This window comes from Phodopus roborovskii, unplaced genomic scaffold (assembly GCF_943737965.1).
Source record: "Phodopus roborovskii unplaced genomic scaffold, PHOROB, whole genome shotgun sequence".
NCBI classification, from domain to species: domain Eukaryota; kingdom Metazoa; phylum Chordata; class Mammalia; order Rodentia; family Cricetidae; genus Phodopus; species Phodopus roborovskii.
The window spans coordinates 9,980,717-10,124,895 of NW_026126585.1; the positions used below are offsets into that span (position 1 = coordinate 9,980,717).

Below are 144,179 nucleotides of genomic sequence, written 5' to 3' on the forward strand. Positions count from 1 at the left end.
GAAACAAACAATAGTACAGACCAGAAGGGTACGTCATCAAGACTGACTGTGGGCCACATGAGGTGAGGGTACCCAAGAGACCCAATTTTGGTTCTGGGCATCCCTTTATGGGGTCCAATGAAAGGAAGAGTTTGCCAAGGGGCATAGATGAGGAAGCATTCTGCCTTGATTGACAGACTAAGTTAGGTAACTGTTTATCTATTACTCCTGTCCCTTCTAATAATGCATCTAATTTTAATCACGCACATGCCTTATTATGCAAAGGAGTAAGATGATAAATAGGGGATTTTCTTATAAGATCTCTCTGAGGACACAGCTTGCCTTACTGCTCATGTGCCCAAAACCAAGTTGGCCTTCCTATCCTCCCACCTAGACATAAGCACAATATGATTAAAGAGAATGTAGGTTGGATGGTCACTAAGGAAAGGAGAAGTTTATCCCATCCTTCAGAGTTGGGTGGGCATGAGCTAGATGCAGATGGAAGGCCTAGGCTGCTAACAGGTTGCTAGCTACATTGTTAATAGAGAGTATGTGCATAGTACACAGGTAAGAATGCCAGGCTGCCAAGTGTGCTGTCAGAAGAGGAAGATGCACATAACACGAACACAGTGGAATCTCCGCTTGTTAAACTGCGTCCTGTGCCAGCCTGCCTCATTTGCACAGCAAGCCCTTGCAACAGAGCCAACTCCCCTACCCCAGTTAACACCCTTTGCAATTGCCTCAGGAAACCGATGCTGGTTATATAATCAGTGGTGGCCTTAGCTTGCACTACCCAGGCTTTGAGAAGAGAAGTACGTGAAGACGAAAATACTCAGCATTGCAGTGAGTATTCCCAACCGATGCAGCCAGCCCAGTCAGCCAGGGAAAAGAACTGGCTGAAGGATGTGCTTCATCCATTAATCCTGGAAAAGTCTCGAGACATATGCTCCCTTAAAAATGGAAAATGGCAATTCATTTGCAAAGTAATCATTTCTAATGCCTGCCCCAACTTTTTATGCCTCTCTGAACTTCCCGGCTATATTTACAGCGCACAACTTTCTTCCTGTGTTATGAGTGTGATCACGCTGCTTTTTTATTTGCATTGCAGAATATCACTGTAACCCCACCAGTCCTTATAAATTAAGTTTATTTTGAGATGAGAGGAATGGAACAGAAGTCATCCCTGCTGTGACTTAATGTTCTAAGAGTTTATCTCTTTGTTTTTCTTGGGAAATTATATTGATGGAGCAAGCAGAGGGTGGGGGGTGAAGATAAAAGCCCTCCGCTATTTCCCATGCGTGCTCGCTTTACCATTTTTAAGAAGCGATGTATCCAAATAATGTGCTTCCAGATGTACTTGGATCAAACGGGGTCACAGGGTAATTGAGATCTAAGACTTCCATCTGTTGTGTCAATTGAAAATCAGAAATGGGAAGACAGAGAAAAGACTCGTTCTCACTGGCCGGTGAGCTCCGTATGTGCATGAGTAAGGCAAGTACTCAGGGGTTGGGCAGAGGATCTTGGCTCCTGCTCACCCCCTGCTGGTTGTCTGCTTGCTGCAAAGCACACAGCGATAGCTCATGACCCTCCTCCACTGATGTCTATATTCCCCGTGACTCATTCTCATTGGCTGCTGCACTGTTGTGTTCCATCTTGATTGGCTGTCACGTATGCATTTATTCTTCCGTTCAACACATATTCATTCCTTTTCCCTTCTTATTGATTGAAATCTCACCAAGAGTTTATAAAGTAAGAACGGATAGACAGCTCATTGTCCTAAAGTGTCCGTAAGTCCCATCCTATCATGCATCCATTTCTCCACACGTACATTCTGTCAAGCTATACTGAAAGGAAAGGTTCTCTCTCTCTCTCTCTCTCTCTCTCTCTCTCTCTCTCTCTGTGTGTGTGTGTGTGTGTGTGTGTGTGTGTGTGTGTGTGTGTGGCGCACACGCGTGCACACGTGTGTGTCCAGATGTGGATTTAAGGCATATGCAGGTACATATATGCAACTACACACATGAAATTGCACATAAAATTCAGGTGTGCATTTGTGCATGAGGCTTGCTGATTTAATTACCCATTGTCCTGCTTGTTTCCCAGTGCCATTTGTTTGGAGTATCATCTTCCACCCTTCTCCTGAGGTTGCATCTGTCTTTGAGGGTGAGGTACATTTCTTGGAGGCCATTAAAAACTGGAATTTTTTTTAAACCAGTGCGCTACTCTGTGTCTTTTGGTTGAAGAATGGAGACCATTAATATTCAGAGATATCTTATAGATGCATGGCAAGGCAAAGAGTCAAGGGTTTCTAGGGAAGGGAGAGACAATTTTTTTTTCAGTAGTGTAGCCACTGGTAAGGTTCCTATAGTCCTATAACCCCTCATCCAAGTTCTTTTAAGCAACCATAATGAATCTCATTTTGTCATGGGGGAAAAAAAAGACATAAAAGTGGAAAGAATTAGGAAGAGTCTATGTATGTGTGTGGGCGAGACACATACTACCATATGCATGTGTGGAGGTCAGAGAAGAACTTGTGGGAATTGATTCTGTCTTTTCATGTGCGTCTGGAGGATGGAACTCAGCTTGTCATGGCTTGGGTGCCAACGCCTTTACTCAGTGAGCCATCTCCCTGGCTCTGATTTGCATTTTGGACAACAGGGGACCAGTACGTGCAGTTCTCAATCCTCCCTTCTAGAAAGTGGGCCTGTAAGGGCAACCACAAAGAGATGCCCTCAGGTGTTAGTAGTGTTGGAGTATGTTTAACTCTGTGTCACCCAGGCTCATACTTGACAGGCAAGTAACGGTTACTAGCAAGTACCCTGGACTAAGACCATGTACTATGTGTCTGGCTGTCTTTCTTACTGGGAAACCTGGGGGATGAGACACCCACTGAAAGGGACATGGGTGGTTCTTCAGCATACATGCAGGTTTGGCAGATGCCATTGTCCTTCATTCACTTCCTTCCTGTCCTGAGGCACTGTAAACGCGTTCAATGGAGTCAGCTCATGTGTCCTGGTCCTACTCAGCATGAAGCAAAAGAGTGACCTTTTCCATTATCAGAGAAGGTCCCTGTGAAGAGTTGACATCATGGTTTACTATCTTGTAAGTGGATAGGTGGTGGGGGAAACTGGATATTACCACCTCCTCCTACCCTACCCCTGCTCACCAGATTTCAGGCCGAACGAGGTCTAGATCGGGCACTGTGATGACTTTTCCTAAACCGTCTCTTCAGGAAGCTACTACAGCACATGACACACAACGTGTTTAAAAAATCACCTGGGTCCAGCCTAGGTATCCAACGGCATGGTACTGCATGGAGAAAATGTGGTATCTACACTCCGTGGAACTTTCTTCCACCATAAAGAAAGAACTTGAGCCATTTGTATAAAGCGAACGAAACTGGAGATCACTTTATTAAGTGAATTAATCTGGCCTCAGAAAGACAATATGTTTTCTTTTGCATGTGTTTCCTAACATAAAATCGTGTATTTGTTAAATGAAAAGCAGAAAAGGGGCCATAGAGGGAAACAAATTGCATTAATAAAAGAAGAAGCAAGAAAACGGGAGGGAGGGGATGGAGTGGGAGGTTTGCTCAATACATAATCTGTATCTGAAAGAAAAAAAACTAAAGATGTAGATTCTAAAATTTCTGTGAACTAGCTGGGCATTTTTCCTTTTTAAATTTATTTACTCATTCATTTATTTACATGTGTGTGCATTTGCATGTGTGAGTCTGTAAATGCAGGAACCCATGAAGACCAGGGGAGGTGTCAGGTCCTGTAGAGCTGGAGTCACAGGTGGTTGTGAGTTGTCTGATGTAGGACCTGAGTCAGATCCTCATGATTAAGCGGCACGCACCTTTAACCCCTGAGCCCCAGCTGAGCATCCTCACAGGTTTTCCTTATGCGAGAGTACCCAAATGAGACCACCGGCCTCATAGTTCCTACAAAAATCCGTGCCCGTCCAGAGCCTCGGGCTGAGACCTTTTTCAGAAAGAGGGTATGGCGATATATTATTTATGGTTTATTAAAGCTTGCCTGAGGGTTCAGAAAAGCAAAGGGGCGACCCTCAGACTGCTCCTGACTTCACTGCTCCTCAGATGCACTCAGACTGTTGTGTTCTCCTCATTGTAGCTGGAGACCCTGTGCCTTCCTATCTTCAGTGTGGCTGGAGAATGAGTCCCTGATACTGTCTACTGGAGACGCTGCTCCTATCTTCTATACCCCTCTCGTGCTGGGATTAAAGATGTGTGGCCCCAGGAGCTGAGATCATCTTTGTGTGGGCTGTTTCTCTTTAGAACTTGATTAACCTTGTGTAGATCCAGGTAGTCTTGGACTCACAGAGATCCATCTGCCTGCCTTTTAATCCTGAGTCCTAGGGTTAAAGGTGTGTACCACCACCTCCTAGCTCTATGGTTGCTGGGATTAAAGGTGTATGTCACCGCCGCCAGACCTCTATAGCTTGAAGCTGACTTTGCTTTCTGAATCATCAGGGAAGCTTTAATAAATCATAAATAACAAATCACCACAGAAGGCCTTTGTAGGTGTGAAGAGTTGGGTGAGCCTAGGCTGCATAGGAGAGTGTAGGATGAGAAACCAAGACAGACAAGCATCAGGGAAAGAGCCTGGCATGGTGCAGTTGCCAAACATGGAAGGCCCAGGGCTGCCAAACACCAGAAGGCAGAAAGGGTCAGATAGTGCTTCTGCCCCGGTCCTTCAGAGAGACTGAACCAGGCCAACACCTCGATATTGGACTTCTGGCCCCCACAGAGTCACGTGAAAGCACATTGCTGGGTGCTTGATGTTTTGTTAAGATTTCTTTACTTATTTATTTGTTGGGGTCTCGATGCTCTGCGGTTCCTTTCTCGGGCACAAGTCCTGACCGCTAAAGCTACAATGGATTCCTCTAAGGAAGACTGTCCTCCAGTGCGAAATAAGGAGACCAGAAGGCCAGGGGAGTGGGGAAGATGGAACTCAGACAAAGCTCAGAAAGACTGTTTGCTCAAGCCCTGCTAGCTAAATGCTATGTAAACAGCGGTGCAGAAAAACTGAAATTGTTCTCTCCTGGAGTGAACCCAGAGTCCTGTCCCTGTCTACCATCCTCCTCCTCCTCTCCAGGTCCCTGTGTCGCCGTCCCTGGCTGCACTAGTCACGGCATTTATTTGTCGTTTACTTTAGGGGGTGGTGTGAATGTATGAGAAAGTGTGTGGGCGTGCAAAACTAGAAGCCAGAAGAGGGTATCAGGGTCCTCCTCTAACCCTTTTTACCTATTCCTCTGAAATAAGGGTCTGTCCCTGAACCGGGGGTCCAAGTCTTCTCAGCTAAATGAGGAATCGGCAAGCTCTAGTGTTCACACTGTCTCCACCACCACCCCCCAGGGAGGTACAGATACAGGCCTGTGTTGGACCCCTCGCTTGTTATGTGAGTAATGGGCTCTCAACGCTGGTCCTTATGACAGCCTAACCACTGAGCCATCGCTTAGCCTCCTGTTGTTTTAAGTACTTCGCTAAGAGCATTAGGAAAATAAAACAGTATCTAGTAACCAGTGCTGCCAATATAATCTGTGGGTTCCTTACAAGGTCCGCTGATAGAGCACTCTGCACTGGCTCATTTTAACCTCAAAGCAGCCTTGGCAGGGAGGGACTGTTATGCTTATTTTATATGTGAGGAATTAGCATCAGAAGAGATAGTAGGTCACGTGCCCACAATTGTTCTTCAGCTGGGAGATGCTCAAACAGTCTCTGACCCAAGGCCCAACTCAGACTCACCAACCGGGGGCTCTGAGGGTTGAAAAGCTTAACTGAGATGAACGTATGATCTGTGAGAGATGGTATGATCCATGGGGCGTTACTCAGCCATGAATCAGAGCAAAAACGGAATCATTTGCAGTAATGGATTGAAAAGAAGGACCTTAGGTTGAGTGGAATGAGACAGAAAGACAAACAGCACATGTTCTCACATCCATGCAGAAGTTAACGTTTATCTCATAGACTCAAAGAGCAAATGTCAGGCAGAACCTATGAGCGATGTGGTGAATGGAGAGATGGGGAGACATGGATGTACAGAAATGATGTTAGGTAGATGAAATGATCTCCAATGCTCAGTATGTACCACATTCAGAATACTGGTTCTCAGTGACTGATTAAAAATGTATCAAAAGAGCTAATAGAGAGGATATAGGCCTCATATATGTCCCTTACCATGATCTGATTGTCACACGTTGCATAAGTGTATTGAAACTTTCATCGCTCTTAGTTACACGAATATGTACAGTCTCTATAATCCCAGCAACATACATAGCAATAGGACTGAGAGGTAGCTTAGCCTGTAACCTGCTTGCCACACAAGAGTCCATGTGGAAAACTGGATATGGAGGACACACTTGCAGTCTTGGCACTGAGGATGCAGACAGCCAGATCCCTGTGGCTCAGTGGCCAGCCAGACTATTTGAATCAGCAAGCTCCGGACAGGTAAGAGAGCCTGTCTCAAAAAGCAAGACAAACAGCTAGTTAAGATTGACCCCTGGCCTCTGAGCACAGGTGTGTTATACATATACACAACACACATAAATTGATATTTATAGAAATAAAATAAGGGGCTGGGAGATGACTTAGTCCATACAGGCCAGCGAGAGGACCTGACTCCAGATCCCAGCACCCATGTCAAAGTCAAACACACTGGCATAGCCAGAAGAAATGATGCAGGCAGCTCCCTGGAACTCACTGGCCCAGAAGCCACCCTAGTCAAATCAGCAAGGTCTAGGTACCATGAGATGCCCTGTCTCAAAATAAATAGATGGATGGATGGATGGATGGATGGATGGATGGATGGATGGATGGATGGATAGATAGATGGATGGATACATAAGGTAAAGAACAATGGAGGAAGACACCAGAGGCCTACCTACAGCTTCTGTATGTCCTCTCTCTCTCTCTCTCTCTCTCTCTCTCTCTCTGTGTGTGTGTGTGTTTATATCTGTGTGTCCCTTTCTCTCCCCCCCATCCATACCCAGAAGACAATAAATAAATACAAGTATTGTGAACACACAGCAACTTGGAGCAGAAATGAATCTGCGGAATCAGACTTACAGGAAGGAGCAGAAAGATGCGGCGCCTAGCCATGCAATAGTAAGAAATGATGCTGTTTGGATTCTCCGAGAGTTGCGAGTGCTCTCAATGAAAGCTTTAAAGCCCTAATGTACAATGAAGAGCATGGGGGACCTGGAGCCACACCCTTGGGATGCCAGCAGACCCAGAGCTTCAGAGAGTGCTCAGAGAACAGACGGGGATGTTTGTTTCCACTCCTAGACGTGGAGCGAGCGGACTTGCAGCAGCAGCGATGAGAACATTAAAGAGAGAGTGGGTTTGCTGACTTCTGCAGTGCGGCTCTTTGAATGTGTTCCCCTTTCAGTGTGTTATGGCATTTGCTGGAAACCTTCTGAAATTACTACACTGATGTACAAATCACGTCGGTTGAAAGAAAAAGGAAAAAGAGGTGTGCTGACTGTCCAGAACCTTCCAAACACTCACTGTCAGGGAGGCCCCGGCTGTTGCACCACAAACTACAAAGAGCCAGAATACAGCGTGCCAGCAGGGAGTTCTCCCTGTAAACACAGTGCCTGGAGCTTTCAAGAGATGTTTGAAGTGTAAAAATGTAAGTGGTATCTGAGGACCCACACCTGAGCTGTCTATGCACACACACACACACACACACACACACACACACACACACACTTATACATGCACATAAGATGCGGAATGAGCATATCCAATGCAACCAAGTCTCTAGAAGTGTCTCGGCCTTGTCATTTGCTGTATCACTCAGTCACTTCTTTCCATTGCTATTATTCTTTGACAGTTTCATATACATACATACATACATACATACATACATACATACATACATACATACATACACACATAATGAAATTGAGTCATTTTCTCCTCACATTCCCTTCTCGTCCCTCCTTCTTCTCCTTCTGGAACCATTCTTCTTCAACAAGTCCCCTCCAACTGTCCTGTCTCATTTTGTGCATGACCCATCATTTATAACTAGGTTTGCTTGGCATGGGCATGAACGGGAGGCTATTTACTGGAGAAGGGGAAGTGTATCAGTGGCTATACCACTAAAGAAAAGAAAATCCTTCCCCCAGGCACCAGGAACTGCCGGCAATCCCTCAGGGAAGGGTGGGGCCTCATGAGCCCCTCTATTATCCAAGATAAAATAGTGACCTATGTGGACTTAAGCAGACAATCAAAGTTGCAGCGAGTTCATGAGTTCAACTGTCATGTTGTGTCCAGAGAGTGTCATTTAGCAACACACTTGCCTTCTGCCCCATCTCCTGTGATATGCTCTGAGCATTGGCTATAAATATCTCATCAAGGAGCGCATCACTCCATCACTTCTCCTTGGCACTTTGACCAGTTGGGAGTTTCCGCATTAACTGCATCTCACTGCAATAAGAACATCCTCTGAGGAAGACTGACAGCAGCTCTACTCTACAGATGTAAACATGAGTGCTCAGAGGGAACTGTGACAACATAGCCATTTGATCTGCGGCATTCTCTGTCATAGGGCTGCCCTGTGTATTGTAGGACAGTGGGCAGCATCTTTGACCCCACCCACACTGTATGCCAGGAACAGCCCTGCCCCAGCTGATACCAAAAATATAAATTCACGGCAAAGCTCCTCTTCCTCCCAACCAAGAACTACTAATAGACTAACTACACAGAGGAATGTGGGCCCCTCAACTTGAGGAAATCTATGCTCATGGGGCTCATTAAATAGCAAAGGTGCCATAGGGCATCCCTCCTTTCTGCTCTGGCTCTTTTCAGATTCCCAGAGCCCATTTGTAGCCATCAATACAAAAACAAAGTCTCCTTGTGTGTCCACTAGCACAATAGAGGCATGATTGTTTTGGGGAGAAATCCATTGCTTTCTGATTGAACTTAAAGCCCACTCCATAGGTGGGAAGTCCTATGTAGTTCTCCAACCCTGATCAAAAGCCTTGGCTGCAGAGGCCATAGCCCCTCGGGGAGGCTAACCCTGTTGTTTTACTAAAGGGACATGCCGCACTGCCTTCGAAATGTTCGTGTTTATATCTAGGAAGTCATCCCTCTCCCTGCGAAGAATTTCTCACGTGAGTCCTAACTGGTTGAAGGTGCAAAGATAAGTGACTATTTAGTCTAGGAGACAAACCTCTGCGTGTGCCCTTGAAGAAGTTTCTAGATTAAGCATCCTAACTGTGGTGGTGCATTCCAAGGGCTGGGGTCTGGACAGAATAAAAAGGAGAAAGAGCTGAGCATCAGCATCCACCTCCCTCTGCTCCCTGACTGCTGATACGGGGTTAGCAGCTGCCCTATGCCCAATGCACCTCTCACCTTGACCTCCTCTCCATTGTCGACTGGAGCCTCAAAGTATTAGCCAAAAGAAACCCTTCCTCCCTTCCTCCCTCCTTCCCTCTCTCCCCTTCCTCCCTCCCTCCCTTACTTCCTTCCTCCCTTCCAACCTCCCTCCCTTCCTCCCTCCCTTCCTCCCTTCCTCCCTCCCTCCTTCCTCCCTCCCTCCCTTCCAACCTCCCTCCCTTCCTCCCTCCCTTCCTCCCTTCCTCCCTCCCTCCTTCCTCCCTCCCTCCCTTCCTCCCTCCCTCCCTCCTTCCTCCCTCCCTCCCTCCCTTCCTCCATTCTTCCCTCCCTACCTTCCTTCCTCCCTCCCTCCTTCCCTCTCTCCCCTTCCTCCCTCCCTTCCTCCCTTCCTTCCTCCCTCCCCCTCCCTCCCTTCCTTAAGTTGCTTTTGTCAAATATTTTGTTGTAGCAATGATAAACAAATGTGAACAATATAAGTGTAGAGTTTCAGTTTTACAAAAATTAAAAGTTCTCAAAAGTTTTTGAGAAACAATATAAACACTACTTAGAATTCACTTAAAAGTTGGGGGGGTGGTACGTTTCCTGATAAGGTTGTTACCACAAGCAAGACATTTTAATGAGAGTCTGCTCATATGACTGCCTTGTACAAACTCTTCTGCTCTTCCTGGAGCCTTCTTTAAATCACTCCACCACATCACTCTGCTCCAAGCAAATGTATCTCGGTTCTAGGAAACGATCTCTCATGGCGGCCCCCTTTGCTCACACAGCTCCTAATATTACCCCTGAGGCTCATGCATTAAGTAACTATTGCCCATTTTCCACTTCAGCTCACCCTAAGAAACCGTGACATCCCCCCCACACACAAGCACTTCAGCGCCTCGCATCACCCGTCTCCAGGGATGAGTGTTGCCGTCCATCATTTATCAGCTCATTTATCAATGCATCACTCATCAAGACCTAGTAATGTACTTTAAGAGCAATGCAGTCAAATTACGTTTCCTTCGCTTCACTCCACCTGCAGAGAATGTCACCTGCTTCCCTCCAAATCTGACTCTTTACGATCTTCTCACTAAATGTCTCCTGTTGCCTTCGCCCGGTCCTGCCTGTGTTGCACCTTTTTATACACTTCTTTCCAGTGTCTGCTGGGTTCTAAACGTTGTCATCAGTGTACAGTGCTCCCCGAGATTAGGCAGGAGGACCAGGTACCATTAAAACGTCTCATCCCTGAGGCTGGAGAGACGATGGCTCAGAGGCTAAGAGCGCTTGTTCTTCTTACACAGGACCAGAGTTTAGTTCTAGCACTCATGTGGGATGGATTACAACTGCCTTTAACTCCAGCTCCAAGGGATCTGGGTTCTGTGGGCGTCTAAACACATGTGCCATTCTCAAAAGTATGAATGTATACACTTGGGTGTGCATACACACACACACACACACAAACACACACTCAAAAAATTAAAATAAATAAATATATTCTTAAAAACTACATCTCTAATTAAAGTAAATGTGATAAAAGCGTGCTGTTTGAACATGTTTTTATGTGGCTTGAGGGGTGATCATTAGTACTCTGAGCCATGGGAAAGCTAGTTCCTGGAACACATCTCCACGAGGTTTAAAGTGAATGGCTATCGCTGCTACTCAGTTTGAGGGAGCTGAACCTTCAGATCAAGAGAGGACTGCCATTTGAGACAGGTCACTGCCCCTGCGTCTCAAGAAAGAGAGGCACGTGGTGCCGGGAATGCCTAGCTGTCCTCTCAGGAAAGAGAAGACAACGGTACCTCGTTCCATTTTGGATATCAAGCTATTGGAACAATGGACGCCAAGAAACTAGAATTTCCCCCCAGGAATCTCACGCTGGGAGAAGGAAAGGAAGGATGGGGGGTTGGCACCAGCAAGATGAAAGGTATGTCTCCTGGGAAGAGATTTCACACAATTCTGACAACTTGTCACACTACCTTGCAGGAGAGACTGGCTGAGACATGGATGCTGAGCGAGCCTTGCGTGCACCGGGACTGCTTAGTCATGCATGCTCGGTGCTCTGCATCTGAACGTAAGTCTCATTTCAGCACCTTGAAGGGGATCTTGGGGCTGGAGGAGTCACTGGATCCCTTTGTTCCTCTTCCCCATGAGACCACAGTGAGTAACCGCCCCCCCCCCGTGTCCACTTTTCACAGGACTTGTTCCCTTACCTGGCTTCTTGAGGTCACCTGGGTGAGCCCCATTGCTTAGGAAGGCCAGAGCTCATGTTCTGACCCTAACAACTCTGGTAAAAGGTGGAGGTACACAGGGAAACCTCACGCCAGACAGGAAGCAAGGTCGAGGGATGGTATCGGTGAGAGCCTTCCTCATGGTTTTCTCAGGTAAGGGAAGACAAGTTAGGGTGTGAACTCGGCAGGTCAGGGGTGGCTCATTTGAATAGTTACAGAGGCACTGGGATGGGGCTGGGACAGGGGAATGGAGCCAAGGCATCTAGGCTGACCTATGAAAGCAGCCAGTTAGCAGAGGAAGCCTGGAAACTCTTCCCCGTTAGGGATAAGTGGGGCAACACAGAGCTACTTGCCAGAAAAGGTAAACGGGCGGTGCTAGGTAAATGACCCAGGGAGGGATCAGGACTCAGGTGAAGCCAGGCTTTGTGGGTCTCAGGCCTGCCTCCCCTCTCTAGCCCACCTCTAGTCTCAGAAGTACTTTTCTTAATAAACTGTCTCGGTTTCCACTAGTAGCTGTGTCTCCCTGGTCCAAGTCTTTGTTCCAAGATGCAAGCGCTGAAAAGCCTCGGCAGATGCCCTCTCTGTACTCAGATGGATGCCTGTGACAGACTGTCCTATTGCCTGATGTCTTAGGCTGGGGTGATGAGCAAGAGAGATGGTTGCCCACAGTTTAAGGGCCTGATTCCAGAAAAGGCTGGGGATGGTGATGTCTGAATTTGTTGACCTGTATAAGACAAGGCACTCACAAAGCGTGGCTCCCTGGGAATTTGCCAGCGCTGGGAAGGCAGTTTCTCTGTAGTCAGTGAAACCCCGGCATGTCAAGGCATCAAGAAAGATAGGAAACACAATTGACACCCACCCCAACAGCCCAATCAGGACATGGAGTACTGGTGTGGGAAGGACCAAGAAGACAGAAGAAAGAAAGATAATAGGGTGCTAATTGCATTGTGAGCTCCTCTATTCTTACAGACTTGGTAAAAAAAAAAAAAATCTTCTGGCCATAGATTAAAAATACCCCTGAAGTTTCTGAGAAGAAAGCTACTAACACATTTGCCTTAGATTTCTTTTTATATGAAGTGATAAATATACATTTTCCCCCATGGAGAATATTTATGAAGTTCTCTGGGAAATGTCTTTTTGCTAAATATAAGATCTCTAGGGACAGCTTAGGAACGCAGCCTCCTGAACACACTGTCAATTGTGACCTGCCCGTGTGAATTACCATATTCTTCCATTGCAACTCACTTCCTTTAATGATATATATTTTCTACTAATGGTTGGAAAGGGATGGGGACTGGCAGTTTTAATGGCATGTGATCTATGTTTTGCCTAACCATTAAAACTGGGAGGTTTTGCTCAGAGAAAGCAACAGCCCACGCTGGCTTTCATGAGGTCATAGTGACCCTTGGCAGAGGTGAGTTTTGTTAGTGCCACAGCACATGAGTCCAGTTACCACAGTGGACATCAGAGATGACAGCACAGCCAGACTTTGACAGTTTAGTAACATCTGGACCATTAATTATACCTCCTCCTCCCTCCCACTTCAGTTCCTTTACCTCTGAACTGCCCTCCCTTTTGCTAGATGAGGTTCCTAGCCCCTTCCATGCTTACTGGAACTGACTGTCAATTCAAACTGTTCCACATGGGGAGAATCATTCAGCAAAAGTGTGCCAGCAACCAGTATATGCATGCCTTTTTGGAGACCAAAGGCTGTCCTCTGACCTCCACGCATGGGTTGTGACATACACACCCTCACAGGTACACATACAAAACTAATAAACTAATAAGTTAATGAAGATAGTAGGATGCCCACATCTGGCAGGTAAAGAGCCCATCCCACACGGCAGCCCTGTTATCACCATCCTTCCTCTCAGTCCTGGCAGCCCAACTCCACAGAGGACAGTGAAGGAAATGCGAGTCTACGGTGACATTTGTTTGCCCAGAACTCCTGTCCCCTCTTTACATCATCATACCCTTTCTGTGTGTGTGTGTGTGTGTGTGTGTGTGTGTGTGTGTGTGTGTTCATGCGAGTTGCGGGTGCACATGTGTGGGGAATGCACCCATGCATGTGCGTGTTCTCTTGCATGTAGAGGTCACAGGATGAACTTAAAGGTCATAGGTTTGGGGTTCAAAGGAGACACTGACAGAGATTGTAATTTGGGGTAAGAAGTTTATTAGAATAGTTATTAACACCATGGACAGGTGTACAGAGCATGGCAGGAATCTCTGAGGGCAGTTCAGACCTATAAGGTGTGGTGTGGGTCCCTTCTGTATCAGAAAATGGGTTTTACAGTAGAAGTCTGTAGCCCCTGATTTCTAGGTGACAGGAAAAAGAATATGTAACTTTGAAGATGTGTCACCATGGTAGCTTCCTGGGGAGCCTAGCCATCTGAGATCTGTAAACTTCTTTTAGAAAATGAGAATGCTACCTACTAATTTATTTCTTCCTGAAATCTGGGGATCTGAGGTTAGGGATTCACAGTCTCTGTCTAGGAGCCTTTCTGTGTCATTTACAGAAGAAAACAAATGAAGCAGCTACAGGTGGTGTGGCCTCAGCAATGGTCTGGTCTAGAGCTAACAAACTGGGTATAATTTTCCAGGAACTTTCTATTTCCCATTTGAGACAGGGCTTCTCCTCAGCCTGGGTCTTAGCCCTGGAGGCTAGGCTAGCTGGCCTGTGAGCTCCCAGGGATTCCAAATTGAGCCAGATGTGTTGCATTTATTATGGAGAACACAACAGAAGGGCTTTCTCTGTCTCTGCTGGCTGGTTTTGGAGACTCTTTGTGCCCAGTTCGGTCCTCTCCTCAGAGCCTGGAAGTAATTACTTTGAATACCACCCGTTTGGTTAAAGATGTAGTCAACTTGGTTAGTAGAATGCTGGCCTACTATACACAAAACTGCATACACTAGTCATAAGAACTCAAACAGGGCAAGAACCTGGAGGCAGGGGCTGGTGCAGAGGCCATGGATAGGAGCTGCTTACTGACCTGCTCCTCATGGCTTGTTCAGCCTGTTTTCTAATAGAACCTGGACCACCTGCCAGGGATGGCACCACCCACAATAGCCCAGCCCTTCCCATCCATCACCAATTAAGAAAATACCCTACAGGCTTGCCTACAGCTGGATCTTATGAAGGCATTTTCTCAATTGAGACTCCCTCCTCTCAGATGAGTCTAATTTGTGTCAAGTTGACATAAAACTCATCAATACAATGACCTTCACCTGATTTCCCAACCCACATTATAGTGGGTAATTTGCTTTATCAGCTGAAGCCTGGGAAGATGACTCAGTTGGTATAGCAAGCATGAGGACCTGGGTTGGGGGGAGGGACAAACAAACAAAACAAACCATGGTGTGGTGATATCTCCTTTTAATCCAAATGCAGGGGAGAAAGAGACAGGAGCATCCCTCAGCCTCGCTAGGCAGCAGTGTTCAATGAGCACCAGGTTCAGTGTAAGAACCTGTCTCAAAAATTAAGGTGGAGAGAAGCATCTTAAGATAAGATGACTTATTAGGTAAAGTTGCCAGCCGTGCAAACCTGAAGACTTGAATTTGTGGCTCTGAGCTCCCCTGAAGGTGGGATGGGATAACTTATTCCTAAAGTTGTCTCTGGCCTTCACATTTGTGCTGTGGCATGCATGTACTCAACACCACACACACACACACACACACACACACACACACACACAACTATTTAAAATGTTTAAAAGGTGGGTAGTGACTGAAAAAGACATCTAAGTTGGCCTCTGGCCTTCACACACATGCTCACACATGCACACACAAGTACACACAAATAAAGCCAGCTGACTATCAATGTTAATCACACCTAAAACACTATCACATCATCATCTAGACTAGCGCTTGACTAAGCAACTGGTTACCATAGTCTAACCAAGTTAACACATAGAATTTATCACTCACTGCCCTTCCTCCATAGTGAGCTGCTAACAAAAGCATAATGGTCTTATTGCTTTGTCTCTAATATCTGCACAGTATCTGACACACAGTGGAACAAAGAATACTCCATGTGAGTGTACATCTGATGGCATTCTGAATCAATGAATAAGTGTCCATGTGTGGTTTAAGGGAATGCTTATATTTTTGTGCACACACTGCAGCCCTAAGTTTCTTCTTAAACTCGCTGTCCACCTATCTGTACCGGCCCAGCAATTCTTAACAGATGTGGCACACAGATTTAACCTGACTCCAAAACAAGACAGTTTATTACAGTATGGTTTGTGAGAGTCAAGACCAGAAGCAAATGTCTGTCCACACAACATCAGACTAAGTTGACTCGGTTGATGAAATCTAGAAGGATGAGGAAGTTCTTCGTGTACTGATGAGAAGAGATCAACAAGATGGACAGGACCACTGTGCAAGAGAAGCAAGGATCATGACAACAATTGTGTAAAAGAGAAAGGACAGGATATGTAACAGAAATCGATATATCCTCATGCATGGCCCACATCCTGAAAGATGCATAAATCATCCTATTGGGAAGAGGCACAGCAGAGTTGGAATAAGAATGACAACGGGTTTCTCACTCCACATCTACATGTGCCTTTGTAATTTCGAACCATGTGATTGTGATACTTAGCTCTCATTGTCAACTCACCACAACGTAGAAGCACCCAGAAAAAGCCTAGCTTGAAGAACCGTCTGGATCAGGTTAACCGGTAGGCAAGTCTGTGCAGGGCTGTTTTGATTATTCATTGATGCAGAAAGACCCAGTGCATTGTGGGTGGTACCATTTCACGTGCTGAGCTAGAAATTATGCTAGAGTAGGGAAAGCCATTCGAGAGCAAATAAGTAGACACCGTGGGCACATTCATTTCTCTCCGCTATGGACCCTGAATGTGATTACCTGCTTTGACTTCCTGCTTCAACTTCCCCTCAGTAATGGGCTGTAACCTCAAATTGTACATCTGACAAACCCGTCATCCCTTAAGATGTTCTTAACTCAGGATAGCTCATCACAAGGACAGAAGGGAAACTACAATTACAGATAGGAAAATACATTGAAAGGAAGGAGAGCAGGGTTGGTGATGTGCCCCAATCAGCATAGTGCTTGGCTAGATAACAGTTACTCTCCTTGTTTCTGGGACAAAATCGCTGAACCAAGCAACATAAGGGCTTACTTTAGCTCACAGTTCTAAAACAGTTCAAGGTGGCAGGAAAGGTTGCAGTAGTGGGAACATAAAGCTACTGGCCGCTGAAGTCAGGACCACAGTCAGCCAGCTTCCTTCCTCCTTTTGTCATGTAGTCTAAGGCCCCATTCCAAGGAATGATGCCATCCCACCTCAAGTAACCTAACCTGGATAATCTTACACAGGTATGACCAGAGACTGGTCTCTCGGGTGATAACAGACGGTTATTGTCAATCTACACTATTGTCAGTCCATATTAACAACCACACTTACCATGCACAAAGCCTTGGGTTCGGTCACCAACACTGCAGAAACCAGGTGTCATGTTGCTTGTCTATAATCCCTGATCTTGGGAGGTAGGGACAGGGGGGCCACGAGTTCAAGGTCATTTTCTGTTGTGTAGTTATTGTGAAGTCAGACCAAGGATCTCAAAAAGAGAAGAAGAAAGGGAATGGGCTTGTTTGGTACTTGGAATAAAAATGCATGAGTTAAATGAGTTAATGGATTGTAAAGTTACTTCATTTCCTCTGGAATCGCATAATGCCTGCCTGCCACAGTGTTGGAAAAGAGCAACCTCAGTAGCCAGGCACTGGTGGCGCACACCTTTAATCCCAGCACTCAGGAGACAGAGGCAGACAGATCTCTGGGTGTTCGAGACCAGCATGGTCTACAGAGCTAGTTCCAGGACTGGCTCCAAAGCTACACAGAGGATCTCTATCTGGAGAAACCAAAAAAACAAACAAACAAACAAACAAAGAGTAACTTCAACTTCAATATCATCCAAAGGAACACACAAAGTAAAAGAAACTGGGCAAGCCAGCTGCATGCTGCAGAAATAGTACATGCATCAGTCTAGTGGCTCACATGGCCACCATGGCCTCTGCTTTCCATTCTTGAAGTAGGTGGCAACTGTGTCACATGGCATAGTTGGGAGCTCGACTTCACTACTTGATACACTCAGCTAACTGTCAGGAAGAGAAAAGGTGAATTTCAGGGGAGTTTCTAGAAATATGGGCTCTGGTAAGGCCACTTTTTATAGAAAAAAAAATCTTTCTCACAATCTTTCCTCTTTATTTTACTTTTTTTTCTTCTGATTCCTTTAGAAGACACTAAGTTTCCTTTTCCTAAATGTCTAGAAAGTAAAAGCTATGGAAGGGTGGTGGGTTTGTTTGGCCATGGCTGTCTCAATAATTCTTTCGAATAGCTCCTGGCACAAGGGATCATAGGATTCTATTAAGATCAATATCCCAATTGTTATAATTAATGATGTTAAACCTGGAGTCATTATTCCCTTCCATTTACCAGACATTGTTCCATGAGTTTAGAAAGAAGAGTCATCTATTTCTGAGTTTTTCACCAATATCTTGGCAGAAGATTAAGGCCTTGAAGGGCTCTAGTAATGGCCTCATCTGGAGCGATGCTATTGGAAATGGAGATTCACCATCACCTTCCTAACATTACTCATACCCCACAATTTTCATCTACTGTTGTGTTCAACACAAGTCTATCTTCACAAGCCATCTGACTAGTGCAGCTGAGTTGTTCTGAGATACCTTTTACTATATCTCGGGTATAATTAACAAACCCATGCTGTTTAGGATAGATAGAATCAACCCAGTCTATGTTTTTATTAACAATGGACCATCAAGATACATCCTTTTTGAAAACTAGCTAGGATTTGTTTCCAAGTCTTGAATTCATTTGAGACTCCCCAGAGCACTCTCACGGTGTCTATACAAACATGAGGGTTGAATGAACCTTTTGGAGTTAAAAGGTTTCTACTCTTACGGGAGAGACCTTGAGGTGCCCCAAGGGAAGTGACCAGAAGGACTAAAGGACAACTCCCACTCCAATAGGCAGGTGAAAACTCAAAAAGGAGTCCACAATCAACAAATGTTTATTATAGGACCACTAGGGCTGACTGATGGGTCATCTCTTTAGAAAACAAGACCATTTTCACTGCATCGGTTATGTTTCTTACTGGAATTAATTGTTCCCCCGACCACCACCACCCACCATGAGATATAATTACTTCAAAGCAGTGGGAATCTTACAGCCCCATAATACTGGGAAAGAATCACACAAACCAAGGGGGGAAAAACACACAAACCCATGAAAGTTACTGTCAATTTTTTTTGGGGGGGAAGTGAGGGTGCATGAAAACCAGGCTAGCAAAACAAAATGGCCTCTATCACTTATCCCTGACATAGGTGGTGACGTGTCTCATCCCACTGGTGGGAGCTTGGCTTCACAATCTGAAACAAATGGCTAATCAGCATGAAGTGGGACCTTGTCAGGCTAACTCCCTGGGCTACAGAAAAAAGAAACACATCCCGCACTGGAAGCACTTTAAAAAGCAATCCAAATTCGACATCCAGAAAAGTCACCCTAAATATTTGATTTAGGCACGATATTTGGCTTGTAACACATCTTCCATTTGTGGAAGGTAAGATACAAGCAAGGTTTAGCTCTGCAGAACCATCCAGAAAGTCAGTCTGAGTGAAAAGCAGCAGGAAAAGTTTTCTGAGGAGATGGACAAAACATAACGAAAGTGCCCCCCAAAATCCCAAGTTGTTTAGTTGAAGGACAGAAATCCAATTATTGCATGCTGTCCACCAGAACTAAAGCACGTGAACCAGGAAAAGACTTTGGACCAATATCGGAAAAGGTATGTGTTTGGAAGGCCAAGCTTGCAAACTTGCAACTCTCAGTTGGCCAGAGCTTGGCAGTTCGATCTGTGAATCCAGCCTAAATCTTTACCTCCTCTGATCCCTCCTGTCCACTTTTCAATGCTTCAGCAGCTCTCAAAGTTCAGAGGGAACAGGAAAAGAAAACTCAAAATAGTTCATCCAGATATTTGGAGGGTCAAGGCTTTGAATTTTTTAACCAGTAAGTCAATGTTTCTCTAGATCATGGCGACATGGCAACCTTTGTGGCCTGCTTCCTGCTCTGTCCATCATGGTATGCTGAGGGTTATCCCCCACATCTTAAAAGCTTGAGGTCACAATGGTTTACGTTTCATTTATGCAAACTTGTCCTCAGAAACTGGCACCTTCCAGAAAGGTGGCTTCAGGACAGTCTTGCTGTTACCTGAGTTGTTGGGGTCCTTGATAGTTAACTAACTAGGATTGGCTATCTCTCTTCAATAGGCCAATTAAACAGCTAAGTAATAGTGAAAAGGAGAGAAAAGAGATGTACTCAACGTTACTAGACCTTAGTAGCCTTCCTAAGTCCATTTTCAGGGTCCTGGCATGAGATTTAGGTTTAGATGGAGCCCAAGAGGTGTGCATAGCTAAGCTGCCTTGACGTGGTCCTACCTGTCACTGACCCATCATTATCTCAACCCAGTTTTTCCAACAAGGTGTTCTGACAAGTTGTTAGAACAGTGTAAAAATCTCTTACCAGGAGATAAGCTCCTCTCTGGATGTTACCAGCCTTTTCTTTCCCCAGCAGACAGTTCTAATGGAAATTCTAATTTCTTGGTGTCCATTGTTTCAATAGTTGGAGAACAAGTGTCTTTCATTCCTTCAAGGAAGCCAGCTACAATCACAGTAGACAGGAAAGAGCAAGCACATGCTCTGGCCTCTAACACTTCCTCGGGAAATGATCTACGCCCCCTCCACCCACAGTCAATGGAGCAATAACTGTGTTGCCACTCTGAGGGTGGAAAGCTCACTCTTGTCTGCCTAACTCATGTGGGGTTGTACCTTCCGTTGTGCATAAACTGATGGATGACAAGCTCTCTTCTGCCACAGGAAGAAGATCCTAGACGGGTTAACCTGGGCTCTACCAGCACTCTCCATTTCTCTCTCTTCTGACATGAGCCAGTTTTTAAAGCCCCGCCTCATTCACTATACCTCCAAAGGGTGTATTAACAGTGTTCTGCTTTCATGGGCCCTAAAATTCCTTATCCGGGCCTGACAGGATGACTCAGCTGGCAAAGGGGATTGCTGCCAGGCCTGATGACCTGAGTTTAATCCCTGGGACCCAACTGGTGGAGAGATCCGACTCTCACAGATCGTCTTCTGACCTCCATGTGAGCCAGGGTTGCGCCATTTTGTAAACCTCCTCCATTGGGTTTGAACCATGAAAACTTAAAACTGCAGCGGTTCCTTTTCCAGAATCACAGTAACTTGATGTCTAGACTCCCACTCTCCCTCCATCCAGAGACAGCCTGACTGCAAGCAGGGACTGTGGGCTACTCATCAAGTGATGTAGAACCTCATCTTTCATCTAAAACCATTAAAAAGGACCCCTTCCCTGCCACATGGGCCTGAACTCCCCTCAGAGCACTCATTGCGCTGCTGTCTGTCTGTCTATGGCACTATTTACTCTTCCGGCAAATCTTTTAAAGAAATAAAACCCACAGAAACAGCTGACCTGAACAAAGGGGGGCTCATGCACCCCAGTCTGACAGCTGGGAAACCAGCATAGGACCTACCCAGACCCAGTAACGTGGGTGTTAGTTAGGAGGCCTGGGCAGTCTATGGGGCCTCTGGTAATGGATCAGTATTTATCCCTAGTATAGTAACGGACATTGGGAGCCCATTCCACATGGAGGGAAACTCTCAGCCTAGGCCCTGCTCCATGTGACAGACTTTGAAGACTCCCCATGGAAGTCCTCACCCTCCCTGGGAAGCAGAAAGGGGATGGGCTGGGGTTTGGTGGGGGTGATAGAGGAGGAGGGGAGGGTTCGGGAACTGGGATTGACAGGTTTTAAAACAAGTTTGTTTCAAACTTAAATTTTAAAAAAAGGAAAAGAAAAAAATAACAACCTGTCTGCCCTCCCAACCCTAAACCCAACCCCTTTCATCTCATAGCCTATGGCACATGCAGGCTGCTTCCCCAACTCCCACACAGTAATAAGTAAAGATGATGTTTCTTCCTAAATACCGTGTTCATCAGCTTTCTGTGACTATAATAAAATGCAGGCTGGCCATACTTAAAGGCTTTATGAATAAACTGACTCATTGACTCGTCATTTTGGAGGTTCAAGGGTGTGGTGCTGGCATTGCCTGAGCTCTGAGGAAGGTCCTCTTGGCTTCATTGCATCCCTTCCGGTCCTTGTAGAAACAAGAGACCACATCACAATCTGGGAGTCAGAGAGAGACACTTTCCAAGAACTTGCCTTTGAAATGAAAAGATGTCTCAGTAGTTAGGAGCACTCACTGCTCCAGAAGACCTGAGCACACACACCCGTAACTCTGGCACTCCTCCACGTGCTGGACTCTGAGAGCACCGTAGTCACGTGCATATGCCCACACACTTGTAGTCATGCGCACATACCCACCCCACACACACTGTAGTCACAGTCATACGCTGTAGTCATGTACACATATACACACTATAGTCATGTACACATACACACACTGTAGTCACAGTCACACACACACACTGTAGTTACACACACACCCTGTAGTCGTGTGCACATATGCACACACACACACTAGTCATGCACACATACCTACCACACACATACTATAGTTACATGCATATACCTACACACACTGTAGTCACATTCACACACTGTAGTCATGTACACACATACTATAGTCATGTACACATATCCACACACAGACACATGAATAACACTAAAATCAAATCTTTTAGTTGGATGCTTATTGTAGTGATATTTTACATGCATGGGAGTTTTGCCTGCATGTTTATCCATGCACTATGTACATGCAGTACCCAAACAGGCCAGAAGAGGGACGCAGGGCCACAGAAACTAGAGTTACAGATGGTTTTTAACTGCCATGTGGTGCTAGGAGTTTTTGTCCTCTGAAAAGGCAGTCAATGCTCTTTAACCACTAAACTATCTTTCCAACCCTAAAAATGGATTTTTTTTAAAGAACAGACATGTCTTGAATGACAAAAGGATCTCCCAAGAGACTCCATCAGTCCCAGGTTCACTCCATGTCCTAAGTTGCCTGTGGATGAACCTTGGGGTGTGCATGTTTAATAATAGTGTCATCCTTGTAAGTCATGCCAAACTATAAAATTACAGAATCCCTTGTGATGCGGTGAACACGTTCCTGAGAGTCTAAGCTGCCAAAGCCCTTGGAAACATCTCCAAATGACTCAGCACACATTTCAGACAACACATGTGGAGCCCTGAAATGGAAACAACAGTCCCCAAAATCACAAAATTAGTGTACAAGTAGCTAAATGCAGAGTAAGCTTACAAATCAATGGAAAGCAAATATGAAGTGGACATCCAAGATAAATGACTCATTTTTAAAGGTGTGTGTGTGTGTGTGTGTGTATGTGTGTGGATGTTGCACTCATGTGTTCTGAAACATTAAAAACTAAAATATTTTAGCAACCCATTGTCACCTTATAATTCAAACTATATGTGATTTTTGAAACATATATAATTCATATACATATAGTGTAATTAATATGACTTCCTTATCGCTCTTTTCTACTGTTTAGGTTTTAGCCAAGTTGACCTGGCTTTATAGCCTAAGATGGCTTTGAAATCCTGATCCTCCTGTCTCCACTCCCAAGCTGGGATACACCCCTACACCCAGCTGGAGTTCATCATGATTTCCTGATTACAAAACACCTGCTTCTCTCTCTCTTTCAAAAGCTTTCTCCTTTCTCTTTTCTTACCAGAAAGCCCACAGTTGGTTTTTGTGATAAGGGGCATTGAATGAAAAATTAAATGACTATAAAATTTTAGAAACCCTGGATGTGAAAGGGGCTCATGGGTGGCAGAAAAAGGGGCCATGGTGGTCATGGTTCTCTGGGGGAACAAAAGTGTAGGGCAAATATATTTTACATGGCAATGGAGATTTAGTGGACTGCCTTACACAACACAGGCTGGGTGGTTTGACAGTATCTCTGTGCTCACGGGGAGAGGCTGGGAATCTGGTAGATGCTCAGTCCATAAGACTGAATGCTTTAGCACACCCAACTATGGATTCCTGAAGAGCCACTGGTCTTCAGTCCACATTGCTGAAGAAGTTGGGTGCTTTAGCCAGGAAAGGACAGCAGCAAAGCCATAGACCATCACTAGCAAGAAGGGAAGGCAGGCAAGAAAACACAATGGAGTTTTCCCCTTGGACCACTAGGAAAGTGCTACCCACATAAGGTGAGAGGCAGTCTCCTCCCATGAGTTAACCCTCCTGGAAATGGCATCACAGACCTGCCTAGAGGGTACCTTTGAGTTCATTCCAGATCCAATCGCATTGACAACCAATGCTAGCCATCACAGGGATCTCAGACACACTCCAGTCCACAAGCCCACCTCCTTAGTTAATAGGATTTCACAGAAGCTCCAAGTTAGCCAGTGCCCTCCTTGCTCTTGCTTTGATCCTGACATGCCTTTACCCAATCGAGACAAACAGAGCTGAGTAAGAAAACAGCAATGAAAGGATTGTGGGGTTAAACAATGAGGTTGTGCTTGAAGAGAGAGACAGTCTCCAAGTAGGAAATCTCTGAGACCAACAAGACAAGAAGCCAGAAAACACAGCCAACACATGGAAAGAAATGAAATGATTCAGAACACCCTTATTTTCATTCCTTTGGTCAAGCTTTTTTTTTTTTTTTCGTGTGTGTGTGTGTGTGTGTGTGTGTGTGTGTGTGTGTGTGTATGCATAATGCATGCATGTGTCAGTTAAGGCCAGAAGAGGGCAGTAGATCCGTTGGAGCTGGAGTTACAGGCAGTTGTGAGTGGCTCAACCTGGGTCAGGGAACTGAACTCGAGTCCTCTGCATGAGCAGAGTACATGCTCTTAACTGTTGAGCCATCTCTGCAGCCCCTTCCCTTGGTCAACTTCCTAGCATAGCCCTTGGTAGTCCTTCTCTCCTCTGAGCCCCATTATTACTTGGCCTACAAGAAACAGAAATAAGGGATCCTAGCGAGCTACCCGATTCCCCCGCAGCACTAGTGTAATGGACCCAGATCACCTCTACCATCTCAGAGTAGAGCTGTCTGTCATTCAAAGTTACAGGTGGAAAATTCCAATCCCAAAGCCCCACAGATGAGGCAGGTCCATTATCCGAGCAACATTACAAAATTATTTCCTATTCTGTTCTCAGTGTAGAGTCGTTATGCAATGGCCTAAACTCATAGTTAGAACACAGTCATTTATTCTGGAATGTGCAGGTTCCGTTTGTCTGTGAGGTGGATAGTAATATGTTCCTCCCCAAAGAGAGCAACAGCAAGAACAGAAATGTAATTTATTTTTTATTGCTGAGTTGGGCTTTTCCGAATGATTTTTGCGGGCATATCTTTAATAGATTTTCAGACATATTTTATTTGTTGAAAAATTTCCATGCCCTTGCATAATTTCAATTATTCAATGGGAATCAGTTGGGGGAATTGTTCCAGTCACTTATTCAGCCCTTTGAATAAGCCATATTTATTACTTCAATTGATTGCTTTGTCCATTTGGAGATTAGCTCGAATGAATGGAGATTAAGAGAGAGCTTGATTTAGATCCCTTCTCCCTTACAGACACACGAGTCACACAAGCTGCTTCCTCCTGAGTGGCTTCTTAGATGCTTCATATCAAACCCTTCCTGCTGGTGTGGCCTAGATGCAGATGTTTTGAAAGAATGATTCTTAACACAAAAAGACAGGCCAGGTTGAGCTGGCCCTTTCTCTTTGGTTCCTTTGTTCTTTATGTCTGTGAGGATTCAACCAGAAACAGCCCTCATTGACCCCAAAGCAAGCAGAGATGTGAGGGAGTGTCATGGAGACCCTGTGCCACTGGAGAATTTTTGAAAAGAGTCTTTGAAGACACTGGTTCACTGAAGATGGGACATTCTGAAAGTACGGAGGTTTGACCACAGAACAGAGCATTAGGGAGAGGTCTGGTTACTCCCAAGAAAGCCAGGGCTAGGTAGTCACAGCCATGTCCTCTATTGCTCTTCCCATTATTTGGGGGGGGGGACAGGATCTCTCACTGAACCTGGAGCTCATCAACTCAGCAAAGCTAGATGATCAGCCAGCTCTAGGGAAGGAACTAATAAAAAAAGATCTTCTAATTTGGGGGAAATTTTGAAGTGTGATGTCAGAGTCTTGAAGATTCACCATGTCCTCTGCATATTCCCAATATGGAATCTGACATTCCTTTAAGATTAACACTTTTGTGAATTTCTATGCACTGAGTGTGTCCAGGGTTGCTCACGGTTTTCATCTGATGTTATCCTGATGCTACTATTTCACAGTTTTACTTTTTACAGGTATTTGTGTGAAATTCCTAGAACATAAAAAAGTAAGGGAGGAAATCGGTCTCTCTGACAAACACACAGAGAGAGAAAGACAGAGAGAGAGACAGACAGACAGACACACACACACACACAGAGAGAGAGAGAGAGAGAGAGAGAGAGAGAGAGGAGAGAGAGAGAGAATATAGCATTTCCTATCCATTGGTGTGAAATAAACACGTGTTGGTTAAGGCCCTTAGAACCAGAATAGCCCTCACAGGCTATGTATTTATATGCTTAGTCTGCTGCAGTTGGTTGGAAGGATTAACATGTGTGGCCTTGGTGGAGTAGTTGTATCCTTATTGAAAGAGGTATGTCCCTCACTAGAGGTGCCCCAATCTCTCTCTCTCTCTCTCTCTCTCTCTCTCTCTCTGTGTGTGTGTGTGTGTGTGTGTGTCCCTCCCCCCCTTCCCCACTCCTGCCTGATGATTAGGATGTAAAGTTCTAAGCTACTGTTCCAGAGTCATGCCTATCTGCTACCAACTATGACAATAATGGACCAACCCTCTGAAACCGTAAGCTAGTCCTCAGTTAAATGCTTTCCTTTGTAAGAGTTGTCTTGGTAATGGTGTTTCTTCACAGCAATAGAACATTATGACACTGACTGATGTACTCCTGAAATTCCAGAACTCGGGAGGTGGAAGCAGAAGGACCAGAAGTTCAAAGCTGAGGCCAGCAAGATGGCTTAGCAGATAAAGGCACATCCTGCCAAGCCTGACAACCTGAGCTCAATCCCTAGGACCCACATGGTAGGAGAGACCTGATGCCTACAAGCTGTCCTATGATCTCCACACATGCATTATGACACACTCATCACACATGGGCACACATAAATAAACAAATAAATGCATAATTAAATGTGTGACTGTATTTTATAGACATTCTAGGTCATTCTCAGTTACATGAGTCTGAGGCCACCCTAGCTCTATCTCTTGCTGTGTATTGGTTCCTCCACAGGTGCCATCCCATCCCTGCAAGTGTGAACTCTCCATGGTACTCACATATATAAAATAGGCATCATGGAGGTGTCCCATCTGCTTATTCAAAGTGGTGAGTCACAATATTCCTGCACTGAGCCTGGCTCATCCGGCCCTAGAGGCAGGACCAGGATGAGTAGCCTCAGTGACTTCCACTGACCCAATTGATGAGCAGAGTATCTTCTGGACATAGTCAACTGAGAGCAGTCCCTTCTAGTCCTCAGGAAGCAGAGTTTCCACTGAGGAGTCACCCCAGGAGACCTGGTGGTTCTGCAGACAAGAAAAGACCAAGTAAGGGTTTGGCCAAACCAAATCTACCCTAACAGAAGAAAATTATTGTATTACTTTCCTTGGTGTTGTGACAAACAAACCCAACATAAGGAAAGAAGACTTAACGTTGGCTCACACTTTGATGGTACGGTTCACCATGGCTGGGAAGGCACGGCCTCAGAAGTGAATCAGGATTTTCACGGTGAGGAAGCAAAGAGATGGACGCTGGTGTCAGCTCGCTTTCTTTTGTTCAGTTCAGAACCTCAACCCGTAGAATGGTGACAGCTACTTTCAGGTAGAGTTCCATCCTTAGTGAACCCAGTCCAGAAATATCCTCCCAGACACACCCAGAATCTTGTCTATGGGTGAGTCTAAATCTTGCCAAATTGAGAATCATTGGATGAATTTTGGATGCTATTGACTCCTCCAGGAAAGGAAGTCTTAAAGCTCAGGACACCTTCAGAATAAGACCCCAAAACACTGCATCTCAATTCACTGAAGACTCTGAACTCCATAGGTCAACAGAGCACCAGGGTTTCTGTCCAACCCTGGCTTCCAAGCGCAAGACCCCCAACGATTTCCAGAAGCAGCTTCTCACTGGCCATATATGGACCAATCCTAAGAGAGCTCACTAGAAATTCAGAACTTCTCATTGTACATCAGACCTGTACATGACCAGAAGCTGAACTTTGACAAGATCTTGATCTAGCTGTGAGAATGCCTGGGCTATGTATTTTTGTTTCTCCATGCTAAAGAAGAGGAGCCACTTGGGACTAGGAACTTCGTTATTAGTTTCTAATCCTTGTTCTCACATTTTTTCCTAAAATGTGTGTTCAGCTTTTCATTTTGTTTTGATGCCATCTTTGGCCCTGAGATAAGAGGAAGAGCCAGGCAAATGGCCTTTGGTGGAGTGACTTGTGTCTCCCATGACCAGTGGATGCTTGTCCGTGGGCAGCTGGACTTCCTCGAATGCTACAGTGCTCTGTAGGGGGCAGCTCTGAATAAGATAAAAGGGCACATGCAGCTCCATGAATTCTACAGTATCCCCAGGAAAGAATGCAGCCAGTGTGTCCTTGGTCCTAAAAGGGAAGCTTTCTCAGAATCTGTCCATCTCCATGGTGACCCAGGAATCTGCATAGCTTCCATTAGCATCCTTGTTCCCAGCAAAGGCTCAAACAAGGTTGATTCTCCCCTTTTGTCCAAGCCTCTGTAGAACAGTGACTTCTCTTACTCTGGGGAAATGTGGAGTTTTAGTCGTCTCTTTGTGTTCCTGGATAATAAAAGCAACTCAAACCGAGTCCACAGAAGTCCCGAGGAGCATTGTGGTGGATGGCCTACAAGAAGGCATCGATGATTCCTGCCAGAACAATCTAACAGCTGAGCTATCAGAATTCTTTTCTTCCATTTCTACATCGCAATTCCCCTGGCTTGGTCAGTTTAGGTCAGGCAGTGTCCATGATATACAGGGTAGGGAATACAAAAAATGGTCCTGTCCTCAAAGGAGACGTTGCTATGAGAACAGGCAATAGATTAATACTCTCTCATGGATCCTTTTGCTTCATACATGGAAATATTCAACTCTGGGATACCAGGATCTGGATGCAGCAAGGGCCTCTAGTTCACCTAATTTCCTGGTAGCCCTAACAAGCTAGGTTCTGTGTTCAACAGGCTACTAAACAGTCAAGTAATAGCCAAAAGAGAACAATGCCCTTTCTTCAGTGTGGGGAAGATGTGCTAGTTAGTTTTTTGTCAACTTGGCACAAACTAGAGTCAGCTGGGAAGAGGGAACCTCGAGGGGTTGACTCCACACCCTTGACCTGTAAGCAAGTCCTGTGGGGGCATTTTCTAGACTGTTGATGTGGGGGTGCAGCCCCTGGGATGGTAGTCCTCGATGATATAAGAAGGCAGATATAAGAGAGCAAAGCCAGTAGGCAACACTCCTCCATGGCCTCTGCTTCGGTTCCTGCCTTGAATTTTTGCCCTGAGTTCCTGCCTTGATCCATGATGGACTGACTAAAGCCGTAAGATGAAACGAACCCTTTCTTTACCGAGTTGCTTTTGGTCAGAGTTTATCACAGCAAGAAATGCAAACTAGGACAGAAGACAAACAAATGAAGAGATCTAGCCGCCTGCTCTCCAGCTCAAGTCCTTTAGAGTCTTGGCATGAGGCAGAGGTCCAGGCTTCAGCACTAACGACTCTGCTATCAGCAGCATGTGAGGCAAATGTGGAAAGAGGGATTACTTATAGTGACTGGAGTTCCTTCCTGGAGATTTCCACACACCTTCCCCTCTGTCCCCTTGGTACCCTGTTTCTCTTAATAGAATGTTTTTCATGTTCCTTTTTTTTTTTTTTTTTTTAGGTTCATTTTATTTTATAGTGTGTGTGCGTGTGTGCGCACCCGTGTGTGTGTGTTTGTGTGTGTGTGTGTGAGAGAGAGAGAGGGAGGGAGGGAGGGACACAGAGAGAGAGAGAGAGAGAGAGAGAGAGAGGGAGAGGGAGAGAGAGAGCTCTAATACCCAAAGGTATTAGAGCCTCTGGAGCTGAAATTATAGGCTGTTGGGAGCCACTGACCGGAGCTAGGAACAGAACTGGGATCTTCTACAAGACAGTACCCTCTCTTAAAGACTGAGCCATCTTCCCAGCCCCCATTTAGCACATTTCAAAGTCTCCACACTGCTCTCTGTTTCCATTCCTTGGCTGTGGTATTCACTGCTGGATCCCCGCAGTGCGGCGGGCAGCCTCTATGTGCTCAGTGAAGTCTTGTTAACTGCACATGAGGAGCACACTGAGAGACTGGAGAGGGAAGATTGTCGGGGACAGATTTATGGAGAGGAGTACTTGGAGGAAAGCCTCATGCATCAACCAGCCAGAGCAGATGGGGTGGCTGGATGACATAATCCCAGCAGGTCAGAGGTCAGTAGCTGGATGTGGCAAGACAGCAGTCTTGGAGGACATGGCTTGGAGCAGCCACGGTTAGGTTCAGAGGCACTCACTCCACAGATGAGAATCTCAGAGAAGCCTCCTGTGATTTATGGGCCTGTAGAGTGGCGCTTGAGGAACCATTTACACCACAACTCTAAAACTTCACAGCGGACAGCCCTGGTTTCCCTTCAAAGTTTGCAAGGAGGGAGTGTGGACAGAGGACCTGTGTTGGTGGGGAAAGGTGGCATGAAGGAGTGCTCAGACTTGGAAGTCACACTCCATCAACCCGGAAGCTGCAAAGACCCTCCCCCCTCCGCGCATGCTCTAGAGGAACCTGGCATTGCTGCCCTCCTGTCAGGATCTAAGGGTGCCCCGAGACACCTGTGTTCTTCCCTTGGCTAACAGAGCAATGGGAGAGTGACTCCAAAGAATTGGAATTTCCCTGGGAGTCTGATGCTGGGAAAGGGAAAGGCTGGTGTCTGGTGACAGTCACAAGGGACACTTGTATCCCGGAACAAGATTTCACAAGGTTCAGACAAATTGTCAGACCACGATGATGCATCAGTGATGGGCGGGGCCGCAACCTGACCAGGACTGCTGAGTTATGCATACTCATACCTCCTTAACTCTGTTTAAATCTGAACTTCATGTTGGGACCCCAAACAGGTGGCCGCACTGAATTACTCTCCTTTATCTGCTTTCAGTATTGCATCTTTACTGGCCTGTGTGAGGATGTGTGGCCGAGCTTAGCCTGTTAGGGCTACCAGGCTCTGACCCTAACAGATCTGCCATCAGTAACTCCTCCTCCATGTTCCCCTGTGCCAGCATTCATCGATATTTTCATCTCTTCCTCAGGAAAGTGAGGCTCCCGATTCTTTCCAGCAGGCTTCCATAATGTCTTCCTTCTTCGGCCCTATCTGCAGGCATCTTCTTCAGCCCTATCTGCAGGCATCTTCTTCAGCCCTATCTGCAGGCATCTTCTTCAGCCCTATCTGCAGGCATCTTCTTCAGCCCTATCTGCAGGCATCTCCTGGAGAAGTACTTGGAATTATAATTACCTAGTTCATGGCTTTCCACCCTCCATGCTACAGCTGTCATCTTCCCCGGGTTAATTTTCCCCGATGCTTTTCCACACTACTCAAAGACATAGCCTGGATTTTTAATGCATCTCAAAAGCTCATGCAATTATTAAAGACTTGGTCCCCAAGGCTACAGGATTCAGAGGTGCTGTGGACCTTTGGGAGAAGGAACCTTTGGTTAGGTCACTAAGCCTATACCCTCAAAGGAAAATGTGGAAACTCCTGTGTGTGTATGTGTGGTATGTGTGTGTATGTATGTATGTATGTATGTATGTATGTATGTATGTGCATGTGTGCTCTGTGTGTGCTATATATGTGTGGTGTGTGTATGTGTGGTGTGTGTGTGTGGTGTGATGTGTATATGTGTGTGATGTGGTGTGTATGTGTGGTGTGTGTGTGTGTATATGTGTGGTGTGTGTGTGTATTTGTGGTGTGATGTGGTGTGTATGTGTGGTGTGTGTGTGTGTATTTGTGGTGTGTGTGTGTGTGTGTGGTGTGTGCATATATATATATATATATATATGTATATATATATATATATATATATATATTCATGTGTGGTATGTAACCCAAGGCTCAGGTGTGATCAGCTGCCCTTCTGAGACCCTGACTAGAGCTTTAAGGATTAGCTGCTGATCAGACCACAACCCTGCAGCCTTCCCCTCTCACAGACCAAACAGGCCCCGTATTGAGAACTGTCTGTGCATCTCTAGCCAATGGTCTTCCAAGTGCCAGGATCTCTCACCTGCAAGTGAGTTTACATCCACGGGGATGTGTACCACACACCCTGCTCCCACCCCACCCCCTAGCTCCTCCCTGGAAAGCAGAGAGCCCGGATGCTGCATGCGGCTGCTCTGTGAAACCTGCCCCACACTCGGAAAGGTGCAAGAGGAATGGAACTTCCATTTCTGCCCCAGGGGCTCTGATTCATTCATCCCTTCAGAACTTTGCCATGTCGTCTGGTTTTGATCCTGGGATCTGACCCCTTGTCTGAGCCCCACCATGCTGTCTTCTGTCTATCCGTGCCATGAAAAACTCCTAACCCCAGCAATCAGTGTCCCTCTTGCACCTACCTATGAGATAAAAAGGGCTGACCCATGGGGATTACTATTAATCCCAAAGATGCAAAGAGAAAGGCCTCTGGCTCAAATTATGGCAAAATCAATTAAAGCACGCTTTTTTATTCATGTGCATAGGCTGCCTCCCTCTAAGGTGGGATTCAAGAGACTCAATACATGGAGAAGATAATGTTTGCGTAACTGAGGGGTGAGGGTGGGCTTCCAAATGAGGAACCTGGCAGGCAAATAGGCTGAGTCACAGAAGCAGAATATAACAAGCAAGGTGGCCATAATAACAGGTGGTCACAATAACCCTTTGAATCAAAGACATGGTTTCCCGTTTCCTAAAACTGGTAGTACAGAATCCTTTGTAGTTAAGGTTGCAGGTGGGACATAGCCCAGTCCCGGAGAAAGATTTCATCATTAACAGGAATGAGCCTAGTTTGTCTCTACTATAAGATGGCTGTCAAGCCCAAGATGGAGGCAGTCTGGTTCATCATCGCTACCAATTTGGGGCTCTCTCTCAAGGCAAAATGAACCTCTCTTTTCTTCAGAAGCAGCCTGCACCAGGAGTTTCACTGCACCGGCGACACTCAAGCCAACCCCCAGCTCTTCCTGCAACCTCGAGACCTCTTGCTGTCCAGTCTTTCTGTCATCCCCAGCCTGGGGTGCCTGGCCTCCAGGACCCCTGACAAATACTAGCCATCGAGAATTTGCTTGCACTCCTCTTTCATTCTGAACTCAGCTCCCTTGGTAGAATTAATTCCTCTTTTTATATGTTCCCATCGAACCTCCTTTTTATCTGTCATAATACCTTTTCAAAAGATTGTCTAGCATGAGTTCAACCCGTGCAAATCTGTGAAGCCTCCCCATTGCATGATGGTCTCTTTTTTGCATGTCATGATTAAGGCCCCTTGGTAAATAGCAATCCACCCATAATTAGCACATCAGTGGGCTGTTCCTGTGTTCTTTGCAACCTAAGGGTTTCTGTATTTAATGACCCTAATTAAAACTCTTAGCATATCAAAGGAATTTTTTTAACAAAAACAACAATAATTAGCTTTGGAAATTTCCGTGATTTGTTACTTTGTCAAGCTCAATGAGAGCTCTCTCCACTCCCCCTACCCCACCCCATTCCCTAGCCCCTGTTTACAAGACTTCAAGCAAAGCTTTGAAATTTGAAATGTTACTCTCTACTGTGTGGAAATGGTGTGGGTGATCATTTCCAAACTCCCATTGCATTGCAGTGCCTCTCTCAGATAACCGTCTATATAGGTTTTAAGGACAGCCAGCTGAAAGGGTATCAATTATTTCCTCTCTCCTAGGTAACTCCTGTCAGCTTGCCAGAATATGTTAGAGTGCCCGTATTTGATAAGTGAATGGTTTGTATTTATTATCATCTTAACAGGATCTGAAATCACCTAGGAGACAAATCTCTGGACACATCCAGGAGGGAGTTCCTAGACTGGATTGAGTACGGTGGAAAAGATCCACTCTAAATGTGGGCAGGACCATTTCCATGGGCTGAGGTCCTGTACTAAATAAAAAGGAGAAAGCAGGACTGCCACGCCTAGTTCCGGTCATGTATCTTATACACTGGCACAGCCTGGACAGCTCGCCAGACCCATGCCTGTCTGCCCACACCATCTCTATACTCCCTAGGCTAGCTGGAGTCACAGCTTGTCCAACTGCCAAGCCTAATGAGTTCTTCAGATCCCCACCCACGCCCACTTTCCCTATACTCCCAAGCCTAGCTATGGCCAAACAGCTTATACACCATCTTACCTAGGAGACTACCCAAGCCCCCATCCCATCCATGCTGTCCTCACATTCCCAGAAGGCCCAGCTCAGGTTCCAGCCCAGCCTGGAGAGAGAGCAAGATGCAGCCACCCCCCAAAGCCTGCCATCCTCACATTCCATTCCCAGGCCTATCTCAAGTGTTGCAAACTGCACACTGGCCCAGACAGACCAGCCAGGAGTCACACTCAAATTCTTTCTTAGTTATCACTGAATTGCAATCACCCCTTGCCCTCTAGTAAATAAAAAAAAAAAAAAAGCAACACTATCTGAAGGACTGGCCGGCAAGCAAAAGCACAGTGACATCACCAAACTGGACCATTCTATGGGTTTTTTAAAGGAAGGTTTTCTAAAGCACCGACTCTCCATCCCTGATCTGAAATCAACCAAGCCTGGGCGACAACAAAACGAGAATGTAACTTCTGCTCAATAGAGACAGGATAGAATCTCCTATCAGACACAATTAATGAAAGAAACCCCACGTCCTGGTCTGGCTTTGTCTTAGTCCATGAGTGACAACTGTAAATAGTCCTCAGCATAAGTGACCAATGAAGGTCGTGCACCCGGCTGGGGAGATGCTCAGTGGATTAAGTGTTTGCTGTGCAAACATGAGGCCCCTGTGTTTCAAAGTTCAGATCCCCAGGACCCGAATCAATGCCAGGTGTGTGTGGTGGCCTGCCTGTGATCCCAGTGCTTGGAAGGCAGAGATGGGAGGTCTCTGGAGCAAGCTGGCCAGCTGGGTTTAACTGAGAGTTCCCACGTTGATGAATAAGATGGAGAGAGAGAGAGAGGAAGACACTCCAGGCCTCCACATGTATATATACATAGTAATACATTCACATGCACACATGTGCCCACACATATGTGAACACCAATTCACAGCACACACATTCAGATCTTAAGAGGAGAAAGGTCATCGACTGAAGACTATGGATGCATGCATAAAACCTGTACATAAGTAAATGTTGAGACTTCTGGCAGAAATACCCTGTAAGAGACTGTTCTCTTGGCCCCAAGAGTTAAGGGTCCTAGCCACTCCCTTAGTGTGAGTCAACTAAAGGTGGCTATCAGAATCTGCTCTCAATTATTTTAGCATCCATACTCTATAAATACATATCTAGCACCAAGTGGAATTTTCACAGATAAGAGATTAGCTGTTTTCAATGAATCCTGGCTAGAAGGCTAGCACTAGGCTGGGAATGTTTGCCTGGCAGGTATGATGCCTTGGTTTCAATCCCCTGCACCTTCGAAAGAAAAAGTTAAGTAAAAAGATCCCCTGCTGTTGCATAGAACAGATCACAGAGTGAGTGGGTGCCTGCGCGCCTTAACCCATGAACTCCTTTTGACCCCCACAGCTCTACTCTAAGGAAGTGAGTCTAAACTAATTAAGAATGTAAATTAACTATTGGCTGCAAGGATACTTGTCCCATTTTATTTATATCAGCAGCCTAAATATCTAACAATAGGAGATTGGTTACAATTATTAAAGACATTATTCTCTTGATAAATATTTGTTGGCATAAAATGAATTCATTGGGTTGAAAACCAAGCTTATAAAGCAGTATGATCCCAATATATTTTCTGTGAGTATATATGTATTCAGAGAGATGGGAAGACAAGGAGTATCAAATTTAGATTTTAAAGTAATTTCTGGAAGAAAAGGCAGAAGAGATAACAGACAGATGATAAGTTCATACATAATAGATGATAGATAAGCAGATAGATAGTAGATAGATAGATGAAGATATATAGATGATAGGTAGATAGAAGATAGATAGCAGATATATAGGTAAGTAGGTAGATAGACCTTTATCCTAACCTAAAGGCATTTCTTGTGTTTGTTTTGTTTTGTTTTTGAGGCAGAATCTCACTTTGTAGACCACTTTGTTGGCCTGGAACTTAAATGTAGTCCAAGCTGTCCCTGAATTCATGACAATCCTTCTGCCTCAGCCTCCTAAGTATTGGGATTACATGCATGAGCCACATCTACTAACTCTAATCTTAATTTTCTCTTCCTGTGATGAAGTGTTGCAAAAAAAAAAAAAAGCTATATACTTGTAATAAGAAAACACCCTTGGTGACTGACATAGGTGTCCCTGAATCTTGGCTATCATGTGATACAGCCTGGGACTGAAGCCACACCATTTGAACTTTCATTCCCCAAGACCTACTAACAGAGAGTCCAGGAAGTAGACAAGGCTTTGCATAAGGAAACAGAGAGGAAGCAGCTCTGTGTGTCTTGAGGACAAGGAACAAGGGACAGTCCCATGGGGTGTGTGACATTTAGCAAAGTCTGCAGGTGGTCACAGCGTTTACAGCCTGGCAAACTCACTAGGAGGAGAAGACCTGATGGCAGATGTCATCCTGTATATGTTTCTCATGCTGGTTAATAAATAAAGCACTGTTGGCCAATAGGAAAGGAAGATAGGAGGGACTAGGAGACAAGGAGGAGAGAGGAAGTAGGGAGGAGAGACAAGATGGAGAGTCTGGAGAGAGCAGGACGTGGCAGCCGGCTCCGGGTAAGAAGACCACGTGGAAATACATAGATTAACACAAATGGGTTAATACTTAAGACAGAGCTAGCCGATAAGAAAGTAGTAACTGGCCAACAGTATAATATCAAATACAGAGTCTCTGTCTATTATTTGGGGCTGGCATGGTGGCGGGACAAGACTAGGCGGCCAGCAGGAAAAACCATACTTGTTACAAAGACCTAGCAAATAAGAGTGAGTTAAACTGGACTCAGGCGGCAGAAGGTTTATCCCCCAGCACAAATACCTGAATTCAGTCCCCAGAACCCATGGAACAAAAACTGAGCAGGGTGACCCAGCACTGGCTTCCCGGGAGATCTGTGGGTAACCCCGTGTCACAAAACAAGGTGAGCCACTAGTAAGGGGTGCAAACTCCAGTGACTAACTCCCACTGGTGCTCATGCAAGCAACCCTAATTAAACTTAATCACACACACACACACACACACACACACACACACACACACACACACACACACACACACTAAAAGTAAAAGTATCTTTGTTTTACAAGAAGTAAAGCTAAGGGGGCTACTCAGAAAAGAGGTCGGGTTTCTGTCATGCTTGGTGTGGTAGGTTTGCTGCGGCACTAAGACCTTGCCGCTCAGACCTATCTCCTCTCAGCAAGATACTTTCCAAAATACGACAAAGGGGACACCAAAGTGGAACTGAAAGCAGCTGCCATGACTTGGAGGCTCTGAGACAGGAGCTCTTCGACCATTTATACTCCCTCTTTAATCAAACCCTGCACACCACGGCTCTCAGCACACAGGGGTTTAAACAACACTTCCGATTCACGGACTTGATCAGGGTTCCCCGTTGTCCAATCACAGTGCCTGCGGCCTCTACGGTTCACACGCAAGTCACATTGTCCCTTTTATTACAGGAACTGAAGGGCATAATGGTCTGCTAGACAGCAGCATAATTTATGAAAAATATAATTTTTTAAGAGAGACCGCGTTTGATCTTGGAGAGAAGCTCGGAGTCCATTGCTATTTCAATTTTAAACAGGCAACGCAAATAATTAAATGTCAGGTCATATTGACAGCACCAAATTTAAGAGAGTATAGATGGCAGACAGCCCCCAGAGTCCTGGAGCATATTAAATCAGATTTATCAGAGCACTGAATCATATTTTGCTTTCGAAATCAAACAACAGTATTGATTGGGTTAAAAAATGAGCCACTTTCCCAAAACCTCTCGGCTACAAATATGGCCCTACAAACCACAATTCTTTAAAAAGTGATGGAGAGAAATGGAGATGAATTCGTTCGCAGATAAACAGTAAGCTCCTTTTCTTACGCCTTCGCTAGCTCACACCAGCCCATTTTAAATGCTGACTTCAAGGAGAGAATGGAGGCAAGCAGCCAATACTCAGGGCCAAGGTACTGGAGGCGGCTTGATCTCCTTTAGAGCAGGTCAGCTTGAATACTTTGTCTAGAATTCACTCATAATTTTGTGCACCTCAGTAGCGCTTTCTCACACCAATTTGTGCTCTGCACTGGGTACTAGAGGCATTTTGTACACCTATTCCAGATTAGCAGGAATTCTTTTATTATTCGTGTGTGTGTGTGTGTGTGTGTGTGTGTGTGTGTGTGTGGCTGCTAGGAATTGAACTCAGCAAGCCGTTTACTGGCTCAGCCACCTCCTCAGCCCTTTTATATGAGGTTTGGAGCAGGTAGTAGTTCAAATTTGGCCCATCATGATCACACGGCCACTTCTGTGTTCCTGTAATCGACAGTCAGCATTCAGTTGACGAGGACAAAGAACGACACGAAAGTTTCTGATTCGGTTGTCGCCTCTTCCCTCGAGTCACACAGGTTTCCTCTTTAGGAAGGCAGTGTCCCATGGGAGTGGTCTCATGGTTCCCTGCTGTTGAGAGAGGCTGGCTTGGATCTCACCAAGCAGGTGGCCTGAGAGGCTGAGGATGAGCCAAGTGTCTCTCCTGAGTGTCTCAGGGTGCCTGAGTGCCTGTTGGCTTACTGTTTCTCTGAACACCCAGACTCTGAAGCAAGGATGGAACTATTGTCGTGATGGATGCCAGGCTGTTCCCAGACTCGTTAGGGTCACAGCTCTGGCAGTCACTACAGGCCAGGCTCGGTCACCCATCCTCAATGGACCAATTAACAAAATTGAAAGGCTTGGGGTTTAGAGTTCAGGGGTACAACTAGATGGATTGTTATGTTGCAGTAAGAAGTTTATTAGGGGAATTGTTAATGTCACAGACAGAGGACAGAAACATGGTGGGGACCTGAGGACAGATCAGATCCATGTGTGTGTGGGGGGGTCCCTCCTTACAGGGTTGGGGGGGAGGGTTCAAGCCCCTGATTGATAGAAGCTCAGAGTCCAGCTCACAGTCATTCTGTATTTGAGTTGACTGCGAGGGTTGGGGGCGGTGAGAATCTGGACAGTAGTGCTGAATAGCAAACTATGTCGTTTCCAGAATTATCAGAGTTCAGCCCAAAATGGGACGTTATAAAATGGTGTGACCCTGGCTAACAGAAACAAGCAGAAAAAGGAGATGCATTCAATGTGGCCACATGGGGAAGAGGAATAAAGAGGTCCAGGAACCCTCTGTGGCCAAGTCCAGTCCATCTTTGAGGTCCTGATGTGAGGCTTGGGTTTGAATAGAAGGCAAGAGGCATGCGCAGCTGGGCAGCCCAGTCAAGGTGCGCTGGCAGCCCTCACTGAGCTGCCATTATCTGGGCTGCAGTCTCTGTTCCAAGATGGCCTGACAAATCGTCAGGACTGTGTGCAGTCTCTTCCCCAGGGAAATAAGTGTTCCCTCCAGCTGATACCAAGATCCAGCCCTTTCCTTGTCCAAGCATGAGATTCCTAGAAAAATTCCACTGCCTCGAGGTCCACTATTTCAATTGTTTGACAGTCAAATGAAGGGACACAAGTGTCCCTTTAGAATACAGTGATCCCTGGTGAGGTGGCCACAAGGGTGCTTTGCTACCAAGTGCGACAATCTGAGTTCAGTCTGCCCATGGTGGAAAGAGAGAAAGCAACCACTGCCAGTCCTCTGACCTATATACACACGGACACACACGGACATGGACTCAAACACATGCATGCACGCACACACACAAGCACGCAGCCTACATAAAGAATATTTTGACTGCTGCAAGAATGATCACATGGCCTCAGGAGAGGATCTTGTTCTTTTCGTAGAAAAGGACCTAAGGCTGGGCCAGAGAAATGGCTCATTGGGTACAGGTGCCCGCTACCAGGTCTAACAAAGTCAATCACAGAGACCCACACAGAGAGCAGGGAGAATTGATTCCCACATTGTCCTCTGTCCTTGCTTACAACAGTGGGAGTGCCCAGTGTCCCTGCCAGGACTAAGGCAAGGCTGCCCTGCTGTTATTGTTTGGTTTTACTCTTTAGAGTCTTTACTCTTTTGGCTTTTGGGGGCCCACCACCCAGCTCCCAAATCAATCACACATGGAGTCTTATTCTTACTTAGGAATACCTGCCCTTAGCTTGGCTTGTTTCTTGCCAGCTTTTCTTAATATAAATTATCCCCCACTACCTTTGGCCTCTGGGCTTGTTCCTTTTCTTACTTCTGTATTTATTACTTTCACGCTTACTCCATGGCTGGTTGGGTGGCTGGGTGGCTGGGTGGTTGGGTGGCTGGGTGGATGGTGGCTGGGTGACTGGGTGGATGGGTGGATGGGTGGTTGGGTGGTTGGGTGGCTGGTTGGCTGGGTGGATGGATGGGTGAGTGGATGGATGGGTGGGTGGGTGGATGGGTGGATGGGTGGTTGGTTGGATGGGTGGGTGGGTGGATGGATGGATGGGTGGGTGGATGGATGGGTGGCTGGGTGGATGGATGGGTGGATGGGTGGATGGTTGGTTGGTTGGATGGGTGGATGGATATTTGGGTGGCTGGATGGCTGGGTGGATGGAAGGATGGGTGGATGGGTGGCTGGGTGGATGGATGGGTGATTGGTTGGATGGGTGGATGGGTGGATGGAAGGATGGGTGGATGGGTGGCTGGCCCCTAGCATCCTCCTCTCCTTGCTCCTCTTTTCCTCATTTCTCCTTTTTATCCTCTGTCTGCCAGCCCCGCCTACCCTTGCTCCTGCCTCACTATTGACCTTCAGCACTTTATTAGGACCACCGGGTGTCTTAGACAGGCACAGTAACACAGCTTCACAGAGTGAAACAAATGCAGCATAAACAAAAGTCACACACCTTAAAACAATATTCCCCAACACTGCGCTGACCAAGAACTTACAGAAATAATAGCATGGACATCAAGCACTTCCATCCCAAGAAGCATATGTGAAGACACTTGCTCACCCAGGCTTGGACTACAGAGAGCACTGAGGACCAGGATGGAGGCCACAGGCCAAAGAGCACAGGCTTAGTAAGGGAACAGGAACAGAGAGGGTGCCCTGCTTTACCCATCCCCAGGCCTCCATCCTCATCCTTAAATCAAGGCATCGGTCTGCCTTTTCTTCTAAAAGCGTATTAATTAGCATATGTTAATTGTGCATGATAATGGGGTTCCCTGTGACATTTCATACATGCATATAATGTCCTTTGATGATATCCAGCCCTTGACGCTGTTCTATGCCCCTCCCACTCCTGTCCATCATCTTCCTCTTCCCACGGTTCCTACTCCGCGCTCCACCCCCCCCCCCACCGCCACCCCAGTCTTCTCTCATGGCTTTGTATGCAGCCCAATGAGTTTAATGAGGGTTGCTTGCAGGAGAGCAGGCACCTTGCGAGCAGCTACACAAACCCCTGAAAACGATGTCTTTTCTTCACCCAACAGCCAAGGAACTATCAATAGTTCAGCTATGGGTGAGATTCCCTACGATTTAACTTTAACTGTGTGTCTGTATTTGCCAAGTCTGGTGGCCCTGTCTTAAGTGGCCTGTAGTAGCTGTGCAACATCAGGCAGAAATAATCCGGTCACTAGCCACAGAGACTCGGAGACCGTCTGCTGTTTCCGAACAACTTCCCCTAAACTTAACTTGCTCACCGTTCTGATTGAGAAGCTATTTTGACGCAAGGCCTCAGTGCAGTCCCAGTTACTCTAAGTAATGGCATAAAAAGGGAAAGTTGACAGACATCTCCATGCAAAACTCCAAACTTTTTGCAACTTTAATTTCAACCATCAGTGTCTGCAGACACTTTCTGTCTAAGTCCATGTAGAGCCCACACTGAGTGGGGCTCCTTTTTACCTTGCTCCCCCCACCACCCCCTTCTTATTCTCTCTGCCTGCCAGCTCTGCCTGTCCTTGCTGCTGCCTCGCTATTGGCCGATCAGCTCTTTATTTGCAAGAAAGTATACTCAGCAAAACTGTGGAGACCAGAGAGGAACCACGGTTATACTTTTGACCACTAGAGGGCAGCAGAGTGCCTCAAACCACCAATGTGAGCCCAAACAGGCAGGTACCAAGCTAGTCACTGGTGACACTTTGCAGTGGATCCTAACAAACAACAAGTAGGAGGGGCGAGGTTTTTTTTTTTTTTTTTTTTTTTTTTTTTTTCCTTATGAAATCATATTCCTCAAAATTTTAAAACATAATTCTTTATTGATTCTTCGTGAATTTCACATCGTGCACCCCAACCCTGCTCACCTCCCAGCCCCTCCATATCTGCCCCTCACCCCTGCAGCATCCCACCTAAAGAACCACCCCCCACAAAAAATCAATTAAAAACAAAAAACACATACAGAAAAACCCCACCTCACTCCTCCATCCTTCCAACACCTTCTCATTCACCCTAGGGGCACTGTGTGAGTTTGTGCCCTTTAATCCAATCAGCTCCACCCACAAAATGCTCATTGGTTCAAGGCCTCTGGCCTCTGGCGCTTGGCACACCATCATCACCGGACCACCACCAAAACTACTTCTGGATATCCTGCTGTTGCCCAGAATCAGGAAGATCTTGTTGGACCAGTCCCTTCTCACACTCCCGCAGGTCACAGGTGGGGTAGATGTTAGGGTGGGCCAACCCAAGGCCCAGGATGTGTAGCTGAGCTGGTTAGTCTGGGCCACTGGGCCCATTGGTTCAGTTGAGAGGCAGAGTCAGCTCTCCCAGGCCCTTGCCATTGGGGTCAGCTCTCCCATACCCAGGTTGAGGGGTGGGGCTGTCTCTCTCTCCCAGTGTGGTGCAGGGGCCAACTCTCCTGAGGGGGTGTGGGGGAGGGACAAAGACAGCTCTCCTGCCTCAGTGTCCAATAAGGGGTGGGGCCAACCATCCCAGGGACAGTCATACTCCTCAAACCTTGAAAGGAATATCCTTAATTCAAAAGTTCTCTTTCCCTCTCCCGTCATTAAGCATCGTTTATGAATGAAAGCGAATGGGTCGTTGGGCTTTTGTTTTACTGTCTATGGTTAACGCTCTCGTGAAATCAAATAAATAGCGGAAACCTTTTGATGTTCATGACCGCTTTTAGAAAGTTATTTTACAGGGGCAGGCAGGATAGCTCAGTAGGCAAGACAGCGCTTGACAGCCTTAGTTGGAGTTTCGGAACTCAAATGTCCAGCATGCAAGGCCAGTTCCAAACAGAGTAGGAAGCGGTCAACAACGGACTTCTGGAACCAAGTTGGTTTTCAAGGAGCCTGGGCAGAAGCCCCCTGACTCTGGATAGACTAAGCACTTAGCAAGAAAAGCCCCAGCTACTCTGTCTTCATCTGGAGACCCACAGAAGGTATTCGGGAGTACTCATCCCAGGGCATGGGAGGACTCATCCTGGGGCATGGGAGGAGGTACTCCCAGGGCACAGGAGGTACAGGCAGACTACTGAAAACTACAGGTGTGGTTCTAACTGGTGTCGTCTACCGCACACATTAATGGACTGCAGGGATATCTATCTTGTTTGGTGAGGGTGAGTTTCTCTGTACGTAGTGTCCTGACATGTAATTTCACATGTGAAGGTGGCAGTTCAGATTAGCCGGTGTATGATTCTCAGACCTCAGTGGGACTGTTAATAGAATTTCCAGTTCTGTAACCGCTGCTATGGAAATGGGACCATGCAAAGCCGGCCCCTGTAAATCAGGTTCATGAAAATCAAGGCGGTCCTGGTTGATTAAACTTCAGTCCTGGTCAAAGGCTCTGTTGCCAGGCAGCCACTCTGTAGTATCAGATTACATCACTCAAGTGCTGGTGATTGGGGACTCCTAGGCTCTGTCCACAGAGATAACCTGACAAAGAACCGGAACCAACTCCTTCTGGTCTCTTCTAATGGCCTTCTCTCCACGAGCTCCCACCTGCCTGAAGGGAGTGTTGTAATCTCTCAGAGTTCAGGGCTTTCCATAGTCCCTTCAGCGGGGGACGGAGGGGCCAGTGGCTCTACTCTGGCACCCACAGACATCTGTGCTTGCCTGTGTCCCTGCTTTTGTTACTAAATCGGGGTCACAACCTGTACCACCAAGGCTGACTTCAACTACCCATCCCCACAACTACCCATCCCCACAACCATCCATCCTCAGAACCCAATTAAAATAGCCAAATTAAGAAAGACATTCAATGTGGCTACATTAGGAAGAGGAACAAAAGGATCCAATCCCCCCTCATTGTGTGTGTGTGGGGGGGTGTCTGTCTCCGTGTCTCTCTCTGTTCCTTGGTAAGTCTCTCTGTCTCTGTTTCTGTCTCTGTATCTCCGTGTGTCTCTCACAGACTCTCTCTCTGTCTCTGTCTCTCTCTCTCTGTCTCTCTCTCTCTCACACACACACACACACACTGCCCCCCACCCATCTTCTGGGTCTTGAAATGAGAGGACCAGGAATACGGGCCTCTACACAGGCCCAATCAAGGGTGTAGTCCTACCCACCATTGACCCATCATTCTCTGGGCTTGGGTCTCACCCTGTAAGGTGATGTGACAAGTTTTAAGTCCATTTCTGAGAGGCCAGCTCACCAGCTGGATGCCTGGCTCACTGCTGTTCCCTTGGCTCTAGATTCCTGTGGGCCTTCCCATTTCTTTGGGGTTCGCTGCCCCTGCAGTCTGAGAGTCAAACTGAGAGTCACACTGCCTCTTTTGAATATCTTCATTTCTGCCAATTGCTTACACTTTTATCATGTGTTTCTCCAGGCTTAGGCCCCCAGGGTCTTTCTCCCACATCTGCCCCTATCCAAGAGTCTGACCTACTCATCTGTGCATGGTTCCCCCCCCCCCCCAGTAAGAAAATCTCAAGTTCTCCTTTGGATTCTGCTGCCCTTCGGGGGTTGCCCCGACAACTCATTCCCTTTACCGGTAAGCAGAGCAGGCATCTAGTTCCACAGCATGTAGGTGAGACAGGAAAACAATATGTGTTTCCACAAGCTCAAACTTAATTCCTGGTAGGAAGATACCATCTGCTGGATGTTTCTGAAACTGCTCAGGTCGTTGGGAAATGAGCAGCTGGGGACAGCTTGCCTGTCAAAATACCACTGGAACAAGCAACTTCTGTCTTTGTGAGCCTGGGTCGCCTCACTTCTTACAGTATTTTCCATCCATTTGCCTGCAAATTCATGGTTTTGATTTCCCCTACAGCTGAATTAAGTTTCATTGTATGTATGTGTGGTGGCTTGAATAAAAATGGCCCCATAGGTCATTGGGAGTGGCACTATTAGGAGGCATGCCTTGTTGGAGGAGGTGTGTCACTAAGGGGCAGGCTTTAAAGAAGCTCTAGTCAGGCCCAGTGTCTCAGCCTCTTCCGGCTGCCTGAGGGTTCAGATGTAGGACTCTCAGCCACCTCTCCAGCACCATGTCTGCCTGCATGCCACCATGCTCCCCGCCATGACGGCAATGGACTAAAACTCTTAATGTAAGCCACCCCAATTAAATGTTTCGTTTGTAAGAGTTGCGGTGGTCATGGTGTCTCTTCACAGCAACAGAAACCTTAACTAAGACAGTATGATCCATATTTTCACTGTCCATTCATCATGTGATGGCTCTAGGCTGCTGTCATTCCCTTGCTATTGTGCATACAATTGCAATGAACATGAATTGCAAGGGTCTGTATGGTAGTGTAAGGAAGTCTTGAGGTATATGCCCCAGAGTTGTATAGCTGGGACCTATGAAAGTTTTGTTGTTGTTGTTGCTTTACAATGCCACATGATGGCGATGTGGGGGAGGGGGTGAGACATGCCTCCCTTTACCCCTCCCCTCAACAGGTGAGAGAGCTGACTCCCCCTCACCAGCGGCAGCCCTCAGGAAAGGGGCCCTGCCCCTCACATGGGCAGCACAACAGAGATGTCTGGTGGTCGGAGGTGAAGGTGACTCAGCCCCGATGTTATCAGCAAAGGAGAGCTGCCCCCATCACTCATGTGACCTGTGGTGGCATGGGTGGAGGAGAGATGCTCCTTCGACAGGCGGAAGAGTTGGCCCTGGGGTCCTAAGAGCAGGAGGTGTGTCCCCACCGGTCAAGGCTGCAGCACTCAGGAGACAGGCCCCCAACATAACAAAGCAGGAGAACTGGCCCCGCCCCTTGCTCTTTGCTGCAAGAGGTGAATTAGCCAGGGCGATACTGGAGAGCGCACCCTAGTGGCGAGGACAGGGGAGATCAACCCTGACCAACCCTGCAGCTGCCCAGGGCCACACCCAGGGTTATGACTTGGTTGCCCTAATATCCACCCCAACTGTGATCTGTGAAGGGACTTGACCGACAGACCCAAACCTGCAGGATCTCCATGACACAGGGCAGCAACAGGACGTCCAAGGAGAGTCTTAGTGAGGGCCCAGCATCCGTAGTGTAGTAGAAACCAGAGACCTCCAACCAGACCAGTGGCTCTTTGCAGTGAACGCTTACAAGATACATGGACAAAGGGGTTGATTGTGTGAATCACTGGGTCACACACCACAGCTTCCAAGGTGAGAGATTTCTTTTCCCTTTTTAATTTTTTTTTTCTTTTTTCTCTTTTCGATCAAGTGACTTACTAATTACTTCCTCATTACTGTGTTAAAATTCCTGACAAAACCAACTTATGAGAGCGTTTATTCTGGCTCGCAGTTTAAAGAGACACGGTTCGGCACTGTGGGATGCCGTGGCAGCAGGAGCCTGAGGCAGCTGGTGACCACAGTCAGGAAGCAGAGAGATGACTGTTGGAGCTTGGCTGGCTTTCTCCTGTTATTTCATTCCAGTCCCCCAGTCCACTGGATGGTGCTGCCCACATTCCGGGTAGGGCTTCTCACCCGCATTAACCCAGTCTAGTACCTCCCACACCTGCACGCCCAGAGGCCCCCCCCATGTCTTCTGTACGTCCAGATCCTGTCAAGTCGATGAGCAATATCAAGCACCCAGTCTCCGTGTTCTCTAACTTCTGAAGCTAATGGTTAAGACAAGCCAAACCTGCACTGAGCAGGCCTGAAGGTTCTGGTAAGGAAAAGGGCTAAACCTCTGTGGGGCAAGGGAAGGGCAGGCTTTTCCAGAGGGAAAGATGGCCTCCACGAAGCAGCGCCTGAGAGCCGTTCAGTGAGCTCTGGGTCCGTTCCAAGTGTCTCTGTGACGGGATCTCCGTGGAGGCAGACTGAGAATTACAGATCCAGTAAGCACAGGGGTGGCGCTGGGACCACACCAACAGTCATATGGTCGGAAAAGGGGGAGGGGGAGGAGCAAAGTTCGACATATGAAAGAAGCCAGTTGGCAGAAAGACTGGAGATCCCGATGAGAGCTGCTTGGAGGGGACAGAGCATGTGTGAGGAAAGACGACAATATACAAACATGGGAGAAGATGGGCACTTTGTGAATGGCCCCCCCTGAAGGGTCACAACTCTCCTGGCCCAAGGCTTTTTATCTTCTAACCTTCTCCATCTCACTGCTTCACTCCATCCCGGAAGTGCTCTCCTCAATTATCTCAATTTCTGTCATTCTCCATGTGTCCCTGGCCCAAGTCTTTGTTTCCAGACAAAAGAACCCAGAGATCTCAATGGGTGCTCTCTGGATGGTGACCCATGCCTATAATTGGGGATACCAGGCTCGTGCCCACAGCCTCCCTTCCCGCAAAAGCTCCAACTCTTCTCCACTGATATTTGTCCTTGAACTGGACAGCAAGGGGCCAAAGAGATAATGCAAACTATTAACAAGGGACTTGCACAAATTAGGCGATGTGTTTGGTATGGCTTGAGTGTCCAGGGAAGACTAGGGAAGAAACGGGACAAAGACGCCAGGCAGAACATCATCTAGATTCAGCCATGATGAGCATCTGGCTCTAAGCGAGGATGGAGATGAATTGGTAGCATTGGACTGGAATAATTAGTTAATAATCATTTATTGCATACTATGAATTACTGTTTTCTGTAATTAAGCGGCAATTATCTGTTACTTATATTCAAGGAGTAGGAAAACTCTGTTTAACAAGGAGAGAATAGAAGGTAGAGTGGAGTGAAGGTGTTAAGCAGGGAGGTAGTCCTGGTTTCACAGTCTCATCGAGTAAGGAATTTAAGGACCATTCATTACAGTCTGAAAGAAAACACCAGGCTAGCTGAAAACCCTGGCAGTTGCTAGGACGAGGGAGATAAAGGAGGGAAAGTCAAGCATTCTGAGTTCAGCAAACTGCTGTGAAAATGTGTGTGTGTGTGTGTGTGTGTGTGTGAGAGAGAGAGAGAGAGAGAGAGAGAGAGAGAGAGAGAGAGAGCCACAGGGAAACACTGAGAATGTTGCAGACTGTCAAGGAAGATAAGCTGGTTTGAATGAGGATGGCCCCATAGGTCCACATATTTGAATACTTGATCCCCCATTGGTGGAACTGTTTGGGAATGATTAGGAGGTGTGGCCTTTCTGGAGGAGGTGGTCACTCCATTCACAATGAGCTCTATCTACCTATCTGTCTATCTATCTATCTATCTATCTATCTGTCATCTATCTATCTACCATCTATCATCCACTATCATCCATCTATCTATGTATCATCTATCTATCATCATCATCTATCTATATCTATCATCTATCTATCATCTATCATCTATCTATCTACCATCTATCATCTATCTATCTATCTATATCTATCTATGTATCATCTATCTATATCTATCATCTATCTATCATCTATCTATCTATCATCTATCTATCTATCATCTATCTATCTACCATCTATCATCTATCTATCTATCATCTATCTATCTATCTATCATCTATCTATATCTATCTATCTATGTATCATCTATCTATCTATCTATCTATCTATCATCTATCTATCTATGTATCATCTATCTATCTATCTATCATCTATCTATATCTATCTATCTATGTATCATCTATCTATCTATCCATCTATCTATGTATCCCCTTCTCTCTCTCTGTCTCCTACTTGTACGTCAAGAGGTAACCCTCTCAGTAGTTTATGCTGCCATGCCTTACTCCACTATCATGGACCCTAACCCTCTGAAACCATAGCCCAATTCATGGTGTTTTGTCACAGCAAGAAAATAGTAACTAACACAGCCTCTAAAGCTGTTAATACCTGTGTATCTATCTAACGCAGGGACCATAGAGCCAAAGTAGAAATGAAACAAATGCCAGTCACTGCATGCATGCTATTCCTTATGTTGGTCTAGTGTGGTGGTGGTTCTCAACCTTCCTAATGCTCTGACCCTTTGTGGTGACTCCAGCCATAAAATGATTTTTGTTGCGACTTCCTAACTATAATTTTGCTACTGTTACGAATCTTAATGTAAATACTTTGAAGACATATTTGCCAAAGGGGTCATGACAGGTTGAGAAGCTGCAAGTCCAAATAGGCCTTTTCTTTATTAAGTTTATGGTGGTTTGAAGGAGAATAACCCCCATAGGCTCACATTTGAGTGGCATTACTAGACGGGTTAGGAGGCGTGGCCTTGCTGGAGTGGGTGTGGCCTTGTTTGAGTGTGTGGCTGGAGATCAGCTTTGGGGTTTCAAAATCCCAAGCCAGACCCAGCGTCTCTCCTCCTGCTGCCTGCAGATCTGATCATAGAATCTCTCGGCTACTTCACTAGCATCGTATCTGTTTGCACGACGCCATGTTTCTGCCATGACAAAATGGACTAAACTTCTGAAACTGTATACAAGTCCCAGTTAAACATTTTCTTTTATAAAGGTTCCCATGGTTATGGGGTCTCTTCACATCAATAGAACAAGTGACTAAGACAAGTTGCTTCGTGCAATGGTATTTTGTCACAGCCACAGAAAAGTAACTACCATGGGATGCCTTGAAAAACGCCCTGCCCACTAAACTCTGCTTATCGGCCCCTGCCTCAGCTGCCCATTTGTCAGATTAGAAGAAAACATCATGCTGTGAAGATGAGATTATGTGCAGTGAACACTCCTAATGTCTCAGGAGCTAGCAGAGCAAGGACAGGATCTTCTTTGCTCCTGGGAACTCTTCATACCGGTGCCTGAGTGAGCTTTACCATGGGCATCAAGGGTCTCAACCTCATCATCTTCCCTTTTATTTTCCTCTTAGCTTTGAGACAGTCCCTGGATGGCCTTGAACTCACTATGCAGCCGCGGATGGCACTGGTGTATTGAATTTATTGTTATTGTGTGCATCTGTATGTGGGGAGGGGTGAGTAATGGGATGTGCACATGCTACAGAGCACACAAAGTCAGAAGACTGGAGGTGGTGGTGCACGCCTTTAATCCCAGCACTAAGAAGGCAGAGGCAGGTGGCTCTCTGTGAGTTCGAGGCCAGCCTGGTCTACAGAGCTAGTTCCAGGACAGCCTCCAAAGCAATACAGAGAAACCCTATATCAAAATAAAAAAAAGTTGGTGGGCTATGACATAACTCAGTGGGTAAAGACACCTGGTGACTTGAGTTCGGTCCCTCAGCCCCACATGATGGCGGGTTGAGAACTGACTCCTGCAAGTTGTCATCTAATGCCCCTGCCCCCCACGAATAATTACATAAAAATTGAATTTCAAAAATGTAAGTGGATCACCCAGATCAGCCCCAGGGTCCTCACCCATCCCAGTTTCTGACCCCTTGTCTATACCATGTCCTTAAGGCCTACTCATTCACACACATTTCTACACAACAGAATAAGGCAACATAATTCAGGGACCACCCTCAAATAAGCCTTTGTTCGGATCCTGCCCAGCCTAAAGCTAACCATGCTTCCCCCATTTACAGTATGAATCTCCGTGGTATCAGACAGAAGGTCACCATACATTGTATGTCACCTTCAGGGTCTGGAACACCCTCTTGTGCTTAGGGGTTCTGGAAGTGTTGGCTGATGTGTAGGGCCACCTCCTAGCACCCCATGTCCCCACACTCAGGGCCCCTCTGGAGAGACTGTTGTAGAATGGCCCTGGAAACCCTCCGGTTTTTTCAATTGCCAGTTTAGTCTGCCACCATCTGGCATGTGACTCCTCCCAAGAGCTCAGCACTGAGCCTGTCCAGCCTGAGCCAGATGCAGTCACATATTGGGGTCTAGAGGGAGAGGGAAGACTGAAGGTTGGAGGTCAGCAGAGTGACCGCCAGCATGCTCCTTTGCTGCTGGTAGGGTTGCAGAAACATATCTGTGTGTGAACGTTTAGAGAAATTACTATCCCTCTGTGCAGCAAGCTCCCAGGAAGAAAATGGCCTCTAAGGCTGGTGAGGTAGGTAAGAGCCAAAAGTACTTGCTTGCCCTACAAACCTGAGGACCTGAGTTAAATCCCTGGATCCCACGGTGGGGTGGGAGAGCCAACCCCTGAAAGTATCTTTTGACTTCCATACCTAAGCCATGACACACACATATTTTAAATTAAGAAAGCCTCCTAAAGACTCTGTGTATCCTTTTGTATGTTAATATATATCATACCCACAAGTAGCTTTTGTTTTGGTAAAAGAAGCAACTAAAATTAGGGTTGGAGAGATGGCTCAGTAGTTCAGAACACTGGTTACTCTTCTGGGGAGCTGGCTTGGTTCCTAGCATCCATGTGGCAGCTTACAATCATCCTTAATTGTTACGAGCAGGTTTTCCCTCCGGCCTGGTCCCACTGCCACGCCAGCCCCAAATAACACACACAGATGCTGTATTATAAAGTTGTTAAGCTGTTATTAGCATTTCTTATTGGCTAGCTCTGTCTTAAATAGTAACCCATTTCTATTAATCTAAGTGTTTCCACGTGGTCCTATCTTACCGGAGAGAGGCTGGGACCTCTGCTCTCTTCATCCTACATTTTGAATCTCCTCCCTACTTCTTCCTCTTGCCTCATAATCTCCTAGTCCTGTCTATCTTGCTTTCCTATTGGCCAACAGTGCTTTATTCATTAACCAATGCGAGAAACATATTTACAGAATGACATCTCTTATCACATAATTCCAATCCCAGGGGACCCAGTACCAAGGGAATCCTATGCCCTCTTCTGCCCTCCACAGGCACCAGGCATGTATGTGGTTCACAGACATGCATTCAGTCCAAACAACCATACACATAAAATTAAAATAAGTAACTGTTTTTGTTTAATTTTTAAGATCTATAGAATTGTGTGGGGTGCTAAGTGACTTTTAAAAAATATCAATTATTAAGTCTAAAATCATGTTTAAAAAGAAAAAACAAAACAAAAAAGCTACCACATTAGGCTGAGTTCAGTTGCTAGGGTGCTGGCCTGGTGTGCTGGAAGCCCCAGATTCCATTTCCAGAACCACATAACGCAAGCATGGTGATGCAGGCCGATAAATGTGGCATCTGAGTGGTAAAGATATGAGGCCAGAGAGTTCAAGGCCAACTTCACTACTCAGTGATTCAAGGCTACCTTGAGATACAAGAGAACAGTATAATAAAACAAAAGACAGAAAAAGAAACAAAAGTGTAGAAGAATTACCTACCACACTGGGGAGCATTAGGAGGAAGTCTCAGTCCTACAAGGTCAACTATAACATGCATAATAAACACCCAGAGACAGATACTGAGATTCAAGCTGATTATCAGAAAGCTAAGCAGTTGAGCCACCAGGGAGCTCTCACCTGTATACCAATGCTGAGGCCACCCCGTCCTCACTGTGGCTGCAGACTGAATGCTGAGTGCATCTGAGATCCTGTCTAATACACCTCTCTAGTGCTGGGATTAAAGGCGTACACCACCACCACCGCCCAGCTTCTGTGACTAACTAGTGTGGCTGCTGGGATTAAAGTGTGTACCACCACTGCCTGACCTCTATGATTGTGGCTAGCTTTGCATTCTGATCTTCAGGCAAGCTTTATTAGATCGTAGACAATATAATCACCACGGTCAACAAACACATTCACATGTCTACATTTCATGTGATATATATCTAGACCTGTTACATTAGGAATAATGAGAACAGTTGCTAGCGTTCTCAAGCACTGCAATGTCTCTTTAAGAGGTAGTCAGACGTCAACGTCTAGCTGTAATTGGTACAAGACAAGACTAAGCTGACAAGGCAAGTCCTTATTCCACCAGGCAGAACTTAACTGAGTTGGCAGGGTTATCAAAGATAAGTAAAAGAGAAGGCAAGAAGGGGATGCTTTACAAGGAGAAAATCAGACTGGTCGGGGAGTTGGGCATATACGTGTTATAAAACAAATTGTATGGAGGTATGAATAAATATTCTTGTCAAAGAACAAACAAAAGATAAAAAGGGACATACACAAAGGGAGGGGGGAGGAATAGGGAGAGATTCATTTCTATCAAATCCAACCTCCCTCAACACCACCAGAATCTCGGAGTTGACGTGATAAAAACACTCCAGTTCCGCTGCACCTCAACTGTTATGCCTCCAAAAGTCGCAGCCTAGCTCCAGCACAGTAGGCTTGACTGTGACGCCAGTGTGATCTGCTGGGAGCCCCCTTTGTGCTTAGGACATAATTCTGAAAATGAATGCAGACAAGAACACCACTGAATTCGAAGTCTGCCATTTCCCAGTCTCGCCTTACCAAGCACCACAGCCAAAGCTGATCTTAATCATTAATGCCCTGTTCAGTCCCAGATTAATCTGATCAAAGGACTTGTTCCCTGTGTCTCTTATTAACACAGCTTAGTTGGGTTCCTAACCTAGGGCTTGCTGCCAGTTGCCGCAAAAGCAGCGGCAAGGTTACAGATTGACTCCTGCGTTATAGACAGATTTTGGTTGGGGGTGGTAGGGACAGGCACAGCCTCACTTGTCACCCACAGTAGCTTAAGGACTTCCTTCAGTCCTTTTGTAAGTATCTTCTTTATTTTTGTGTGCATGTGTACCTACCTGGGAGTATAGATCAGAAGACAACTTGCAAGAGTCGGTTCTTTCCTTCTACCTGGGTCCCAGGGATAGGGCTCACTCAGGTGGCCAGTCATTGAAGTGTGTGTGTGTGTGTGTGTGTGTGTGTGTGTGTGTGTGTGTGTGTGTATTACAGTCTGTGGTCCAGCTAATCCAATAATTGCAGCCTATGAGCAGAAGGTCCAAGAATCCAGTAGTTGTTCAGTGCAGGAAGCTGGATGTCTCAGCTGGTCCTCAGAATATGCTAGAATCCTGAAGAAGCAGACACTACTGCCGGTAAAGGAATGCACTTGCTAGCGAGGGCAAGAACAAGCAGGCAAAGAGCAAGGTTTCCTTACTCCATGTCCTTTACATAGACATCCAGAAGCTGTGGCCCACATTAGAGGCAACACCTCAAAAGATCTGGATTAAAGAAAGGTGTGTCTTCCCACCTCAACAATCCACATTAGAAGTAGATTTTTCCCCCTCTTTAAATGACTTAATTAAGCAAAAATCCCCCACAGGTGTGCCCCCCCCAAAAAAACATTCTAGGGTTTTTAACTCCAGATATAGTCTAGTTGACAGCCAAGCTAGCCATCACAGTCTCGGTAGCAAGCATCCTTACCCACTGAGCTATCTTACCAGCCCATCTTTAATATTTATTACTATGGTGGCGGAGGAGCATTACCATGCATGCCATGGTATGCATGTGGTAATTAGGGGGCCTCTTTATGGAGCCACTTGTCTCCTGCCATCTTTACCTAGGTCCCAGGGATCAAACTCAAACCAATAGGCTTGCATGGTGTGGTGATCTGAATGAGACGGCCCCCATAGTCATAGGAATCTGAGTATTTGGTCTGCTGTTAGTGGCTCTGGTTGTGGGGGTGGGGTGGGGGGGTGGCCATGCGAGAGGAAGTATGTCATTGAAGGTGAGTGTCTCTGTTCTGTGCTTTGTGGCTCAGGACGGGAGCCCTGGGCTGTCTGCTCCTGCCACCATGCTAGCCTTTGCTCCTCCCCCACAGACTCCAACCCTCCGGGACAGCCATCACAAATAACCTTCTTCTTCTAGAAGGCGCTTCGGTTATAGCGCTTTATCGTATAAACAGAAGCTGTCTGGAGCTCCTTCCCTGGGGTCCACTTTGTGATGGAATCTCCCAGTCAGACACTGCCTGCCTACAAGTTACCACTTGACTCTTGTGTTTAGTGTGATTTTGTGTGTTCAAGCTCCAGGGGGTTGTGGAAGGCCTATCTGCTTGCCTTCACCTTTGCCCTTAGGCAGCCTTCCCATTGCTGCTGTTTGTTTGTTTTCAACACTAATTCTGGGCTGTCATTAATTCTGTAGTCCCTCATCCAGGGGACAGTGGGTGGAGGCTATTTCTGGCTCTTCTCTCCAGGGTGCTGATGAAGGGTCTCAGCTTCAACCCTTCCTCCTCCAGCCTAATTCCTGCTTCATGCAAGAAGCCTGCCCTGCTTCACCGGAGTGTCCAAGCATGGCGCAGCAGGAATACTTTAAATATTTCTTCTGGGCTCAGGAAATAGCGGGTAAAGACGCTCACCACAATGCCCGGTAACCTGTTGGGACAGGGACATCTCACCACAATGCCCGGTAACAGGGACATGTGTGTCACGGTGCATATGTGGAGGTCAGAGGTCAACCTGCAAGGATCAGTTATCTTCTTCCATCTTTCTGTGGTTTAAAGATTGAAGTCAAGTCACCAAGCTTGCTCAACAGGGCCTTTGCCTGCTCAGACATCCTGCCAGCCAGCCCCACACGACTTATTGTTTTAATGCTTTTTCCAGACAGAGTTTCTCTGTGTAGCTGTAGATGATCTAGAAATCACTTGTGTAGAGCAGGCTGGCCTTGAACTCACATTGATCCACCGGCTTCTGCTTCCCAAGCACACTGGGATTAAAGGTGTGAGCCTGAACCACTTATTTTTTCCCATTAATTTTCTAAAAATTAAGGTCTCTCATTGAACTTGGAGTTCACTGGCTACACTGACTGACCAGCACACCCAAAGATCATCCCATCTCTGCCTTTCCAAGCTAGGATTGCAGACATGCATCAAAGCACCTAGCTGTAACCTGTGTGCTGAGGATCGAACTCGGGAAGTCATGCTTGTATGGAAAGCACTTTGCCTACTGAGCCAGCCCCTGAAGCACTGTTGATTGATAATTAATGACCTATTTCACCGTGAAAGCCAAAGTAGTAGGTCAACAAATGTAAACATGCAAAAGTTTGGAAAACAAACTCGTTTAGGATGAATAACAGCTTATTTATCTTTGTACATTTTCAGCTGCAGATGACACTGTTTCCTTGGAGTGTAATCGGGTGGTTTACAACCTCCTGTACGTTCATCTCTGAGGATGCTACCCATAGAGGCTCATGAGTACTTAGCATATATCATGCCGAACACATCTATCCATTGACATTTAGGTGACTGTAGACAGTGGAATTGTAAACAGCTTGGATTGCACAGGGCCTCACTGCCTAAGGGTAATGTGCATTTTATCAGGCAGTGGTGGGTGGGATTGTGATGAAAGGGTACCACACACCATCTGTTCCCTTCCAAGCTTGGAGAAAAGTGCCAAGGAAATAACTAAAACAAATGCTTCTTGGGATCAACGTGCGAAGTATTTATTGAACTGCTGTCTGCTTTATGCCCAACACTGGCGAAGACCGAGGTAAAAATTAAGTGTCAGATACGCCTTTGCAGGAGAAAAGTGTCTACACAAAAAAACCACTGAAGGTGGAAAATAGGTTACAGGGAAAGAAAAAAAAATATAAAAAAAAAAATATATATATGTATATATATGTATATATATATATATACACACACATTTATATATCAATTTTGTTTATATGTAAAATTTATAGTTTTTTATATAAATGTTTATGTTATGCTACAAATATACATACATGTAATGCTAAGCTGAAAATTATCAAAATAGAAATAATTTCCTGCTCTCACAGGCACAATGTCAAATACTTTTTAAGAAATAGTGTTTTTAATGCAAATGACTTCTTTAAGTATCTCTAAAGGTTTCTTTAAGGGTCTGGGGAGATGACTCAGCAGTTAAGGGCATGCACTGCTCTTCTAGTAAGGTAGGGGTGACAGGCTGAGTTGAATTACCCAAAAGCAGCAGCAATATTTCAAGGGCATCAAAGCAAGCCCATCATGCCAGGAAACTCAAGGTTATGGAACTGCCACAAAACGCCCTCTCCATCAGAGAGACAGCAGGGCACGTTCCCTAGCAGAATTAACATGTAGCAGGCTTTCATTAGGAGCCCATGTGGCAAAGTTATTCTTTATACAAAGGTGAATTTTTAAGACTTATGTATGGTATGTGGTGCATTTGTGCCTGCCAGCACACACATACATATACCGTGTGTGTGTACGTGTGTGTGTGTGTGTGTGTGTGTGTCTGTCTGTCTTTGGGGCACAGTTCTCCCTTTGCCAAGTTCTGACACAGGGTCTCTTACAAGTACAGATTTGCCACTTCCTCCATGGTGGGCATCTCTGAGCTTTCCTGCTCCTGTCTGGATGCAGGGAGCTGAGGTGACAGATAGGCATCTCCATGTGCCACATGTGGTTTGTTGTCAATGCGGGTCCTGGAGATCATCAAACTAAGATCATCAGGCTCACACAAGCTCTTAACCACAGAGCCTTCTCTTCTCTTTGGCCCCAACAAGGGTGGTTCTTCAGAGGAAAGAGCTCTGCACACGGCTTTCTCTGTAAATCACTTTTATGAAAAAGAACACTTTCAAACCAGCTTCTTCCTGATTTTGTCTTTTTATGGATGGGGCTAATCAGAGCTTTTCCTGTTTTATACTATCCTAAGCATATGTTAACTGCTTCAAGACAAAGCTGTTTCCTACTCAATACTTTTTATTGCTTAAATGTGTATTCAAACATTTCAGCTCGAATATGTCAGCATTAAACAATCACAGTCATTATAGAAAACATAAAGAAACCATTGGGAGGAAACACTGTGCTCAACCCCACGGTGCCCCTCAAGCAAAGGCCCTTTGTGTCTCAGAACAAACAAACTGTTTTAAAGCTAACATACTGCAAGGGCTTGTTTGTGTTGTTGGTCTGCGGGGCATAAACCAGAACAGACAGCACAAAGGGCAGCTATTCACAGAACTCAGACAACACTGGAATGTGTACTTCCACTGGAATGTGTACTTCATAATTCTGGAAGGATAGGATTTGGTGAGCATTGTGTACAGTAGTTAGTTATCGATATTTAGAGGTAGACAATTGTTTTAAAATTTCATGTTATGTGTTTGAGCACATGTGTGCCAGTGTGCATAAGGCCAGAGGACCCCTTACACGAGTTAGTTTTCTTCCAACCAGGGTTTGAATTTAGGTCACAAGGCTTGACAACCAGAGCCTTTACCAGCCTCAATGATCCTAAACAGAAAACATACTTGGGCTGGAGAGATGGCTCAGCAGTTAAAATGCACAGCTCTTGCAGAGGACCGGTGTGGTTCCCAGCAACACATACAACTTACCTTTAACACCAGCCCACAGGGGCTCTGACACCCTCTCTGGCTCTCATGGGTACATGCATGTAAATACAAATGTGTGTGTGTGTGTGTGTGTGTGTGTATACATACATACTTCTTAACAACCTTTAAGTCTCAGAAGAGAAAAACACATTACTTTGTTCACTTTTTGTGGGTGTAGCATCTCAAAGATGGTTGTCGCCTAAGACACTCCAAGGTGATTCCCAATCTATCTCATTATATATGACAGCAGCCTAAGGAACACTTCCATTCTCTCTGAAATTATGACTTAAAATGTACCCTTTAGGTAAGAAAAGCGGCTACTCTGGTAACTGGGTACCACCTGCTTTGGGGTTGCAGCACAGGAAGCGGCAATGGCTGGCAGATGGGAGGCTGAAACTCAGAAGCTATAGGCTGCCACACATGGAAAAAGCAATTTCCTTGTGAAAGACAAACAGCTACCTTGGTATAAATACCAGAATCCAGATAAGGAGACAGCCCGGTGGGTCCGAGTGCTTGCCATCAAACAGGATGCCAAGTTCGAATCCCTGGGACTCACGCACAGCCAGATGTGGTAGTATGTGTCCGCACTCATTTGGAGGTGGGAAACGGACACAGGGGAGACCCTGGTAGTTCTTAGGCTGGCCTGAAATGGCAAATCATAAAACACAGCCTCAAACAAGGTAAAAGGAGGGCTAAGAGCTGAGGTTGCTCTATGACCTTCCCATGTGGAACACCCCCAACCCCCACACACCCACCCTTGCACAGACACTCCCAGACTCAGACACGTAAAGCACGTACACATACAAACATGCATAATACATACATTATACACACACAAAGATTAAAATCCTAATGGTTGAATGAAAACACAACAGAGCTTAAGAACTATCTTCCTTTTTAGTTAGGAACAAAGTATTTAAACCAGAAGAGGTGGCACACACCTTTAATTCCAGCACCTGGGAGGCCAGGGCAGGCTGATCTCCGCCAGCCTGGTTTACAAAGCGAGTTCCAGGACTACCAGGGCTGTTGAAAAGGGCCTTTTAAATCCATTTATTCAACCTTCCAGAGCTGACGAGTGCCAGTTTCAACTGTATGAGAAATTGGGTGCAAAAAAAAAAAAAAAGGATGCTGTTGCTCAGACCACATGTAAACAAAAGGGCTGTGGCAGTTCAGTGTTCACCAGAGACAGCCTCTGGAAAGAGCCAGCACGGCATGCCTTGTCTCCTGCAGACAGGATGAGACTATCTTCTTCAGGTTTCTGCCACTTTGATACCCCTGCAACTGTGCCATGGAACTGTGAGCTAAATCCTCCCTCCCTCCCTCCCTCCCTCCCTCCCTCCCTCCTGTAACAGCAAATGAAATGAAGACAAAGGCTGTTCTGTTTTCAACTGATCATCTTGAAAAGGATGACTATTAAAACAGATTTTAAGTAGACACATAAAGTACCAATTATATGACCTATTCTAAAAACAGATATAACATAGCTGTTCAACTACAGCCTCTAAGCTCATGACAGAATGCTTCACGCACAGAGCTTGGACCACAGCAGGGACTCAAAACGCATCTCTGGGAGCTGGCAATGAGTAAGATCACCCACGGATATGCTGGACACAGCAGCATGCTTGTAACCGCACCTCAAAGAAGGGTGGAAGGGTGGAGCAGAGACAGGAGAATCAGCGGAACTTGTTGGCTTGCAGCCCAGCTATGAAAGGGAAAACATGGCCCCATGTTCAGGGAGAGAGCCCGTTCAAACGGAACAGACGAGAAGTGATCAGGAAATACTTCAATGGTCCCGCCATCCCTGCATGCATACAGGTGCATGGACTCACGTGGTAGAGCTTACTCCTCCAGACACAGACCGAAATGCTTATCAAGACACACACAGCACAGTCCAGGTCTTTCTGTGTCCTCCAGCAAGTGCAAGCCCAAAGCTTCTGGTAAGTTTTCCCGTGAAAAGTTAAAGACATAATTTTGTAAACGTGTCTTTCTAGACTATTATCCCCCAAAGACAGTATATGTAATTTTTTAGTTTCATTTACTTTATACACGTGAGTGCATATGTGTACCGCTGCATATGTTGTGCCGGTTGCCCACAAACCCTAAGATGCCACCAGATCCCCTGAACTGGGGTTATGGGTGTTGTCCACAGAGAGCAGTGTCTTCTGGGAGGGCACAAGTGCTCCTAAGCACTGAGACGCCCCTGCAGCCTTGCAGCTAAGTCTACATGTCAAGTACGTCCTACTGGGCCAGGAGATGAGACTGTAACTGCTATGGACAATACCACCACCAGAGGGCAAGGCTGAAGGAGCAACTCTCTCTCTCTCTCTCTCTCTCTCTCACTTTTGTATAACATGCTCGTGACAATTATTATGCAACTTCTCACGTAGTCTGTCATTCTCAGATAAATAATACAATTCTAAATATCCAGCTACACTACACTCTACATAAAAATTAGCGTTCAGTCCCTGAATCTGTCTCTATAGTTTTATTGCAAAAGAACACAAAAGCACTTTCAGGCTTTGTACCTTTTGCATAAAGATATTCCTAATTCTATGTGTTTTGTGTATTATGTGTTATTCCCGACACCGCTGTTTTAAGTGTTTCAAGATTATAAAACATTATCTACCCCATTTGCTGCTCTATATACAGCTGTATATTTTAGCACACACATGCTAGAGACTTAAACAAATCCCATTGTTTCTCCAGAAACAGAAATCCTATCAAACAGGTAAGCAGGCAGTTGAACTACACTGCATGAAGAAAAACCATCAGAAAGGGTAATTCAATTTTAATTTATTGTCGTCACTTTTCTTCATGATCCAGATATTTTAAATTGCAAAGAAAACGAACTTTTCATGATATGTCAGGGACTGGCACTAAAAAAATTCAGACTGCAAATGAGTTATACAAATGAAAATATCAAATGGAGACCCAGTTATCAAAATGAAAGCACTCAACATATTAAAAGTTCACAATTATCTGTACAGAGCACATAAAAAAGTCAGCTTGCTATCCACCCGCTGTGCTTTTTAAAGAGCTACTGCAGAATCTGAAGAAAATAGATATATTAGTTAACTTATAAAGAGATCAAAGAGCCTGAAACAAGTAGTAAAAAGAAATTTTTGCCTTTATTAGAATGGCATCAGGCCTTAAATATGCCAATTTTGGTAATCACATTATTGTTTTAATAAGAAATGACTCTACAGAATTGCAATACTGGTCCAACAGTCTTGTCTTTTCTTTTAAAGCAAGAAACAGAATGTGAGTAACCAGAAAGCAGGGCAGACATCGGCTAACCCAGAAGACTAGCTTCCTAGATCCAAAGCGTTTGCAGAGAGAGCCGGTGGTGGGCTAGGGAGGGGTGGAGCAGCTCGAGATAACCGGAACCCAGAGTGTGCGGCCAAGTCCCATGAGGCTGCTTGTTGAATTCATATTTTCCTTGATCACATTTTCCCTCCAATACTAGTTTTTCTTTGACTTTGTTTCCTCAAAGTATAAAAAAGTATGAAATATAAACAAGCTCCTGCACTGCCCATTCAGCAGTGCCCAATCAGGCAGGCGTCACAGAGCTCTCTACACACCCACAGAGCCCAGCACATTGGGTAAGTCAGTAATATACAAAATATCAGGGCACAGAAAGAACTAAAACCCATTTCTTTTTTGATACACGTAAGATTCAAATATTCAACCTAAAGGAAAACAATCGTCTTAGCTCTCTTCTACATCTGCATGTTGACACACTCATTAAACATTCCTGTATGATCATGTTTGGTAAAAACCTCAGAACCATCCATTCAGACAAAAACTGGTCATCAGAAAGATTATCTCGTTTCCGTCTCCCTAACCCAATAAACAAGTCAACTTTAGGACATAACTCCAAACACTGGATTGTGACGACAAATGCTAGGTCCAATTTCTTCATAATCCTTTTTGGTGTGGCATACTTGGTAGAACTCAGGCTGAAAACAAAACAAATTTTTAAAGGTCAAATTCTCCTATCTTCCAATGATCTGTAAAATAGATGCTTTAAAATAGGTGTTAAAAGTATGACATGTATCAGTCTATTCACAGCTTTTGGACAAAGCTCATGACTCTAGAAATCACGATTAAAATCTGATACACAGATCTGCTAGAAATATGGGGCCATTAATTCACATCCCATAGACCACCCTGACACTTGTCTCTGCTGGGTTCTGACATGCAGTCTGTTCTGCTGGGACTTTCCCACTTGGTGCCCAAAATCTAAAGCATAGCATGAGCCTAAGGGACCACATCACATTATAAGCACCTCTGTCTCCCTCGTTTTCCACTTGCCGCAAAACTACATTCTAAAGGGCAAGTTACACATACGCACTGGATATAGCACAATTGAAGAATGGAAATGAAGAAAGAAAACAATTTTTACTTATTTTAACAGTTTTATGTCCAATGTTTTAAATCTAGTAAATGAAAACACCTTTATCCTAACAGCCCATGACCTAACACAACAGTACCAATATTTACTAGACTAATGATGTCAGAACATGTTCTAAGTTAGCTTTTAAGATGTTCTGGTCTATAGAGAGGATTTTAGAATAATTCTCTTTATTCAGTAGCAAGCATTGTTTTCTATGCAATGAAAGAAAACATTGACCCCTGACATTTATAGATGCTTAAATAGAAATACCATACATTCTGGTGAGTATATTTCTACACATTAAAAAAATTTTCCCTATGATAAATGTTAAAATACAGTATAATAAGCTCACTCTGAAGCAAATAATGTCTAATGGGCAAAAGGTAAAAGGAAAATTAAAATGTAAGTTTCTAGTTTTACAAATACTATGTGCTTACATACAAGAAAGAAACATAAAAATTTACAAGTAAATTTACGTACCGTGGAAGCCAGCATTGACCCTCCAAACCAGACTGCATACCGTTGCATGTGATGTGTAATAACTTGTACATCAATAGGCTTGGGCTAAAGGGTAACACAGTAATGTTATTTCAACAGTATATTCAAGCAACAATTAATTTATCATTTATGCCTAAATTTGCAAACACAAAAATAATAACTACAAAGTCCAAACGCCATGAGTTAACTGAGACTGTTCACTGAGTGGGAGCGGAGCACTGAGGAAGGAGGAGGACGGACAGCAGGGTGGAGAGGACCACACTTCCCAGCAGCACACATCACAGGGCAGCCAGTTACTCACACAAGCTCCTCTCCACAGCTCTAAAAGAAGAGCTGAGAGGCTCAGACACAAACGGTGAGTGTTAAAGAAGCAGAAACGCTCTTTTGTTTTTAATGGCTAAGTAATACTCCACTGTGTAAATGTATCATATTTTCTTTATCCATTCTTCAGTTGAGGGGCTGTAAGTTGCTCCAGTTTCTTGCTATTATGAATAAAGCTGCTATGAACACAGTTGAGCAATTACCTTGCTTTGATCTTAGTTTGTATACATGTATTGAATTATCACATATAACATGTATAATTAAATATAAACATACATTCAAATACATAAAAGGAGACATGCATGAGGCAAACAAGAAAAAATTACACTAACTATATTTTTGGCATCTACAGCTACAGCTCTTTCAAGAAAACAACAATGGAGTTAAGACTGTTGGTTGAACGGCTGATGTAAAACAGGATAGCTACATAGCCTGAAAGGCCTCCTCTAAAGGTCTATACATGCAGATGCAAAGTTAGCAGCCACACAGAGAAAGTGGCAGGAACCACTGCAGCCAAGTGTTAAAGTTCACTTCATACATCCTCTGATAAAATGCAGTAACTGACTTCGTATCACTTCTGTGATGTGACTGCCAAAGCACAAACTACACCCACCCAATGAGAGAACACCAAACTAAGACAAAGAGTAGAAAATAAACAGCCCGATTTCTTCAAGTATGTTCAGGTCAGAAAGCACTGAGTGACCAGTGAGTCCCAGAGGACCTTAACTGAAGTTTGTAGGTCATCAATACAGCTCAATGGTGAAAAGGCACTTAGTGTCAATCTGAGTTTGCCTTTGGGGTCCACATAGTAAAAGGGTAAAACCAATTATGTAAGTTATCCTCTTATCTCAGCGTGTGAGTGCATACATAGGCACGCATGTATGCACTCATGCACACACACTCCAAATAGATAAATGTCGAAATTATCTTTTAAAAAAAAAGTGTGTGTGCCTTGATTGGGTATTATACCACAGTTTTGTTTTGAATTTTATCCTTTTTGCTAGATAGGTCATTCTCCTGGTGAAATCTCCCTCAGGTCAGCAGGCACACCATGTATATAATCAATGTATAAATTCCCCAAACCCAGAATTCAAAGAGTCTACTACTTGTGTACATGTGGACAGTGTGTGCACCATGGTGCACCTGAAGAAGTCAGAGGATAACACTGTGGAACTAGCTCTCTCCTCCTACTCCACCCCATACCACAGATTTTCAATCTATGCCAGTGAAAACGAAGTCAGCTTTCTTTACAGTGTGTGGCAGCAGAACTGGTTGGTTGAGGAGGAAAATAAACATACAAACCTATTGCATCAGCAGTCTGCTTGAGCTGTGAAGTCATGCCATTTCTCCACAGAGTTCAAAACAGATCAAAGTACCAAAAGACAGACTGCGTGCCCTGAGTCTATGGACAGAAACACTGTTCGTCTTACTGTTCTGAGTGAGAAGCAGGCAAACGTTCTTGCCCTCACTGCAGAACCAAGGCCCTCCACCTTCTCAGCCAACAGTTGAGAAAACCAACCTTCAATCTACCCCCGCTCAGCTCCTCGCTTAACTTCAGCCTGGCATCTACAGTTCTTTTCAAATCTCTTTGCAAACGACGTCCGAAGTCCCTGAACATGGTTGAACCACCAGAGAGGACAATGTTCTGTGTTGGTAAAGAAAAAAATAACAATTATTACCTTTATTTTAAAAAGACAAAGTAAAGGCAAACATATAAGGAATTCAATTGTATCCTTTCTAATAAATGATTTTCTAATAGCCAGCGATGAACAAAAATAAAGGTTTTAAAATGTGCTATTATGAAAAGAAAACCTTACAATCCCGTTTTTGCTGAGAACACTGACTGACCTTGTAGAGAGGACGTCTGACATCTATGGGGCAGTTCTGAATGACTTCATCTACAACTTCTGAGATAGGCTGAGTAAAATCTGGATTAGCAAACTGAAAGATAAAAAAAAATTGTATACATGAGTTATAGGATTGTTACTGATTTAAATATTATAGCAACAAAAGGCTGAAGTGCTAATGGGAGATGTTCTTCTATATATGTTTCTTTTATTGATTGATGAATAAAACACTGATTGGCCAGTAAAGGCAGGAAGATAGGCAGGACTAGGAGATGAGGAGTATTCTGGGGAGTGGAGGCAGAGAGAGGCCACCAAAGGAGATGCCATGAAGCTACAGGGAAGATAGGGCACACTGGCATTCTTTGGTAAGATAAGGCCATGTAGAAATACAGAGATTGATAGTTAATAACTAAAGGAGAACTAGCCAGTAAGAAGCCCTAGCCATTTGCCGAACAGTTTTATAATTAATATAGTGTCTGTGTGTTTATTTGGGGCTAACTGGTTGCAGGACTAGGCTGGAAAGAAACTCCAGTGACAAAGTACCCAGCTCAAGAGGACTCTGGTCTTCAAAAGACTAAAGCTACAGAGGATAGAAATCAGATGGAATTCAATTAAAATAGTGTACAAACTACATAGAGGAAAGAGCATGTAAAGTCTACCTCTACTATGACACAGTAAAAATCATAGTAAGAACTTCTGTACACTGCTAGGAGAATCAGAATTACCATCTGGAAAACAAGCAATAACTAACACAGACTCTAAAGTGCATACCAGTGCCTCTGTTCCTTCAAGAGGCCCCAAAGGGAACTCTGATCTGTGTACTTTATGTAAAACAGATTCACCCCCGTGAAATATTGTACTAGAAATATAGCTCAACAATATAAAGCATTTGTTGCTCTTCCAGAGAACCTGGAATCTGTTCCTAGAACACACATGATGTCTTCAACTCCCCTTTAATCCAGTTCCAGGGGACCCAATGCCCTCTTCTGACCTCCACAGGTCATTAGACATAAACACATAAAATAGAAACGTCTATAAAAAGGTGAAAACCACCACCAACAGTCCAGAAGTAATGCTGAAATAGATACTGCATGCCCTATCATTACATTCTGCATCTGCAAACTCAGCTGTGTGAACACCTGACGTGCAACCCGCATGCCAACAGGTAACACTTACTTCTACACACACAGAGCAGCACTTTGAATTCAAGTGTGCACATTCCTGGTTGAAGCTAAACAGCTGCCAAACTGTAAACACATGTCCTTTTCACAGTCACTGAGTGCCATCCCCCTTCCTCCCCCCATTATGGCTGCTGTTTAGAAAGGCACAGTGCTAGGGTGCCTAGCTTGGGGGTGGGGGTGTTCAACAAAGTGCCAGTTAGGCAGCATCCTTCAGACATGGACAGCAGCATGGATGGCATTTAGTTCAGACAGAAGGGCACATAGACCGGGGTATGCACAGATAGGATGATGAAACATGACCAGGGGCTGACAGAAACCTAGCCCTCTTCTTCCCTTAAAAACACTAGTTAGTCTTAAGGACTTTGTAATGTTCTCAAGAACTTAATAAATAAAGAACTAAGAGTCAATGAGTATTCATTGTATTCAATGTATTCATATGATAGATCATAGCCAAAATAAAGCCATTTCTAATCTGAGATACTCAAAAGCAAACACATGCACACCACATGCTTTACCTGGGAAGTAGATTCCCACACTGCACTATGGGAAAATGGAAAATAGAGCTCAGCTCTAGATGTCATTTAAAGACAAGCCCACACACAGGCAGAGGCCAACTGACAGAAACAAACCAAAACAGAATTCCAAATCTTACGGTCCACAATGACATTTGTGCAGGCATCTTTCCTGACTTTAGTCAGCAAGTGCTCTCAAGAACATAGTTCTTAAAGCATCAAGGTTTAATGAGCCCATGGTAATACTTTAACCTCAGAACGTGGCACTGACTTTAGTTACAAAACACACACACACACACACACACACACACACACACCCTATATCTCCACTGTTAACCTTTCCCATAATCTTGTGAGCAAAAGGCCAGAGCACAGACTGTCCTATTTGCGGCTGCCCCTGCGGTCCTGTGGTCACTGCACCTAACTTCTCATTTTACCAACCCAGTTTCTTGCTATGAAGCCTAGGCTGGCCTGTTTCATGCTATGAAGCCTACGCTGCCTAGAGTTTAGGGTCATCCTTCCTTCTACTTTAATCTACAAAGTGTTGGGTTTACAGGTGTGTAGTACCACATCCAGTTTTTAGTTTTTAAATGCACAAAAACAAAATTTTACTAAATGTTTAAATGATCCTATACTCTGTGCACACCAGAGAAAGTCTAATATGGAAAGAAGTGAAGTTTAACTTGGGCCTATCTGTTGGAGAACTTCAGGGGCTGTGGCACTACAGAACCCCAAATGGAAACCAGATAGTGGCCCAGTGGTTAATGGTGAGTGCAGCTTTGCAGAGGACCCCAGTTCAGTCCCCACCTCCTGTGCTGGGTAACTCACATCTGCCTATAACTACCTCCAGGAAGATCCAACCCTCCGGTCTTGGTAGGCACAGGGCAGGCACATGACTCAAGCAGACGAAGAGCTAAGACTTGACTCAAGTGTAAACAAGTATCAGGTTATAAAGGGACAACAGGAGGGAAAACAGGAGGAGAGACGAGGCAGTTACCTTCCATAGCTCAAAGTCAGTACAAAAACGAACTAGGGAGGCTATCAATCAGGGCTGCAAATCCCTGTACCTTAAGATGTTCTGACGTTTGGTTTGATTTGGTTTGCTTTGCTTTGCTTTTGGGGAGTGGACAAAGATGACCTCAAGATTCTCTTGCCTTAGCCTCTGGAGTGATGAGATTACAGCCCCATGCATAGCTAAAGAAAAGTGTACTTTGACCTCACTATTTATTCTGACTGCAACTCCACATTTCACTTGAAAGATCCAAGTCACCAAAGTTATAAATTCTACATATTCTTATCCTTCTCACATCTAAGCAAAATTACTAAATCCTAAGACCTCCATTTCCCTTCACCTCCTTTCTCTATGTCATAGACATTTATTTACCTGAAACACTGCAGTAAGCTCACATGCTTCCAACCTGGTTCCCAACATTGTTCTGATGGAAAACTATCTTTTTTATATGGTAAACAAAGCTGCCGTTTCCATGTTAGATTTCCGCATACTATTAATTCCCTAGCATGTAAGATACCCACCCAACCATTGGGCAGACATCATCTGTCACCTCTCTGAGTGAGAAGTTTCCCTGGTTCTCCCAAGCAGGCTTATGCCCATCTGTTAAAGCAACTACTCTTATTTAACTACTTTTCTTACTCTCTAAACTCAAAAAGTACAAGGTTAAATAATCTTTCAGTTTTCAATACCCAATGCTTAATCTGAGACCAGGAAAGTCATAGCTAACAGTAAGTGGGGGGAAAGCAATTATCAAAAATAGCTGTTCTTAATGCTGCGTAAGCACAGCAAACACTGAATATTAAAATTCTAATAGAGTGAATTCCTACTGCCAAGTTACCTGAATGATTTATATTATTTTAAGACAGCCTTTTTATGTTCCTTAGATTCCTCAGATCAGAGACTATCTTACCAGCCATAACAGTAATTGAAGTCTGCACATGGTCATTTCACAGGAGCGGTGGGCTTTCTAGAATCTTTCCCAAGGTTTAAGTTGTTACAAACTGGAAAGGCTATCCTCTGCCCTGCTCTTCCATGACACCCCCTCCCTATGAGCCACACAGATGGAAGAAGTAGGTAAAAGATAACCCTGCTTAACCAGGAGCTGCTTCTCAGGGGTGAGGGTGGGGTGGGGGAATGGCAGAAATCATTCTGTGGTGCCTTAGAACACTAAATAAAGTTTCTGAGATTGATTCTCTCTGAATTTCTTCTGCATAATTCAAAGTAATTCCATTCAAAAACAAAATCACCAACCACCAAGCGTTACCTCTGGGTGGAAAAAGATCTCGGGTCCCAGGAATCTCTCGTAGCCAACGTCAATGGAGAACTCTTTCTTTGAGATCGCGTTGACTCCGGTGTACTGTTTGATCCACTTTGACCCATCAGTGTCATACTTGTTAAACTCTTTTACTAAATCTGGGCAGACATAACTATAGCGTTCCTTAAAAGCAAATAAAGAACAAAAGTTACCTTGTTTTAGGTAAAGTTAGGAAAAAAAAAAAAAAAAAAAAAAAACCAAAACACAAAAAGGGCTAGTGTAGAGTATATCAGTCAAGCACACTTGAATGAAGAACATTTTCATTAAATTAGATAATTAGGTGAAAATTTAAAGCTAGAATGGCATACTGGAGAGTACAAATGAATGGCTCATCCACACATAGTTTCTGTCTTCGTCAACACAACTAAAATATGCAAGTCTAGGTCTGAACTATTTTAATGCTACTTTATGAAACACTCACTGAAATCTTCACCATCTACTATTCTGTAACAGAGTAATGTTCTAGAAAAGAAAATTGAAAAGTACATACAAATAAAAAAGAATAACTATACCTACACAAAGTAACATAGATTCTTTATGTCTATTTGAAACGAAACTAGTTCTCATCAAGGCAATGAATGAGTACAGAAATTAATATAGAAATGTGAGCTATCATCTGCAAGATTGAATTAGCACATGATTATCTCTGGCTGTGTCCTGCTACTTCTACCCTTCTGGCAGTTTTTTGAGTAACATATACAAGTTCCTGTAATTCTGCACATCAAGGACTCTTCCCAAGGAAGCCGAAGGTATTGTCACAGGTAACAAAAAGATATAAAAGGCTTTCGTGATGTGGCATCATGACGATGCACACCTTTAATCCTAGCACTGAGGAGGCAGAAGCAGGAGGATCTTCTATGAGTTGGAGGCCAGCCAGGGCCAGCAGTCTTCCCTGGAATAAAATAAAATCCCCAGTAGATTTCCAATGGCTTTCTTTGTTGTAATGTTATAGATTTCCCAAAGACACTGAAATTAATAGTGTTCATTATTAATTTTTTTCATATTTAGTAATTTGGGCTGTTTGTTTGTTTTTGGACAGTCTCTCTCTCTGAACATCATTGGCTGTCTTAGAACTTGCTAGGTGGATCAGGTTATCCTCAAACTTTAGAGATCTGTAGTCCTCCATGCATGGCTCTACATACTCAGTTTAGGTTACCAACATGGGAAGAAATTTAGAAACCATTTAGCAGTTTCATTAATACATAGGAAGTAGTCAAAGCAAGACACCTCCACAAATGTCATATAAAGAGATGCAAATAAATGAAGTTATTTTTGCAAAGGCAGTTTTACATATTCAAAGCATAAGAACTACAGAAAATTTTGTTTTGTAGATAAATGACAATGCCAAAGGAGTAAGAAAAATATTGACTACATTCATGACACACTGATATAATAATAAAGAATACATATAGTCAAAAACCTAATCAAGTATCTCATATACCCATCACAGATTCTGTCCATGTTCCACATCACTTGAGTAACACACTCTGTCTATACTACAGAGCTCAACAAGCCAATTACATCAGAGCAATTTTAATAACAGAAAACTATTAGGATTAAAAAAAGGACTTCAACCAGGTGGTAGTGACCCATGCCTTTAATCCCAGCACTCGAAAAGTAGAGGCAAGCGGATCTCTGTGAGTTCAAGGCCAGGCATGTCTACAGAGCATGTTCCAAGACAGCCAATGCTACACAGAGAAGCCTTGTCTCAAAACACCCAAAATAAATAGATGAATAAACAAACCTTTGTGTTTAATAAAAGGGACTATCACAAAAAGTTCATGTCTAAATACTGTTATGCTAGCCCTCTCAATGTGAACATGGAGAGAATACACAAAGGGCAGGTGATCACCAACCATTTATCTGTGAGAATAACACTGAGAAATCAAATTTGACTTCTCAAACTGAGGAATCAATTTGACTGGCTGAGAGGACTTGGATCAGAGGAATTGTTGCCATCACAGTTCAGCATGTGACTGATTTCCAGCTGAATCATGCTGCTGCAGCTTACCTTCACTGCTTTTGCAGTCTCCAGGGACTGCTCAGGAGGGATTCCTACTTCCCGGTCTCGCAGCAGTTGCTGAATAAAGTATGTTATATCTCTTCCTGCAATTGGAATGTGTTTAATACAGCTGCCGATGACATACCCTTCAGCCTGCGTGCAAAAGGACAAGTGTCAACTTTCGTGTTCTTAGAGTGTTCTTAGAGTGTGGTAAAGGTGGCTTAATGGGGAAAAGGACTCTTTGAGGCCTGAAAACCTGGGTTTAATCCCCACAACCCACATAAGGGTGGAAGGAGAACCAACTCCACTCACATGCCCTACCCCAAAATTAACTGATCAAAAATTAGGATCCATTTCTTAGCCACATGCAGCAAGCATGCCTAAATTCCAAGCATCGGACAGGCTGGGGCAGGATTCAGGGTGTCTTCCTCAAGACAGTGTCTCTGATTGAACCAGAAACTCGCTGACTTGAGACTATCCTCTGCTTCCCATTGCAGTGATTAGACAGGGCCAGCTCTGCCTTGCTTTTTATGTGGGTATTATGTTCGTACTTACAGAACAAACACTCCTTACCCACCACGTCACCACCATCCCCACAATAATTATTTTAGATACACCACTGAGAAAGGAAAAAGTACTATTGAGCAAATTACAAAAAGCTATTAAATTCGAGGCACATCCTAATAAGATATTAAAGATACCCAAAGGCTAAACAAAAGGTGATATATCCACACAGTAAAATATGACTTGGCAATATAAGGAAATGAAGTAGTATACATGCTATACATGGATGACCTTAGGAACATAAGCCTAAGTAAATATAGCCTGTCACAAAGACCTGAGTACATAATTCCATTTCTATGAAGTTGCTGAACAGGCCAACTACTCACACAGAAAACCTGTGGTTGGCAGGTGTAATGTACACCATACCTGGAAGCTGTCATGTGCTATTTGAGCTCACCGAGAACTTTCCCTCCTGTGTGCTCTCATCTTCATGGCCCATGGTGCCAGCTAACATTCTCAGCATGGATTATTCTGCCACTTTCCTAGGTCTTTAAGTGAAGATCAAATCTGAGGTTGATCATGCCATATTATGTGAGGTTCACAATACTGTCCCCAGTTCTGTGACCTTCATCAGTTACAAACCTAACTGTGACTATGACAGGGAGCTGGCTTTGTCTCCTTTCAAAACTGTTGATGCTCTTAAGACCCTCGGCTCTGACAATCCGCAAGATCCTCATGAGATGGTGGCTCAGAAAGGGATTCTCAGACTTGTGAAGGTTGTCATTAATGCCTATCATTTACCTCTAGGTGTACTATTTCACATTCTGTTCTTACCACAGGAATGACATGCGTGACTCCATCTCCACTGTCTATTACTGTACCCGTCAGCGTCCTCTCTCCTACTTGTCTTGAGGTCCAGGATGCAGCTAAGGCAAGAACAGCCTAGAAAAAAATGAGACAGACAAAAATAAACGAATATGGAATAGGAATATGAGTCTATAGAAGTAACCTATAATGACACTGTATATTCTAGAGTTCAAAGAGAGAAGTACATGGGTCTCCTGTTCATCCAGGTCACTTAGATAGTTCAGGGTTTAGTAAGATCACTCTTCCTAGAGCCACAATCAAGAGTGACAGAAACACATAACATGGCACTACTTTACCCAAACTTAAATATCATTACTCAGATTGCCACAAAGTACCAACGTTTCCAATCAGCATGAGCCAGCATTTCCTAATGCAATCTGCAGTTGGCACTGACTGCTCACCACCACACAGTATTTTTAAGTTTTACACTGAAATTCTTCATGAGAGAGGGAGGGAGGTCAAGTTCAAATCTATCATATACAGCTAGAAACTGTCTTTTATAAACACTGTCTTTTATAAACACTTAGGATCCCAAACTAGAATGTGTTTATATTAATACATTGAGTTACAGAAATCTTACTGACTACTGCACATCAACAAAACTAAACTAGTGAATGAAAAGCCCTGAGGAAATCTGGCAAAGTACAGCACTAAGGAGGCTAAGGCTAAGTATCTTTTTAAGTCCAACGCCACCAGCCTGGGTTATACTGGAGGACCCGGTCTCAAGGAATCAAACAAAATAAAGCAGTCAGAAGTCAGACATGATAGAACATGCTTGTAATACAGCACTGAAGCAGGAGGACTGCAACAAGTTCAAGACCAGCCTTAATTACAAAATAAGACCCTGAAGACTGACTGGATGAATAGATATAGATGGATGGGATGCGGCAGGTGGGGAGACAGAGGACAAAATTTTTGTCTTCTTGTCTATAACTATTATCTCCCTTTCCTAATTGTTTCTAAATTATCAGCTCAAGAGAATATGGTATCATTTGAATTATGGTAGAGTTTTCAAGGAAAAGAGAGATACATGGTTTAGGAGTAAATTAAGACTAGTAAAAGCCATTCTTAAATAAGGAGACCACTTACCTGCACAGCAATGTACAAGCCTGGAACATTGAAGGACTCAAACATTATTTCAGCAGTATATTCTCTATTTTCTGGAGTATTCAGTGGAGGTTCAGTCTATTGAATTGAATAACATTTTAAAAAGACAATGTGAGATCATTTTGGGATTTATAGCCAATTTCTGAAGGGAAAATAATTTATACAATAACTTAAAAGGCACTAAATTTATAAGCATAAAGACTATAGGAAAAATAAAGCAGACCTACACATACATGAAAACATGTTCTTAGTGTCCGTATGTTCCTTCTACTTTTGCTTTGACTTTTTTTTTCCCTATTTGTTTTGTTCCATGCTGATTTGCTTTTTAGTTTTTTTTAGAAGCCTATTTATATTCTAATGAGATAGAAAAGAAAGGGTGTGGATGTGGGTGGGGAAGTCAGGAAGGTCTATGAGGCACTGAGGGAAGGGAACCATAATTAGAAAAGACAATATGCAAAAAATTATTTTCAATTAAAAAAATTGAAGTATTCAACATCATTTCAAAGTCACCAAGAAAATGAAAATTAAAACCAAATCAAGAAGTCTGTACACCTACCACAATAACTAAAGTTAAAAAGATTAACACACTAAATACAGTCTAGAATGTAGGAATCACCCCGTCAGGGTTCTAAACCAGCTAAGTGATTGACCTGTAGCAGAGCAAGTTCACACAAGAGATGAGAATGAGTGTCTACAGAGACAAGAATGGTCAAATAGCCAGATAGTCACAGCCGAAAACACTAAACTGCATGACACAAGTTTTTACTATAGTACATCCATATGATTTCATCAATGCAAAACCCAAATAAAGGCAAAATTAATCTCACTTGTAAAGAAATTAAAATGAATGAAACAGTAGTTGCCTCAAGAGAATGGAGAGCATAAATTAACTAGAAAAGACACTGATAATATGCTACTTACACTGTTATTTATACAACTGTCAAAACTAATGGTGGAGCAGCCATCTACACTCATTCACTGCACTGAGTAGCATTCTTCATTCTACAGTAGGGCTGAAGAGCTGCCACAGAGCCCATTACACTCTCCTTTGGTCTCTTCAGTGCCCACATGGACTACAAAGGCAGATTCATTCTGTCCGTCTGTCTATCCAATATCTGGTCCTTTATCTTTTGCCAACCTGGTTGGTCGGTGGGTCTGCCATCTATATAATTCCCCCCCCCCCTTTTTTGGCCAAAATCCATAGAATGGTTCAGATTTGTAATTTTATAACACACAAATTTTATATGAAAAAGCAGAACCATACACAAATAATGAACTGTTTAATGACAGACATACTGTTTCAGCATGAAATGATTCTTGTATCTGCCTCACTCTACTCTGAGGTCCACCCCTTTGCTCCATCACTTCCCACAAAGACACTCTATTTCACAAGGCACAGGCCCAGAAGCAATGGAGCCAAATAATTGTGGATGGAAGCCTCAGACACTATAAACTGAAACTGAATTTTCTTCCCTTATGTTATTTTGACCGGGGGGTGGGGGGGGGGAGAAGTGGACACCTAACATGATTTAAAATGTTTTTTAAAATTAAAATTTTCCTAATAGGGTGGGCATTGAGGTACATGCCTGTTAACCCAGCATTTGGGAGGGTAAGGCAGAATGATCCTGAATACAAAGCCATCCAGGGCTTACAAATCCAATCTCAAAAAAGGGGAGTCCCCAATAAATCATAATGTATACTCACCAAAAGAAAGTAATGGTCTTCAGGCTCTGCCCTTAAATATTTAAAAATCACTTGCTCCATAAATCTTTCCATCAAGTCCCAATCTTCAACTATACCATGGCGGATTGGCCACTATTAAAACAAAAACAAATTAAGTCTTAATAATGTCAAGAAAACAGACCTATAAATACAAATCCAGACACTATTTGTAGATATTAGAAAAAAGATGTATTTCTTTACCACAGGTCATCCTTAAGCTACACATGCTAAGTAGAAATATCCATACTTAAGAAATGAAATTACTTTTACAATGTACATTTAGATGGTTTAAAATGTAAAGTAATTATGTCAAAATGTTAAACTTTATCCTTAATCTTCAATAATTATCTCATTAACTAATACCTGTTCTATATTTAATATATAATACACACTTGGTAGCTGGATATGGTGGCACACACTTGCTGTTTTAGCTACTGAGGAGGCTAAAGCAGGAGGATTGCTTGAGCTCACAAGTTTGAGAGTACTCTAAGCAATAGTGAGATGTTACCTCAAAATAACCATAGTAACAAATCAGTAAATAAAACACTATTAAATATATGATAGCTGGAATAATAATTAAGTACACAGGATTTAATTTGGAAGGCTATACAGGATAATATTGAACCAGGGCAACCCACGAGCATGTCTACGAGGCTTTAAACTTCACAAACATGCACACATTACACACCACGCCATGTGCTAGCCTATGGGTAATTTTCAACATCAGAGTGTGCCACACTCCTTTTCATGACAAGGTTTCTTTTGCAAAGTTGGTTTGCCAGTTGTTATTATAAAAAAACAAATATACAAAACAAAACAGGAGTAGCAATGTCTAATCCATTCCACTGTGAACAGCTCTCAGGGCCTATCAAGGCAAAGCATACCAATGGGAACTGTTACCTTTTTAAAAAAGATTTATTTATTTCTTATGGCACACAGTGTTCTGCCTGCATATATACCTACATGCCAGAACAGGGTACCAGATCTCATTACAGATGGTTGTGAGCCATGTGGTTGATGGGAATTGAATCAGGACCTCTGGAAGAGCAATCAGTGTTAACCTCTGAGCCATTTCTACAGCCCTAAGTTGCCTTTTTTATGTGGTTACTACAGTGCTTGAATTCAATACATTCTTTTTCGAACTCTAGGTGGCACTTTGAAAATGATACAGACATATAAATGGCACCAAGAAAGTTCCTGAGTCTCCGACAGATTACCTTTCACACGTTCAACACCTAAGATCAATGAGGGATAATCCACTGTGCTACTCCTGCGTATACTTGGCCACAAATTTATAAGGCCTGTTACTGTGATTTGCAAACGATCTTCACCCTGTCTGGGCCACCTCTCTGCTCATCTCCACACACCAAAGACGAACTTCTCAATGTCTGACCATACACACTGACCTCACCTCTCTCAAAGCACCCTTTCTCTGAGCAGCAGATGACACCTACTATCTACCACAGAAAAAGGAAAACTCACCAGGCAATGGTGGCACATGCCTTTAATCTCAACATCCAGGAGGCAAAGGCAGGCAGATCTCTTTGAGTTCAATGCCAGCCTGGTCTACAGAGCAAATTCCAGGACAGCAAGGGCTACACAGAGAAACCCTGTCTCCAAAAAACAAAACAAACAAAAAACCTAAGAAAGAAAAAGGACAACTCAAGAAAGGAATTGAATCTCCCTCACCAAAACTGTTAAGCATCTACTATAATGGTTGCAATACTCCCTGCAATTATGTACATATGGTTATCTGTCTGTGTATTATATACATACAAATGAGAGTTCAGAAGAGGGTGTCTTATCCCTGAACTGGAGTGACAGGCAACTGTGAGCAGAGGGCCTTATGTACGAGGAGTATGCATTCATAACCGCTGGCCACTCTCTAACCCCCACTCCATTCAATTTGTCATCCAGAGTACATCCCTCCAGCTTTCTCCAGGACCTGGTTATGTGCTCCTTCTTTCACTTTCCTAAACAGAACCGAGTATTAAGAGTCTCTCTATTTGGCAACTTACCTTTCATCTCTCCATCACAGCCTAACCTCATGAAATAGTACCCACTGTTACTGTTTCCTGTCTACCATCCACAAAGCCACATTCATCCAGCTGCACTATAGTCTACCTCAGCAGACATCTTGTTTGATATGCCATGCTGGTCATCTCTGTCCCTCTCCACTGGAGCCTCATTAGTGCACCTCTCAGGGCTCCCTGCTGCTACAGACTGCCCTAGGTAACAGTATCAACTCCCAACGCAACTCATGCCCCCTCATCTCTGCTGCTACAGACTGCCCTAGGTAACAGCATCAACTCCCAACGCAACTCATGCCCCCTCATCTCTGCTGCTACAGACTGCCCTAGGTAACAGTATCAACTCCCAACGCAACTCATACCCCTTATCTCTGTCCTTATCCATCTTGTTTCTACGCTCCAAAGCCAGCATAGCACACTGGACTACCTGGCAGAAGGTGAGCTGCCTCTCAGGTCCTTCAAAATACGCTACCTTCAAAATGAAAGTTACCGTCTATACACCACCCCCATGTTTCTATTTTAATGTCCTTTATTTCAGGAGTAACTAGGAATATCTATACCTACATATTTAGTTACCAATAGTGCCTTGTCAATGCCTGGTTAATCCTTAAATATCCATTTACTTATTCTTCTCAAAATAAATAAATAAATAAATAAATAAACTGACATACCACTGGCTCACTCTGAGATTTCTATGCCAACAATTTTAGTGTAGTGGTGGATCATGGCAAATGACAATGACACAATAAAAATGCAGTCAAGAGACTAGAACATGGGAAATTTTACAAGACAGATGCTTTTTTCCATAAGTAAATGTAAGATAAAATACATGTACAAAAAGAGAAGCTATGGGTCAGAAGACTCATGAGACTTAACAGCTACATCCAGTGGAAAATTCTTTTTTTAACAATGACCTAAGCATTAACCCATTAGGGAACATTTAGAGAAATGTATTCAGCTCTGACTAAAACCATGAGATGCTGTTAACAGGTAGCACTCATTAGTGACTGACTAAAAATTAATTGCGGAATGGAATAATCAAGTAAGATTAGCTATAAATTTATAATTGTCAAAGCTGGGTGATAGGCATGTGTGAGGTCATTTTTTCCTGTTTTGTTTGTTTGTTTTGTTGTTGTTTTGAGACAGAGTCTCACTACACAGCCCAGATTGGCCTGGAATTTGCTTTGATACCAGGCTGGCCTCAAACTCACAAAGATCCTCTCTCTGCCTCTGCCTCCCAAGGGCTAGGATTAAAGGTGTGTGCTACACCTAACCCTTTACTAAGTTATACATTTTTCTATAACACTTTAATGTATACATATGTGTGTGTACACACACAAATCAAATAATTTAATGAGTGGAGGTCTCCACAACACGAAGAACTGTATTAAAGGATCACAGCACTAGGAAGGTTGAGAATCAATGCCTTAGACCAAGTCACTAATATTACTTGATATATCTCATTACCTATCCCAGAACCATGTGTTCCTCTCTAATAGTGTCTCCTCACTATTTGAGCACAATAACACTTTCTTTATATCCATCCTCTCATCAAGGTCCACAAGTACTAACAGCTCTATTACATAGATAAAGAACTAAATTACAGAAAGTCAAGCCACTGGATAATACCACAAAACTAGAAAGTCAAACAGGGACCCTTATTAACACTATTCATCCAGTATAACTATAAATGCTGCCCGTAGGTGAGAGTGGCTTCCATGCAGCCCCTGGATTTCAGGAATATAGGCTCTACTGCTCCCTAAGACTTACTATATACTGGCTTCTCTGCCTAAGGACTGTCTGCATATCTCTCCTAACTCCTATTTTATTCTTCAAGACTTGGCTGCTAAATCCCCAACTAGGCTATAGCTTGAGCCTGACTCCTGTGGCACACACCCACAACAGCTATCCAGTTTCCCTTCTACCGACTTCATACTATTTCCCTGGGAAGGAAGCTGTTTCTTGCTACTCTTTTTAGCACAAGGCAAAACTTCAGAGTTTTATTTTTACATATATGGTGGGGCAGTTATTTCGTTTAAAATTGCAAAGGAAGGAAAGTCAAAGGAGAAAATCAATGGTTGCAAGTTACCTTTCAGGAAGGCTAGAGTAGTGGCTGTGGACAGAGACACAGGAAGACACTCTGTGTTAAGAGATTTGCTCTTAACTAGCACAACCAGCCACACAATTTCTTTAATCTATACAATGAAGACTACTTTCTTGTTTAAGTTCTATTTCAATGAACAGACAGAAAGGGCAGAGAAGGAAAAGAGGCAGAACAACATTCCCAGATGTAGGAATGTGGAGATAAAAGAAAAATCGATCCATACTAAGGGCCCTTAGAGGCCACATGAAAAAGTAAACCCATTCATTTCAGTATGTTAAAGCCATGGGAGAAGAAGAACTTTTTGTGCTTAGGAAGATGAGAACAGAGTCTAGCACTCAAGAGGCAGAAGCAGGCAAATCTCTCAGTTCAAGGCCAGCCTGGTCTATATAGCCAGTTCCAGGCAAGACCTTGATTCAAAATGTTAAAGCAAAACAAAACAAAATGACGGGAGAGACCATCAAGTCCGTAACAGGGGAAAAAGAGCGCACAGCATAGGACTGGACCGCTCTTAGGTGCATACCTTTGTTGCATACGTGGGTTTTTCTATTGCTTCATCACCAATGAAGAAGTCTAAGTCATCCACACCTTTCATCACCCTCCTCTGGGCTTGATCACCTACTTTTGCAGACTCTTTGATTGCAATACCTTTGAAAGAAGTAGCAAATTAGACATTTTATGTTTTTCATCTTTGCAAATGAAACAAACTTTTAACTTGCCCTTCTTTAATTATAAAGTGTTATTTAAATCAACAAATAGAATATTTAAACAGTTAAACTAATAAATGAAAGTCATAAGAAACATGACAAAATTCATTTTATACAATGACAACTCAACTTCCTCTCAGGGACAAGGCTTCAAATACAAAACCTCCCAAAAAAGTGCTGCTATGGGGACTGTTTCAGCTACATTTTCAAAAGCTTTTAAATCTATTTTTATTGTAATTGGGTGTACGTGTTACCAGGGTCCCACATATGCCAGTCCTAATTTTTTTACTTTTGAGTCACAATTTGTTAAGCTACCCTTGAGGGTTCTTGAACTTAGAACCCTCCCGCCTCTGCTTCCCAAGGAATGGGTATTGCAATCCTTTGCCACCAACCCTTAGCTTCATTCTGACTAAAAATATAATCTTAGAAGTTCACATGGCTCCGTGGGTAAAAACACTTGTTCTATAAGTCTCATGACCTAAATTCAATTCCCCAGAACCCTCAAGGTGGAAGAAGAAAATTGACTCATCAGACAGTAATCTGTTACACAAATTCTAATTGGTCTTAATAATAAAAACTCAAGAGTCAGATATTGGGGTTAATGCTAAAGATCAGAGAAGCAAAGCAGAAACAGAAAGCTTTCACCTCTACCAATGTTGAAACCCAAAAGGTGACTCTGTCCTCATATTGCATCTCCAGACTGCATCTGTCTCCACCAAATCTCAGACTGCACTGAGCTCCTGTCTCCTACCACCTTGTATTCCTCTGTAGTGCTAGGATTAAAGGTGTGGGATCCTAAGTGCTGAGATCACCTTTGTGTGAGTTCTTGTTTCTCTTTCAGACTGGATCGATTGATTTCATGTAGTTCAGGTTGGCCCAGAACTCACAGAGATCTGTCTGCCTTTGTCTCCTGAGTGCTGATATTAAAGGCGTGTGCCACCATTGCCTGGCCTCTATGGCTGACTAGTATGGCTAGCTTTGTACTCTGCTCTTCAGGAAAACTTTATTTGTTAGAACTTAAACAAATTATCACCATAATAATCCTAACCTCTACACACATTATGTCAACTGTGCAACCATCCTTACAATAAATTGAAAATAAAATTATAATCTTCCACAGTAAATATAAAGCTTGATGTACAATTCAGGTAAAAAAAAAAAAAAAAAAAACACTAACCGATAAAAGGAGAAAATCTGTAAAAAGAACCTTTAAAAACAAGCTTTCTTTACATCTCTACTTATTCTTCCTTATTCTCTCTCTACTTAGCCAAAAGGGATCTGTTAAATTTTAGTCCCACATATGAAAAGACACATCAATAAATTTAAGAAAACTCACAGTAATCCCTTTAAGTAATTTCAGAACTCTCTGTTCATTCCCAGAGATAAATATCTATTATGTACATTTAGGGAATGGAGAAATGGCATGGCAATTAAAAGCGCTTACAGGTTACCCACAGGACCCACATTAAGTTCTCAGCACACTCGGCAGTTCACAACTCCAGCTCTAGGGTCAGATGCTCTCCTGTATCTCCCACAGGCACCCATGTACACATGGGACACATACACACATGAATAAAAATAACCCACTATATAGTCTTCAAGTTTTAATTTTCTGAATTCAAGTTGAGCATCTTCATTCCATATAATTATGCAACCAGGCTGAAGTTGATGGAAATCAAAAATACGAAAGTAATGTTGAAGACAAGATACCCCTTTACTAATAAACATAACTCTACCAATCCAAGTCTACTAAAACTGTTACGGTCAGGAGAAAGTTAACAAAAGCTGGAAAGAACAAATGTTCCCAAAGACAAGGTTACAAGCACTGCATGCTTACAGAATATCAGGAAACAGTGAGGCTGCTGGGTCAAGGACCACAGGCTCTTCCTCTTCGAACACTGGCATTTGCAGTGGATGTCTATAGGCTATGTCTTGCAAATAGTAATCACACCTCTAGCCCAAGGCCATTTTAGCTGAATTACAGGGGTTCGGTTGTGATACTTAATAACTACTTACAGCTACCACACATAGATAGCAACAATATCCTCAAAGCTGGAAACAGTTTTATCATCAACCCACTACTGGGTTTGGTTTGTTTTGTTTTGTTTTCCTTGAAGAGATACTTAGCACATTTGGTAAACAGCTGAAATGAATAGTTAAGAGATCTGGAAATAAGGCTCCATTTACAATAAGGCAATCATGTTTCTAAATGCCTGATTCTGATAGAATGCCAGGCTTGATGAGTTATTTTACTTCGATAATGAGGAAGGCCTTTTTAAATCAGCTCCTCTAAGGATTAAAAGAAATACTTACATGATGGGATGATAAACTGTGGTTCTGTATTTCCAGCATATCCTAGTTTTGTGTATCTGCAAAACAAAAATTTCATAATTTCACCAATCTCAGTATTTTCTTTGTTGTTGTTGTTGTTAAAAAGCGGGATTTCACTATACATGCCACACAATATTCAAAAGCTTAGTTTATTTAACATCTCTGCCTTGAAAAATATCAAAAGCCCTAGCCAGGAAGTGATGGCATACACCTTTAATCCCAGCAGGTCAGCCTAGACTACAGAGCAAATTCCCAGAAAGCTAAGGCTGTTACACAGAGATATCCTCTCAGAGAGGGAAAAAGAAAAAATAATAATAAAAAGAAAACTATGAAAATCACGTATGTCTGCAGTTGTTTCATTCTGCAGGGTTGTGGACCAAACCATGAGGCTCTGTGCATGCTAGGCAAATGCTGCTCTATGACTGAGCTACAAACTCAAATGGCCACAGATGGAACATAAATCATGGGGCCTGACAGCAAGAGCCTTTACCACATACCCCTCCTCTTTAAGTTGTGTGTGTGTGTGTGTGTGTGTGTGTGTGTGTGTGTGTGCGCGTGTGTGTCCCCAAAGATACACAGAACTCTATAGGTAATCAGGTTTGGCAGCAAGCACCTTTACTCTCTAAGTCATCTCACTAACCACTACCACTTCACGAAATTGTTAGTACAGGACTATTAGTGCACGTGTGAAAATCATCCTCTACAACCTTGTTTGTAACAGCAAGAGGCTGGAAATGACAAAAGGGAAACTAACTACACTCAAGTTTACACTGTGAATATTATACAGCTATAGCAAGGCTGAGGAAGCTTTCACACACTTCTACATAGACTAGAAAACTTCCAGATATACTGGGGTAACTGAACAAAGCAAGGTACACATCAGTGAGTCAAGTGTGCTACATCTGTATAAAAGTGAAGTAAACACAAGGAGAACAACATATGAAATACATTTGACAATCCAGACACACACACACACACACAAAAAAATGTTGGTTGTATCTAGGGGAGCAAAGCAAGTGGGAAACAGAAAGATGATGATGCCTTTTTACTAAATGTCATTTCCTATCATGGGTGTTCTACTGTTTCAACATTACTTTTAACATTCTGATGTTTCAGTGTATTCATCTATACTGTTAAAAAAACAATAAAAAATTTAACTATAATAAATAAATCTAATAATTAGAAATCATAATGGAACTTTAACAACGCACTGAGAGCTACGTAAGAGATAGACGGACACATTGTTAACTTTAGAAAGCACGTTACAACAATTTTTATTATTTCATACTCAAACTTAATAGAAGCAGGTAACTTGCTCTGACATCACTGAACTCTGATAACATCTGCAGAAAACTTTTCTAACATGAAGGAAGAATCTCTTTTGGGATGATAAGCCCAAAAACTAAGTTTAAGAATTGAGTATGCTTAAAAAGATCCAACCATTAAATACTAGGAGAAACACAAGACTGTCTAAAACATAGCACTCTGTTGACTAAACCTCCAAGTATTTCCCACTGCCTATGCTTGTGCTTCTAAAGCAAAAGTTGGCAACAAATGATACTGTTCCTTTAATATGTGGTGTCTAATAACCCCTCCCAACTTTCTAATGGGTGTTAGCCTCCCTAGGCGCTGAGCTGCTGAGACCTTCTGAAGAGCTTGGCTGGTCTCATACCATTGAGCCTCTATTAACCCTGCTCTGACCACATCTGACGATTTGCCCTCCAGCCCTCAACACATCCGCTACATTCCTGCTCATCTTGCAAAATTCAGGGGATGTATCAACTGCCTCTGAAAGCTTTCACAACCTCTCCAGACAGCCAACTGCCTTTTTATTATTTAATAATTTCCGAGTCTTGATCCCATCTGTAAAAAAGTTAAGTGAGCTTTTACAAGGATTAAACAGGATAACACAGTATTATTTACCACAGTACCTGACACAGCACACTCAAGCATCCATCCTAATTCTATTTTCCATACAGTCTCTCCACAGTCTGTTTCCTATATCACCTTAAATCACACACATACCTTAAGTTTTAAATTTACACAGTTATGACAAACTTATCTTTGTACAAGCCGATTGAGACACCTATATTGTGATTAATATATGATACTCTTTCACATCAAAGTAGTATTTTACTCTTCCAATCCAAAATGTCTTACTAATTTTTAAAGTCTTTACATGTGGGAAAAACAAGACTTCCCATTCCATTACAGCCAGAAGTGGATATTTCTGAACTGTCCACAGGTCTGCAGGCAGTAATCAGATGTGTTCACTTGTATAAAAACTACCACAAACTGACAAGAACAACATGCTCCTCCCATGAGAGTCAATGACACTAACCATAACCAGTCAGAAACAAGACTACAGCATTACTACCCGAGTCCAGGTTATCAATGCACTAAAGCAGTGGTCCTCAACCTTCCCCATGCCGCAACCATTTAACACAGTTCCTAAATACTGTGGACCCCCAACCATAAAATTTCCTTGCTACTTCATAACTGCATTGCTGTTAGGAGTGGTAATATAAATGTCTGACACAAACGCTATTAGATTTGAGACCCCAGAAAGGGTCATTTGACCCCAAAGGGGTAGTGACTCACAGGCTGAGAACCACTGCACTAAAGGAAGAGTACACTTTTCCTCCTAGGTAAATGGAATGGAAAATATCGGACAAAACAGAACTTTTCCAATTCAAGACAACCTCTATCTGCATGAGCCAGAAACCCTCAAACCGGATGAGTCTGGAACTCCACAAACCTCTACAATCTCTACACAGACTAACCCCCAAATCTTAAAATGATAATCTACTGCTTACAAGATAAGAGTACAGATTTATTTCAGCTTCTCTAATATTAAGTCAATTGTAAAACAGTTAATAAAGTCCCCACCAAATTTAACCCAAACTGCGGGGGGGGGGGGGCCTGGAGAGATGGCTCAGTAGTTAAGAGCACAAGCTGTTCTTGCAGGGCCTGGGTTTGATGCCCAGCACCCATGTGGCACGTCACAAGCATCTCTAACTCCAATACCACTTGATCCAACTTCCTCTTTGGGCCTACACATGTGGTGTTTAGATATACATTCAGGCAAAATACCCATAAATAAATGAGGTAAGTAGTATATTTAATCAGCTTTACAATTAGCCCCAACTAAACCCTCATAGAAAAAAAACAGAATACTATCCCAAAGTAGATAAAGACTGGTCATCAGCTTTGACTATTACGATCAATTAAAAAAGAATATTCTTGTATCTGATAACAAGGAAGAATCACCAGAAACATGACAATCATACCAAGGACAAATGGAAACAGGTTAGGTTAAAAAAAAAAAAAAAAACGTATCCTATAAACAAAAGACCACTGAGGAAACACAACAGCATGGTAACAAGGTTAAAAACTCAAGAACCTTGAAAGCACATCAGCAGTCAGTACCCATTCTGGAAGCAGAGGAGGGAAGAGTGAGAAAAAGAAAAAGACTGGAACCCAGGACTTGGCAGACAATACCAGAAAATGACATTTGCAGGGATAGTTAAGAACCTTCCCAATTTAGTTATGCTTGAGAGAGCTCAAACATTTAAACACCAAGAAAATTACACTTAGGCACATCACAGTCAAATTACTGAAGATAGAAGATAGAGATTTGTGGAATATGAAAGTCATTTTTAAAGAAACAAAGAATGGTGTTTGGGACTGGGAGATGAAAGCAATAGAAAGATGCTGATACAAACTTTCAATTATAATAATCACTAAATAATATAAAAATAATTATTCAGAATAATTACCTAAAGAATAGCATGGTAACTACAGCTAATAGAAATGTACTGCATATTTGAAATTTGCTTAAGGTACCACACATAAAAATAAGAATGTCACTGTGTGCTATGGAATGGATATGTTACTCTGTGGGAATCACTGCATATTGTGTGCTTACAGCACTATTTATACAACTTAAATATACACTAAAAATAAATGACAGGGAAGAAATCATTCTCTGGGAAGACATTTACATTTTAATTATTTATTTTTATGTGGAGTTTTGCCTGTATCAGGGTGATGGGTCCCATTAACTGTAGTTTCAGATGGTTGTGGGCCACCATGTGTGTGCTGGGCATTGAACCCAGGTCCTCTAGAAGAGCAGTCAGTGCTTTACAGTGTCTAGGCCAGAGACACTTCATTTAATGTTTAATGGTGATTCTACAGCAAAATTTGTAGCATCTTTACTCACCCAACAGTTCGTGTCCTTTTTTTTTTTGAGCTGAAGCTTGTCAAAAAACAAATTAGTAAGAGAATATTGCTGGTTTTCTCTTCTAGAAAAGTAATACAAGAAAGAGGAAACTGTAGCTATCTCCAAAAGACAGGATGGGAAAAGGTAGATTTTGTTTTTTTAAATTTGTATCATTATTTTTTTAAGTGTTCTGGTCATGTATGAGTATTACTTTAAAGTGATCCCTGAATAAGAAACATATGCTCAGGAAGAAATTGTAATGAATACAAAGAAATACTAAAGGTAATTCTCTCCCTTAGCTATCTATCCCCTCTACCCAGTTATCATTCTAATCAATCCCTACCAGGTTTCCTTATATTCTAGAGCATAGGTGCATGTGTGTATGTAATTATATAGGCAAATTATGAATCCACTTTATTTCTTTATACTTTGCTATACTGAGAAAAGAACCCTATATCATGAAATAAAAATGGCAAAGCTACCTTACTAAATTTTATGAAACGTGTAAGGACAGTATAGCACTTTTGAGAAAGCAAACCAAAAAAAAAAAAAAAAATGTTTCTCTAAAGCTGAGGAATTAAAATTAAATTTTCAGAAGAACCTTGTTTCTGGAACAGAATAGCCATGGTGGGTGAGCACACCTCTACACTGCTGATTTGGGCTTCTGAGGTTGAGGGGAGTGGGCCTGCACCCAGAGATGGGAATATAGAAGACAGAATTCCAAGCACTTCTGGAGTTACCAAGTCTGGGTGACTGAAATAAGAGCAGCAGAAATATCAGTTGCGACACAGAGGAGGCCTAAACTGCTTTAAAAACAACAGCAAAAAACAAAACAAACAAAAACTCCACAAATGATAGAAACGTTTTAGGCAGGAAATGGTGTACGACACACAATCCAGGAAGGGGGAGAGGATCTGGGGAGTCTCTGGCAATGCTCCTGTTCTTTAAAACCATAAAAGAGGGAAATAAGTATGTGAAGACTTTGACATTGCTGTACACCAGGCAGTTGACAGAGTTCTTTTACTTAAGACAGTAGTTTGTATGTACTTTGGTTTCAAAAGCACCTCACCACAAGTAAGATACTCGAAGATACCAATAGATTATAAATATGAAAGCACTTAATGGGAATATGAACCACATCTGAAAAAGGATGAAAGCTGGGATAAAGCCAAAGAACAGCAAACATACTATTACTCCGAACACAGTGGATGACTCTGCAGTCTACAAAAGGGAGGAAGGGCAGGGCACGGGTGGTGGTGTGGGCCTGTTACCCAAGCTCCACTCACCCCAAATCAAGCTTGTAAAGAGCTCGGAGCGCAGCTCAGCAGTAATGGCGCTGGACAGTACGAACCACGCCTGGGGTTCAATCCCCAGTATCACTATGGGTCAATGAGGGAGAAGTCAGAAGTGACACTTTTGTTTTCTTTCTTTCAGCATTCACAACTTTTAAAGAAGACAGCACAACACAACCCCAAGGTCACAGCACATCAGAATGGAAAGTCTCCAACCCCATTTTCTAAAATGTCTTAGTAGCTGAAAGAATCCTATGAAAACCTGCTTCTACCCAAACACAGCAAAAACCACAAAGTTTTAAGATCTGATTGCCCAACTAGAAATGAACGAGGTCTGCAGATTAATCCCAATTAGCCCTCAGCTTCAGCTCTGCTACAGCCTTCTTTATTCTGTACCCAAACTCAAAGGGCAAAAGTCCAGGGTTAGGAACTTTAGAGTAAGAATGCCGTAGCGAATTCACAGAACTTGCCAAACAAGCAGCAATTATCAGCTGAAAAAGTCAATTACAACTGCTTAGAAAGCCTTTCTAATTCTAGAACTCAGTAAATGTTCAACCTTACACAAAAAGGCCTAGTAGAATATTTGGGTGAAAACCTGAACTCTCAGTCAACAGAGACAACAAACAGTATTCTAGTTCCCTCAAGTTCAAATCTTGAAACTAGCTGGAACTTAGGAGATCAAAAGGACACAAGTTAGCCAAGGGCTCACTCCTGGAATCCCAATACTGGGGAGGCTAGATTCTTGATTTTGAGGCCAATGTGATCAACAGACCAGACCTAGTCCCAGACTAACCTGACTCCACTAGCAAGGACCCTGCCTTAAAAAAACAAAACAAACAAACAAAAAAACTGAAATGTTTGTTTGTTCCACCACTTGGAAGCCTGAATTCTGATCCTACAAACATCTATGACAGGCCATATGACCACAGAAACAGACTTCTAGACTTCTCATGTCTAAGCAATGACACTAAATTCACATACTTCCTTCCCTAAAATTAAAAGTAACAACAGATAGTGCAGCACCAATAATAAAAACCAAGAGTCATATACTGGGCGGGATTTAAGCTGAAGATCAGAGCAGCAAAGCGGGCAAGCCATTAGAGAGCTCTTAGCTCTACCAACGCTGTGGGGAGGGATCCTATCCTCAACGTGGCCGGAAACTCATAGCCCAAGATTGAAACCCTGCTCCTGTCTTATATTCCTCTCTAGCGCCAGCAAGTCTTTTATAGTGATTCACTCTCATGTAGCACTGGCTAGTCTTGAACTCAGGTATCTGTCTCCCTGAGTCCTGGGATTTAAGATGTGTGCTACCACTTCCCAGCTTATATGGCTGTGGCTAGTTTTGCATTTTGATCCTCAGTGGCTTTATAAACAATACAGCACCACAAGACAGCACTTTAGAAGACATCAGTGAGTATTTCCTTCCCAAATGACTTGTCCTCCAGACCTCCTTATGTCCCTATCCATTCCTAAAACCTTCCAAGATTGTTTTCCCAATCCCTAGGCAATTCCTGTGCATTATCACAAGCAGCACAGATTCAGCAGTCAACACCTCCTCCATGAAAGCCAATCATACAAGGCCACATATTGTATGCTTCGATTTTTGTGAAATCCTAAAAGTTGGCAAATCCATAAAGACAGAAAGTAGATCAATGTATATACCAAGTTGAGCTCAGGCAGAAAGAACAGAATGTGGTTGCTAATGAGCACAGAGTGAGGAAAATATCCCCAGCTGACTGTGATAATGAATTTATTACCTGGTGATTATGTTAAAACTACTCAGTTATATGTAAGCCTTTACACATACCTAACATACCTGATTTTTGCCAAGCAGTTTACATTAGAACACAGCTTAAACTTATGATAAATTAGTATATGAGAACAATTAGGACAGTGCCTGGCACACAGAATGCATGGTATATTTAGTTTTCTTTATCTTTTCCACTGTAGGAAGCACTATAATTTTCCCCCTCCAGAATCTAATTTCCAATCCCAATCAACAAGAACCACCTCTGAGAACTAAGTCTTGGTAGGAGGCAAAACCTATCTTGTACAGGAGGAAAAGAATACTAACTACCTCGTCAAACATGTGGTACAAATGCTCCAATAACACATGGTCTAATCCCAGCTACTCTGATCAGAACTTAGAATCCAGAGTGCAGTTGAGGACTCAGTTTAGGCCTCCTGCTGTCCCTGCAGCACATCCTTGATGGGACTCCTGCTGTCCCCGCCCCCTTCTTTGTTCCTGTACTCAATATTTTTCTGTTGTATTTATCCGTTCCATTAATATTACTGTGCCTAAAATGTCTATAGTGGGACTAAAGTATGTTTCTTTCGATTCTTTTAGGTTTTCCTATCAATTTTAATCACCCCCACCAACTCCCACCTTTTTAGTTTTTCAAGACAGGGTCTCTCTGCATAGCCCTGGATATCCTGGAATTAGCTCTGTGGATCAGGCTGGTCTCCAACTCGGAGATCCATCTGCCTCTGCCTCCCGAGTGCTGGAAGTAAAGGTGTTCATCACCACTGCCCAGCCCCATCTCCCCTTTTTAAAAGCGCGATGTTTTTCAAATTACTTCCCTTATGGAAATGGACTCTGAAACAAGAGGAGCAGGGTCATTCACACACACTGACAAGGACAGTCAAGGAATACTTTCACTCCCACAATAAACTACAACAGGAGAAAAAAATTCAGCGCTAAAAGATCGTTTTCCAAAATCTGTACAACAGATTACATACATTGCCTTTGAAAGGTCTTCTAGATACAAAAACAAAACAAAACCAATCAGTTATTACTAATTATTTGCTGTTACCATTACCCTTTCATTACAGAGCAAAATAGTAAAGACTTTTAAACAGTAAACATTCATGCCTTTATTAGAACTTTATGTGTTTAGATAAAATACACCCAAATATTTCATGTGCTCCAGAGATAGCAACCTAATCTTACTTTCCAATAACTGGTTTTATTTAACCTATACAATCATTTCAGAGCCAAATAGTGAGTTCTAGTTAAGTTTTTCCTTTTCAGAGAAATTTCTTTCCCTACGTTCCACTATTCATTTTACTTTGTTTCATGATTTCTGACAATAAAGGACTGATAGGGTCTCATATGTCCCAGGTGAGCCTTACATTCATTATGTAGCCACTGGCAATCTGGTACTCCTAACCTCCTGCCTCCCACTACGACCCCCCCCCCCCCCAGAGCTGGGGTTACAGACATGTACCACCACTTTAGACTCACCAGCTGCTTTTCAATGCACAGTGGGTACTCACTTTCAAACTGCAGAAACACTGACTTTCCTTTTGACATAACTATAGTGGAAATTATGTTCTTAATCTGCAATGTGTACACATCCTTTAGATACAATGTTTATTCTGAGAATATTGAAATGGACCACATATAATTCTTTATCATTTACTTGATGGACCACTATAACTTTCCTACGATTCCATGTTTACACTGAATTTAGTAGTTCTAAAGATAAATATTTTTTAAAGGATGCATGCTTAAGAAGAATTCTCTTATCTGGATTAAAACTCTAACCACTTACTGAATAGAGTATATTCCCACTAGGGGCAGTCTCTGGAAGGACTACACATTGGTCCTCAAATTCTAGATGATTGGTTCTCAACCTGTGTGGGTCATGATCCTTTGGGGTCAAAGGACCCTTTCACAGGGGTCTCATATTATATTGCATGCCAAATATTTACAATTCGTTAACAGTAGCAAAATTACAGTTATGAAGTAGGAGTGAAATAATTTTATGACTGCTGGTCTCCATAACATGAGGAACCAACCACAGCTTCAGGAAGGTTGAGAACCACTGCTCTAGAGCTTCTCAATACCTCATGATCCTTGTCTTTAAAATGTACCCACTTCTGTAGGGTTTCTGAAAGAATAACAACTATCTTTAAAGGGGGGGGGCTTGAAATGGCTGATTTACACAATCCATCAGCCCCAACACAGGTGTGGCCTTATTGGTGGAGGTGTGTCACTGAGGGAGGGCACTAAGGCTTTACCACACCCACTCAATTAGTGCATGCTTGCTCTCATCATTACACACACCTCTCTCCTTTGCAGGGCTGGACTTTGGGTTTCTAGAAAAGCCCCCATAAGTGCTCAGTTCTGTAATTAATTCTATGTGAACCATTAAATTCTGAAAAAAACAAAATCATTAAAATTTCACTTAGTTTATGATAGTAACACAAAGTAATTGGTTTCTAAAAACACTTACAATACACATTGTATTTACTTAAAATAATTTCTAACACTTAAATAATCAAGTATTTGTTTTCTATTTCAGACAAATACCAAAAACAGCGTTTACATTTTCAGTCTAAATCAAGCCTAAATTGTAAGGTCTTTTGTATCCTAAATTCCCTTTCAGGATTGCTATTCTTGGAAACCCTTTGTCACTCAAGAAGAAATAAAGACACCCTTTCTCAAGAGTACTGTACTTTCATGAAGGACAATGCATAGTGTCGTGGCTTGTTAGAAGGTGGAACTGAAATAAAAATCTTTTAAAAAGAAATCAAAAGCATTTAGGAAGAAAATGATGGAATGTTCAGCATCACAACACCTCACTCAATACACTCAAAGGACCTGTTAGGGTAGAAACTCTTAAGGGTAAAAGAACACCCACAATATACAAACTCATTATTACTCCTTTACTGGTTTCAAGGAACAGGTGTGAAAGAGCAAATGAATTCAATTTAAGGCAATTAATCACAGACTATTTGGTACCAAAAAAGTTCTGAAACAAACAACAATCACTAAATTCCACAAAACACCTTTTGAGAACACAAGGGTATCTGTCTCTTTTGCCCAGTGATTATGGAATGTTAATGGCCCACACATGGAACAACCAAACACAAAGTAATACTCATCACTACCTTATTCTAAAGATTCAATTTTAAACATCACCTATCCTGTACTGTTAATTCATGAATATTCTAAGGGCTTGGTGAGTGAGGGTGCACAATTTGTGGTGTTGTTAGCACTTAACTGTTTTGTTCTTGCTTCTTTATGCATATGGCTATTACAGGCAGGTAGTGTCATTAAAACCCTAACATGTTCCAGCTCTGAACGCTTGTATTTAACTTGTATTAACTAGCCGAATTCTATTGCAGGAAATACTACTTTAGCTACATTTTAGCCATTCCACACTTCTGCCTCCAGGACAACATTTTAACTATTTTACTTGTTAAGGAGCAGGACTGCTGGACAGGGGGTGTAAGCACAACTTTGACATATTAAAAAGCCTGCCTCTTAGAAAACAGGATGAAATAGTCTGATGACTCACAAGCCACACGCGCTGGCTCACTTGCTGGCTCCCTCGCTCCCATCATGATGTTCCAGAAGCTGTTTCACAGTGTATTCAGAAGCACTGCAACTCAATCTTTTTGTTTTCTCTTTGGATTCTCATTTCTTTCATCAGCTTCAGTCTACAAACTGCTATCTTAATGGCTGAATGTCTGTCTGACTTAAGAAGTCCCTTTATTCTCATCCCTCAGACATTTCTAGCTACATAACAGCATTACAAATACAGCTATTCCAATTTTACTGTTTTGGTTTTTTTAGTATTTATTTAGTGCATGCTGTCAGGCTAGTTTCAAGTGCCTTCACCCACTGAGCTATCTCTATGTCCCCCAAATTTAAATGTTCTTAAAATTAATTCCTGGGCAGAAGAGATGGTCCAGTGGGTAGAAATTCTTGGTGTTTTATTCCCAGGGCCCACATTGTAAAAGGAGAAAACCAGCTCTTTAAAGTTGTCTTCTGATTTCTACACCCACACCCAAAAAAATAAATGTTGAAAAAACAAAGGCTAACTCCTATATTGTCCTAATCAGTCAAGGTCACAATCTTGAAATCCTCATTTATCAATCTACAATCCTAACTCCAAACCACCTTCCCTCTTAAATAAGCAAAACCCATACTGACTGCACCCACATACAGCAAACAGGCCAAGGTCTGTGTGAGATAAGAAAATACGCACAAAACACAATGTTCTTTTCCTTAAAATCTTTAATTTAAAAAAAAAGAGGGAGCTAACTGATGATTATAATTGCAACATACTGTGTTCTCATGGTGTGCCAAGTCCTGTGTGAGGAACCATTTTTAGGTGTTATAAAAATAAATACGGTAGACAACTACAATTGAGAAAAATAAGACCTTCTGAACTGGAAGTATCCAAAGCGTACTTTCTGTAGCCGGGCTTGAATTAAATTAAAAACATTTGAGCAGAGCCTTTGCAAGCCGCAAAAAAAAAAACCAATGCATCTGTGGAAAGGTAGGTAGTACGGACAAAAGCAACAGCTGGTATTGAGTAGGCTGCTAAAGAATCAATCATTTAGGAAGCAGGCCATGCTGGCTCATACCTGCAACCTCCACTCTTGAGAAACTGAGACAGGAAGACTTCCTTGAGTGGAGCTACAAAGTAAGCTCCAGGCTGGCCGGAAGCTTTAGTGAGGCTTGGTCCCTTACAAGAATAGACTCATCCAGAAGCCCACTGAAACAAATGTCCATCAGTAGGCCCCATCTGTATTTAAGACTCCACACACAGTGTAGAGTAGCTCTGCTGCTGTCACCTTGGTGTTTGCTCAAGAGGCAAGACAACAGTGCAAGGCCACCTGGGCTAGATGGGACTCAGTGTTTAAAAGGAAATACAGAACAGAGCAAAGCCATACTCCCAAGTCCTATTCACATTCATTCACTGCTAAAAGCAGTAGATCTCTCAATACAGATCACAGTTGCTGCTACACACCCAAGCCCTGCTGCCTGACCTCACTCCCCTACACGCAGTCCTACTGCATTCCACTCAGTAAATGTACTAAAAGCCATGTTTTCAGCATATCACCTTTCTTGAGAATTTGGATTCCCTACCAAGTAGAATTCTTTTGCAAGCAAAGTTTTGCTGACATATAAAAGCTGGTACACAGTAGGTGTTGAAGAAATATGTTAGTTCGCATTGCAAAATCTAAATTTACATTATGCCATCAAACAGCCCAAAACTCATGAAGGAGGCAAGCAGTCCAAGACAAGCAGCCCCCTCGTCCCATCAATCAGTGGTGCGCACAAAGGCATCTTTCCTTCCTTTCCTCCCTTGGTAAAAGATGTCCTGTGCATCTAGCTCCTTGAAAGGATCGCTCAAATCTGACAATCATTACAGCTTGCTTGACATCTGACCACAATCACCACTTTCCTTCAGACCTGGAAAACAGCTATTACTATCTAAAAAGCACATATCTAGCTGGCTGTGGTGGCTCACAACAGTAAACCCAGCACTCAGGAAACCAAGGCAGAAGAATCACTGCAAGTTCAAGGGCAGCCTGAGATACACAGTGATTTCCACTACTCAGTGAGATTATTCAAAAACGAAAACCGAAAGACCCTTGCCTTGATCCACCACCTTTAATTTTTAGTGTTAGGATTACGATTCACGAGGGCAGTCTGATTAGATATTTTACCATATTGTAAGAATGAATGGCTTCCTGGGAAGTATAAAATAAACCTCAACCATCCTCAAGTGACTACTGAATAAATACTGAAATGATTAACAACTGTCAGTGGCTGATCTTCAGGTCCCACGTTATGGTACCTCAGGCAAGTGGCTCAACCTCCTGGAGCTTAAGTTTCTTGTCTACATAATACAAACAACGCTGCTCAAGGAGAAGGGAAAGAGTGAGGAGCTGACACATGGTGTTCAGTACAGGCTTGCACATGGCTCTTACTAAGCACTAGCTATTTCCTGAGACAGCCTAGTCTTTTTTTTTTTTTTTTTTTTTTTTAAAGTAAACAAGGAAATAGTCTAGAATTCAAACATTCAGGGGAAAATCTATAGAAAGACAAAAAGATTCCACTAACTGAATCAAATTCATAAGGCTAGGATTATTTTTGCAATATTACTGTAAACAAGAATTAAGTTGAATTAATGAATGATGTACATAGTTCTCTTAAAGGGGGCTCAAAGAACCCCATGGGCTCAAATACAGAACTTAGTTCAAGCAGCTACTCCACCACCTACTCACTAAATTGTATTAAAGGTAACATTCTCTTTTCTCACTTATAAAGAGCTGTCACAAGTTAAATAAGAACAAATTAAAACCCTGGCCACTGAATTCACCACCAACCTTTCCCTTCTGTTCTTAAAATAAAAATTCTGAGCTGTCACTACACAATTCATCACACAGTCAGTATAGGTAACAAGAACCTGGCAGGCAGTAAAGATGTTAGCAGGAAAGGAGAGGCCTAAGAACCTGTCTTCTCAATGGCACTGTATCTGTACCTCATACAACAAATGCAAGAAATCAAGAATAAGAATTTTAAAGAACCTTTGTTATCAGGATGTTGCGAGTGTTCCTGCCTTGTATACTATTAACACATTATGAACAGACTACAAACAAAAAAGATGAACTTCTTAAGCATGCTTTTACTCATCCATGGCTTCTCACTTCTCTCAAACACATCCCTACTAACTTCTAGGATTAGCCACAGGATGAATTATAAAGACCCTACTTTTACCAATGCCAACAAAAATATTTGTGCTTACACTAAGACTGCTTTAAATATATATAATGAGTTGAGAAATCCTGTAATTTATTTAAATATATCCAAGACTTGGTACAATAAGACTGTATATTAAGCTGTCATTTAATGAATGGATATAACCTGATAAAATAATTTCTCAGTGGGGGGGGGGGAAGAATACAGGAAAAGAGAAAAGAAAGTTCACAATGCAATGTTAGAGAAAGTAGTGAAAATAAGCGAGCGCTCACTCAGGATAACTGTATTTACCCAGGCATTACAGCCTGTTAACTAAGGCTGTAGAATTTGCTCTTCTCATCACTGCCCTCAGTCTGTCTGACTGCAGTCTGAAACCGCCTTGTGCATGCTGAGGTACTCCACCTTGAGCTCCACTCCCAAGTCCTACGTTTTGTTTTGAAGCAACCAGTTTTCTGAACAGGAATTTTATTCTACAATACTTTGCCAATACAGACCAAAAAGGTATGTTGACATGGTACGGCTGTGAAGAAAATATTTCTTTCTTAGTTCTTTAGGTATTTGCAAAGCACTTTGTGACCTGAACCTGGATCACGATGATGAATGTTTGATGATGAATTACGCTGGAAGGAGTCCTAATTTAAAGTTCTGGAATTAAACTCCATGTATCCTAACTCTTACAGCTTCTAAGACCACCATCAAGTTTAACAGACTACCCCTTTTTGCCTAAATTCTTTAATGAAATGGAATGGTCAACCTGTAAATGTTTCCTTTATTCTATAAGAGTAATGACGGAGACCTAAGAGATGAGGGTAATATCGAGAACATGGGGGATGGGGGAACAAAAGCTAAATGGGCACCTTTTACATTTGTGGAAGTTATTCAGACGGAAAAGTCCCTGTTAGTCATTCTTGGATATGCTAATTACCCTGCACTGAGAGAGGACTTTCCTAATAAAACTCAAGGTATGACTTTCTAAATGGCTAATATTTAATATTCAACTTAGGGGTTGGAGGTAGAAGGGCACTAACACAAAATCCTTTTGAGAAGCAAAATAAATAAAATTCTAAATTGGGAAATTCAGGTTGTGATTAAAGGTAAAAATACTGAATAGAGAAGATGACTTTAATCAGTTCTATCCTTTATCATAAATAAATGTCCAGCTAACTTCTCCTTGTAAGGTGAGATCAGTGTAGCAATATAATGATTTAGTAACTGAGATTGCCTACATAGAAGCTGTACCACTCCTGGTCACTCACAGAGTGTGTTCTTAATTGAAGGTTACCCTTTCAGCAGGAGGAAAACAAAGGACACTTAGAAACAGTTAAGTTCAATGAGCTACCCAATACTACTCACTCAAAAATAACCAAAACTGCATTTCAGAAGAGGGAAATAAACACATAAAAAGAAACATCCTACATAAGCTGTCCAGCATTATCTATATGGTGGTCATTGACTACATGTTTTACTGACAATGATTTCTAAAGCATGATGTATTACATTGCAGTATCTCTAACTTCAAAACAAGACACTTGAAAAGTCCTATTCACTCTGGTCAATTCTAATTTTTAAACTGTCCCTAACATCTATCTACTCAACAATTAAACTATGAAAGGATAAACTTAAATATACTTATATATACATGTCAGGGGAATGAGACTGGATTGGAAGAAAATCTAACTTTAATAGGATGTCAACTAAGAAAATGCATAGAAATTCCAAGGCTAAGCTAGTGTTTTCCAAGAGGAAAAAAAAAAAAAAAAAGATAGCCGTTGTTTCCGGCTGTCTGGACAGCCTGTTAGAAATAAAGGCAGGAGACTTAAGATTGGAGGGATTTATACAGGCTAACTAGTGGGGCGGGGGGGAGGGAAGCATCTTTTAAATTACTGTGGTATAGTGAATAAGATGAAAAAGGTTTGCAACTGTCCTCAACACCACTGATGTGTCTGATGACTGGAGATCTGCACAGGCGTCTTCCTCCAAAAAGTATCTGAACCAAGAACATCCAAAATAAAGTCTGCTCTCCAAGTCATTACACAGAACTCCCTAAGAGGTTCATTAATACAAAAACCACCACTTTAGAGTCGTTTTAGTCCACCGCACTACTATCAGAAACAATTACTTTAAATCAAACACATTCCTTTATACCTCAATGCCTCCTTTCGGCTTTCAAAAAGATACTGTCACAAAACGAACATAAGCGTTTCGTTTAGTTTCCAGGGTGCGTCCCTTCTCCTCCCTCTCGGCCTCCCTCCGTGGGTTCGAGAACAATTTTTTTTTTTTTTTTAATTCAAACACACTGATAACTAGCACTCGTAGTCCACTCTTCTCGCAACCTGCTTAATTTTGAAAGTTCTAATGAGATGTGTTAACGCTGGAGACGAAAAACTACCTTATAAGGCTATAAAAGACGGAAAGCAGGAAGCGGCTTTGACAAAACTAAGGAAGTTGCAGCGCGCTTGCTCATTAAGGGACTTTTTTTTTTTTTTTTTTTTGAGGGCAAGAGCAATAACCCCATGAGATCCTCCTCGCTGGGACTGGAATGTGGCTTGCTTCGCCGGGCAGTGGGAGACGGCTGAGAACGGGGTGTGGGGTGGTGGCGCGTGGGTCCTCTGCAGAAGCCCCCGATCTAAGCTTCCCATTGCCACAGCCCGCTCCTTCCCTCTCTCCACCCACACGCCCTAGGGACTGAGGGTTGTCACCACGATCTTGCAAGACCTGCCAGGGGCGCTTGTCCCCCCCCCCAACCCCACCCCCAGCCCCGATCCTGTGTCTGGCGGCCCCCAAAGATCACAAGCAGGAAGGGGAGAGGGACACCAGGTGGGCCGGGCGGCCTCCTCGGCAGCCGAGGGCCTCCAGGGGATGGATCCCCGTCCCGGGAGCGTCAGGCGACCCGACCAGGGAGGCTCCCGGCACCGCCAGGCTCAGCCCGTTTCTCCTCCCTCCCGGCCCGGCCTCAGTTTCCCCAGCCGTACCCCGTGCCACAGTCCACCACACAGGCCGGCAGCCGTCCCGCCATCTTCCTCCTCGCCCGCCGCCGCCGCCGCCCGTTCCGTGCTGCTAGAGGCCGGGGATGGAGACGAGAGCTAGCTGAGCATGCACCGGCCCGGGCCGCCCTCGGTCCTCAAGGAAGGAAGGGAGGGAGCTGCGGGGAGCCCGAGCAGCAGCGACTGAGCAGCAGCCTGGTACTTCCGCAAGCCCGGCAGGCAGGCAGGCAGGCTGGCCGGCCGGCAGGCTGTCCCCGCCCTGCCCCGCCGCGGCCTCCTCCTCCACCCCTCGGCTCTCTCGGCCCTCCTCCTCCTCCTCACTCCCGCCCCCGCCCTACAACTTCTTCCCCTCACACTGCCTTTTCCGCGGGTAGCCAAGATGGCCGCCGCTGCCGACGCCCCGGCCAGGCCAGGCCCCCCAGGGCCGCGGTCGCGCCCACTTCCGCTTCCGGGTGGGAGGGGCGACTGCGCGTGCGCCGTAGCGTGCGGCCGCGCGGCCTCGGCTCCTTTCCTCCGGACGTGCAAAAACTCCACTTCGGGTTTTCAGGCGGCCCGAAGAAGCGGTTGCACATGCGCGGTGGCGTTGCGGCCGTGTCCCGCGACTCCGGTTCTGACTCGAGGAAATGCCACTTCGTGTTTTCCGTCCGGAGAAAGCCCAGAAGCCAGGCTGAGTTTCTAGCTCAGACGCTGCCTTTTGGTGGTGGTGGCGATGGTGATGGTGATTGTGATGGTGGTGGTGGGTGTGTGGGTGTGTGGGTGTGCTCCCTCTTTACTAGCTTGAAGAAGGAGCAGAAGCGCTTCTCCGCTGCGGGGGAGAAGGGCTAATTGCAAACGTGGTCAGCAGCATGACCCCTTTATCGCTGTAGCACGTCTTGATGAGCGGTCAGGAAAGGGATGAACAAAGGTTTGTGTCCTGAGATGTATGTCAGTCATACTATTACTTCGTAGGCTACGGGCTCCCCAAGATGGTGGGCCTGTGCGTTTAAGAAAGGCAAGCGTCCAAGAGGCGAGGTTCGGTTCTATTTAATATACTCTGCACAGGTGAACCAAAAAAAAAAAAATCCCCCAGGGATTTGACATTCTAGGGAGTGTCTTCAACCGACGCAAGCACTGGACCAGTGAGAGGGTGCTTGCCACTATCCTGAGTATGATCCCTGGGGACCCACAGGGACAAATGAAAAGACCCCGACATGTTGTTCTTTGATTTTGCACAGCCCTCTCCTCCCCCCATAAGTAAATGTAAAACAATAAGAATTATAAAGCAAGCTTCCCAGAGGTTATGTTCTACATAGCCTGCTCAAGCGGCCCCTATTTGGGCTCTGGACTGATGATAGTCTTCCTACAAGAGTAGTAAGATTCTCTTGGGCCAGCGTCCCAGAGGTTGTGTTCTACATAATAAATTGTGTGAGCGGCCTGTATTTGGGTTGGGGTATTGATAGACTTCCTTCTGTAGTACTGTTAGCATGATACCAGCTTTTTGTGGTAGAAAGAAAAACAAAAGATAAGTGTGTTTTATATTCTCGACCTAAAAAGCAATTTTTTAAAAACGCGAATTCATCGGAGTAACATAGGAAGCTTAAAGTACGCTGCTGTTGGGTCACATCTCCAGGGGATTCTGCAAAGACAGCAGAGTCTGAGCATTTACTTTCTCATAAGAAGGAACCTGGAAAGTTATTAGCTTTCCTTTTTTTTTTTTTTTTTGGTTTTTCAAGACAGGGTTTCGGGTTTCTCTGTATTGCTTTGGAGCCTGTCCTGAAACTTGCTTTGTAGACCTTCCCAATATTTATTCTTTAACAATTCCATACATGTAAACAATGTACCTTTTTTGTTTCTTTTATTATTTTATTAATTTAATTTTTCATACCATGATTTCCTTATTGATTCTTTGGGAATTCCACATCATGCACCCCAATTCCTCTCATTTCCTAGTCCCTTCGTAGCTACCCTTTATTTTTGCAGCATCACCCACCCACAAAAGAAAATCAAAATCATAAAAACAAACCGAATCAAGCCAACCCAACAAACAACAACAAAAAATAAAACCCACTTAGATCCTCCATCTTTCCCACCTCTCCAAGACCTCTTCATTCATCTTAGTGGCATCGGGAGCCTCTGTGTGTCACACAGTATACCCTTCTGTCCTATCAACTTTACTTGCAAATGTTCATTGCAACCAGTCATTAAACAAGGTACCTTGATCAAATTTACCCTGAACCCTCTCTCCAGTTCCCCTGGGTACCCTAACATGATCCCCTCCTCCCTTCATGCCCTCTCTCCTTTTCCCTTTATCATTTATTTTTTTGTAACCCACTGAATCTAATCAGTTCAATCTGCTTGGATGCTGGCTGATCTTGGCTTGATCTTCCTGTAACCAAAACTGCCAAGTCTATGTCAGCACAGTATTTCACTCCACTCCTCTCCATCTTCTGGCTCTTACATTCTTTCCAGCTCCTCTTCCAGGGTCTCCCTGAGCTTTGTGGAGGGGTAAGGGTTGGTATAGATGTACCATTTAAGGCTAAGTACTTATTCTCAGCACTTTGAGCAGCTAGGAGTGTCTGCTTTAACTGTTAACCACTGCAGAGAGAAACTTCTCTACCCAAGCCTGAGGGCAGCACTAAGCTATGTGTAGAAATATCAATATTTATATAAAGTTGTGGTACGACAGTTCCATTTAGCAGGGCAACAGTGGTAGATTTCCTGCTAGGGCCTGTGATTTCCTGAGCCACTGGCTTTCAGACAGGTTTACCATACCAGGCATAAATTCCTTTCTGCAGAACAGGCCTCAAATCTAGTCCAAAAGTGGTTGACTATGCCTATAACTTCTGAGCTGTTACTGCTAATCTTTTACAAATTATTCTAGCTTGTTTATATAATACTATAATAAAAATGTATTAAGAAATGATGTCTTAGCCCGGCATTGGTGGCGCACACCTTTAACCCCAGCACCCAGAAGGCAGAGGCAGGTGGATCTCTGTGAGTTCGAGACCAGCCTGGTCTACAAGAGCTAGTTTCAGGACAGCCTCCAAAGCCACAGAAAAACCCTGTCTTGAAAAAAAAAAGAAAGAAAGAAATGATGTCTTATTCAATATAGAATATTATTAGGTGTTAAGCTTACCTGAGGGGTAGAGTATTATTTTTCTTTTATTATAATTAGTCACTGACAGAAAAGTATTTCTCACGTGCTCCATATGGCAGAGACTGTTGCTGCACATACTGGGGTGCAGAATAGATAAGAAGTGTGATCTCTACACATGAGCAGAGAAACAAGTTGTATTAAGAGTGGCAGAAAAGGGCTGAGGACTGAGAAACAGGTGAAGAGTTGCAGAACACCAGAACAGTAGCACCTGGACAAAATAAGTAGTTTAGCTACAGAGTAAGGAAGGGAGGTCCCCAGGAAAAGATGGCGCAAGGACCCAACCTGAGATGAAATTGGGGGAGGGGAGTCTGCCTTCTTCCCCAAGTAGGAGGAAGAATTCAGTGGTTACAATGAACACAACCAAAGAGGATGTGATAAAAAGTGAACCGTGAGAAACAGGATGGGCACATAAGTTTGTAGAACCTTCCCTCTAAGCATACTCAAGCTTACCCCAAAGCAATTTGGAAATTATCAAAGGAATTGGGGAAGGGGGAGGCCGTGAGAATTGAACTTTCCAGAAAGAGTAGCATCTTCCATGGGACCTACTAGAAAGCTCATTAACTAATTGTAACTTCCTTAACTGTGAGACGTTGGAAAGTCATAAGTCCAGACACTAATTACAATTTTTGGGCTATCTTTAGCCCCCTATATATAGCCATCCCTTTGCCCATGGCTGGCCTGACATGACTCTAGCTTATGTCAAGTTGATGCACAAAATCAGCCACTATAGGACCTGACATACAGAAGGGCAGCAGGGCCAGTTAATGTGGCACGTAGTCACAGCTCATCATACATATTAAGGAAAGATGACTGAGACGTTGCCTTCACAGCAGTCAAGCAAGAGTGGTTCTTCTTTCAGATGCATTGCTGCCGGGTTCCCGTACATTTTAGAAGATGCTTAACAGTTTTCCCAGGACCTCTTTTCACCAGATTGTTGGGGTTCTATGTGGGGGAAATGTGCTTCCAGACCATCTTGGACATAACATCAAGCAATGGCTTGATACAAGTAGACAAATTGTTTCCAGCACTTAAGGGTAGTTAAGGCAGACATGGAAGTTCTACCAAAGTTCTCCTAAGCATGACTTAAAGGGCCCTTGGAATCGTCATCAAGAGGAGCTCAGACTGGCAGTCCCCAAGAAGACTAGCCAACACCCTGACCTTGGACAGTTGTGAGGAAGTAGTTACAGCCAAGGCCAGAAGCTCTGTGTGTGTGTGTGTGTGTGTGTGTGTGTGTGTGTGTGTTTGACACAGGGTCTCATGTAGGCAATGTCTGGTAGCCAAGGATTGCCTTGAATCTATGATCTTCTTCTTTACCTCCCCTTCACCAATGCTGTGATCACTGGTGTGATCGCCATGCCCCGTCTATGCGGTGGTGAGGATTAATACCAGGCTTCATGCCTACTTAACAAGCACTCTGCCAACTGGACTACATCCCAACCCAAGGATCAGAAACTTCCAGTTCTGGTCTAGTTGGTGATGGGTGACGTGGGCCACCAGGAAGATGTGGCAATACATAGCACCCACACCCAACAGACGGTAGTAACTAACCGTTGCTATGTGGGAATACAGGCCTGCCTGATGTTGCCAGGGCCTTCCTCCCTAGAGAAATTTGAAATCTGTGTTTCTTTGTTAAGTGCTATGTTTTGAATATAGCCTCCAAAGTGGATATGTTGGAAATGAAACCCCAAGGTAGTGATGTAGGCAGGCAGAAGTACAGAGAAGAAATTATACTTTGAGGGCTCTGGCCTCAGGATGATCAATGCTATTGTCTTAGAGTGGGTTTCTGTGTTCTTCAAAAGATTTATCTGTTCATTGATTTTCATTTAGTTTATGTTTGTATGTCTGAATGCGTGTGTTCTGAGGTACCCACAGAGGCCAGAAGAGGCTGTCAGAGTCCCTGGAACTGAAGTTACATGCAGTTGTGAGCCACTTAATATGGGTGCTGGGAACCGAACTCTGGTCCTCTGCAATCTCTCAGCCATCTCTCCAGCCCCTTTTTATATATTTCAGTCCAATGTATTTTATTAATTCTTTGAGAGTTCCATACATTTAAACAACGTGTCTTGATTATATCTTCCCCTGAATCCTCACACTTCTCCTCCCAAGCACCTACAGTCCCTCTTGATTTCCTTCTTACATTTAATTTTGTGACTCCCTGAGTTCAACTATTGTTGCCTGCTGGAATGTTGATTTATCTTGTCAGCTTGATCTCGTGCTGATGAGATCAGCTTGACCTTGAGTGTGTGTGTGTAGCCATAGTGCTGATGAGATTGTGTCATGTCCAGGAGATAGAATTTCCCGGCACCCTTCCCCATCTTCTAATCTTATGTCCTTTCTTCCCCACCATTCAAAATGTTCCCTGAGCCGTAGGGAAGGGAGAGAGTTGCTATCGCTATCCAAATTTAGGGTGAGCATTCAACAGTCACTTATTCTCAATACGTAACCCATTAGGAAGCTCTGCATTAACCAGCTGGCCCCTCCTCCTCCTGTGCTGTACATACTAAACAGGCTGAGTGAGGTTCTGGGCTATGACCATAGTGTGTTAGAGAAGCTCACCTGATTCCAGCTTCATTGAATGGGTGTCTGTCCCTTCCTCATTCCTTTACCTCCCCCAGCTAGAGTTCTGAGACCCAGGCCTTAAGAGACAAAAGGGATACATAGTTTTCTGCTCTTTCAAATAACGTCATCCCTGGTGTGATGGTTTGAAAGAAAATGGCCCCCAAAGGTAGTGGTGCTATTAAGTAGTGTGGTCTTGTTGGAGAAAGTGTGTCACTCTGGCGGCCAGCTTTGAGGTCTCATATATGCTCAAGCCATGCCCAGAGAGAGAGTTCAGATCCTCGTGCCTTTGAGTCATAGAATTCTCCAGCACCATGTCTGCCTGCCGGCTGCCATAGCCCCAACCACCATGCTCCCCACCCTGATGATGATAATGGACTAACCCTCTGAAACTGTAAATGGTTTTCTTTGTAAGAACTGCCGTGGTCATGGCCGTCTCTTCACAGCAGTAGAAACCCTAACTAAGACACCTGGTATTCTGTTATAGCTGCAGGAAGAAAAAAAGATGAATACAGTGTTTCCCTGTTCTTTCTGTTGCTGCAATAAAACATTCCAGCAAAAAGCAAGTTGGGGAGGAAAGTTTTTTTTTTTTTTTTTTCCTTATGCTTCCAGGTCACAACCATCACTGAGAGTGGTAGAACAGGAATTCAAGGCAGAAACTTGGATGCACCTGTTGCACTGACCACGCCCATGGGGTGTGGGGACAGGTGCTGGTGTGACCTGGTAGGGGGCTAGGTCTGGGGTCCTGGACCTCAGCTCTCTCTCTTACTTCCTGGTTGGAGACAGAGAGCATCGGGAGGCATCCTTGGGACGGGAACCTGGGGCGGTTATCTGTTTCTGGTGTAAGTGATTTCTCCCCGAATAAATATCCATCAGCCTATCGTTTCCCAGATTCTTATTTACCACGATTTACTTGGAAACAGGAACCACAGAACAAGTTTCCTAGTTTGGTCTCTGCCATCCTTAGCTTCTTTTCCAGACCTAGGTATGATGCCTCCTACAGTGGGTTGGGCCCACTTCATAAATCAACTATCAAGATACTCCCCCACCGACATGCCCACAAGATAGTCTGATGCAGGTAATTCCTCAAGCAAGGCTTTCCTTCTCAAAGATTCTAGGCTGTGTCAAATGACAGTCAAAGCTAAGTAGGGCAGATAGTAAATAAACTTTTCCCGAGGCCTTGTAGCTGACCTGTTGCTGTCGGTTTGGACTTTGCACTCCAGAGGCTCCTGTGGTTTAGTTGTATGTGACCTCCACAAGTGAACAAGCTGGAGGGTGGATCGGCAAGATGGTTTAGTGTAGCAGGCAGAGGCGCTTAGTAACAAGTCTAACCACCCGAGTTAGATCCCTGAAGCCCATATAGTAGAAGGAGATAAGTGACTTTCACAAATTGTCCTCTGATTTACACGTATGTGTAATCTCTGTGGCATACAGAGAGGAAGAGAGAGAGTATGTGTGTATATGTAAAAAATTTAGGAATAAGAGGAAGCCTCTAATGTCTGTCTCATGGGTCAAACTTGTCCAGTAATTGTAAAGGCAGTAACGGTTGAAAACATCTAGAAACTTCCAGTGTAGTTGGACATGTTATTTATTCTTGTTCTTCATACTCTGTCTACCCAAACATTTTGCTTGCTTAACATCTCCTTTACTTCCTGTTTGCTGCTCACAAACTGGTTAGCTCTCTGCTGCTGTGTTGGCCCAGCCTCCCTCAGCCTCACAGAGGACTTCAGATACGCTTCCTGCCAAACCATTTCTGACCACCCTCTTTACATATGCTCCCTTTCTGCCCACGCATCTCCAAATACAGAAGCAGAGGCTATCAGCCAGAAGACTTTGCAGAGGTGACTTGCTAGAAGGGAAAGGAAAACAAAGGTGGGCTAATGGGGGTTACTTGACAACCGAGTTCGTTGCTCACTTGAGACACCCCAGTTTCCTGTTAGCTCAGATCAGCCAAATGCTTAGCTCTTAGCAATTCCCAAGTCTGGTTGCCCACATTTCAAGGATCTGTGCTTCTTGTGTTCTTTCCTGAGTCCCCTCAGCTGCAGCTAGTTCCCACAATTTGCACCAGTTTAAGAATTCTAAGTCATATGGAAGTCCAGTGGAAAGATTTAATTACAAGTTAAATTTCACTGACTAAAGATAGTTTTAAAGATTAGAAGAAAACAATAATGTGTTTAAGTACATGTCCCTTTGTGTGTGCTGGTGTGTGTGTGCATGTGCATGTGCATGTGTGTGGACAGAGGTTGACACTGGATGTCTTCTATTACTCTCATTTTTGGAGGCAGTCTCTAACCGAGCCTAGATCATTAAAAGCAGTGAGGCGAGAACCCAAACAGGGCAGGAACCTGGAGGCGGGAGCTGATGCAGAGGCCATGGAGGGCTGTTACTTCCTGGCTTGTTCTTTGTAGCTTGTTCAGCCTGCTTTCTTATAGCCCCTGGACCACCAGCCCATGGATGGCACCACCTGTAATGGCCCTCCTCTATAAACCACCACTTAAGAAACTGTCCCACAGGCTCGTCCACAGCCCCATCTTATAAAGGCATTTTCTCAAGTAAGGATCCCTCTACCCCAGCCTCTTGACTCTAGTTTATGTCAAGGTGACATAAAACTAGCCAGTATAGTTAGTTTCCCATCCCCGATGACTGAAGATGTCTTTCCCCTTATCTCTCTCCAGGTAGGAAGTAAAGGGTCTAAAGCAAACTGACTCTTTCCCAAGTGACTCAGCTTGCTCTGTAGAATTTTTTTCCTGAGTTCCACCCAAGTGGCTTTACTCACATCTCATGGACACATAGCTTACTTGCCACACTCAGCTGTAGGGGGATTTGTAAAAGGCATTGCGTGCTGGTTTCCCTTTCTGTTGTCATAAGACACTGACCACAAACAACAGAGGAAAGGAAAGGGTTTCAGAATACACTTCCAGGTCAGAAGCCGCCATTGAGGGAAGCCAGGGTAGGAACTCAAGACCATCCTCAGCTGCAGGATTTCAAGGGCCATAACTTCAGATGCATGAATCCCTGTCTGAAAAGAAAAATGGGGAAAAATATACTGAAAAAGACAGTATATTTTGATTTGGGGGAAGTGTTAAAAAAAAAAACTTCTGAGCATATCACCAGCCCCAGGCTATTAATATTAATAAATATTAGTATCAAGGGTAGAAAGTACAGATTTGAAAGAAAACACAAACAGAAAGTTGCAACGACTTTCTTTAGTTGTAGGTGAGTTGAATAATATGTAACAATATGACAGTCTTGACGACTGGGAGGCAAACATGCTCTAGAATACTTTCATTATTTTTTGCTCTAGAATACTTTCATTATTTTTTAAATAAAAGAGGGGCTAGCTAGGTGGTGGCGGTGCACGCCTTTAATCCTGGAACTTGGGAGGCAGACACAGGTGGATCTCTGTGAGTTTGAGACCAGCCTAGTCTACAAGAGCTAGTTCCAGGACAGGCTCCAAAGCCACACAGAGAAACTCTGTCTCAAAAAATCCAAAAATAAAATAACATGAAAGAGGGGATGGAGAGATGGTTCCCTGGTTGAAAGTACTTGCTGTTCCCGCACAGGACCTGAGCTTAGTTTAGTACTGACATTAGGCAGCTCATAGGTACGGTAATTCCAGCTCCAGGGAATCAGACACTTTCTTCTGGCCTCCACAGGCACCTGTATGCATGAGCACAGATACAATGAAAAAAAAGTCTTTAAATAAAGAAGTACAGCATTAGTTCTTTGCAGTCACACTGTGACCTAACTTTCTGACTAAAGCCCAGAGCGACAGCCCCTTGCAGCAGAGGGTCCTCCCTCCAAAAGTAGGTACCCCAACATTTTCATTCCATGTACCGTTCCCTGCCATTCTTATCAAAACTACTTCCAAACTACTTTTTAAAGTGGGTCAGATTTTTTTTTTTAATTTTAGTTTTTATTGCTTTCCCCCCCACCTACTTCTTAGGTTGTTGTCTTCAAAAGCCCCCAAGTAAAGGACTCAGGCAGACTGAGATGCAGCTCAATGGTAAAGATCTTTCTGAGCATGCCCACCGACTGGGGTTTCATCACACACTATAAATATAAAAAACATTCAAGCTTGAGGTGCATATAATCAAAATGTGATCCATACTTGTATGAAACCATCACCATGGAACCCTTTGGGTACAAAGTCAGTGTGTACTACATACTAAGAGTTAATACTAAGAAATGGAAAATAACACTTGGGCTCCTCATCTTGGTTCTAGTCTGATGAGACAGAACTAGATGTGAGTACATTTTTTTTTCCTGGCACATCTATTTTCATCTTTTGGTAATTTGACGTCTTCTGGCAGTCCCAACATTTCAGGAACAAGTCTCCCAATTAGAGATGAAGCTAATCATAGTAATATGATGAATTTAATTATCTTTTTTAGTTTAAACAAAGTAGAATATTTCAAAGAACAATAGTTTTGTGGAAAAGGCATCTTATGCAAATGAGAAAACTAGCTACCAAGAGGGTAATGGACTTATGATCATGTAACCAATGGGTGAAGTTCTTTGACTTAACTCTATGCTGCTCTTCTGCAGCAGAAGCCACACAGGCATCCCACCCTGCTTCTGAAAACCACCAGACTCATTGGTTATATAAAATCTGGCATAGTGGACAAGACACATTTAATAGTAAATGAGAAAGAACAGTCTTACAACAGCTTAAGAATGAAAAGGCAGGCTGAAGAGGTGACTAAGTATTCAAATATATGAACCTATGAGGGGCATTCTTTTTTTTTTTTTTTATAACCAAGTCCATTTAAATGAAAACAAACATTTATAGACCATATTTGGGAATTTGGGCATCATTCTTTCCAAACTACTTCCTGCTGGTAAGGGGCACCGTGTGAGGGGCATTCTCATTCAAACCACCCCAGTTTGTTTGTTTGTTTGGAGAAAGGATCTCATCTAACTCAGGCTGGCTTCAGACTTATTTATAACCAAGGATGAACTTACACTTCTTATCCTCCTACCTCCACCTCTTGAGTTCTGGGACTACAAACATGTACCACCATGCCTGTGTTATATGGTGGAGTGGGGAAGGAACTAGGAAAGCACCATACCAACTAAGCCAGACCCCCAGTTCCCAGATGCAACCTTTCTCTTGCGTTTGATTGCCCTGTTGACTTGGCTTTCTAGCACCTATACTCACACCGAAAGCCGTGGCTCAGCTTCTACCAGTTGGTCAGCCCTGACCGTGAAGAGAACACATCTTTCTCAGTAACCGAGACAAAGATGCAGGATGGACTCTTGGTCATCTTGGTGCAGATAACCTTCTTGCGCCCCACATGGCAAAGATAGAGTCTACATCCCATCTCTAACACTCTCCCCACCAAAATGAACCAGGCGGGCAGAGGAGGAGGAAGGGGGGTCGCAGAAGTCAAAATAAATATTTATTGTCAAAAGAAAAACCGTGAGAGGCAAATAAATACAGAAGAAATTGTCTGTTGCTATGACAAGAGCAACTCAAGGGAGAAAGCTTAACTGTGGCTTACAGTTCGGTATAGCCCATCACGGTGGGAAAGCCAAAAACAGAGGAAGCCGGTCACATGCTATCTTTAATCAGGAACAAGGAGCCATGATGCTCCTATTCAGCTGGCTATCGTCAGAGATCCCTACCCTCAAGTAGCCCCACTCACAGCTAAATGAGCCATCCCATAGTCAATAATATAACCACAATAATCCCTCAAAGGCATGTCCAGAGGCAAAATAACCCCTTATAGTTTTGACTGGAAGCTTGTCTCCTAAGTAATTCCATCAAGTTGGCCACTTTTCAGCCATCATAAAAGTTCATTAAAAGACTCATTTCAAGGGGCTGGAGAAATGGCTCAGTGGTTGAGAGCACATACCCCTCGTGTAGGGGACCTGAGTTTTGTTCCTAGCACCCACATGGCGCAGCTCACAACTGCTTCTAACTCTAGCCCCACCAGATCTGATGTGCTCCTCTGGATTCTGAGAACACCTGCACTCACACATTCCCAAACCCATAATCGAAAATGAAAAACTAAATCTGTAGTTAAAATGCCATTTCAGTTTACATGCTACAGTTAAACAATGCAAATTAAATCTTGATTTCTTGCTTCGTTAGGAAAAAAAACATCAAGTTAAAAAAAAAAAAAGGTTGACTTTGGGGAAAAATAAAAGATGTACTCTGTGTATATTTTATATGGATAATCCCTAAATGAATGCCAAAGCAAATGAAAAATAAAAACATTGGACACCTTCCAAACGTTACATTAATCTAAATGTTTAAACGAGTCCATCAATCCTACACCAAAAAAGCAACAATTATATTTATGTAGCAGTATTTGTGTATTTGGGTTCCGTCAACTCGGCTAATGAGCTTGTGCTAGCTAGACTCACCAGTATCTATTGGAAACTTTCGAAGTATTCAAGAGGAGCCATTTCTTGCACAGCCAATGCCTCTGCTCACTCACTCACTCATACCATATGCCAGCTATGAATCAGGAATAAGGGTGGGTACCACAATTAAGGACATGAGTAATGTGCAGCCCCACCCCAAAGGAGTCAAAGTTCAGTAGAGACAGACGGAAGTGCACAGTGAGAGAGTTAACACAGGGCTAGTTAGTAGGGGCCACTCACATAAGAGATGGGGGAGCATCAAAGAAGGCAGAGGGCATGCTTTCCAGGGTGGATGGGAAGAAGAAGGGTAATTCCAGAGCAGTGTGGAATGACACAGAGGCCTGAAGATGAGCTGCAAGTCTGACTGATGTAGGGTGTGTACCAGGGAAGAGCCATACGAAAGACCTTGTGTGCTAAGCTTGAATTTCACGCTGTGACTCCAAAACCCGGCTTCTCCAACTAGCCCAGGCTGCCAATTACAGAGCCATCTGGAGAAACTGTTAACACAGATTGGCCAGGCCCGCTTCTGGAAAATTCTGCTTCAGACAGAGTGGATGTTTAAAGAAAATTCATTCCCCATGGAGACCTACACAAGATTAAGCCTGCCAGCATCCCACGGTGAATCAGGGTGGGACTCAAAGGGGTCCAGCCCTCCCTGAGGAGTTATAGGCAGGGGTTGATGGCTGTTGGGGTAGGGACAGATATTTTCTCCAGTGGAAAAGTGCTCATTCTCTTGGGAACAACCCCTGACACACATTCCTGAAAATAACTCTTGTATGGCACTACCCCCAGAGCCGAACGCAAGGCAAGTTGTGTCTGCTTACAAAGGATCAGCACAGGAGGACATATTGAAAACTGTTGTTCCCTTAGAGAAGGGAATATCATGGTTGTTGTTCCTTTGGACATGGTCCAGTGGGTGGCCTTTGGATCCTCGTCTGAGGGTCCAGCCACTCCTCCAGCCACCTGTATGGAAATTTGCCCTAATTATATAATATTAGAGTGTGAGGAGGAGTGGAGACACATAGGCTTAGGAAGACAAAGAAATGAAGGCGCCATCTATGAGCTATAGTGAAGCCATCATCCATACCAGGTGAAGACTCTAGTCCTAGCATTAACCACGATCCTGTCAGCAGCCTCTCCGCACTCATGCTTTGTAAGCAAGCCCAATAAATTCATTGCTTCTCCAGGGTGAACTTTGGCGAACTCAAGCTTTGGTTTGTCATTTGGGACCCTATGAGGAAGGGACAAACAAATGCTTAGTCCTATGCCTAGGAGTACAATTCTTCTCACACAGTAAATTACCTAAATGAAGCTCACACACAAAGATATGAGAGTAGAGGGGAAATCGTTGGGAAGAAGAAGGGCATTCGCTTGAGGAGGAGGGGTCAAGGAAGGAAATGAGGGTTGGTTTGATCAAAACCCACCGTGTAATTGTATAAAATACCATAACGTAGCCCATTATTATCAATCAATATATGCTAATAACAAACTTTCCCTATTGATTCTTAGCTACATCCGAGTTTGAGGTGTACACTGGGTGCAGGCAATGAGGATCCATAGAAGCTTCTGGAAATGTGGGTATAATATTTTAAAGCAGATCCCTTGGCTAATGGAAGGCTGCACAGGAACAGGTCAAAAAAAAAAAAGAGAAAGAGAGACCCAGTTGGAGAGTGTTCTCATGGAACACACCAGAAACGGCAAACATCAGCGCCACAGCAGAGACACGGTGTGTGTGTGGGGGGGGGGGTGTTGAGAGAAGTGTAATCTGCAAGGCTCCATGACTCCTTTCATTGAGCTGGGAGTGAGCACAAAGCAGAAGACATGTGGCTGAAGGTGGAGTTGGGCCTGGAGTTTGGCTCTGAGTTAAGAGCCTGGGACTTGGGTTTGCCAAGGCCCAGATGCTCAGATCTGAGCACCAGGAGGCTGAATATTGCTGACCTCCACCCGTAGGGCCCCCAGCTTTGAGCTGCTTCTGGTACACTGCTGCTAGTCACTTCCCACAGCCCCATAGCCGGGCTGTCTCACCCTCTGATGTGAGAGAGCATGGCCCACTCTTTGTGTTTTCAGAGCCTAGGCTAGTGCCTGCACGTATTTGATGTGCGTTAATAGTGTCCGGGTGACTGAATTGTATTAATTGACTAGATAATTATAGCCACAAAAACCTCATTAGATCTCAGTAGGCTTTGGCCTCATTTTTTGTGATGGTAATTATATAAATTTGTATTTTCATGATTCTATGAGCTTTTATTATTTCCATTTCTGAAGGAGCAAAGATGAAGCAAAATATAATTCTTTCTCCCAAACATTAATTATTGCAGGTGCCTGTGTAATTAGTGTGCTAAGTATTGCCTACAGGTTCTAATTCAGATCTCACCAAAAAATGCTTGCTATGTGGCCACACACCCTACACACACGCACACACACATAACATTCATGTATGCTTTCACACACACAGACACAAGCACATGTACACATATACGCCACAGACATATTTGTATACACGCACGTGTGTGTGCATGTTGCTTTAAAAATTATTTTTAAAACTTTCAATTGAGTTAAATACAAGGAGTAGTTTTCCATTTAGCTATCCACATAAACTTTTATGATCCAGGGAGATTATTATTTTTAGCACAACTATTTTTGTTTTGTTATGTTTATCTATTGTGGGAGAGTGGGGACGTGTATCTACATGCCAAGGCTCACTTGTGGAAGTCAAGGACAAATGACATAGGAAAACTGAAATTTCTGAAGTCCTTTTCTCCTCCCACCAGACTGGTCCTGGGGACTGGACTAAGGTTGGTGGCAAGCACCTTTACCGGCTAAGGCATCTCACCTGCCTAGGGAGATTATTTTTAGAACGTTACATAACTTCTGAAGTATAGCTACCCTTTTTCTCACACGGTGCTATGTAGAGTAAATAAAAGAGCTCCGAAGTAGTCCCTAGGAGGGACACTGAGCAGGTAGCATAGGAAGGATAACATACAAGGATAACATATAAGGCACATGGGTAAGTCACTCTCCCTGCCTACACTTTCCTTCTGTGCATAGATTTCACGGCCGATACTTTGTTTATTCTTTATCATCTTTACCTTCCTTGGAGACAAGTGCCTTTGGGGTACGAGACAGAACAGCCTATTTGTAGAGAGGAAATCTCGACAGAAAATTTAAATAGCTATAACTCCTAGCATAATCTCCCCTCTTGAGAAAGCAAAGACAAATAAACAGGTAACAGAAGCCATTTCAAAATTCAGTTCCCAAACAGATGTGGGGGTTAACTGTGCTTCAGAGATGACTCACTGGGGGGAAAGGACCTGAGTTTAGGACCACAGCACCCACACTGGTAGGGATGTCATTCCAACGCTGGAGGCAAAAAAAGGAAAATCCCAGGGGCTCGCTGGGCAGCCAGCCAGTTTAGTTGAGTCAGAGAGCTCCAGAGAGCATACCTCAAAAGAGAAGTTGGAGAGTGATTGAGGCTGACAGCTGATATTGACCTCTGACCTCCATAATTTACAGGCACGGGTGTACACAAGTGGTAGGAAGAAAAACAAAATGGAGACCATACTGGCAACAACTAAGAAAAAGGTCCATTGGGGGTTCTCATGTGAAGGTGGGGTTTAAACAAGTCCACCAGACCCAAGTAAATGATGTTAGTATTTATTAGGGGAGCACTGTCTGCTCCAGAAGATGCAGTCTCTGCCCTTCTGATGCTCTCATCCCTCTTCTACCTTATAAGGGGTCATGTCTGAACACCTGAAGCCACACCCATAGGGTGTGGCCACCATGGCAAGTTCGCTGGCAAAGCATGATGCCACTACACTCAACTCTACATTTTAAGCTAGGTACTTGGAATGAATTTCTACCTTTGAGTGATGACTTCTTCCTTACTCTCCTGTACTTGTTGATTTTTTAAAATTCCTCTACATCTTGATATAGGTTAATTTCAAAATTTCATGACTTTTTGTTTCTTCTGATCATCAGGAGATTGTTTTAGCCTCTTTACCTATAATTTGTGATGTATGCACTGCCTATATACAGCCCCATGGCTGCTTATGACTCTCAGTTATTCATTTTTCTTTTCCAGACTTATTTGCTTCATGTATATGCGTGTTTCCCCTGCATGTATGTCTGTCAACCATGTGTGTGCATCCTATCAATGAAGATCCTTGGAAGACAGTGACACATTCCACGGAACTGGAGCTACAGACAATTGTGAACCACCATGTGGGTGCTGGAGATTGAGCCTGGGACCCTCTGTAAGAGCATCAAGTGTTGCCAGGCAGTGGCACCTGCCCTTAATCCCAGGCAAAGACAGGCGGGTCTCTGTGAGTTCAAGGCCAGCCTGGTCTACTGAGTGAGTTCCAGGACAGCTTCCAAAGGGAAAGAAAAGGAGTATCAAGTGCTCTCAATTACTGAGTCATCTCTCTGGCCCCTTCCCCTTTTTTGTTGTATCTCAACTTGGCCTTGAACTTTCATATAGTCATGGATGTTCTTGAGCTCCTGAGCCTCCTCCCTTTACGTGTTAGTCATTTGTCCCATTGCTGTTGCAATATACCTAACAAAAGTAACTTATGGGAAGAAGGGCTTATTTTGGCTCATACTAGAAGGGTACTGTCTATTGTGGCAGAGAAATCACAGGCGATCATGGCAGAGGGAGTGTGAGGGAGCTGGTCAAGTGGCATCCAGTCAAGTAGCAGAGAGGGATGAATGCTGGTACTCAAACAGCTTTCTCTTTCATATCCAGCCCAGGATCCAAGATGATGGACAGTACCATCCACATTTAGGAGGTGTCTTCCCACTTCAATGAACCCAGCCTAGAGACTCCCTTGCAGACATACACGAAGTTTGTCATCTAGGGGGTTCTAGAGCCTGTCGGAGTTCACAGTCAATTACACTCCACATCCTGAGTGCTGGGATTACATGTGTACCCCTGTGCTGTACACAGGGTGCTGGGGATCAAGTCCAAGACTTTGAGCACCAGGAAGGCAGTCTGCCAACGACTGCACCCCAATTCTTTCACTCTTTATGTGTGCCCAACATGTTGGCCCAGCTCTTGGGTTTGGTTTCTATGAAATGTTTTGGCCTTTTCTTACCCAGAACCATTGTACACTAATCTTAATGAAATACTCAAGTGCCTGCTTGCTCTCATGGGCCTGCATACCTTCCTTGTTCATGTTACCGTCTGTAGACAGGCAGCTGATTCCTGCCAACTGTCTCATAGGCTCATTTGCCCACGCTCAAGAGGATTTGTGACAAAGATGGATAAAAAGTTAAAGGAAGGCTGGGAAACTAGCTCAGTGGTTAAGGGCACTCAGTGGTTAAGGATACTCTTACAGAGGACCCAAGTTTGGTTCCCAGCACTCACATCAGGTGGCTCAAAACTACCTGTAACTCTGGCTTCAGGGATCCAACACTCCCTTCTGCCCACCCTAAGCACCTGCACTCATAATAACCCCCTCCCCCACCAAGGCATGAACATACACACAGCTTTAAAAGAATAAAATAAATCTGAAAGAAAAACATTACGTATGTATGAGTTAATATGAGTTCCCCATCCCCACCCACCACCCCCATGTCCCTCCCTGGACTCCATCCCCTGCTCTAGTTCAGGCAGCTCCTCTAAGAGCTGCCTCCCCTCCGGATTGCTACGCCTCTTCTAGCCACAGGGGATTGCTTTGAAGCTCAGCTAACTGGGCTCACCATTGGTCTGTGTAGAGCTGGGTGACAGAGGCATTTTGCTGTTACTTCCATCTGAGCCCCTCTTTGCCTCAGTCTGACTTCCCTGCTTTGTAATATCTTTATAACTCTACGATGTGGTTCAAGCTATCTACCGAGGGAGGTTTCTGATCTGGGGCAGGGGTTCTTGGCCTCTTCTGCAAAGGACTGAAAATAAGGACTCACAAACATTTGCAAAAGTAGCAAGATAACTCTATTCATAGTGAGTGTTGAAGGGCCCCGACTACTTCCTTTTATGGAGTTCAACAGAAGAAGGAACTGCACACCAAGGGGTGAACTTTGGGTGTTTCTTTATTTTGGTTGATAGATTAGATCATGCCTACATTTTCCTATTGATTATCCTTTCCCATAATCCTTTCTGATTTTAATCATATGCACACCCATAAGATAGCAAATAAGTGGCTCTCTCAGGGAGGATGTCACAGCTTCATCTTGTTTCACATGCACCTAAACCCAGTTCAGGCTGGGCCGACTGTTGTATTCTTCCTGTTGAATATGTTGCCAATACTCTTGAATAGAAACTGTCTCAACTTAATTTTTGCAAAGGGTAGAAACAACTATCTTATGGTTTAGAGATGGGACTCTGCATACCTTGATTCGGGAGCTTGCCTGCCTCAATAAGAACCCCATCTCACACACTGGGATAATACCTAGCAAGATGCAGGTAAAGAACAAAATAATTATCCTGACCCAGAAGGGTTCTGCAAGATACAGTGACTAAGGAACATGCTATTGAAACGAGTACAAAGGGATGATTATATTTTCCCTGAGACTCACTCATTTAATTCTTAGCTTCATCTTTCAGTAGGGGAGCCATAGGGTATGGAGGCACATGTACAAGGAACGATGCCCACACGGAGACTAAAATAACCCTAAGTGACTTTGCCTGCACAGAGGAAAGAAAGGCCAATCATCCCAGGCGTTGGTAGCAGAACACATTTAACACCACAGGCCCCTCTAAGGCTCCTGCTGCTCTCTCTGCCACAACAGGACCCTTCCCTGACACAAAAGAATTTAATGAGGCAAATACTGCAATAATCCACACAAGTGAAGCTTATTATATCCAGTAGTCCAGGATGGTGAACAGCAACCTAAATAACCGATGAGCCATCCTCCTTGGAAACAGGCTTTGAAAAACAAAACAAAACAAAATGAAACAAAAAACCCATAAGAATAGGTACTCAGTGCAGCTAAGCTGGGAAAGTGGATTTGATCCCCAGCATCAAATAACCAAGCACAGCGGTGCATGCCTGTAATCCCAGAACACAGAGGCAATAGAAACAGAAGTTCAAGGTCACCCTCTGCCATGGAACAAGTTGAAAGTCAGCCTGAGCTACACAAGATCCTGTCCAAAAAAAAAAAAAAAAAATCCCAAACCAAGCAAACAGAAAGACCACCTGGAGGAGCAGAGCACATTATAATAATTAAAAGAAAAAAAAAAAAAAAAAAAAAAAAAAACAAGCTTCGATGTTATATGAGAGGTTGAGCCTGTGGTTTCATGGCCTTGGACAGAACTGGTTTATCATATTTAGATTCTCAGAAAGTCCTTTCTGTTTTTTTTCTTTTTTAACGTAACTCTATTGATTCTTTGGGGATTTCACATCATTCACCCCAATCCTAATCCCACTCACCTCCCAGCTCCTCTATATCTGCCCCTCACCCCTGCAGCATGCCACTCCTAAAAATCAATTCAAAGCAAAATGAAACAAGTGGACAAGCCACCTCCATCCTCCGTCTCTCCAACACCTCTTCATTCATCGTCCTAGTGGCATTGGGGAGCTTCGCTGTGTCACACAGTATACTCTTTTGTCCAATCAGCCCCGCCTGAAAAATGTTCATTGCAACGACTTACGAGTCTCCTTCAAGGCCTCAGGCACATCATCATCATCCCTTAGACTCTCGCTGAAAGTCCTCTGGGATACCCTGCTGTTGCCCTGAGTCATGGAGATCCTGCAGCTACCTACCGTTCTACAGGACCAGTCCCTTAGATGGGGTCGATGTTAAGGTGGGCCAACCCGAGGTCCAGGATGTGGGTCTGGGTGGTAGCCAACCCAAGGCCCAGGTGAGGGACAGAGCCAGCTCGCCTAGGTCCATGCCACCCCGGCCAGCTCTTCCATGCCCGTGGTGAGGGGTGGGGCCACCTCTCCTGAGGGGGAACAGCTCTCCCATTGGGGAGTGGAGCAAGCTCTCCTGCTGCAGTATCCATTGAGGGGCAGGGCCGGCTATCCCAGATCCATTCAGCACAACCTGGACCTAGGCATGTCTTTGGCAGTAGCTTGGACTGGACATCGCCATGGTCCCCATGGAAGCTCAGGCCACCCACATCAGTATGGCCCAAGCAATAGCAAGGCCCTCAGATACCAACATGGCCACAGGTTTCAGCCCAGACCCCAAGCATCCATGTTGCCTTTGGTGCTACCACGGGCCGTGGACATCCACACAGAACCTGGCTGTGGTAGGATCACAGACCCTGACAGGGTCCTCAGTAAGCAGCACAGGCTTGGATGTCACCACGGCCATAAGTGCAGGCTACTCAGATTGGCGTAGTCACCATGGCAGAGTGGCCCTCAGACACCAACATGGCTCCAAATGGTGGCCCAGACACCTGCATCGCATGCCCTTCGATGGTATCAGGATCACAGACATGGCCCTCAGCAGCCCCAGTCCAGAGGACACCATGGCCCAGGTGGCAGTTCAGGCCACCCTGATCAGTGTGGCTCTGCCTTTTCTGGTTTCTTAGAAACTGGACAGAGCTGGATGCTACACATAAAAGTAGGGGGGGGGCTTATCTGTGTTTGTTTTGGCTTGCTTTTCTGAGACAGGGGCTTGCCATGTGGCCCAGTAAGCCCTGAAGTCACGATACCCAAGTCTGGGCCTCTAGAGTACTGAGATGACGGGTGTGAACCACTGCGCATGCGATTTCCTACTCCTTTGATCTTAGTGCTGCTGTCTGGTTGACTTTCACTGTGGCTTGAATCAAACCCAGGGCCTTACACCTCCTAGATAGGAACTCTATCTCTGAGTCACAACGCTCAGCCCTCCCCTTTGTTCTTCAGCCAATGGCACGTGATGCTATTGTTGTCATTACCCTTACGTGTGTGTGTGTGTGTGTGTGTGTGTGTGTGTGTGTGTGTGTGTGTTTGAGGATGACTTGTGAAGTTGATTCTTATATAGGTCCTGGGAATTGAATTTATCTCATCAAGCCTGACAGGAAGTGCCCTTGGCCGCTAAGCCATCTTGCTTGCCCCGTTTGTTTGTTTACTGGGGACAACATTACCACAGGCTGGGTGACTTAAGAGGCAGAAATGTGTTGCTCCAGTTCGGGAAGTCTGAACCTGGGCACAGGTGGGTTCGTTCTCCTCGAGGGCTGGGAGGCGGAAACTGATCTTCCCCCGGGCATCTGCGTGTTGCAGTCTGTGCCTGGAGACTGTTGCTGTGCCATCCTCATAGGCACAGGTCTGAGTCCATGGGGCACCCATGAAGATTGTAAAGTTCTTTCTTCATCCTGCTTGTGTTTGTTTGAGTGGGTGCATGTGTGTGGGAATCTGCTTGTGGGAGCCCGAGGTTGATTTTGGCAATTGTTGTCTATCATTCTCCTGTCTTATTCGCTGAGGCAGAGCCTCAGTCAGACTCAGAACTCACCATTTGACTGGTCTCCCGTGCTCTGGGGATCCCCTGTCTCTGCCTCCCTAAGGCAGGAATTACATGTGAGCTGCCACGCCCACCCAGCATGTAGGTGGGTTCTGGGGATCTGAACTCTGGTCCTTGTATTTGCACAACAGACACTTTAACAATGGAGACATCTCCCCAGACCCCTGATTTCCAGGTTCTCCGTAAAGAAACAAATAACTGAACCGGAGACACAGTGGACAGTGATAGAAATAGACAATTAAGGAAGGGAGAAAAAAAAAAGCAGTCTCCAGAATGGAAGTAGGCCAGAGAGGTTGGGCAGGTCAGAGGCACAACACAGGATGCCGTGAGGCTTCTTTGTCCTTTTCCCAGCACCTGCCCTCTCCGAAGTTTGGAGCACCAGGGTCTTTGTGTTCATGCTCTGCTTTATTGAACAAAGCCCTGGTGGGCGGGGTCTCCAGGCTTTCTACCAATCGGTTTCTTTCGCGGGTTAATTTTCCTTGGTCCCTGCCACATGGCCCCTACCTTCCTCTTGACGAAGCAAAAACACAGCTTTCAACACCAAGGAGATAAGAGATGGTTTACTCGGAGGCCCTGGAACACAAATTCAGGTTTTTCCCAAATGTCATGTTCTAACGTGATAGAAGCTTTTATAGTCACATAACAAAGGAAGTCATAAGTAAAGACACCGTTCAAACACATCTGTGGAAACATCAGATAGTTTGGTTACGGCAAAGTGTGGGTGTCACTGCCGTAGGCTCGCGACGCTTACTGTTTGTTTTGAATCGGTTTGTATACTTGAAAGTGTTTACCTACCAGCCACTACGGTATTAGGTCAAACACAGGGGTGTGCAATATAAATGGCCACAAAGCAGCTCAAGACGGACTGTGGGCTCACAACACTCCACAATCATTGTAGTCATAATCAGCACATGGGCAAGGCCGTCAGTCTTCCAGGAATTTTCATCCACAGTCATTACCAGGCACAGTCCCCTCTTTGTGTGGCCACACCAGTAACTGACTCTCCAGTCACGGTGGTGCATGCCCGTGATGCCAGCAACTCAGGAGGCTTCAGTAGAGGGATCTCTTGCATTCCAGCAGTCGGTGGTTCAGCCTGGACTTCCTGAAACAGCTGTTCGTTGCTGATGATTTTTCTTAATTCCCCTTTATAAAGGAATGTTTTAATAGACCAAGACCCACCTACCCAACAAGATCCTGTCTAGGGTAGGGGGTGGGGTGTGCCAGCCAAATCCTGTAACAGGTAGGGACCAAGAGTTGCTGGGAGATCGAACCCGTCAGCCAGATAACCAGGTCAGCCCTGATACATTAAACCACCACACGATGTGTGCTCTGGGTTTGAGACCTAACATTAATATCTACAAGTAAGGCCATCTTTGGAGGTATTGGTGGGAATACTATCTTTTTGAGGGGGAGGAGGGGAGAAATTCTACCCATGCCATTTATACAAATGAACTCACCATCTGCTTCTCTCCCTGCTTTCCATAACAGCCTACACTCTACTTCCCCACATTGTCCCTAGCCAGAACCTGCGGTCAGAGAAATGTCTGCTCAGCTCCTTCCCTCTGAGACATCAGTGACAGAGCTTGTCTCTGTCTATGTATAAAAAAAAAAAAAAAAAAAAAAAAAAAAAGAAGTAATGGTAAAAAAGTTTTAAAAAATCATAATTTGTTGTCCCTTCTAAAAATAATACATTTTAAAAAGTCACAAGTTACGCCCATTCTTATGACAAAAAGAAAATGTGGATTTTTTTTAGTAAATACTTGTTAAACAACCTTCCATTTTTTCATTGTAAATGAAATAAAAAATGAGCTGGGGATGTGGTGGCTTAGTTGGTGGCGTGTCTAGCATGCACAAAGCTTGAGTTCAGACCTCAGCACTAGTTAAAGCTGTGCTGTCTGGTGACAAACACCTGTGAGCCCAGCACGTTCCAGAAAGAGGCAGGAGGATCAGAAAGAAGTTCAAGGTTGGTGCCAGGCATTGGTGGCGTACACTTTTCATCCCAGCACTCGGGAGACAGAGGCAGGAGGATCTCTGTGAGTTCAAGGCCAGCCTGGTTTACAGACAGGCTCCAAAGCAATACAGATGAACCGTGGCTCGAACAACCAAAAAAAAAAAAAAAAAAAGTTCAAGGTTGTCCTTGACTACATAGTGAGTTTGAGCCCTTCATGGACTCATGAGACAGGGGAGGAGGCGAGGAGGGGAAATTTCTGGGCAGTAGTAGAGGTGACTATCCCTAAATGCCCTCAGAAGGTAGAAGCCGGGCATCAGTTTGAGCATGATATTTTCTCTCTCCCTTTTCTTCTTGCCAGCCTCCTTCATTCCTGAGCCTTAGCTCTCCCCATTCCTTCCTTTTCTCCTCCACACTGGAAGCCCGTGGGAACCCCGCTCTCAGCACTGTCTGTTATCTCAGTTTGGAAGCAAAACTCCCCACTTGGTCTACTTTGCAAACCATCTGCTGGGAAGTCACCAAGGTTCTCCGGAATTTCAGCCACTTTAGTCGCGCGCGCGCGCACGCGCGCACACACACACACACACACACACACACACACACACACACTTTCTTATTTTACATATCGGTCCCAGTTCCCTCTCCCCCCTCCCCATGTCCCCAACCCCCTCACATCCCCCCCCCTCCACAGGAAGGGTGATGCCTTCCAGGAGGGATCATCAAAATCTGTCAAGTCATTTGGGGTAGGGTCTAGGCCCTCCCTCCTGCCTCTAGGCTAAGGGAGTATCCCCCCATGGGGAATGTGCTCCCAAAGTCCTTTCCTGGTTCCACTGTCAGAGGTCCCTTAGACTGCCCAGGTCTTCTAACTAAGACCCACGTTCAGAAGGTCTGAGTCGGTACAATGCTGGTTTCCCAGCTATCAGTCCGGAGATATGGCTCAGTGGTTAAAGGCTATGCTCACAACCAAAAATATAAGCCACTTTAGTCTTATGAAGTTCAAAAGTCTGGTGCTGCCCTACTGTTAATCATATTCCGCCTGGGGTGGGGTGGGGGGAGCTAGGAGGCATTGGGCTTGAAATTGCAAAAGCTCTGTCAGCTGGACCGAGCTGTGCTAGCCTTTGGCCCTGCACACAATAAGCTGAGGCAGGGGAACGGAGAATTCTGGGCCAACTTGGGTGACATAATGAAACCTGTTTCACCAGGATGTATGGGAGGGAGGGCGGAGGAGGAAGGGAGAGAGGGAAAGGAGAGGGAGGGGGCTGGCAAAGGCTTCTCTTAAATGCTTTTCTATTTCTGATTTGAAAGAATCAGACTGGGGAGATGGCTCCTCGAGTAAGGGTGCTTGCTATCCAAGCATGGGGACCTGAGTGACAATCCCTAACAGGAACGTTGAAAGCAGGCTTCCTACGTAGGCCCAGCTTCTGTGAGAGATCTTGTGTCAAGGGAATAAGGGAGAGTGGGAGAGCAGGAAACTTGGCCTTGTCCTTTGTCCCTTGTCCCAAGTATCCGTGCATGTGCATACTGTGCATGCTCGTTCATGCGTGCGCGCACACGCACGTGCACAAACATACACACACACACACAGAGTCAATTTCTTTTTCTTTTCCTTCTTAAAGCCATAAAAGCAAGGTGACTAGCCTTAGTCGAGAAGAGGGTGGGCCTAACTAGAGAGAGCAGACCAGAGGGTCAGACAGCAGGGGCTACTGGACTTCCCTTCCACACACGAATTCACTACTCTTTCACTACACCGTTCCTCAGGTCGTTGCTAAACTTGAGCATGCTTTATTTAAAAAAAAACCTTAGATTTCACATAGCTCAGGCTAGCCTGGAACTCTCTTTGTAACTGGGGATGGCCTCGAACTTCTGATTCTCCTACCCCCACATCCTAAGTTCTGGGATGACAGGTGTCTGACACCACCCGGTCTTAGAATCCTACCCTTCTCTCATGGATACCTGTAGGGTTACGTTGCTGTCCACTTGTGAACCAGTCCAAGCAGAGGTAAGAGCTTATACTGTTAGAAACTAAAAAATATGTTTTGAGAAGACAATGCAGAAATTAATCTTCCACTGGAATTCCAATGACAACCTGGACCTGTTGGAAGAACTAAAATCCATTGACAATGTCATACCAGTCTGGTCTGAAATTTGCCATCCCCCTGTCTCAGCCTCTTGAGTGTTGGGCTTGCGGATATACAGTTCTATCTATAAGTAAAGCAGTTTTTGTTTTCATTTTTTTAAAATGAGAATAATTTATTCCTTTGCAAGTTTGTGTGATTTAGGTATTTTAAGTTTTATTTTAAATTATATGTATATAATATATATAGAAATGAGGAGATCAGAGCTCTCGGAGCCCCGGAGCAGGAGGAGATCAGAGCTCTCGGAGCCCCGGAGCAGGAGGAGATCAGAGCTCTCGGAGCCCCGGAGCAGGAGGAGATCAGGAGCCCCGGAGCAGGAGTTACAGGCAGTTGTGAGCTGCCCAACATGGGTGTGGCTTCTAAACTCTTACTTTTCCAGAACAGCAAATGCTCTTAACTACTAAGCCCTGGGGTTTTTTGCCACCCCCCCCCGCCCCGGCTGTGAGTGACATGTAGGTGTACATGTGCGTGCTACCTCCCATATGAGTGACATATATGTGTGCACAAGCATGCATGCACACCACATGTATTTGTATGTCTGCAGAGGTCAGAGGACAACTTCAGTTTGTCTCCCCAGGAACCATCAACCTTAGGCCTCTCACCAGCCTGTGGTTCGCCCATGGTCTAGTCTGGCTGGCCACAGAACCCCAGGCCTCCTCCTGTCTCTGCTCCCCAACACTGAGATCACAAGAATGCCCAAGTTTTTTAAAAGTGGGTTCTGGGGAATAAAACTTGTACCCTCATGCTTGTGCAGAAGGCGCTTTACTGACTAAGCATCCCTCCAGCTGCTGTTTAGTTTTTAATGTTTAGCAGCTTATACTGGGAGGTGGAGGACCCTGGTTCAATTCCCAGCACCCACAGGAGAGCTCACAGCTGTCTGTAACTCTAGTTCCAGAGGATAGGACACACTTGTACAGGACACACACGCAGGCAAAACACCAACGCATACAAAATAAAAATAAATAAATAAAAATATAATAATGGCAGTGTTCAGTAATTGATTTGCAAAATTTTCCACAATTTAAGAATCACCTCTTAAAAACTGATGTGAGCACAGGAGTGACTGGACAGATAAGGCTGATGCCAGCAGCTGCACAACTGCTTAAAGGTGGAAAGAGCCAGAACATTCCTTTTAATCTGAAATGTCCTCACAGACAACCTAAGAATAGTCACTGCATCTGCTCCAGATATCACAGAAATGAGAAGTAATAGAGGCAGAGAAATCACAGCCCGGGTCACAGTGCCCGCTGCAGCTTACTGTCCAATAGTGAACTGGTGTCACCAAAATGATGACTTATTGCATAGTTGCATGGTGACTATCAGTAGTGCAACTTACAGGAGAATTCAAAGGGGTCCCGAGTGCACAATCAGCTGTTATAATGATGGTTATCATAAGTGTTGTAAAAAAAAAAAATCACAGCCTACCAACGGGGGTGGGGGTGGGGGTGGAGACTCAGTAGCATTTGACCTGCAAGCCTGATGACTAGTGTTTGAACCCTACAACCCACATGGTGGAGAGACTCAGCTCCTGAAAGTTGTCCTCTGAATTCCACGCACACACGCATGCACACACGTGCACTTGAGTACTTGCTAAATAAATAAATAAATAGTTATAATGTTTTTAAATTACAGGTTATGCCAGGCACAATGTCCATCAGTGACAGTGACCCACTTTATAGATCTTTGGGTCAGTGTGTGTCCAGCCTGTTGGCCATCTTTATGGGGACTTAGACAAAAGGTTCCAGTACATGGAGTAATTCTTCCAAGCACAGATGTGACGCTGGCCATTATTTAACTCCCACCAACAGGTGGGTTCTAGGGCACAGTTATAGTCCAGGATAGGGACAGGCTGAGGCATGAGGGTCACCTGAGCCAGGAATGTCAGGTCAGCCTAAAAAAACATAGCAAAATTTTGCCTGGTGGGGGGAGATGTTTTTAAAATTGTGTGGCAGGGCCCGAGGATTTAGCTCAGTTGATGGGGCTCTTGCCTAGCATGCATGATAACCATGAGTTCCATCTCCATACTGTATAACCCAGGAGCAGCAGTCCATACCAACAATCCTGGCAGTAAAGAACAAGAGACAGGAGGAGCAGAAATGTGAGGTCCTGCTCTGGTGCATAGCAAGTCTGAGGCCAGCCTGGGATGATAACATGGGACCCTTAACTCAAAAGTCAAAGCCAATCTTAAAGTATCATAGTAGATGAGAATAGAGTCAAAAGCTTGCATTGGTACCTCCCATCTAACAACTGAGGACCGGTGTCATTGGAGGCATTTTAATCTGCCCAGTGGGAAAGCAGCAAATGGTTCTATATTTGAAATCACAATGGGAACATCTCCGGTGGTAGGGTTGAAATAGGAGAACAAAGAGGAATAAAGGAAGCAGACACAATGTGTACAGACATGCAGGGAAGGTTTTCTGGTGGATGCCTTATAGGCTCCAACAGCAGCTCTCAGTGAAAGGAATAGTAAAATAATGCTTCTAAGCAGCTCAATGACTGACGGGTGTCTCATGGGAAAGAGATTTTCCAGAGCGGCTTGAATACCTAAGAAAGATAAAATAAAAATTGATTTTACTTTTTAAGTAAAAATCTTTCACTAGCATGGAATCTCCAGGCATACTGAATGTTTGGTTTGGGCTATATGGCTTTAGCAAGCTTGCTATACATTTTCCTAAAACTACTGAGACAGCGCCAACAGTCTCATTTATCTTGGAGAATTCTTCTCCCAGAGGCTAATTTTGTTCTGCCTGGATCCTGCCAGACTGAAAATAAGCATGAGGAGTTGCTTCTTTAACAAGGAGCAACTCTCCTAACCACTCACTCCTGCTCCAAGAGGAGGCTGGAACAGGAACATAAGATGTGTCAGGGTCCCCACCCCCACCCCCCTCTGAGCAGGGTGGCACTTTAAAGTACTTTCAGATGCATGGCCTCTCCTGAATTCCAGTGACTGCCAGCACATAAGGAGCTTTCTGTAGCATACATTTTATTTCCTGCTTTGTGCACATCAAAATCAGTAACACTTTGGACATAATTAGCTACTTCCACCTCGTCTTCCTCCTTCCCCTTTCTCCTCCCTCTCTGTCTTCCTTTTCCTCCTCCTCTTCCTCCTTCTCTTTTCCATGACAGGGTCTCAGGGATCTGTGACTTCTCTGGTATATGCTATGTAGTAGAGGATGACCTTGAACTCCTGTCCCCCCATTTCCAGAGTGCCGGGATTACAGGTTTACATTGTTGTGCCAAGTTCATCAGCTTCTTGTATTTTCCAATTATTCAACGGGGTAACATGGTAAGAGCTAGAAAACAAACAAACAAAAAACATGGTGTGTATGTGGAGGTCAGACGGCAACATTGTAGAGTCAGCTCTTCCCTCTCATCTTTTTGCGGGTTCTGAGGATCAAATCCAGCCATCCAGCTCAACCGCCTTTACCGAGTGAGCCATCTCAGAGGCCCAGAGGTGACTTTAAAGGCAGACAATATTCCACTTCGGACATTATATGTATTGAGTAATGTTGTGTAATAACCTTTCCCTACGCTGTGAAGATAGATGTGTTGCTGACATTGTTAAAAAGCTGGTTGCTCGATAGCTAGGCAGGATTGTCGTGGCAGAGAGAATGCTGGGAAGAAGGAGGGCGGAGTCTCCAGGTCTGGAGGAGATTCAGAGAACACCAAGGTATACATGTGGTACATGGCAGAGGGTAGATAAGGAATCTGGGTTAATTTAAGTTGCAACAGCTATGTAGTAACAAGCCTAAGCTATGGGCAAGCACTTACAATTAATAATAAGTCTCTATGTGGTTATTTGGGAGTGGCTGGCAAGGCAGAGCTTGCCGGTAGTCCCAAAGAAAAACTCTGCCTACAGAGTGACATCTGTGGTGTCCTGCTTAATGATGAATTCCCTCTAATCTCAGTTGTGAACATTTTAAGTACAATTGAGTCCCTGCTGTGTAGTAGGCACTGAATGAGTGTTCAAGACTCATAGAAATAGGAGTCACCAGGGCAGAGGAGACATAGGCTGCTCTGATCTTTCGATGAGTGGTTCTCCACCTGTGGGTCATGACCACCAGAAAACACATATTTCCAATGGTTTAGGAACTGAGACACCCACCACTCTGTAGCAAAACTACAGTTATGAAGTAGCAACAAAAATAATTCCATGGTTAGGGAATCACCTCAACATGAGGAACTGTATTTATTAAAGGGTTGTAGCTTTAGGAAGGTTGAGAACCACTATTGTAGATTGAAAAAAAAATGGATTGACCCACACAGACAACCTGGCTCAGCAGGTAAAAGTGGCTACTGCTGAACCTGCTGACCTGAGTTCAAGTCCAAGGATCTACCTGGTGGAAAGAGAAAACTGACCTCCACAAGTGCTCTCTCTCTCTCTCTCTCTCTCTCTCTCTCTCTCTCTCACACACACACACACACACACACACACACACACACACACACACACACACACACACACTTTTTAAAGCAGAGAGGGATGGGGTTCTGTTGGTATAGTGCTCTTTAGTCTCCAGCACAACATAAACAGCGTGTCCAAGGCCGGGTTGGCCAAATGAGACCAGATCAGGGAGAAAAGTAGAGTAACTGTATGCACAGCCCACAAGAACCCAACTTCTTCCATGTGAGCCCTGCCACAGAGGATCACCGCACCTCCCAACAGTGCCGTTTCTCAGACACCCACTGAAACAGGGAAAGCTGTCAGCCCTCCAGCAGGTAACACAGTTCCCTATTGGTCACAAGGCACCTGCATGCCCTGACCTCGGGATGATCCAATCATATATATTGGGTGTGACGACCAATCAGCCACAGAGTCATGCAACCAACCACAAATCCAGACATCCTCTGCAGAACATCATTATCACATTTGTCCTTCTAGTATGAGAAAGGAAACACGCCAGCGGTGGTGCCCGCCTAACAAAGATTCTTTGACGGAACCAAAGGCTGTTTCCCACACTGTTCCAGTAACCCCTGCCCACTGAGGTGAAATTAAGTAGTGGAAATTTACCGAGTCATCATTCCGTTCCCACAGATGGTTAGTCAGATGGTACTAATGGAGTCTTACATCATGTTGCCCTTCTTTATAGCCTGCTGAACCACCTTGTACACTACAATGCATCGCTTCTACACCATCATCACAGCTGGATTAGAAATGGAACCCTGTGATAAGGTGTATGTTTTTCCATGTAGCCCACACCCATTCTGTCCCCCCTTGACTTTGATCACTTTTGGAGACAACCTGTCTTCTTGTCCCCTTGATGTCATTGAGAAGCTACCTGGGCAGGAAGCAAGGTCCCTGAAACTCAGAAGTTAACAAGAGCACAAGTTCTCCCTCATACATAGATTCTAGCCTACATGGTATGCATGCAGACATGTAAACATGATATGCATGGCATATAGGAAGAAGGTTAAGATTGGATGGTGAGGATAAAACTATCATTTTTTTTTTTTTTGGTCTGATTTCAACCCCATCATAGATCCCACTCCACATGGATGAGTAATGACTATGTAACTGCTAGGGAAGTGTAAAACCCTAAGCAAGGCTCCATGACTTTAGCATAGACATTCTGACTGGACAGAAGTTCACCAAGGGGCCGGAGACATGGCTGGGCAGTTAAGAGCTCTTGTAGCTCTTGCATAGGATGCTGGTTCAGTTCCCAGCATCCGCACAGAAGCTGACAACTTCTGTGGCTATGGTTTAAAGGGATCTAATGGCATCTTCTGACCCTGACAGGGCACAACACGGTGCACCCCTCTAATCCTAGTACTGGGATAGCAGATAGCATCAACAGGCAGGTACCTGGGGGCTCACTGGACAGCCAGCCTAACCAGTGATCTCCAGGCAAACGAGAGGCCCTGTCTCTAAAAGCAAGGTAGAAAGTTCTTGGGCAATGGCATTTGAGGTTGAACTCTAGTCTCCACATACCTGTGCACATGTGTGCACTTCCTCCTTCTACATACACATGCACACACACACTAACACCTGAGAACCCATGGAATAAATGAAATTATGTTAATGAAAGTGCTAGCTTTTAAATGTGGTGTGCCAGGATGAGCATTGTACTTTGAACAAAATGAGGTAAACATTGTATGGTAGCATGTATTGGCTGTGTGGGGTATGAAAAACTAAAAAAAAAAAAACAAAAAACAAAAAAACAAAGGATCTGTTTATAACATGTTACCGTTAAGTGTTTGTCAGTTTGACACAAACTTGGATACCTGGGAAGAGGGACTCTCACTTGAGGAATTATCTTCACCAGACTGGACTGTGGTGATGTCAGTGGGTCATTTCCTTGATTCATGTGGAAGGACCCAGCTCACCGTGGGCAGCGCCATCCCTGGGCCAGCATTCCTGGGTCCTATAAGAAAGCCGGGTGGGAAAGCCAGTAAGCAGCATTCTTCCATGGCCTCTGTTCCAGCTCCTGTCCTAAGCTCTTGCCTTTTCCGTAGAAATGAAACTATGTGGGGGAATAAAGGGGACCCTGGGAAGGAGGAAGTGTGAAAAAGGGGTGGGGGAGGGGCATGCATAGAGTATTTGTACTTATTTGTGAAAGGCTCCTGTGTAACACAATGCTGTGTGAAAGGAACACGTGCAGTGGAATTTTACAAAGCAAATAAATAAAAATTAAACAGCAACGTGGATGAAATCCCATTAATACTGCACAGAGTGAAAGAAGCCAGAAATGTATGACCCCTACATCAAACATCCAGAGTCTGCTTAGAAATAAAAACACGTCTTTGGATTTGCCTCTTTGTGGCAGTAAAACTTTTTCATCAACTTCTCCTGCACTTACTTTTGGGATGTTCATCTGGGCTTTTTTTTTTTTTTTTTTTTGTTCTTGTTCTTACTTGATTTTTATTCATAATCATAAACTTAACTCTGCAATCCAGCTAGACTTGGAGGGGAATGAGGAAAATATGGGACCCAAACAATTGCAGTGGGAGCAGAGATTACAGGGCATTGCGAGCAGATGGGGTGGGGGATGCTCTCCTGAGCTATAGAAGGAATGGTCTGGTGGGTAAGAAGCCCGCAAGTCAAAAGGATTAGAGTTGTCCACAGTCGGAAATGTGATCTTCTTGCTGGTCTTGCCGTTTGGGACCCGAAACTCCATGGCTTCCCCAATGTTCATCGCTTCTTTCACCTTCCCAGACACCACGTGCTTGCCATCCAGCCACTCAGTCTTGGCGGTGCAGATAAATAACCGGGAACCATTTGTGTTTGGCCCAGAATTTGCCATGGACAAGATGCCAAGACCTGTATGCTTCAGGATGAAGTTCTTGTCCTCAAATTTCCCTCCATAGATGGACCTGCCGCCAGGTGTGACGTCACCACCCTGGCACACGAATCCCGGGATAATTCTGTGAAAGGAGGAACCCTTGTATCCAAATCCTTTCTCTCCAGTGCTCAGAGCGCGAAAGTTTTCTGCTGTCTTTGGAACTCGCCATCGGCCGTGATGTCAAAGAACACGGTGGGGTTGACCATGGCTGCAGGAAGAAGCGGCGGGGGACAGTGGCATCTGCAAAGCCTCATCTGGGCTTCTTTAGTGGGCACACGTGTGTGTTTAAAATAAAAGGTGGACGGAGTGGGAGGAGTCCACGAGGCTCCGCCCCTCCTTGACCAGCGTAGGCGTTTGATGTGGGGGCGGTAGAAGAAGCGTTTTCTTCAGTGTAGTAGCCACCGGTCTGTTGCACATGCTTCTGTATATAACTCTTTACTCATTGTCTTATCCTAATTAAACTCATAGGACCATCAGAAAACAAAGTAGGAGGGGGACTGGTTGGGAAGAGGACAGGGATCAGTGGGAGGGGACAAAAGAAGATGATGAGGGAATAGGGTCAAAATATGCTGTATATGTGCATGACAATGTCACTGTGAACCCACTATGTGTAATTTATATATGATCATAAAATACAGATGGGTGTTTGGCAGTGTGCTCCTCTTTATAAAATGGTATTTTTAAGGGGGTACCGAGTGTGACACAGCACACACGTGAGGGCGGGAGGGGCCACGTGTGTGACAGTCGGTTCTCTCCTCCTTCCGTGTGCATCCCAGGGCTCAAACTTTGGATCTTCAGCAGCGCCTTCGCCCGTGAGCCATCTTGCCAGCCTGAGCAGTGCTTCTGTTAAATGTTCTGGCTAAAAGTTCTTCCTAACAGATGGGGGGGGGGTATGCAGGGTGCACGTGCCCCAGTGAACGTGTGAGGTCAGAGGCCAGCCTCGCCTTGGGTGTTGGTCCTCACCGTTCACTTGATGGGGTGGAGGCAGGGTCTCTGTTGCATACTGCTTTGTGCCAGGCTAATGGGCTCTCCTCCATCCAGCTGTTGTCCATCTTCTGCCTCCCATCTCTCGGTAGGAAGAACAGGATTACAGATATCTTCTGCTGCATCTGGCTTTATCCGAGTTGTGGGGATCCGAACTCAGGCCCTCGTGCTTGTTCAGCAAGCTTTTTACCAACCAACCCTGAAGTGAGGTCTCAGCCTGGAGCCTATGGTGACCTCAAACTTACTATGCAGTCTAAGCTGGCTTTGAGCTCAAGACGATCCTCTTGCAGCAGCCTCCTGACCGCGAGGATTAAAGGTGGGAGTCACCATGCCTGTCTCAAAAGCATAGAAAGGATGATCGACGCTGAGCTGATAAAGAAAGTTTTCAAAGTGTGGTAAATATTGTGGTGGAAGTTAAATAGAGTAGGGGGTCTGCTGGCCATCAATGGATCAGTAACTTTTTTATTTTTAAGGAGAGATTGATATGTCATGTTTGAAGATCTGAGTGGTAGGTGGACGTGTGTTCTCAAGTCCCTTTCTGCTCTTGACTGCCTGCTTGGACTCGTTCACATTTTCTGTCTTTTCCTTTTAGGCAGGGTCTTCTGCGACCCGAACTGGTCTTGAACTTGCTATGTAGCTAAGGATGACCTTAAACTACAGATCATCCTGCCTCTACCAAAGCCTTCTAGGATTATAGCATGCATTGCCATGCTCAGTTTATATAAGCCGGGCAAGCACTCTGCTAAGCTACAACGGTGGACCTCTCTCTCTCTCTCCCTCCACCCTCCCTTTTCCTCTCCCTCTCTCTCTCACTGTCTCTATCTCTCTCACACACACAGTCATTATTAAAGCATGTTTCATTGTGCTGTTTTGCTTGTTTGTATGTTTGCAGCTGTACCATTACTATGCAGCTCATGGCATCCCCAAACTCACTGTCTTCCGGTCTCGGTCTTCCAAGTGCAGGGTTTACAGGTGAGTGCCATCATGCCCAGCTGGGTGTGCTAGTGGTTTTGTTGCTATTGTTTCTCTCCCCCTCTCTCTCCACCGGATCCTTGAACTATTGATATCTTACAACAGCAGCAACAAACACAATTTTGGAAGTGAAAGAAGAAACTTACACAGAATGTGGTACCCAGAGATACAGTCTGCATTTACCAGAACAGAAAGCAAAGGTGGTTGTTACAGAAGTTACAAAAACTGAAGTGGGTTTCCTTAAAAAAACGTCAATAGGGGAACTAAAACTACTGAGCCATTGGCTGTGGGGGTGGGGTGTAAGCAGACGGACGGAGCTCTCATCTAACAGACCAGGAAGGAAGTCTTGGCCAGATAACATCTCATCTCGATAAATAAAGAAGTGGCAATAATGTAGATGTATTGCTTAGCGATAGGGAAGCAGCGCCCCGAAGAATTAAACACTGTAGATGCTAAAAATGTCAGACTTGCTCCAAGGTTTAAGTAGAAGGAAAAGTGTGGACCGAAGATGGGAGGAAGCAACAGGGTCCTGGCTCTCACAGTCCGGTGTTCAACACAGGGTTTGTTCTTGTCTTTCTTCCTTCCTTTTCTTTCTTTCTTTCTTTTTTTTTTTTTTTTTTAACTTGTTTTTATTGAGCTATGCATTTTTTTCTCATTCCCCTTTCCTCCTCTCCTCTTCCACCCTCTCACCACACCCTCCACACTCCCAAATTACTCAGGAGATGTTGTCTTTTCCCCTTTTCTAGGTGGAGCCATGTCTGTCTCTCTCAGAGCTCTCTTTGTTACATAGGTTTTCTGGTGGCGTGGACTGCAGGCTGGTTGTCCTTTGCTTTATGTCTGATATCCATTTATGAGGGAGTACATACCATGTTTGTTTTTGAGGGGGTCTGAGTTACCTCACTCAGGATGGTTTTTTTGTTTTTCTAGTTCCGTCCATTTGCAAATTTCAAGATGTCATTTTTTTTTTCTTTTTTTTTTAACCTCTGAGTAATACTCCATTGTGTAAATGTACCACATTTTCTTTATCCATTCTTCGGTTGAGGGGAAATGGCTGAAAGACACTTAAGGAAATGCTCAACATCCTTAGTCACGAGAGAAATGCAAATCAGCACAGCGGTACCATCTTATACCGATCAGAATGGCTACTATTAAAAAACACTGATGACTATTTATGCTGGAGAGGATGTGGAGAAAAAGGAATATTCCTCCATTGCTGGTGGGAGTGCAAACATGTACAGCTGCTGTGGAAATCAGAATGGTGGTTTCTCAGACAATTGGGAATCAATCCACCTCAAGACCCAGCAATACCACTTTTGGGCAAATACCCAAAGGATGCACACTCACACCACAAGGACATTTGCTCAACTATGTTCACAGCAGCATTATTTGTAGTAGCCAGAACAGGGTTTGGTTTTATCTGAGACAAGATATCACTATGTAGCCCTGGCTAGCCTGGAACTCACTATGTAGACCAGGTTAGCCTGGAGTTCACCGATAGGTACCTATCTCTCCCTCCCCAGTGCTGAGATTAAAGCATGTGCCAGCTCACCGGGCCATGGACATTCTTATAATTGATATTGACACAGGCTTGTCAAAAAAATGTAGATTATTAAAATGTAGGGTGAAAAATTATTTTAAAAAACTATAAAAGGAAAAACAGGGTTGGGGATATGGATCTATAGTTAAAGTGCTTCTAATGCAGCATGAATTTGATTCCTCCAGAACCCACATTTTTTTTTTAAAGCCAGTATTGGTCAACTGGTAGAATAAAGGCACTTGCCGGCAAGCCTGAGGGTCTGTCTGAGTTTAACCCTCAGGACCCACATGGAAGAAGGAAACAACAGACAACTCCAAGTTGACCTCTGACCTCCTTATGTGGCATACACATGCCCCCACACAATAAATAAATGAAACTGTAACAATAAAGAAAGCCAGGCGGGGTGGTGCACACTCGCAGTCCCGGTACTGGGGAGATGAAGACAGCAGGATCCCCGAGGCTTACAGAGCAGCCACTGTGGTTAACCGGTGAGTGCCAGGCTCAGTGAGGGACCTTGTCTCAAAAGCTAATGTGGATGACAACTGAGCAACACCCCTAAAGGTCAGCCTCTGGCCTCTACATGCACGCACACATATGTACATGCACGCACACATATGTACATGCACACATACATATGTGCATGCACACATGCAAAGAAAGCACAGGAAAGAAAAAGAGGGAGGATGTGGTCAATGGCAGAGCGCTTGCCTAGCACAAGTGAGATCTGGCTCAATCCCCAGCAGCACAGAGGGGATATTTGCACCTCTAAGGGAACAGGCCATCGACCTAAGAAACTACATGTATGCAATATTCTGGCTAGGTTACTGTTCCCTTTTTGAGCTATGCTACACGCTGCCTAATCAATTATTCACACCTTTATCTTTTTATTGCACCCTGCAATTAACCTGTCTACTTTCCTTTTTGTTTCTTTTTGCGCTTTGTAAACATTGTAGAAATGGTTTCTCCTTAAACTCGAAGATGATGCCGCCACATATGGAACATTTCTTTCGGATGGACTGCTTCGTGAAACGGGGTAGTTTCCCCGTAGTGAACTGGGTTTAAAATGTGCCTGGTATAAATATGCAGGGAGGAAACTGGACCCTGGAAGTTGAGGAGTCATGGGTTAGCACTGTTTTATTGGGAGATGGCAACTTGTGGGAGTCAGCTTTTACCTCCTACTGTGTGGGACCTGGGGGGGGGGTGTCAAACTCAGGCCATCAGGCTTGGCAGCAAGCACCTTTACTCATCCAGCCATCCTGAAGCCCATTTTTAGTCTCACTCACTCACTCACTCACTCACTCACTCCTCACTCACTCACTCACTCACTCATTCACTCATGTTTATTGTGGCACCGGGGATCAAACCCAGTGCTTTGTGCTTTGCTAGGTAAGCTCTTTGTCACTGAGATCCACCCCCAGTTCCAGTTTGTTCTCTCAGTCCCAAAGCTAATGCTCCTTTTCTAACATACTCTGAGCTGTAGAACTGTTCATAGCTCAATCCGTTTTCTTTATCATTTGAGCTTTGTGTTACTATTAGAAAGGACACCATTGTGATGAGTCCTAGGGGACTTCTGAGATGGCTCAGTGGGTAGAGCACTTGTCACATAGGCACAAGGAACAGCATTGGGACCCCTAAAACCCACAGAAAAGCTTGGCCCAGTAGTTCAGGACCTTAACCTCAGCACTCCTGTAGCCAGAGGGAAAAGCAGAGACAGGTTAATCCCAAAGAGGTCTCCAATCAGCCACCTTGGCAAGTGTATAGACCAATAAGGAGAAACCCGGTCTCAAACAGAGTAGGTGCAGTAACTGACACCTGAGGTCATCCTCTGACTTCCACATGCAACCCCCCCCCCCCACACACAGACACATGTAGGGATGCATGCACTTGCCTACATTTCTGTGAATTTTCTGCTTAGCAGTTTTGTAATTTGCTGTTTATTTTTAATTTTATTTGTTTGTGTGTTTTCAAGACAGGGTTTCTCTATGGCTTTGGAGGCTGTCCTGGAACTAGCTCTTGTTCTCGAACACATAGAAATATACCTGCCTCTGCCTCCCCAGTGCTGGGATTAAAGTCGTGTGCCACCACCACCCGACCTTGCTTTTCATTCTTGTTCTGGGAGTCCAGAAACCCTAGGTCCTCATGTAGGCAAGTAAATGTATTTACTTTAGTACTACGCTATGCTCCCAGCCCTTTAATTTTCTTTATTTATTATTATAGACTCACACTGGTGAGTCATACCTGCAATCTCAGTAATTTGAAGGCCGAGGAAGAATTGTCATGAGTTCAAGGTTACTATAGGCTACAGAGTAAGTTCCAGGCCTGGCTGGGCTGCAGAGCAAGACTATCTCAAGGGGGGAAAAAGACCAAAAAAAATCCTCAAATAAGATTCTTGTACTGCTTATTAGAGCATCATTTTCCTATAATCTGGGAGGCAGAGACAGCAGGATCTTAATTCAAAGTCAGCCTGAGCTACATAGTGAGATTCAGGCTGGCCTAGGTAATACAGAGAGAACTTGCTGCTACATAAATACATGTAAAAATAATTTCAAATGTTTGATATGTTTGAAGTTTTTCAAGGTCTATGGCAATTGGGTTGTAATAAAATTAATTTATTTCATAATTTGCCATGAAAGCTTTGTGGGACATGAAACACACATGGATGTGTTTGCTCATCATAGTGGTCTCTCTAACAACCCAGTCGGTCCTCATGATTTGTTGCCAAGTCTAAACCTCACTCTGCTGCTGGCTTCTCTATCTGGCAGGACAAATCTAATCTTCTTGCAAGATCTTTTAAACAATAAAGGAACCAATGCTAAGTCATCTGTTCAAATGCATGTATCAGTTAAATTCAGAGGAGGCTCCCAGTTTCTTCAGTCTGCTTATTTAGTCATTTTACTTAACAGTTTTTTACTGAGCAGGAGGTCTATGGCAGAGATGTTCTACTGTCTGAGTGTCTCACATATAAATGTCTATGTCCCTGAAGAGCTGATGCATATTTAGCATTTTGCACTTCCGTGTGTGTGTGTGTGTGTGTGTGTGTGTGTGTGTGTGTGTGTGTGTGTCTTCCACCAGCCTGACATTTTCCAAGTAGGCTAGGCTGGCTGTGAGGAAACCCTAGGGATCCATCCTCCTGTCTCTACTCCTCCTGAGCTGAGACTACAAGCACACACGGCCACATCCAGATTTTTCTTTTCTGTGAGTTCTAGGGGCTGGAAATAAAGTTTTTGTGGGGCAATGAGAGGGCTCAAAAGTTAAAAGCACCTGTTATCAAGCCGGACGACCTGAGTTCGATTCCCCAGAACTACATATTAGGAGAGCATAGATTCATCAAGTTATCCTCTGGCCTCCACACACTTGTGACCTTCTCCATGTGCCCCCTTCTATTTATGCAAAATAAATACAACAGGCTTTTATTTTTATTTTCTTTTCAAGGCCAACACTCGACTTGCTGAGCCATCACCTCTGCTGGCCCCTACTATTCATTTTCAAATACACACACCTCAACATACCTCTGCTTAAATCAAGAAGTAAACTTTAAGTATTACTGCAATGTAATTGGAATTTTCTATACCCACAGCTTCTTTTCCTTGCACACGGTTTTTAAAAAAAAACTCTACAGTTTTGTTTCTCCTTTTTTATGCAAAGCCACTTTTTTTTTTTTTTTAACTTCTTCCATGTTTGTCTTCTAAAAATCTCTTCATGAGGGAATTCCTTACTAAGGAGCTTAGGACTCTATGAACAAAACTAGTTCATGAAAATCAAGGTCACAATTAAACTGGGGAAAAATACAGATTTTTCTTCACACATTTATTAAAATAAACATCCATTGCACATTTTGCTGCTAAAATTAGTAAAAAGTGTCTACTCCACATTTCTTCCTTTGGGGGGGGAACTTTCTAGAACTTCTGCTTTTTTGAGTTTCGGTTAGAAGCATGTTGATTTTTATTTTGACACATGACATCCATGATAAGTGCTTTCTCCCTGTTTGTCATTATCACTTCATTAGTGATTTTATAAATTGAAGGTACTTGGCCTCTGCTGTCCGTGCTCAGTACAATTCCAAGATATTGGGCAATCCTGCCAAAATCAATACTGGAGCTGTTAGGGTCAGAGCTTGGCCCCTTGCAGCCCTAACAAGCTAGATTCAGCCGTCCATCCTCAACAGACCAAATAAGCAGATGAGTGGTAGTGAAAATCTGATGAAGGAATGTGCTCAATGTGGTCGCAGAAAGATGAACAAAGAGGTCCACTGATCCACCCCACAAGCTTATCTCCGGGGTCTTGACCTAAGGTTCAGTTTTAAAAGAGGGTAAAGGTGTGCACAGCTAAGCAGTCCTGGACAAGGTGTGCCTTCTAGTCACTGACCCATGGACATCTCAGCTCCTGTTTGCTTTTGTTTGCAAGGCAGTCTCATAAGTTCTCAGAAGAGCAAGAATCCTCTTCCCAGAACACAGTTCCTTCTACAGCTGGCACCAGTCTTCAACCTTTCCCCTCTCCTAACCAGGAGATTCCCTGGGAAATTCCAGTGTCTGGGGGATCATTATCTTAATGGCCTGATAGCCAAATCTACGTATTTCTGTAGCATATCCTCATTTCCGACAGTCGGAGTTAGAGGTAATGCTGAGTTCAGAAGTTGGTGTTTAATTTAGCCCCCACTCTTGAAGAACATGTCTTGAAGGACATGTGTTCTTGGGCCAGTAAGGACAATATTCCAAACTTGGTTTTTCCATTTGTCAACTGATGAGAATAAATTGGAACCAATGGTTTTGCCCATTTCACACCACTATAACAGAACCCAACAGACTAGGTGATTGATAAGGAATGGAAATTTATTTCTCATAGTTCTGAGTCTGGGAAGTCCATGATCAAGGCGCCCTTAGGTTTGGCATTGGGGAGAGGCCCGGATCTTTTTCAAGATGAAATCTAGATGCTGCATCTCCAGAGGGGATGGATGTTGTTACTTACAGGGAAGAGGAGCTGGAGCAGAGGACCAATCCCGACAAGCCCTGTTGTATCAGTATTAATCCATTCATGAGACAAACACCTCCTTTTATCTCCTAGTTTCTGGTGCTGCCTTAGGGATCAACTGGTCAATACAGGAAAATGGGGAGACAAAAAGATTCAGACTAAAGGCTGGAATACAGCTCAGTTGACAGAGCACTTGCCTGTTGTGTACAAGGACCTGGGTTTAAGCCCCAGTGCCAGATAAACCAGGACTGGCTCACACCTGTAAAGTCACCATTCTGGAGGTGAAGACAGGAAAACCAGAGGTTTAAGGTCATCCTTAGGTTACAGAGTGACTGAGGCCAGCCTAATGTAGAGATATGAGAGGCAAAGGAAAAAAGAAAGGAAGGAAGGGAGAGAGGGAAGGAGAGCGGGACGGACGCAAGAGAGGGAGGAAGGAAGACTCGAACTGCAGAAACTCATTTCATGGGGTTGTGAAAATTAAAATAACTAAAATATGTAATTTTAGTAGCTTAATATTTGACAATAATATGTATCAGTAAATCAACATTACTACTAAGACATCTATTAAGGTCATTTGAACTGGGCATGGTCTCCAACACTTGTGATCCTGACACTGGGGGGTCAAAAACAGGAGGATTGCCCAGAAATTCAAGGCCAGACAGGGGTACTGAGTAAGAACTTAACTAAAAAAACAAAACAAACAAACAAAACTCGACTACCAAGAAGAGTGGTTTATTCAATTGATGGGATAGGAGTATTGTGAGGGAATAAATTCAAGGGAAGAAAGATTTAAGAACCTTCCTGAGAAATCTGGAAAAGTGAGTGAGTCAGGTCTCCCCTTGCTCCCCACTTATTACGATTCCTCTTCTAGAACTATAAGTCAAAGCAAACTCTTCCCATACAATGCCTTGGTCATGGTGTTTTATCAAGCATCAAAAAATAATGACTACACCAGAAAACCTGCAAGCTGGGTAGGGTAGAACACCATAGAGCAGATGTCTTGATGCTCTCTTAGAATTCTGCTTACCACAGGAAGGGGCCCTGTCCAGGTATGATTGGTTTCTGTGATAAAAATGGACTAAAAGAAACGTGAGCGGAAAAGGATTTATTATATCTTACAGGTTAGATATAAAGGAAAGCCAAGGCTCGAGGTCAAGAGAAGAACCTGGAGGTAGGACCTGAAGCAGAAGCCACAGAGGAATGCTGCTCACTGGATTGTTCCTCTTGGCTTTCTCAGCCTGATTTCTTATACCATCTAGGACCATCTGCCTAAGGATGATACCGCCCAAAGTGGGCTGGGCCCTCACACATCAATCATTAATCAAGAATGTGTCCAGTAGAATTTTCTACAGGCAAATGTGATGGAAGCATTTTCCCAACTGAAGTTCCCTCTCCCCAGATGACCATGGTTTGTGTCAACTTAACAAAAACCTAACCTGCAAAGACCCACTAGTACCTCCATCTTCCTGATGTAGGACAAGAAGTCACAGTCCTATAGCTCGGAAGGAGCAGAGCAGGTGTTTGGGCTCTACTTTCCAACACTTTGTATGTCCTTAGCAACATCCAATTTTTCATTGAATTAATGTTTTTCTCTCAACTAAGAAAGCTGTTTTGATGATCTCTACTGACATTAATGTTTGCTATTTGTCCCTAAACTGTTGACTAGTGAAGTATTTCATAGGTAACTTCATCTAGTCCTCCAGGTGAAAATAAATTCATCAATATTTATTATTATTTTGAGGTTTTGTTTGCTTGCTTGCTTGTTTTGAGACAGGTTTCTTGCAGCCCAGGCTGCCCTCAGATTCATCATGTAGTTGAGGATGTCCTTGAACTTCTGATCCTCATATATGTATACCTCCTGAGTGCCAGGGTCAGCCACCATGTTGGTTTAGCAATACTGGAAAAGGCTAAGTGAGCATCTTACTCAGAGCTACATTACCAGCGCCAAGTTCTTCTTAGTCCACCAAAGGAACCAGAGCCCATCCACGTTTATATTTTTTTCTGCATCAAGTTGCAGACATAATGTCGTTCATTGATGAAATTTTTTTAATATTATAATTGGTGCACAGTCATTGCACATGGAAGTAGGTTATACGGACATAATCGTGTGAGCACTACCTTATAAGGACATTTTCATACAGGTATGTCACGTATTTTGAAGACTTCTGCTTTTGAAATACCTGGTTTGGAAACCACTGGGAGGTTGTAGAAGGAGAACTCAGCTTTGAAGAAATGGCTGGATCTCAACCCCAGCATGACTTTTTAACTGAAAGTAATTTTTCTCAGTCTCCCTTTCCTAATCAGTACACAGTAGAAAATGATGCCAGGGCTGGAGGTGGTAATGCCCTTGAGGCCATTGCTACATCCATAACAGGAGTTAGTGGCTACTCAGGACATGTTGGCTGAACAAGTTAAGACCTTACATGGACACGGCAGAGCTCAGCATTTGCTTAGTTAAAGGAGCCGATCCTCGTTATTTTCCCAAGCTTTCTCTTCTGATTTTATCATCTGGCTCGACAGTGGTACCTGCATTTCAACTTCCAGAAAGACATGAATTGGGGAGGGTGGCTAAAATTGATTAGGGAAGGTGGCCTGGTGAGATGACTCATTTAGCTGGTTAAAGTGACATATGTTCCAGTCTGAGGAGCCGAGTTGATCACACCTGTAATCCCAACACTCCTGTGAGATGAGAGGTAGAGATGGAAGACTTAGCCAGAAGAAGTTCCAGTATGTAGCTTAGCGGGAAAAACAAGAAAGTCACTGACTCAAAACAACATGGAAGAGGGACTAACTCCCAAAGACTTGTCTCTGACCTACACACACACACACACACACACACACACACACACACACACACACACACCTCTTTTCAAAAAGATTCCTATAGGGAACAGTTGAGAGGACTTTATTTTGCCCTGTACATAATATACTCATTCTAAGAATAATACATTTGTGTATTAATAGGAAACCATTTTTGGTGTTAGCTGAAAGCTTCCCGATATGCCCCAGGAATGCTCTTCCACCAGAAGAGAGGCTTGCTTTGACTTCATGCATGTAACTACACTCCCCGCCACTGCATATGTTCCTAACAGTGTCCAATTTTCCATCTAATTGATATGCTTTTCTTTCCACAGAGCACGATGTTCTGAAGCGTGCAACCCACTTCTCCTGTAGAAACGTCTTGTCTTTTTCAACAGCTGCCTCGCCCTCTGCCATCCAAACCTGTTACTATGTGCAGAACCATACTGACTAATTCATTTAAGCTCTTTATCTTATCTCACTGGGAAAGGC

The 144,179-nt window shown here is 44.0% G+C and overlaps 1 protein-coding gene and 1 pseudogene across 1 annotated transcript; both read right to left on the reverse strand.

Moving 5' to 3' along the window:
* Positions 1–60,935: 60,935 nt before the first annotated feature.
* Actr3 (actin related protein 3) lies at positions 60,936–99,861 on the reverse strand. Its single transcript, XM_051204148.1, has 12 exons — positions 99,605–99,861; positions 82,595–82,650; positions 80,098–80,222; positions 75,426–75,536; positions 73,704–73,799; positions 72,582–72,689; positions 71,253–71,396; positions 69,191–69,364; positions 65,223–65,315; positions 64,894–65,019; positions 63,036–63,119; positions 60,936–62,118 (listed from the first exon to the last, which is right to left on the reverse strand). Exons 1-12 carry the CDS (start codon positions 99,646–99,648, stop codon positions 62,023–62,025), a joined length of 1,257 nt encoding a protein of 418 aa, XP_051060105.1. The 5' UTR covers positions 99,649–99,861; the 3' UTR covers positions 60,936–62,022.
* Positions 99,862–131,998: 32,137 nt separating this feature from the next.
* Positions 131,999–132,388, reverse strand: LOC127236444 (peptidyl-prolyl cis-trans isomerase C-like; annotated as a pseudogene).
* Between the last annotated feature and the right edge of the window lie 11,791 nt (positions 132,389–144,179).

Excerpts from the sequence above, each read along its gene's own strand:
- Actr3 (XM_051204148.1), bottom strand. The coding sequence starts at position 99,648 with ATGGCGGGACGGCTGCCGGCCTGTGTGGTGGACTGTGGCACGGG. Across the intron at positions 82,651-99,604 it reads GTGGTGGACTGTGGCACGGG|ATACACAAAACTAGGATATG; the intron begins GTACGGCTGGGG and ends TTTGTTTTGCAG. Across the intron at positions 71,397-72,581 it reads TCACGCATGTCATTCCTGTG|GCTGAAGGGTATGTCATCGG; the intron begins GTAAGAACAGAA and ends TTTTGCACGCAG.